Source organism: Solea senegalensis, linkage group LG5 (assembly GCF_019176455.1).
Source record: "Solea senegalensis isolate Sse05_10M linkage group LG5, IFAPA_SoseM_1, whole genome shotgun sequence".
Taxonomy (NCBI): domain Eukaryota; kingdom Metazoa; phylum Chordata; class Actinopteri; order Pleuronectiformes; family Soleidae; genus Solea; species Solea senegalensis.
Genome location: NC_058025.1, coordinates 26,185,771 through 26,329,949, shown reverse-complemented (window position 1 = coordinate 26,329,949; position 144,179 = coordinate 26,185,771). Strand labels below are relative to the sequence as shown.

Below are 144,179 nucleotides of genomic sequence, written 5' to 3'. Positions count from 1 at the left end.
AGAATCAACCTTTAAAACACAAAGTTCTAAAGCAGAGAGAGAGACAGAGACTCACAAGCCCATCTTGATTCCCCCCTCCCCCTTCCAAACACCAGTTTCTAACGCCTGCATTGTAATATCTGAAAATGTCCAAAAAAGTATAAAACTTTGCTTTTTGAAAAACCTTAATATGTCTCAACAATTTCATTTATGTGAGAAAAGACAAAAGATGACACTGTGAGTCTCCAAATTGGCTGGGTTGTGAATATTTCTTTGACCGTCTGCTATTCATGTGTTTGTGTAATTATTTACAGTTTTTTGCAGCACGCCATTCCCAATCAAAGCTAAGACAACGAGAAACTGTAGACCTTTACCCAAGGGTGCATTTTCCCAAAGTGACTGAACATGTCAGCTACCTCAAGGTTCTCAATGAAACTGCATTGTGCTGCCCTGCCATTCTCTCTCAACTGGCAGCTGCTGTGAATTGTGCTGTAAAATCTATTTTGGAGAGCTGGGCCTTTCAATTCAAAGGGAAAAGACTGACTGCTCTGGCGACATAAATCAAACCAAAGCCACGGCGGCTTTGCAACACAAGTGGAAGGTCCAAAGTTCATGGGTTAAAACAGGCAATATTAGAAAAAAGGTGTAGGGAAACAGCTGAGGGGGCAGACTGTTGTTGGTCTCTGCTATCTCCTCAGTGGAAGTGTAGGAGAGGTACCCCCCTCCTGTATTAGCTGGACTTCATTAATCTTCATGCCATCTTCTTTAACTAGTCATGTAGAACGGCTCAATAGAAAGCCGTATAATGGGGAAGGCCCAGTGCCAATTACTAGGTTAACATAGTGTTCAGCCCCCGTGCAACAAAGGAATGAGATGGAGGAGGAGAGCAGACTCACAGGCGCAGATGCACAGCATTTGAATTGACAAGAAATGGCCAAATGGAATTTCTTCCAGTGTAATCTGATCTGGAGAAAAACTCAAAGGTGCCAATAGAAATATCATGCGAGTGTGTTTTTTCTCTTTTTTTATTGTCCTAGAAATCACATCTACGTCCCAGACTCGTCTGACGTGCCGAGAAATAACACAGTAGTTTTGACGTTCTCACTGTTGCAGACCTCAAAATCACAGTTTCTCCCATTTCTGCACTTTAGATTTCTTTTAACATGACTTCATTTATGAAATAAAGAGCAGGTAAAATATAAAACAAATTTAGCTTTTTTTACCTTTATGTAAACAAGTGAGTTTTATCTATTTTAAGTCAATTTCAGTGTTTTCATTTAACTCATTAAACTAAGTTTCGAAAGAAACCTGATTAGCACACTCCAATGACCTTTTTTTTCATTAGATAAGACTTACTTTTAATTAAATATAATGTGACTTTAGTCCAGTTTATGCAAAGCTAAGATAAAATGAATGTTTTTGAAAAAAAACTTTACAGTATACTGTTTTGACAGAAGCCGACAGGTAACTCTGCAAATTACGAGTTACCGCAACGACTCATTTGAAGAAAATGGAAATAATAATAATGCAGTCGCACGAATCTACTCGGATTTTTTATTTTTGTCACTGTATAAATGTAAACACTTACTCTGTAATTGTAAGTATCGCTCCTGCCATCTTCAGCCTCCATTTATTCTGGGTTTTTTTTATTCTTTATTTGACTGGAGGGCAGGTTTTTGCAGTGCAAACCACTTGTCATGACTGCTGTCAGAACAAGTGCAGTGTTAAATTGCAGTTATTTAATTCCATGTGATTAAAATAGGACTGGGTCAGTTTGGGAAGGGCCTGTAGGCTACAGTTTTATTTAGGAGGACCAAGATTAAACTCAAGTAAAATGGAAATGTCACACCGTCATGGAAGATGCTGCGGGAGTTGTGAGAAGGATAATATTATTGTGATGTGAAGTGATAATTCCGCCCTGTCCACCCTCATTATCCAGCAGCCTAGTGTATTTCTGGCTCGCAGCTGTATGCATGTGTGCATGTCAGAGTGTGTGTGAGTGTGTGTGCGTGCAGATGCCCTTTCCTCTCTCCACACACTCTGCTCCAAATCCGCACAACAGGAAACACGGGCGGAGGAAACATTTGGCATCTTGGCGTTTCGCTGTTGTCAAGGCAGCCAAACTGGGGCACGGGGAGGACATGTGTGTGTGTGTGTGTGTGTGTGTGTGTGCAGGTGATTACGTTGCGTTTGCATAAACCTGAGTACACTCTGTATCAAAAGTAGTTCCTCCTCACCTCCGCTGACAGCAACAGTGACACAAAACAAAGCAGGACATCTCCTCCCGCATCACAACACAACAGCAAAAAAAAAAAACACCAACAACCAAACGCAGCACAAAAGAAACCGAACGCGGGGGTGATGTGGAGAGGCTCCACATCCGTGCACACCCCAGCAGTCTGAGATAAGGTATATTTTTGTCTGGCAAGATAAGGGAGTGAAAGCAAACATATTACAGGGCTCAAAATTCTATATCTATAGCGGCTTTTCGTGAGTCCAATAATTCATTCATTCATGGCCTCTGTTTCCTCTGCCTCTAGGAACATCTGCCTCATACATACATCACCGCACTGATACAGATCGCAGACAGAATTGGTAATACACTGCGAAATGGGAGACTGTGGCGCTGATTAAATAACTTCAGAGGCGCACTAAAAACTGAGGCGGCTCCGGGACGAGAGGCGACTTATCGGCGGCTTCATTTCGGGTTTAAGGTGATGCACACAATTTAAGACACAGTGTCCAGTCCGACGCAGCAGAGGGAAACAAAGGTGACCTTTTGGACCCCTGCCTGTCAGTGTCTCCTGTCCCTGCCCACACCATCATCACCATACTTATTATCCGATATGTGCCGCTTCTGAAAAGTCAAAAATAGTGATTTATTGATTTATATGTACTTAATGAATGCGGATATCACACTGACAGTGATCTCGATGAGTGAAACCGCATTGTGATCCAGTCACGTTGTGTCTCTTTCACCATAGTTCCCGTCTCCCCGACCCCGGTGTGTTTATTCCAGTGTGGTAATGATGGGTCACATTGTTTCTTTCTTTGTTCACCGTCTTCTCTCCTGTCAGAGCGACTTTGCTTGAAAAGGCCAATATCGAGGTTCAGTGGAAAAACAGCAAATCCACAGCCTCGGGTTTTCAAGACGACAAACGAAACATTATCAAAATGCATTGGTTTCATTCAAATACCCCAAACGTAAATAGTGATTGATTATTTTCTTTTGACTTGAAATTTCTAGAAAAATCCTGTTTGTTTGTTTTTTTTCCGCGCTGCGAATGTTTCACTCCATTCAGATTCTATTTACATGCCGAGAAAGCCTCAGAGGAATTGTGCCCGGTGCAGTTAATCCACTCCGATGGTCTAACAGGAATTGTCTGCACAGTATCTCCGCAGCCAAATCATACAGTACCAAACTGCATCAAATGAACAGATGGCAGTGACACGAATTAAAAGCACAGAACAATAGTAGAATATAAACCAGAAATGACACCCAAAGTGGCTGTTGATTTATAGCCATGGTGAGTTTGGTACTGGGCTTCCATGTATATTAGTGCTACAAATCTGGGTCCATTTAGCAGGGAGATGCTCATACATACATCACCGACTCCTGCTCCAAGCCAAGGTCAGTCCTTATTGCATCAATCTTTTCAACAGAGGCTACTCCACACAGCAGCAGTTTTGTAACTGTCGCAGCTGTAATGGAATCTTTTTTCTCGCGCTTCATCTTTTCTCTTATCACATGAAATATATATTCAACTTCTCTTCTTTCGCTCATTCTCCTGATTCTTTTTTTTTTTTTATCTGTAAAACATTCCCCGGGACCTCATTCCTTTTCCCGGCGGGGGGGCGGGCGGCACACACTGCACAGCAAGCGGCGTTAACCCTTCGCGGCCCCTCGATTGCGGCAGGTCACTCACTGTACTCTACGCGCGGATATAACGGAATAAAAAATTTAAAGTACGTTACGGTAAAAAATAGATTTGTCTCATTTATTGGATGATTTGAGTGTCGGTGACAAGACATTTATTTAAATCCTCCCACTTCCCTCTGCTGTATATATTATTCAGAAAGTCATTTCCCAAAGGTTTGACAGACATAAAAGCACTTAACACCTATGCTCCACTCAAAGTAGAAATGGGGTGTTTCTTTAAATAGGGCCCTTTAAAAAGTGAAATGTCATATTTCTTGAATTTCCTCCCAAACGTCCTCTCTGGCGTGTTGTGGCTGAGTGGTTGTGGTCAGAACACTCGTAAAGAAGCGGCGAGTCGGTGACGTGGCCATTAACGACGTTTCTGCTGAGTCAGTCTCTTGTTGTCCTGATTGCTCGCGTTACAGCCTCACGTAGTACTTTAATAAATGAAGAAATAATAAAATCAATCATTTTAAATAGCACTGAACCATTTAGAGTGAGCGGGGGGGGGGCGGAGGGGAGAGGAATGAAAGAGTAGACTTTTAATTGATGAACTTGACCCGCTTTTCCCTGATAACAAATTTCATTTGTTCTATAAAAATTATGCTCAAGTGACATTATTTGACGGGATCTTTATCACCTGCAGAGTAAATAAGAGTAATTTATGCTGTTTAATTTTGAGCAGGGATTATAAATCACAGCTCTATCATACATTACGGCGCTCGCATTGATGAGGAAAGTGAGAGTGGGGCCAGATGATTGGGTTGTTCAGGCAGCAGTACAAAGCAACAGTAACAGCCGCGACTCACTCTCCCAGCATGGTTCTTTACAGCTGGGCACATTGATGTCGATGATAAATGATGATAAACACCTCGCCAGAGCCACGTGGTGAAAGATAGACTTTTAAATAAAGTACGCGTCGTTAAAAAGCGGGCAGCAGCTCGGTGCGGGAGCGGATTGCAGGGCGGCCGCGTGCGTTGTCTCCCCTGCAAATAACGTAGATCAAGTTCATAATCATTATTGTTAATCTAGTTGTGCACTCATGCTGCGCCGCTTTTGCAGTTACGGCACGACCCAATGATGCAATAAAGTGCAATGCATAATCATTACAATAAAAAAACATATATGCTATACCGCATATGACAGCGTGTAATATAAATGAATGCGGACGTGATGTCACGCGCAGCGGCTGATTACAGGCGTCGCTCTCCTGGTGGTCGCAGAGTGAGACGTCGCCCGGCTGAGAAGAACCTCACACCCTCTGTCAGAGAGACGGCTTCTGACAAATATCAGTCTGCAGTGACGAGAACACGACAGCTGTCAGTCATCTCTTAATAACAGGGAAGCAGAGCAGCTCACACACCCTGGATTTGACCCGTGACGCCACACAGACACACACTGTCTATCTGTCTGTCTGTCTGTCTGTCTGTCTATCTATCTATCTATCTATCTACCTAGTGTGCTAGTTTACGAGCTATCCATCTATCAAGCGTGCTAGTTAGCTTATGATCTATCTGTCTATCTATCTATCGTGCTAGTTAGCTTACAACCTATCTATCTAGCATGCTAGTTAGCTTATGAGCTTTCTATCTATCTAGCATGCTAGTTATCTATCTATCGAGAATGCTATCTATCTATCTATCTATCTCGTGTGCTAGTTAGCTTACGAGCGATTTATCTATCAAGCATGCTAGTTAGCTTATGATCTATCAATCTAGTGTGTTAGTTCTATCTATCTAGCATGCTAGTTAGCTTATGAGCTATCTGTTTATCTATCTATCTATCTATCTATCTATCTATCTATCTATCTATCTATCTATCCATATAGTGTGCTAGTTAGCTTACGAGCTATCTATCTATCAAGCGTGCTAGTTAGCTTATGATCTATCTATCTATCTAGCATGCTAGTTAGCTTATGATCTGTTTATCTATCTATCTATCTATCTATCTATCTATCTATCTATCTATCTATCAATAGCTATAGGCTTACTAGTTATCTATCTTATCATGATTCATCTATCTATCTATCTAGAATGCTATCTATCTATCTATCTATCTATCTATCTATCTATCTATCTATCTATCAAGCATGCTAGTTAGCTTATGATCTATCAATCTAGTGTGTTAGTTCTATCTATCTAGCATGCTAGTTAGCTTATGAGGTATCTATCTATCTATCTATCTATCTATCTATCTATCTATCTATATAGTGTGCTAGTTAGCTTACGAGCTATCTATCTATCGTGCTAGTTAGCTTATGAGCTTTCGATCTATCTAGTATGCTAGTTAGCTTACAAGCTATTTATCTATCAAGCATGCTAGTTAGCTGATCTATCAATCTAGTGTGTTAGTTCTATCTATCTAGTATACTAGTTATCTATCTATCTATCTAGCTATCTATCTAGCTATCTCCTGTATCTAGCGTGCTAGTTAGCTTATGAGCTATCTATTGTGATGTTTTCTAAGGCCCTAAATGATAAAGATACTGTATTGCCTTTAAATTAAAAACACCTAGAGTGTGAACAAAACACATTTTAAATTTGAAAAACTTCAATTCAAACAAACGCACCGTGCAGTTGTGAAAAACTAGCTGTTGTAAATTCTTGATGATCCTCGAAACAAAATAGCACTTTCACGCGTTTCACCACAAACACCATCTGCAATTAGTAGAGTATGATATTGGTCTCGGGCCCCGATGCTGTAACACGCATGTATTCATATTAAAGAGATTAATAATGCTCTTCTTCCTCTCGTCGGATCCTGCGGGGCTTTATGAGTTCCTTCGATCCCTGCCTTCAGAAGCCATTAGTGCTCGTCCTCTTGAGCGATAGAAGGCGAAGCCTGGAGCCACGGGCAGAGTTCCCTTCCTGCTCTAAGTAGAAATGACACATTGTCAATAAGTATACTGATTATTCTGCCCATTTGTTTTGCGCAATGCAGTTAACGAGCTTTATTATACAAAAGACATTGTGAAAACCCAATAACCATTCGTTCTCATTTGTTTTGATGAGAGTAATAGCCGGGCTTGTGAATGGCGCGCTCTGTCGGAACGACTGTGAGGCGAGCACACAATGGATGATTTCCTCCGTGTGCATCGTCTGCAGACGCAGGTATCAGGACCCACCATATTGTGTGGTGGGATGGGGAATCCAGCCTCAGTCCACTCCATCGTCTTGAAGTGTTTGTGTTCCTACATCAGCTGTCCTCCCAATTCACCATTTATCTTCCCTGAACTGTCCTAACCTTTTCAAGCTTTCACTTATGACAGATTCCAGATACACTGGGCCAAGACTCACTGGAAGTCAGCTACAGTATCATACACACAACTGTCAGTATAAAAAGAAGCCTACACATGGCCTGGCACACTGGATTGGCCTCCCCCTATACAGCCACATAAATCTCTGCAGCGTTAGACAGGTGGGAGGAGGCTCTGGCAGATGTAGCCGTGAGGAATGGAGGAAGTGATGCCTCAGACAGGTCCTCTTCCCAACCTCTGGCCCTGCGCCTCTGCACAAAGAGAGAGGCTTGTGGGAGTCTGAAACTAAGGTGAGTTTTTCAGGATCTTCAGGTTCTCTGAAAAGTTCTTTGGTGAAGCGAGTTCTGTTAAAACTGTCAAAAGTTTGGTGACACAAAATAAAACAGAATTTTTTTTTTTTTAAATGTGATTAAGCGGCTGCAGGAGATGAAGAAGAGAGTGAAATGTAAAAAAAGTGGATGTGAAATGTAAAATACAACAAAGTGAACAACATTTCAAAATATTAACGTCATTTTTACCTGGATTTACAAGAATTAGATCAAAAATAATAATATTTTTTATTTAGTACATTGAGAGCAAATTAAACTTGTTCTAATCAGCAGTTTTTGCTGTAAATATGAACCTCGTGGTATTAATGTGCTTATCTTAAATTGTCCTGAGCGTATACGTCACACGTTGTCTGGAGCAGAATTTGAGAAGAGAAGAAAGCTCCCAGTCTACAAAACAAGCTCAATGAAAAGATAGAAACATGAGATCTTGTCTTGGATTTGTGCTTTCCTGTGGGAATTGCTGAAAACATCATTTTCAAAGCGCAGGCCTTAAATGAGCAGTTCTGCGGCGCACTTGATTGACCGAAACCTTACAGCTTGTCATCTGATCAGCGAGCTAACCGAGTCTGTGCTGTACTTACCTTGCCATTCATTCTCTTGTTGTTGTTGAAAGCTGATAGACCAATCCACTTCTCTTCCCTCACAGCTAAAAGCAACAATGCCAAAGCACACATTAAGGCTCGAGAGCTCTGGGGAAGAGGATTGACACTTTTTTTTGGGCTTTGGTGAATACATTACAATTCTAAATAAGTGAGGAATTGTTAACTAATAGATGAATGCACAATGGTTGTGGAACTCTGTGATACATATGCCCATAAATATGCACATTCTCCCCAGGTTTAAAGAGGTTATTTCACCAGTTGGGATAAATCAGTGAAGTCAGCATTCACTCTTTAGTCAAATGACTCAGGAACTGATTTTTCTTTGTCTACTCTGTTTTTGCCACTTCTGGTGCAACTCTTAGCGTAGCTGTTAGCATTAAAGGAGTACTTCACGGATTAGTATTTAGCTTTGGATTGGTGAAATAAATGATAACAAACACTTTGACCAAATTTGAAAAGGAAAGGGTTGCTACAAATATTAAAGGAATATTTCACCAATTAGCATTTAGCTTTGTATTACTAGAATAGGGCTAGTATTTTTTTTAAAATGTGCTTCCTAAACTCAGTTTCCCCTGAGTGAAGAAATATCTTTATTCTTTTCTTTTTTACGTGCCCACCAGTGACACTTGGTCCTGTTAGCATAACTGTTAGCAAAGATGGCCGACACTGTTTACATTCTGGGAATGAGGTCCCGCCCCCCTACGAGTGGGTATAAAAAAGTGCGGAATTAGCGTTGCAGTTTCAAGCCACGTAACAATAAAAATAATTAAGATATTTCTCGACTAAAAAAGACTAGCCCTATTCTAGGAATACAAAGCTAAACGCTAATTGGTGAAGTATTCCTTTAGTATTTGTAGCAACCCTTTCCTTTTCAAATTTGGTCAAAGTGTTTGTTATCATTTATTTCACCAATCCAATCATCTAAATCCATGGTTCTCAAACTGTGGTGCATGTACCAACAGCGGTACGCGAGCTTCCTCTAGTGGTGCTCTGGAAAATACGCTGTTTTTCTTGTTCATACCAGCGTATGAGTTCAGACCGGAGTGTGTAGAATATGACACAACTCACACATCTCTCTTGTCTCTCGCTCCATCTTCATCTCGTTTCACCATACCAGTGTGTGAAGTATGATGTGAGGAAGAGGAGGATGAGGATTATTGGGAATAAATCTGCCTCGGCCTCTTTACGCCGCTGTATTTTAAGCGCTGGTGGTAGCTGTGTTACTTTGAGAGCTCAGTGTTTTCTCAGGTGGTGCTCGGTATAAAAAGTTTGAGAAGCACTGCTCTAAATAAGTGATTTAAATAGAGGCCAAAGGAAAAGATGCACAACAGTAAACACTTTTCTTTTCTGGTACGTCTGCGATGTCTGTGACAATGGAAATGGTGTTTTCTTTTTTCTTTTTTAGCTGCCTCACTGGGTTTTAACAATTCCAGGTTTACCCACTCATTTAAATGTGAAAGAGGCTTTACAAGTAGATTCCACAACTTGGCAATTTATCATGTCACACAGCTGCAGTCACATGTGCGGTCCTCTCCTCTCCTGTGGACCTGCAGTGAGAACAGTGTGGGTCAGAGTCGGGGCTTGTCTCCTTCTTTCCATATGAAAGATGTGATAGGCTGATGGACAGTGATGTCCCCCAGTTGTTGTTTTTTTGGCGATCCTGATGGAAATGGATTACACCCGCGGCTATAAGCCATATTATGCACAGCGTGTTTATACAACACAGACACGGTGAATGAGACCAAAACACATTTACAACACAGCAAACCCACAATGGATCTGTCTTCCATTACATAACTCTATGAATACATTGAATTGTTTCATGCTTTCGTGGCTGCTGCCGTGACCCAGTTTTGCCAAATTAGCACTTTGTATTATTTTGGTATTGAGTGAAATAAGGAAGTGTAAATAGTTTTGACTTGGAAACTAGGCCCAACACCATGAGTTCACTTTGGTTTGGTTCAATAGACTGAGAGAGGGAGAGAGAGACTAAACCACACCAAATTATTCATGACATTGATTTAATTCAGTTCAATTGTATCACCTGTGATTAAGGGCAGCATGACTTTAAGTTTAAATAAGATAAATAAATCATGTTATCCTTCAGCACACGCCCAGTATTGTGAGCATTATGGACATTCCATTAAAGAAAGGAGAAACAAGTCATTCCAGACACTTGATGATTTCCTTCTCTGTTCTCCAGTGTAAAAATCCCGTTTCCAATATCAAATCAACTAATTAGTGAGTAATGAGATGGGCTTCCCTTTGAAAATGACTCAAAATGACTGTGATTACAAATTGGCTCTGCGATATGCAAGATGAAAGCAAGGCGTTATGCTGAATGAGCAGAAAACATCTGAATTAGCACGATAGCAGTGAGCGTGCTGCCTCTTAGGCGCAGTGGGGGTGGTCGGGGCGGGGGGGGTGGGGGGGAGTCTGTTTGCAGCCATCTCCTTGATGGGTTTGCATTTCAAAAGACCTTGGTCCAATCCATTAGGGGTGTAGGAACACAAGATGTTCCTCTCCAGTTGGGCTAATTAGGTTTTTTTAAGGGAACCTTCCATATCCTTAAATTGCTGTGGGGATCCAGATGTGTAACTAGGCTAATGACTGACTGGCTAACAAAGAAAAATGGGCTATAATCCTTGAGCGGCGTAATAAGTCACCTTCTGCGAGGTAGTAGTGAACAGTCATTGTCCATGTTCTCACCGTGCCAACGCTACAGTACACAGCCAACCTTGATCCACTCGAGGGTCAAAGCATATGCGGCTTCCCATTAGACACACGCTCTAAACAGAGTGATTACAAGTCCATTTACATGTGGCAACATCCTCGGCGCTGAGACGGAGGAGATGAAAAGTGACCATGAGAGGATCAAGAGTGGCCCAGAGGGTGAAGGGTGAGAAGGCGCAACAGTGCCGCGCCGGAGCTGCGTGTCGGCTTTGAGGAGGAGTGGAGCTGACAGAGACCACCTCAAGAGACTCTTCACTCTCCATCAAAGAGCTGAGAAGAAGAGGCAGGGTCTGTCATGGGTTCCCAATTCCAACAGAGCACCCACATGCTGCACCTCCCACCCTAAACACCTTTAGTCAGTCTCACACACGCCTCCAGGCTCATTGGCAATGCATGACCAATCCCCAGCTCAACCGCCCCAAACATCACCCGAGTTTAACACTTTACAACATGACAGACACATCCACGGGCTTCACTTCCACGCCGTCTGCAAACACCGCGATGGCATGGAACTCCGCGTCCGGCGTCTCTGATAAAATGTCATCGCGATTATGACGAGATAAATCGGCGCGGTTCACAATTATCGCGCGACACCACATCGCCGCTGATCCTAAACTGCGGAGACAACTTGTTCTCAGAGGAAGCAGTGCAACCATATCTGGACAACCTATTGGACCTCTCCCCCCCTGCACAAATAGAGATCCCTTCACCTTCCGCCCAGCTTCTTGAACAAGGGCTATCAGTTTAAATTATCCAAACTTTCTCTTTTCCATCAAAAAACGAGAGAAAGAAAGAAAGAAAGAAAGAGAGGAGAATACAGAGGCAGAGACCACCATTCAGAGTTTTATCTGCTCGACAAAACGCTGTTATCTTAGTGCGGTGTCAAGAACTCTATCTCTTTTTTTTTTCTCTTTTTTTTTTCCAGGTGACAGGCACAGACGAGAGATAAGATTGGAAAAGAATCCCACTCCACTGAGTAAATAAATAATCAATACTCATCTAAATGTAAATGAGAAAGTAGCCCCCTTTGATAGGAGGGTTTTTATCAACCAACCAATTTTCTACAGGCACTCACTGGGCCTCAACCAAATCACCATCATTCAGCTCCCATGTAATGGATAAGAAAGGGGAGGGGGTGTTTTTTTTTTTTTTTTTTGGAGTGGGTGGGGTCATCTGAGATCAGCCATGTTCAGTAGCACAGGGCCACTGTAGCACACACACTGGGACATTATTTCCAACGATATCACAATAAAACATCCGCAAACAATGAGACGGGTGAATGTAATAGCGACACAGATGCAGACGGCTGAGCTAAAGCCATTTGAGTCGTGATTACATGAGACGATCAGGTTAAAACAGTACAGTATGTGCAAGTTTTCCCCACAGATGAAGAGATAAATTGAGTATTTGATCATTTATCGCATCAGTCTTCCCTGAAAAGTCTTTTCCTACATCGGAGCCATCGCTCTGTGTTTGGCGAACTTAACCAATCACATTCATGACTGTCAGGTTAAATCCCCGCCGAAATCCCCCTTAGAAAATTGAGAGAGACAAGCCGGCGGACGCCGTGATTATTTCCCGCGCGCGCTCTCTCGCGTTAACATTTTTGATAGCTCGGCACTTTTCTAACCTTTTTTGATGTCGTGTACACGGGACGAGATTAGCATTTTATTGTCATCAGAATGCACTCCTCTGACTTTAAATTGATCCAATAAAAAACCCCTCAAAGACAATTTTCCTCATCCTCATTGCATTAGCTTTTATTTCATAACTCATGGATGTCAATAATGGAAACCATTATATCGCAGTATACTCAATAACAGAATTTTCCTGCTTGAAATGCATGCAGTATTGATTTCATGTTTTTCTGGGTCCATAAGGGCAAGTAGCGTGGCGGAGGTTGTTTTACTGTACTCAGTCAACAACAGGATAAAGGGGAAGAAGCATGAGGAGCAAACTGCAAAGCCTCACTGCTAAAACTTAAGAGTTTCACTATCTATATATATATATATATATATGTATATATACAACACCAATACCTGTTATTATATGCAATTAAGAAATAATGCATTTCAACATTTGGTTACAGGTGTGCAGGCATTTGATATATAATCCTAATAATTCTAATCTAACATCCAATCACAGACTATTTCAATTAAAAATAGGTTGAAATTGCACTTACTGTGTTTATGACTGTTGTTAATTCTGCGTGTGAGTTGGAGAATTTTTGTATTGTTTTGTAAAAGTCTAAATGAATCTGGACAGCTGTATGTATATATACCGTATATATATATATATATATGTAGTATTTTACAACAGCTGTATGGTATCTGTGGCTGGTACCAAACCCGGGAAAGGCTCCAGGTGAAGCTGGAATATGTGGCTAAGCTGCGTTTGATTTTTATTGTGCTGAATTGGAATGACAGAGGAAAGCGGAGTGTGTTTTCTATTTCTTCCCTGGGATCCCTCGGAGCTATAGCCCCGTGTCCCCGGGGAATCAGAGCCATCCAGATAATGTGCCATAAGCTGACAGTCCTCCTCTGAAATGTGTGTTAAAAAGTCGGGTTTGGAGACACAAAGGCATTCTTCAGAAGCTGATGCAATTCCTTTAGAGATACACGCAGCGAGTGCCGCTAATAGTGCTGGGCTTTGAATCCGATCCACATACAGACAACACACAGTCCATATCAAACACATGCGAGTCAAAAATAATGATGAGGACAGTGTGTTTTAGATTACCTTGTAAATTCAGCACAGGGAGAAAAACCCAGTGACGCTTTTTCATTTTTTTTTTTTACAGTATTATATGTCTCTGACTCACTGATATCCACGCAATTTAGTAAGCACACGAAATTGCCCCAAGTTTTCCAACCTCAGCTTTAATCCGCTCAAGGAGGATTTGCAGACTTTTCCACCAAACCATTTTAAATCAGACAGAACAGTGAGGGTGAAAGAAATAAAAATAAAAAAACCACACTTTAAAGAGAAAATCTTGACAGGATAACGCAGAGTTCATGTTACACCACAGCTGCTTTTGTTTAAATCCAGTGCATTCGCGCCTTTTGAAAACATCTCTGCTGCGTTGTAATCTCTCCGCACTTTTTTTACTCTTTGATGGTATTAAAGAATAAAACTTAAGAAATAGAGAATCTCTAATAGGTGTATTTATCAGGCTACACAGGCCAGGCTGAATATCCACACCTACTGAGACTTCCTGTTGTGCCGTTATTCAGTTTGCACAAGGAAAAAAAAAAAAAGAGAAAAAAAATATATATTAAAGCCAAAACTTTTAAGTAGGAGAGGCAATATTGCTGCTTCATAGAGCAATCTTTCACAAGCGCATTGTTCAACAACAGAATCACCAGCCATTTAAAGACCAATACCAGAGACCATAACGCCTTTATAGTTGGTGTTGTCAACTCAATTTTCAAATTCCACCCCACACTCTGGCTCTCCTATTGAAGTGTCATCTGATCTGCTGAATTACTGACAAGGCCACAGTCGTCACCATATCGCTCTGCCTTTCTCTCCAACAACATCCATCAGCTGCTGCGTTATGTTCACCTTAAACCAGGGGAGGGGGGGGGAAAAAAAATAAAAAATAAAGCCCTGAGAGAGAAATCCTGCTGAAGCCTCACAAACAAACAAGTCTATTTCTCCCAATTACTACAATACAGTGTACTTTTACAATTTAAACAATTTACCCCAGGGTAATGATTCTGATTGTGAGAGACAGTTAAAGTCCTCACTGTATCATGTATCACTCAGTCAGCAGGGAGGATTTTTCAGTAATGAATGTTTTTATAATAACACATCTAATGACGGCAGAATAGTTCATTAAAGAGTAAAAAATAATGAACCTACACTGAATTATCACTTTGCATAGCACAGGGAGGTTTTAAAGTGTAAACTGTCTCTGCATCACTGAGGCGCTGGATGTTTTTTCAGCATCCTGGAGATGGTGAAGAAGTGAAAAGGAGGGCGATAAACATTACCCCGAATCATGCTACATGTTGCTGCGCGTCGGTGTTAACGTAGAAAGCTTTGGACACGCCGCCCCCCCCCAGCCGTTTGGCGTGTGTGCGCGCAGCACTGCTGCCTCGTGTCCGCGTCATCAGACGCTCGGTCGATGGTCCTGTGGCTGACTCGGCGCGGTGTCCGTCAACGAGCGGGGGCGCCGCGGTTGGTTATTTCGCTGCGAGCAATCAGACGACAAGAAGAGACATGGAACGAAAAAGCAAGCGAACAAAATAATCCACAGCAAGCGAACAAAATAATCCACAGCAAGCGCGTAAACTGTAAAATAACAACCTTCTTCTCTGCTGTCCTTAAATATTAGGACACACATGTCCATATGTCCACGTGTCTAGACATATGAATTGAATTTATGTGACTGCAACAACTGTGTTTTGGTACCGTATAGCTTTTGCTTGTAGGTGTTACGGATAAATTGGTGACACAATAATCAAAGATCACATTTTCAGCATTTTATCTTCACGCTGCAAAAACATCATTGCACCTCCTAAGACACTAGGGGCAGCAGAGAGTCCTCTGGGAGCCTACAGCATACTTCCTGAAGAAGAACACACGTGGATGGGTTGTCAATATGATGAGTGGGTTAGAAGAGCAACAGACACGGTGAGCTGGCAGCGCGCGGCTCTTTGGTGAAACTGTCAAACACTTGGCCGAGATACCGTTTCTGACAGAAACTCAAAGGGACACTTTGTCTCCGCTGGTCAGCAGAAGCGACTGTTTTCTGTCTCTATATCATTGATAATCTCATATAAACAACACAGATTAGGAGATTGCACTTCCACATTATAAATCATACACTATTTTACACCCAACGTAAGCATGATTGGGACGCACTGTACTTACACGGAGGCAAACGTCACTGTTTTTAACCTGCACAGTGGAGAAATAAATGCATCGTCTCGCACGGAACATTGATTCTGCAAATGTTTCATAACGATAGGTTAATTGATATGGGCATTCTGAAATCAATGGGACTGTTTAATTACACCGCTGTTGCAATCCGCGACCTAAACACCTGGCAAACGTAGCAAAAAACAAAGCAGTACGTGACGTATAATTGTTAAAGGAGTAGATGGTGAGTGTGGGAAATAACAGTGTGTTACGCACACGGCGCAATTTGGCGATAATCAGTCTCCCTGTCATTCAGTGTTTTTTCTCATTTTTCATCATCTTTCCATCGAGTTTAATTTCTAACGGTGTCAATCTCGTGCTAATGACACAGCTGACAGTGAGGTGTGTTGATGTTTCTGTAAGGAGCCACTGTCCTGTCAAATGTTGTTGTTTTTTTAAAAGTGTTTGTGCCAATATGGCGGGAAACACGTCTATATATCGTGATAGCATTTGTGCAAATCATCACGGCAAACATCTGCGTGGCTATATCCACCAGCAGCGCGATTTCTACGCTTCCGGTGAACTGACCCTTTAAGTTGTGTGTGTACACAGCTCGTCTTACGAGCCCCCCACACACACACACACGTTTCTGCTAATGCCGTATCCTACCAGCGTTCCTGATGCTCAGGTGAGTGTTCTCCTGGTGTGAATTGCAGACCTTGTGCTGAACATTGATGCACTGCCTCCATTACCAGCCTGCCTCCTTCCGAGGAGTCGACGCTATTGTTTATGACACTGACACATGCAGTAATGGGTATTTCACTTCTGCACCTACACTGAGTGCGCGTTGAAAGTGGAAACACAGATAAATACGGTGCGTATCCACAACATCAGTAAATTTCTATTTCATCAAGTGAAGCATTAGACTGATCACCTGGATGCCACGGAGCAGTGGGAACATTGCTCACTGGACAAAACCGCCATTAGAAGCTGAAATTACAATGTTGTTTTAAGGAGAGCAGCAGTGATCCCCCGGGGCAGACAGTAGCTACTGCAAATTCACTGTTCACAATCACCCCCCGCGTTTGCTCCCCGCGTTACAGTATTTCAGGGACTTAAATGTTCAGGGAATTCGAGGCAGACGACTTCAGAAAAGACTGAACTGGAACCATCTCTCGCTCTCCAGGAAAATCATCACACATGTAAAGATGTGTCTCGGGGGATTTGAGGCGCTTCACGCGTACTGTAAGAGTCGGATGTTACTGTACGTCCCTGCAGACAGGGGAACATGGCAGCTGTCACTAACACGCCACTCTCCTCCTTTATGTTCAAATACAAACACACACTCTGGTGTATCAGTGCCACGTATTTTCAATTATCCCACATCAACCTTTATCTCCTCACATTTAGCGCGGTGCCGCTGGATTGATGCCGTCCTCTTTTCATATTTCAGCACAGCACAGGTGTACTTCACAGGAGATGATCACAACAGTTTGAGTTAACTTTTATGTGGGTGTTTCAGATTCCGGTAGCCTCGGGGTACGCGGTGCGCACTGTTAAATTCTCGCTTTAAGCCACACAATGGTTGTAAATAATAAAAAAATAAAAAAAAACTCCCAAATGGGAAGTGTTTTGCCTTAGAAGAAGAGCGTGTTCAGCGACCTGCTCTAATCAGCTTGGATAAAAGACTGATTAAGTTTTTGATACAGAAATAAATCCAGTGTATAGTCTCGGCGTCGGTGGTGCAGTGTGTTTGTATTACAGTGTAGCTGCAGCGCACAGCGTGGTTTTTACAGCGCCTCTGTACTTTTCTATTAGAGTAGAACACAAAGCTGTTTTCTGTTTACATTGCAAGCTTGCATCAAGTGGAGAATTGTGCACATAAAATTACCATAATAGGCGGCTACCGAGTTCGCTAATGTGCTTCCCTCGCTGATGGGGCACGCAGAGAGTTGCTGAGGAACAGTAAATATGGCAAATGCAGAAAAAAAAGAAATATTTAGAATATCCTCATTTTTCCAGGCCCTGTTTAGTGCGCGCTTGTGCAGCCACCCCAGGAGCACAGAGGTTACCCCACATCTGGAGAAATGAGTTTGACCCTCTCAAAGGGCACAGGAAGTTGCCCCCGAAAGCTGCAAACAAAAGCAGCAGTGGCGAGCCGGAGCCCAGAGCGCCATTCATCGCGGCTAATGACTTGTTCATTAAGAGTGATGATGGATAAAGACTTCTCACGCTGAGATGAAATCAAGATTTATATGCGTTGTTTCCTCACCCAACTTGTGGGAAGATCATCATCATTTAATTCTATCTCTGCGGCCGGTGATGGGCATCCAGAGAGCGGGCTATCAAACGGTGCAGTCAGCTGGCAAAATCCAAAACGTGCCGTTGGCACATCTGGAGCTTGCCGTCGCAGCTGAGGGTGAGCAATGGCTGCTGGCGGGTGGCCAAATTACAGGCAGAGACGCTTCAGGACTCCACAGTCTCCACCCCGGCTTCTCCTCGTTTAGATCATCATCATTATTTATTTGCTTATTTATTATTTTTTCCATTATGTGTGCTGTGTTGCATTTCAACAGCACTTTTTTCCCCTCCTCCTCCTCCTCCTCCTCGTCGGCATCAGCGCATTATCACACCGCACTAGACCCTCGACCCACCTCTCTGTAGGTTCTTATCTCGAGCTGGAAATAGGCCCCAAGACACTTCATCAGTGTCCTTCACCCTGCTATCTGCTGCTCCCAACTTTTATTAAAACTTCAGCCTTTATCAGCTCCTGGGTAATTCAGGCATGACAAATTGGGCACCAGATGCCACCTCCATTTGAGGCCGCTGTACATCTCTTGCTCCCCGATCAAGGCAATAGGAGGTGGCGGGCTGCAGCATTGTGGGATATCCACCTTTAGCCCACCACGTCAGGTTACTTCAGCAAACTTCCCTTATCCATCTGAATGCCAAATACTTTTTAGCCATTGTTTATGTTCAAGAATCTGCTTTTCCCCCCGGTTTGATATAAAGTATAAAAAAAAAAAAGCAAGAAGAAGAATTTCAAAATTTGAAGCTTAAATGTTTTTTTTATCCTATCAAATGGTTAAAATCAGACACATATTTTAAAATATATACATGCTAAAAGTCTAAAACCTTAAAGTTAACCTTAAGGTGCACTGTAAAAAAATGTCTGTAGTTTTTACAGTGAAAAAGGTCGTAAACTTAAAAATAGTTTATTACAGTTTTTGTAACAGTGAAATACCGTAAATATATATAGTTGCCGAAAATTACATGAATCTACTGTTAAATAATTGCACTGTGGTAATTACAGAAATATCCCAAAGTGTATCTTTTGCGGGTTTTTTTTGTAAAGAATACATTTTGTTACTGTTAAACTTATTAAACCATTGTGTTAATTACTTAAAAATACCATAATATTTATAAGAGCCAAAACTTGGTTGTTAAGGTTGTTAAATAAAGTAGTATTTTATGTTAATAAATGCTGTTTTATTTCATGGAGAAATCCTTTACTTATACGGTATTTTCACGTTAAATATATGGCAAAACATTGTTACTTTCAATTAAAAACAATGTTTTTTTGTTTTTTTTTACAGTGTGTCAGTCAGTCAAAAACAAAATAAAATCACCAGCAGTTTTTATACAGCACTTAATTATGTCAACAACATTATGGGGTTCCTCGGTCTCTGTGCATGAACCCGAACTAACAGCTGATCTATCTAAAAAAAAACAATAAACACATACAGGTTTCACACAGAGGCTTGGTTTCTTGGCCAGCGATGCTCAATTAGCTTCCCATGGTGCTTTTAAATGTGCTCATCTTGATGACACGGACAAGACGAGCACTGGACAGCTCATAAATATCGTCTCATTTTGGGCATATTAAAAGACGGGAGGACATTATTTATGCTTCATTTAAACGGGGATGTGGAGCAGACTTGTATGCTCTGTTAAATAGAAGCACAGCAGCTCCAGGATATAGAAAAACAATCAGTCAGTGCCATTAGTTCATTAATATCATAAAGATTAATAAGATGGAGCGTTTTAAGGTCAGACCGCACACACATCTATTTCGTAAGATAACCTTAATTCTCAAGTGTGAAATATTTTGAAGTTGACAGCCCGGCACATAAAGAGGTGGCATCGGTTACTGGGACGACTGAATAGTTGTCATAGAGATAGGGACAGTATTCATAGGATATGGTCCCTGCCTAGACCTGCACATCATCTGCTCTTCAGGGAATTCAGCGAGGGTCCCGCCTGTAAATAAGAATCCATGATAGAGGGGCAGCAGGCGTGAAGCATGAGATTGGAAACCAAAGGCATCACACTGGGCTGTTGGATCTTAGTGCTGTTTAGCAACACATAACTCTACACATAGACCCTGTATGTGGCACGAGCAAGTACACACTCGTGCTCGCAGGCGCAGCCGAGCATTTGAGCATTATAGCGTGAGCCCCCTCTTTATTACATATATTACGACATTATGTCGCTAAGATTAGCTGCAATAATCAGACGCTGCTCTTTCAAATGGGGACGAGGCGAACGACAACTCAGCTCGATCCGTGCTCATTATTCCATCTGGGTTTCTTTTTAATTTCTCACCTCCCATCCACGTTTGGTGAGTCTGCATCCGATTGCCACACTGCCGGCCAAGACGCCAGCTGTGTTTCAGCGCTAAAATGTGTTTTAAAAGCTACTGCAGGGTGGTAATGTGCAACCTGCCAGCCCGTGAGCATCCTAAGGCAAATGGGAGAAGCAGTGGTTAAAAAGCAGGCTTTTTTTGGGCCGCAGCCAGGGAGTAATCTACCACATAAAGGCTCGGCATAACCGGAGGCTATCGTGTGGGATTACGCCTCCCATAAGACTACATTTTTAGGAGACCTTCCATTCTTTGGTGCCAGCGGAATTTGGCGCCAGTAAATTAACATTGAAAATTAAAAAGCACTTAACACAGCCGTGTCAAGTGAATTAGCAAACAATATATTCATTTGTCAGTGATGGTGAAAACATACAAGTGAACAGGAAACGGGGAGTGGTCTTAGACACGGCACTGGGATTTGCTCTTTTGCTTACTGGTTTGAAAAATATACCAATTCCCTACTTCAATTTGGCCATTTGTTACGTCAAATAAGTTTGCTGGCTAAACTGGACTTGGGTACAGGAGCCGGTGATGAATAGTATCCATTAAGGTAGAATCTTACAAACCTTAAAGTGAAAACATACCTAAAACAAGAGCATCATTAGGAAAATGAGCAAAGACCTGAACCTGGAGTGTTTCTGAGCAGAGATGAATGATGGCATCACACCTCGGTCCATTATAGACTCTATTTATACACAGGGACACAGAGGAGCAACACTAGTTTGAGGCTTCTCTCCAATTAGGTTATTACTGGTCTGGGAGCCTTTCTACTCAAGGAAATTTCAGAATAGAAATTGTGTCTTTAATCAAGCGTGAGGAAATCTGTCATGGAATAGTTCTCTTTCTCTCCCGTTTTATTTAATGCGCTATCCAATTACGTGTTTCCTTAAAGTGAAGGAACCTATTTCATAATACAGAATGTCAATAGTGTGTTTCTCCTGAGCATCTGTGTGTGCCTCGAAATGAGTTCCCAAAAGCAACTATTGGAGAATCTTAGTGATAAACAAGAACAGCGAGATTCATCCAGTGTTCTCTGCTGATGTAAGAAAGCAGTGTGCCCTTCCTGTGGAGTGGAAAGTCTCACGGGACTGTTCTGACCTACAAAACAAGTCAGTCCAGGCGACAGCCAAGGTCATCACTCGTCGAGTTCCCTTCACGACAGTCGAGCTGATAACGACGATCGCTGAAGATCATCCTGTGACTCAGCTACTCTTGACCAACGACTAAAACTCCACAGCGTCAAGTCTCGGTTACCTCTTCCACAAGCAGAGCAAAACAACGTGGACGATGACAACTTCCTTCCAAACTTAAACAAGATAACAAACTTGTTTTTTCCCCTTGTTATTTAACGTCACAGAGCTACTTTAGAAAGATAAAAATAGGCACGGGCAACAGTGTCAAGCAGCCACTGTGGTTTATACGACATCACGTTGTAGTAATAGCTTGCATAGTCGGCAGTAAACATGCTAGCAGCTTAGCTTATTAGCGGTAGTGCTAGGTCAGCTGAACAGGTCTCCACAATGTTAGTGGTCCCTCAAGAGACGCCTCTATGTGGTGAGGCAGTGAGTGAGTGTGTGAGTGAGTGTGTGTGCTGCACGTCCCACTTTCACAAAAAAAAAAACACATCTACATACAAAACTACATTGTGAAGTCATTATTTATTTTTAACCCTTAGTCACATTAGTATTGTTATGTGTATTCCAGTGCTTTTTCATTATTTGCTCAAAAATAAAATAAACTCTCCGTAAACCGACATTGTTTTTTATTTATTACAGTGATCCCTCGTTTATCGTGGGGGGTCTAAAAATAACCCGCAATAGGCGAAATCCGAGACTACAATTATTATATATGTTTTAAGGCTGTAAAAACCCCTAAAACATTTTCTCACATTTCTCACTAGTTCAAACCTTCAAATATTTCACGATGCCGCGGCCTCTGCGTCTTTTTCAGGACGCAGAACACGGTGCGCATTAGTGCGCTGTAAAAAAAGCATGCAAAATTGTACTAAAAAAAAAAAAACAATTGTTGATATTATATTATATATTTCCTTCCTCAGTGGTTTGAGTTTTTAGCAAAGATAGGTTCAGTGGATGTCACTAATAGCTACACAGCTTGAATAGAAATATGGAGTTCTGTATGTTATTTTGAATGCAGAAATGTTACATATTCTATTTTTAATATCACATCTGAGTCGTCGTTTTCTAAAGTCAAGGGTCACAGAGTCACAGCGGTGCCGATAAAACTTCACTTATAATGTGAGCTACAGCGCGGCCGCTTGCCCACAGCGTGAGTGACAGGTCAGTATAGCCGTGGAATTCCCCTCGGCTCTTCCTCATCCCAGGACATGGTGGCCTCACTTGAAGTCTAGCGGGGAATAAAGGATTGCCTTGTGTATTTTTTCATTAGACTTTTCTTTTGTTACTGAATACATAAATCCATTGTGGCAAGATGCAATATGTATCATGGCGCTCCACCTGCGGACGTCTCATAATGGCTGCCATGTCCCTCCAGTCAGGGATGATAAGTGAACCCCCTGTGAATGTTAATGATAGTGATCATTCTGAACCAGGCCGCCTCTCCGTCTTCGCTCACAGCCCGGGTGTCACGCACAGGGTGGCAAGGTTCAAGGGACTAAAATGAAAACAAACACTCTGGGAGATATATAAATAAGTAAAGATGGAAATGAATGAATGAACGAGGGACTGAATGAATGCACAAAGCCACACCTGAGAAAAACACACCAGAGCGTAGCCACACACTGACTTTATTTTAAAACCTTTTTTTTTCTTCTTTTTTTTTTACTTTAAATTTGGACATTTGCGATCCCTGGCTGATGAATTATCATGTCATTTAATGCATGTAATATCTCTAATGCAGTCAGACTTATTTCATTATTTACAAGGCCGGTAAACACTGGGGGAGCAGGTGGGTTCAAACAGATGTGGCTGTTTACATGACCACAATAGTCTGGGCTTCATATCTGGTCATTGCTCGTAAATAGCTCTGACAACATGCGCACACGCGGGGGCCAGAACAACGCTCGACTCGGCTAATCCAAACTGACACTAGTGAAATCGCAATGAGCCTTTTTCTATCAAGTCAAATGGGAGATGAGCTTAAGGGTCGCGATGATCTTAAACAGCGCCCGCGCGGCACAGAGACGCAAAGACAACCCGCAGAGTCGGGGAAACACAAAAACCACACGTGACGAGAGACGAGAGACAAATTGAATCACGTTTTTTTCCTTCTCTCGGAAACTTCCTCGGCTGTATCTGTCGATTGTTTCGACCAACGCGGCCGGGGGAGGAGTGTATGCCAGCTCAGCCCCCTCTCTGCATCTCACCCCGCTTCCTCCTTTGTCTAACTTTGCCAAAGTCCTTGGAACTTGCCAAATCCGGTCATGCCTGCTTAGCTCGCTGAACTGATTGTGCCAGAAAAGAAAATAAGACACAGATGTATACAAACTCTTGGTGGTGCCAGTGGAGAGACAGCTAATGGCTTCATCTCGACCCTCCCGCTGTAGCAGGGCACAGGTGGGGATAATTAGAGATCCCTCGTTCTGCTCAAAGTTGATTTTTTTTTTTTGTCTCTCTCTCCTCTTCCAGATGTGTTAAAGGAAAGGAGGCTAGGACGCTAGGATGCACTCGCCGAAGCCTTGGCTCCAACAAGAAAACAACACCCTTCCCTTATTGTCTGTGACATCGCTGGACCGGAGCGTTCCCAGAATAAACCCAGTTTCTTCTGTCATGGCCGTCACAACAAAACCACAGGCAGAGGAAGACCAAGACGAATCAACTGATCAAAACAAGATCAAGATTAGAAAGAAAATAAAATAAAACTCTGACAAATGTAATGCTTCTCCATCCAGATTCACTTATGCTCCCGAATTCCAGATGTTTGAATAAGCCACAGAGTGTGACCTCGTGACCTCTCCGTGGGAGACACGCGTAATGAAATAATCCCCCGTGAGTAATTCCAAAGTACGATCGTAGCCCCCCCGCGCGCGCGCTTCAAAAAAAGCCACTTTTCCTGCGTCGGCCTGAGTGACAGCGGAGAGACATGTGTCCTCAGACGAGAGCGAGCGAGTCTCATTACGCCGCGTCGGGCTGACACTGAGTGATTCGAGTGTTCCAGGACAATTCAGACACACTGATATAAAACACATTAAACGTCTCTCACAGCACTTTACCTGACACTGCTCATCGACACTCATCTTTTACCCCCGACGAGCCACACACACACACACACACACACACACTCGTCGCTGCCTCAAATCTGGCGAGGAGCGAGCGCAAAACAGCGATAATCAAACACACACATACAAAAATAAAATAAAAATAACATCCATTTAGATGTATTTTCATGTTTTTCAAAGGTAATACACATAAACATGTGTATATGTGTTCGTCTGACACTAAACCACCGCGGAAAAACAAACCACTAATCACACACGACACGCCGTCACGTTATTTTGACATCCTGCCTTCAAAATAAAAGCACACAGGCGCCGAGATTGACAGGCACAGAGATCACATGACACACGCGACCTGAGCGACAGTCGCCGTGACAATGACGGGATGTCGGGACAAAAGCGGAAGCTCCGCCTCCTCCACACACATCTCTGCAGCTACTATCACAGGTGACTATGCAACACATGCATTTACAATGAATAAACACATGAATAGATGAATCACCTGCACTCAAACGGACGCTTTGTCGGAATATTGAAGTCAGCGTCCGGAACCGACACCGACACCTTTAAGTCCGCCGTCAGGAATTGTTAACCAACGTTCCCTCTTTTTGACACCGAGGCGTTGATCCTCATTCTCGCGCGCACAGACTTCGGAGGCGAGAATGAGACAGGGATAGAGATACGGTTGGAGGCGGTGATGGGGGCAGGAGAGTGGAGAGGAAGCCAGGCCCAGTGGTCAGCGGGTAACAGGGAGCGGGCGGCTGTCACATCCCGCTGACTTAGCCAAGACAGATGAGACAATCAGCAGCCCAAGGCCCGGACAGCTCCTCAACGCTGGCCGTGTTTCGAGGGCAGCTTTTCACAACATCTCAAAAGTGAACTCACCTCTCCCTTGGCTGCGGCGCGGAGGTGAAGCCAAAGCTTAAGGCAGGTTCTCCACTTCTTTAAAACGTGTACGACCCGTTGTGAGAATTCGTTCTCGATAACAGATTTGAGATTATTTGAGTAAAATAATAGCATAATAAGCTCATTTTAGAATTAATGAGGTATGTTTTTACCAAATTAAAATTATGAAGAAATCTCAAATCTCTCGAGGAAAATAATGCAACAATTTCAACAATAATATGCCTAAGTTTACCGTTGACCAGCCTTAAGTAGCTTAAAGGGATAATTGAGTAAAAGTATCTTACCAGAAAATGACATTGGTAGAAGTTGAGGTCAGTAAAAGTCTTAAAGTACGTGACATTTATTGTACTTAATTCAAAATGAAAAGTTTTCTTTCAAATGGAAGGTTGGGGGTTCAATTCCTGACTCTGCTAGTCTATATGTATCACTTGCGTGTGAATGGATGGAAACTGTAGTGTGAAGCAGTTCATCAAGACTAAAGAAAGCTCTATATAAATACAGACCATAATACTAACTCTTCTTGGTAGTCACGGGTAACAAAATGGAGTAAAAGTAAAAGTTGCTAAAAATACAAATAACAAAGTAAAGTATAGACGCTGAAAAATAATCAATTTTATGAAATAATTAAAAGGAAAATATCCTGCGGGCCGAATTGGACCTTCTGGTGGGCCAGTTCTGGCCCGCAGGCTGCATGTTTGACACCTCTGCTCTATTCAGAGACTTTTCTGCAGTTGTTTCACAGTAAACCGTGATATAGGATCCCACTTTATTCAAATCGCTCGTCCTTATCATTGTGTAACTTTATTGGACATGATTTAAATTAACTAATTTCATTTAATAAAACAAATGTTTCACTCTCTGAATGTGTGACAAATAAAAAAAGAATCCTTAAACCGTTGATCATGAGGGACAAAGGGGTTTATGACAAATAGGGTTTTGATTTTAATAAACACTGACATTTCTTTGCTATTATTATTTCTGAATTTTATTTTATTTAAATGCACCTCATCACAGTGGCTCAAGTTATTACTGGATGTTTGGCACAAATGCAACTCAACTGTGATCTTAGTATGTGTGTGTGTGTGTGTGTGCATGTGTCAAAAGTGTCCTAAAGACCGTGCTGGACCCGAGGCCAGCTTCCAGCCTCTCTCCTAATTGCATTGATTTTTTAGCACAGTAAATCTCGCTGTGTCACAATCTGCACTCCCCAGGAATGATGTACCGCTCCAACAGCAGCCCGCACGTCTGCTCCCAAATCTGCTGGCTTCCAAATTTTGGGCAGCAGTGTCGTGATGAACGGGTAAATTAATGAATGGCTGAATGTGTGCTAATTGTTTAATTGGTTATCTGATCTATATAAGATCATTTCTAAATGAAATGAGTTGATTTACAGAGTGTATTGATTGAACGTGACAGTGAGTTATGCGGCTGACTACCTGATTTGCAATTTTCCCAATTAAATTCACAAAGCTCTATAAAGTGTGGCTTTGCAGAGTGAAGTGATCTACGCCGGCGCTGACACTGCTGTACTTATTTATGAAATCAGACAGCTGATAATGACGCATTAATATTAATGCCAACTGTAAATTTTCATATTGCGCGGCGGAAACCAATCCAAGAGCATTTGTCACTGTAAATCTCGCCGTTTTTCACATTTTTAATGCAAATTAAAGCGGGAAGTCCTCGGTTTAAGGTCAAGAATCTGGGCGGAATCCCATTTTTTCTTTTCTTTTTTATTTTCTCCGGTGCGCCGCGCCACAGGTGAATTACTTTGGGCAGACATGTGAAGGACAATTTTGAGGAAACACTCATGAATAAGCTGAACTGTTTGCTGTAAAAGGTGCAATACTGAGCAAACATATTTACACTGCTCATGTTTTTTCTTTTTTTTTTAAAGATTTAAAGGTGTGGTTTGCGTTTCCTCGCGCACGCGCGGCATAATGAGCAGCGGCGACGTGCATGTTGTCATGTGTAGGTTTTCTCTACATACACGTGTTATTTATCTATTTCAGGAATGTTTTAATTGTCTCACATCCTCACAGAGCTGCTATCTGTCTGTTTCCTCACGTTTACAGTAATGCAGCCACTGCTACTGAAACACAGATTAGTTCGTTCCATCTTCTTATGGAATTAGATTTGTGTCAATTATTGATTGAAGTCAAAAATATTGTATTTCATTTGCGCTCCTTCACGCTTGTGGGCGGGCCATAGGAAGCTGCCTGCTGATTGGCTACGAAGTTTTTTTTGTAAGTATCTAAAGTTTAGAATCTTACAAAGGTTAGATATTTACAATTATTTTGTCAGCAGGCAGCTTCCTAAGGCCCCGCCCACAAACAAAAACCACGCGTATGTGTAGTGTATTTTCAAACAATACAACACAATACCTTTGAATGATTGTATCAATATTTTCTGAAAAGTGTTGTTTGAAAATATTATAGAAATTCTAACTCCTAATTAAAGTCAGTTAATGCGGGATAATCTTGGCTCCGCCTCTTGTCTGTAATAGAATGGACGGATGTTATTTTATTTAACATAAGGATCCTAACGTACAACAATGGCGCACATTTGTGTGATTAAATACAGGCGACGTCTCCTCTGAGTGTTGATTTTTTTTTTCTCTGTGGAAACACAGAAACTATCGCCCGTGCTCCACGATGATGACCCTGAACGCCACACTCCACTTCCTGTCGGTGAATTACCATCTTTGTTGCTTCTCCCCTGGGGGGGCTCGGGGACATGCGGGGATGGGGTGAAATATGGCATCGTAGCAGCCAATACAACTGGCCCTTTGGGGGTGATAGTGGGGGGTCGTGTGTGTGTGTGTGCAGCTTCCTACCTGTTCCACGATCATTAATGAACCGCTGACCTCTAACACCGAGTGTTACACGTCCCCTCATCTCAGAGCAGTGAAGTCATCTGTTCTTCGCAGCGGCGGCTGGCGAAGATACAAATGTAGAGACACCTTTACTTCCCTATTTCAGCATTTATATGCAGTTAATATATAGATATTTGCGTATATAACATATTTATATACATTTCTGTTGGTTAATGTTCATTTCCCGGGGATCATTTTCAAGTGCTAGGTCTCTACCTCCCTGACGCAGGTTCTTTCAGTAAATGATTGACAGATTTGACTTTTTTGCTAATGTGCACGATTGTAAATATGTGAAATACATACCGTGAGGTGATAAATACATCTGGCGTTCAAATCTAGCTGGCTAAGCTCAGATTGCTGGATTGATAGCGGGAGTAATTCACAGAACCGAGCGGCAGCAGAAGCATTTTTCACATAAATAAATGGACATATGGTCCCGGCTCGCCTCGGCTCGGCGCTGCACGGCATGATTTAGGTCGGTTTTCCGCGACAAAAAAGAGTGTCTACTCAACGTGGGCGGAGTCATCCCTGCACGGCTGCGTGAAACTGCGGTGAACTAAAAAAAAGTTGCTAAATAAACCAGACTCCTCTGTTAAATGTCGAGATTTTAGACAATTCCCTGGTACTTGATGGAGATTAAACCACATTTTTTAGGATTGTTAAGTCTTTTTAACTGATTTACAGTTCGGCATCGTTCGGCTTGACTCTTGTGTCAGACTCCACTTCCTGCGACGGCACTCTTGCCTTGTGTCAGACTCCACTTCCTGCGACGGCACTCCTGCCTTGTGTCAGACTCCACTTCCTGCGAGTGCTGACCAATCTGGCGACGTCACGCATGGTATCTGCTCAGCACGCTTGGAACCTAAGTACTATGCTGGTGGAAATGCGAGGCGAGTAGAGCCGGTGGAAACACGCCATTAGTGTGTGTATTGCCCGTGGAGCGCCATAACGTAAAATGACACTCTGCTCAACACGTCGGGAGCATTTTATTGCAAACTGACGCGCGTTCGTTCACATACATGAAGTAACGCGTCTCCCTTCATTCATCCTGCACACGGATGACGGCCAACGGCGTGTCAGTTTTATACGGCGCTGACACAAACGTGAAAGATGAGAAGGGAAAAACATGTGCTCACAGAGAGAGTGACAGGAGAATGAAATGACCGGTTTGGCTAATCCGTGGTGATTTGTAGCCAAACCCTCATTGCACATGGCAAACAATGGAGTCTGTGTGTCTGGACAAACACGAGAAGTCTTTTTTCTTTTCACGCAAGCAGACAAATTCCAAAAAATGAAACCCAGGTTTTCGCCAAGAATCTTTACCTCTCAGACACATTCATCTTCTTCTTTGTCTTGTCTCTCACCGGCTGTTTATTCTGGCATTCATCAGCACCATTACTGCCATGCCCGTCACATCTATTTGAGGGCAATGAAAAACAGCAGTCATTTTAAGGTTGAGGCTAAAGGTTAGCTCATGTGGAGAGAGTGTGGCACATCGTACTGCGGGGGCGTCTCTCCGACGCTCGGTTGCAATTGTGCAGACTTTGAAGTGCACTAAAGGAGATCAGAGCATTTCTATTTTGGTGCCTGTATTAAGCCCCCCCCCACACACACACACACACATAATTGTTTGTGAATGTACAGAAACAGAATTCTAACAGTTATGACACTAACAACAAACTTAAGGGGTTAAGGATTGTTTTGTTTGTTTTACTTTTTTCTTTTGTTTTGTACGGAAGCGCATTGCATTCAGTTGAAAAAAAAAAGCTTTGTTTTTCCGAGTAATCTCTTTTTTTCTGTACGGTTTGTTGAGTTTAATCAAGTTTTACTTTGATCTGGGTTTAAGACGCTGGGAGATAGTCCCGTCTTTAAGTCACATAGATGGTGTTACCATTCGTTTGTCGACTTTACGCAGGCACCTGAGGACTTTGTGGTCGTTCAGAAGGAAAGCTCATTCAGATCAGCATGTATGTGCGGGCAGGAGTCACCATCGCTCCATGGGAGTCACGTACAGGTTGGAGGTTCTTGCGAGAGTTCAAAGTATCTTGATAATTCAGAAAAATAATGACTCTGAAAAACTAAAAAAAATTACTGTGAAAAACAAAACAAAATTACTCTGAAAAACTAAAAAAAATTACTCTGAAAAACAAAACAATAATGACTCCAAAAAAACAGAAAAAAATAACTCTGAACAACAGAACAAAATTACTCTGAAAAAAAGAAAAATAATTACTTTGAAAACAGGACAAAATTACACCAAAAAACAGGGAAACTTTACCATGAAAAACAGAAAAAATTGCTAAAAAAAACAAGAAAAGAACCCACGTAAAACAGAACAAAATTACCAAGAAAAACAGGAAAAAATTACCATGAAAAACAGAAAAGAATTACTCCAAAAAACAGGAAGAAATTACTCTGAAAAACTAGAAAAAAATACCACAAAAAACAGGACAAAATTACTCCGAAAAACTGAATGAAAAATACTCAGAAACACAGGAAAAAACATTAGTCAGAAAAACAGAAAAGAATATTCAAAAAAACAAACTAAAAACTAAATTACTCAGAAAAACTAAAGTTGTTTTTTTTTTCAAATGAATGCAGTGTGCTTCCGTAGTTCTGAGCCATTACTGTATTATATATACTGTATATTTTTATTCCAGACACCATTCTCCTCTCTGATTCTCACGACCCTAAAAGAAAGAAAGTAAAAAACAACAGAAAGAAAAGCGGACATGCATCTGTTTCACACTTTCAAACGGCTTTTCCCTGGAGAAAAATATCTCCATGTGAAAAATGTATTTTTCCAGACTCAAATGCCTCATGAGATCAGACCCATCCCAGCGAGTAAATGAAGAGCAATTAGCTCAGTTAAATTCTCCAAAAGGTCAGAGTGGCAATAAAAAGGACTGATTGTGCAGGTTGCAAACGCTGGCTTGTTTTCAGGAGAGGAATTCACATTTGCTAATGGTGGCGTTGGTCCAGAGGTAACATGGGTAGTGAGTGGTGAATTTTTTATTATTATTTTTTAGCTTTTTTGTAGTTCCTCGGAGGTGATGAATGGCAGTGGGTATTGTGCCAGTAGCGATGTCTCATAGAAGTAGCTTATTCTGTGCTGCCAAGCATGATTTATGACAAGAAAGGGGAGCGGGGAATCTCTGACTTCACCATTTGCCCTCCTGCACTTTTCCATATTGTCCAAGAGGAGTTTGGGGGCATTGGATTGACACAGCAACTGCACACATCTGGTTTGGAGACACAGTCGTCAGACTCTTTCCAAGCCAGCAACCGTTTTTAAGGAAATAAGTGGAAACGGGAAAACATTTTCCATGACAAAGATTGTTTTTTCAGGGTCGCACATTGTTGGCGTTCCAGATTTTGTTGTCAACTTTTCGACAACTTTGAATAAGAATAATGTGCCCGTGGGCTTTTTTTTCCGAGTGAATGAAGATTAAGGAGCCGATAGATCTTCAAAGCATGATGATCTCACTGCTGACTGGTGAATATTATCAGCGACCAATTCCTGATTGAACTAACAGCAGTGCTGAGTTCAGGTTTTCCGCGCGCTGTGTCGACTGAAATATAACGGCGACGTGACTGACGGCAAGATTTAGGTTGTCTCTCCATTTATATAAATACAGATTTTGATGGAAAACGTGTCACAAATATGACACGTTTATGGGCTGCGGGAGCTAATCTAAATCAGTACAGTGTTTTAAAAGGAAAAGGTATATATTTCATTTTCATTTTTCATTTACTCCCACAAAAAAACTCCCTTTTTTGGCTGAGTATGTGTACATTTTTGCTTTTTTTGGGGAAATTAAATATGTTATTTGTAATTAGACTTTTCCCATTAGAATTCAGCAAATAAAATGTATGATTCACTGAGAAGAGAGAGGAAAGCTGTGATTTAGAGATTAAAAATGAAAAAAAAAACCCACCTTGGGTCAAGGGATTTATTCAAACTCATAAACATATGGTAAATACTAGAACCTGTTAAGCCAAAGAGCTCCTTATCTGCCCCATAAACTTTGCACTTTAGCAGATTTGCAGCATTAGACGATAAAACCGTGTCCCTGAAACCTCAGGCCATTAGTCGTCCATTGAAACAAATTTATTTTGGTTTGTTTTCCCCCTCCGCCGTAAACTCCAGACATCAACTGACAACGTCACAACGAATCTGCAAGTGATTTACAGCGCGCGGTGGAAGTTGTAATTCTAATGACGCAAACTCGGGTCTCAAGTAATTCCGCCGGAGCGTTTTAATGTCGCCGACATGCTTTTAAGGACCTCTGTCTCCCTAAATAATATTCATACAAAATCAATGTGCCTAAAATGTTTGAAGAGCATTTTAGCACCGTGAGAATGAATCAGGCAAAAAACTCTATTAATTTCCCGCGGTATGCAGCGTCATATTTAGATTTAATAGAAAGTTTTTAATGAAGCAGATTGGAAAAGGGATCCTTGCCTCCATTACCGGATGATGGATAACTGAGAAAGGTTAGCAGCCGCTAATTAATACTCTCTTAAATTACAAAAGTACTTGCCGCTTTTTTTCTCCCCTACACCTTTCATTTTTTTTTCTCCCCCTTAAATGAGATAAAATAATATTGAGAGGACGAGTGCTGCATCAAGTCCGACCATAATTACATATACTGATGGGGTTGAAAGTGTTCTTTAGTGCTGGAGATATTTGAAAATGTTGCGTTCTGTGATTAAAACAACCTCTTTCTTTCTTTTATTATTTAATAACAACAAGATTCGGTTCTTTTATGTGTTTCTTTCCCTATTTTTCACAACCCTGTTATGGCCCAGATATTTTATATGATCCTCCCTTGCTTGATTAGCCTGAAATATGTATGAAATAAAAGGAAACGAGAGACTTGTTTCATGGGAGTAGATGAATTTAACATTTCATGACGGATTGGTATAGACTTAATTTAAAAGTTAAAGATTCACACGCTGTCACGAGCAACCCTGACGGATTATAGGAGGTCAGATTATGAATCACGATGCATCACAACAAATAAATAGAGGATTATATTAGGACCTACCAATACCTACACTCTTGGGGTCAAAAATCATTAAATAAACTTAAGAAATGTCTATAATTTTGGTGAAAGATGATGATTTTCATTATATTTTGGTCAACGAAAGAGTGATTTATACAATCTAAGGTTCCTTGGAGATTCTATAGGAAATGATTATGGAAAAAACTGCAATTTCTTAAAATGAATTGTTTTATGAGGAATACCTGGAATATGAACATATACAAATTTTTAATTTCAAAGATTTTGAAGAGTAACAAGTCATTTTTGACCCTACTTATGCATCTGAGGGTGAACAAGAGCTTAGAGGCGATGACGCTGGGATTTAAACGGGTTAAAAGAAAAGAAAAGACGTTTAGCCGCGTTTCCTACGCGTAAAGGAATGCAAATAAATGCGTAAACAATGGCGTGGTTAACAGTGTACACATCATTATGAAGAACAGCACGTCATATATCTTTTCTGCACATTGACAAAGAAAATGCACTTTAATACTTTATTTACACACAAACGTCGTTATCAGTACTCATTTCATAATTACTCTCGTTTTACGTCCGATGTTTTATTCAATAGCGCGTGTTTTTTTGTGCCGCGCCACAGAGAGGGAAATTAGGCGGTGGGTGAATTTATTGGAAAAGAAATTTAAGAAATATACCAAAACGAACAAATACGGAAAAAATACGCTTTTAACCATGACAACTGATTATAGTCAGCAAACTTTACATTCTACAGCAATACTCTGGTTCAGCAAATGTGCTTTTCCAAATGGTTGTTAAGGCCATTAAAGAGATAAACAGAGTCAGCAAACGGAGTCATCTGCTCCCAATGAATGTCACGTGCTGCAAAAGAATGAGCCTTTAATGTGTTTTTTCTATTTGTAAACTTCCAGAGGACGCACTCTGCATACATCTGCACCTGTCACTTTCTATCCACATGTGGAGTTAAGGAAGTACGCCAGGGGCGCGCGCGGAAGACGGCGGAAAGAGAGCATCGGATAAAAATAGAGGTCATAAGGCACTCTTTCGTTTTGCTGAGTACTACAGACTCGGAAACCACTCGGGACGCCGGTATATAGGACACCCGCTGCTAAAACACCGCCACGCTGCACCATGATTACGACTTGATCTGTCCTCCACTGAAAGCTCACGCTGGCGGAAATCAAGTACCCCGAGGCTTACAGCGCGCAGCCCCAAGGCCTAAAAGGTAATAGCATGAAATATAGATTCGGAGGTGACAGATGTTTACAGTGCGTCGTGAGGCGGCATTGAGACACAACACAGCGGCTCCCTCCGAGGTTGGCGAGGAACCCGACGAGTGGTATAGTGAGGAGATGGAGTGATATAGGAGGTCGCTCTGGCAGTGTTTGCAGGCAGATCATTAGGGCCCCTCTTTAACTCAACCCCCAGTGACAATCTATTGCTCTCCTCCCCTGTCAGCGGATCATTATAGTCTGATCATTAGTGACATCGCCACATGCCTATCACTCAGGCCGGTGCCATATTGGCAGATGAACAGCCTCTGCCCCGGGCCCACTAATCTGGAGTCTTCAGACAGGAGGGATGAAGGAATGTGCGCCCAGACGCTCTCATTTCACCCAAAGCTTAATGTAAATCCAGCTCAGCCTCAGCATTAAGGAAGAGAAGCAGCAGTTTGTGCAGTAAATAGATGCTCACATATTAGTCTGATTGGTGATTGTTTTGTTTTTTGTTGAGGACAAAAGGGAGATTCAGAGCATTAAAAATATATAAATAATTGGTCTTACATTTGACTGGTGGAATTCAAATAGTATTTACTTTATTCTCAGAATTTCTGACTTTAAACTCAAAATTCAGACTTTTGAGAAGAAAGTCAGAATTCTGAGTTTAAAGTCAGAATTCTGAGTTCAAAGTCAGAATTTATTCTCAGAATTCAGAATTCTTAAGTTTAAAGTCAGAATTCTTAAGTTTAAAGTCAGAATTCTTAAGTTTAAAGTCAGAATTCTGAGTTTAAATCTGAATTTATTCTCAAAATTCTGACTTTAAACCAAAGTCAGTATTCTGTGTTTAAAGTCAAAATGTATTCTCAGAATTCAAAATTCTGACTTTAAACTAAAGTCAGAATTCTGAGTTTAAAGTCAAAATGTATTCTCAGAATTCAAAATTCTGACTTTAAACTACAGACTCGGAAACCACTCGGGACGCCGGTATATAGGACACCCGCTGCTAAAACACCGCCACATTTAGTAAATACTAAATGTCTGGAGCCTTCGCGCTACTGTAATAAACACCAATCTAACTGACCCTAACATATACCTGCAGGGGTCAGGGGTGAGGTCCATCCCCTCATAATTATTCCTTTCAAAAACAGTCACAGTGACAAAACTTAGAAAAATCAACAAAAACAAGTGTCTATCTTTGTGCTCATCCAAGCATCCTATGAGTCATGACATCGTCCACGTCAGCAGGGTTTTCCTCAGCGCGCTCTTGCTCCTGTTGTCAGGCAGTGAAGCCTACTTATGCTAACTTATCCAGATTTGCAGACTCTGGCTTTATGACTAACTACGCCGTGTTAGGATCACCGCAACGAGACGAAAAGGGAGCCGCTGTAAACACACTGTTGGGTTTTTATCATATTTTACTGAAAGTATGTGAAAATATCACCGTTTCATTTAACTCTCTGACTATTCAGCACTAATGCAAGTGTCACATGACATTATACGTAAAAGGTTAAAAAAAACAAAAAAACTTTCCGTCTTCTGTGATTGTGCTTCGTTACAATTATGAATTAATTATTAAATAAATAATTGGTCTTACATTTGACTGGTGGAATTCAAATAGTATTTACTTTATTATCAGAATTTCTGACTTTAAAGTCAGAATTCTGAGTTCAAAGTCAGAATTTATTCTCAGAATTCAGAATTCTTAAGTTTAAAGTCAGAATTCTTAAGTTTAAAGTCAGAATTCTGAGTTTAAATCTGAATTTATTCTCAAAATTCTGACTTTAAACCAAAGTCAGTATTCTGTGTTTAAAGTCAAAATTTATTCTCAGAATTCAAAATTCTGACTTTAAACTAAAGTCAGAATTCTGAGTTTAAAATCTGAATTTATTCTTAGGATTCAGAATTCTGAGTTCAAAGTCATAATTTATTCTAGAATTCATAATTCTGAGTTTAAAGTCACAATTCTCAGAAATTCTGAGTTTAAAGTCAGAAATTCTGAGTTTAAGGTCAGAATTTATTCTAAAGTCAGAACTCTGAGTCTTCCATAAAATAGAGCCTCACAGAGGCGGATGAAGTTAAAAAGACGATAAATCAATGACAGGTTTTTAAGTCAAAGACTCACCAGTGCATTAAAGTGAAGAACACAAAGTGTAACCACTGATTAAAGTGTCAATAATGTCACTTGTTGTTTCTAGTTTCATTTATTCTAGTTCATAACATTTATGACACGGACCTAAAACTAAAATAAAAATAGAATCTCTGCATCAAACAGCTTCATTCTAAAAAAAAAAAAATACCATCAATATTACACATACTACATACTACTACATAATACTACATACTTCATTCTGACTTGAAATTGTAATTGAAAAAATTATTTGAATAAAAATTCACAGCCATGACAAGCACAGCTTTATTCATCCATGGGTTTATTTTTGGTGGCTTCCTTCGCGTTTAACATTTGCAATAATTAAAGTGTTACATGAGTAAAGAGCCATAGCGTGCACTCCCTTCCATCATTGTTCTCCACAATACGCATTGCGATGATTGATTTCAGGAAATCTCAGCTCTGTGTGTTTTAAGACGCCGATGCGACCAAAACACAAACGCACGACCTCTGCTCCGTGACCTGTAAATAATTGATAAATCAATTTTCTCGACTGGAACACCAAATAATGAAGCCGTGCAATTCTTATCAATTACGCTTTTGTCTTAATTGTTGACTTCACTTAGCACAAAGCAGCGCGGCGACGCACCACGCCATTTTTCAATTAAAAGGTCCAGATGTTTTCGGAGGCTTCAGTAGACACAGGCAGTTGTGAGGAATGCTTTATCTGCATTGTAATAATCACTAGAACATCAGCTCCAGGCTGCATTTACATACTCATGTTTTATTCCAGCCCTCTTTCTAATGCACCGCTTAATTATAGTGAGCACAGACAGTGTCAGACCCCCATAGTCCCAAATTTATTATTGTTGTGTGCGAAACAACCGTCAAAGCAAGCGCTCCTCACCCACAAATACCAGGTAAAGTATTGCTGTGTGTACTGTGCATACATGTAGTGTGATTTACTGTCTTGTACTTTGAGTGTCTGTACGTTATTATTATGATTATTTGACATTATTTCAACGTCATTCCTGATGCAACGCGATGAAATAGTTACAGTGGCGCGAGGAGGAGCATGTTTTTACTCTGCTATCTATCACGATCATTGTAATCTGCAAAAATAGGAACTACATTTGTTAAATAAATACATCTGAATGTTAGAGCACAAGGTAAAAAAACTATCTAAAACATTCCTTCATGACTGGAGGACATAATACAGTATTTCAACCTGTTGTAAATAACAATAATAATCCAATCCAACTTTATTTATAAAGCACAACGAGACGTGCTGCACGTCAGAGATAAATAAATACGTAAAAATGACATAATAAAACTGGGTCGAACGCCAAAGAGTAAAAATGGGTTTTGAAAGTGGACAGTGAAGGGGGCGTGAAGGGGTAAGACAAATAAAACAAAATAAAATAAAATAAAAGTCAATTGGAAAAACCCACAAGACGCACAATACACGCGTTTCGTGTGGGTGTGTATATAATTTAGGTCGTCAAACACAAAAAGGGGGGAATCTTTTAGCCGCCACCAGCCAACATCTTCAGCTTGGTAAGATCATATGTTCCGTCAGAGTGAGCACACCGCCCCCGCACCACTCCTTCTGAGAACAGCCGAGCATGGAAGGGAATTTTCTTATTGAGATGAGGGCTCAGCGAGGGGCACGGGATGGCAAAAACAGGAGAGGGAGACAATATAGTGTGGCGCGCGCTGAGGCTGACTCCAACACGGCCTCCTTTACGCGAGGCAATCAAATCTGGCAGTCATGTGTAAAGATACTTATCTTCCTGGAGAGGGTTTTAAGAGCATATTTCGGGGAGGGATGGAAATCAATGCTGACAGTGGCTTGTCAGTCTTATATATTCAGAACATCTGATCTCAATAGAGAAACTTGAGAGGGATAATGAAGAGATATTTGGCGGAGAAAGGTCAGTCCGTTCTGAATCTTACCTCCATGCATTTTACACACTTCCCATTCCACATCGCCTCGGGCACGCTGTTGCTTTTCGTTTGATATTTGGCAGATTACAGCGGCGCACAAATGAGGGCCAACGTTTCCGCATCCAAAAACAAATATCTCCTTCTCCTGATACGTTGTCACGCAGTATTTCCCTGACTTCTCTATCAATTTAGCATCAAAAACCAATTGCGTTGCTCTGTGCGCTGATGAAATATGACAATACTCCGGGAACGTGGAGACTTAGACACTCTATCAGCGGGTATTTCTGCAAATGTGGAATTATCACCCATCTCGCCAAACAACTTCACAATCCCGGGCAACGTGGCGTTAATCAGATTTCCCCCCGCCAGAGCTGTAGTTCATTGTCATTGCTAATGGAGCCGCCTCTGCAGGTTGTTGCTCTTCAGTAAATTAGCGCCGAGTCTTATCCCAAAAACATTGACTAATACTGCACTTAATCTTGGAAACTCTCAACTCCTGTGAAAAATCTCATCCGGACTGACACTGATGCATCGGAGCGTCGCCCCGCACTGCATTCATCATGTTCCTGACAAAATTAATCTTGATAGACTGAAACCAAATTACACCTGAGCTCACACCCATTGCTCGTCACAAACAGTGGATAAATATTTATTCGGTTTCCTTTGCACCGAAAATAACAATAATAATAATAATAGAAGGGGTTTAAAAAAGAAATGTTGGAGGGTAGTTTCAGTACAAATCAAGTATTGTATTAGTGTAACAGTATAGAGGAGAAAATGTCATTAAATAACATGTTAATCAAGTAGCACTGGACCGTCTACATATGATATTTCCTGTCATTTTCGACACCCCTCGATGTTTAAATAGTGACTGAAAAACACCCGTCTTTAGCCTTGCCAACCAAAAAAAACCAGACATGCTCGCCTCGCGTTATTCGTCTTCCAAATGAACTCATCCCTCACGACTAATTAAAACACGTTTGCGGCGAGGAGGAGCGCGGCGGGAAGGGGGAGGCGTTTGTTTGAGAACCGCACCGTCATTTATTTAGACATCTATGTTTTAAAGACGGCAGAGTGATGTACGAACACGGAGCAAACTGTTGTCACTAATAGCGCGACGCACTCGTTTCCATCGCCGCGTCACATGGATTGGCAGCTCTTAAAAAATATTGGGCGGTTGCCAGCCTTTTCCTGGCGCCGCGCGTTCAAATAGATCATCCCCCTCGCTTCTTTAATGTACCTTAATCTATTAGGTACACGGGAAAAAGCAACGCGAATATTTTTAGATGACGGGTTTTATGGCTTTGTGTTTGTGATTAATTAAATAAAACGACGGCATTTCACAAATCATCCCTTTAATTAGTCCACGAGGGTCAGAGTGACGACGCTGCCTCCGTCTGAAAACGCCGAGACATGGGCGGGGGGCGGCGGGCAGCCGCAGCTCCGGCGGGGGCTGGGAGCCGTTGGGGGGCTTTGGAGATGTGGGGGGGGTACAGTGCAGCCCCAGGCAGCCTGTGCTGCACACCCAGGTGCTGCTGTCAGCTGGAGTCCTGCCCCAGCTGCTTGCTAAAGATTGATTTAATTATTCCCATTCCCTCCATCCCTGGATTTCTTTAATTCTTTGTCTTCTCTACTTTCTTCGTTCTCTCTCTGTACGCCGACGATAATGTGAAAGAGAGCAAAGGTCTATTGGTGTCAAAACAATACGCCATGTGTATATTTCAGTCTCATAGCGCCGCGCGTTTGGTTTTATTTAAATACAAAGCCGCCGCTACTGCGATAATCAAATTTTAACGCCGCGCGCTCAACGCAAAATGAATAAAGCGGCTCCGTGGATCACATTTTCTCACCTGAATTTCCCGACAGTTAATGTACTCCTTTCACTCAGCTAATTTCCAGACATAATGACACAGATTCATTCTATAATTACAGACTTATTGTATTGTTATAGCTCATACGTGCTGCGGGAGATTGCGCCTGCGCTCGCCGCCGCTGAGGTCACAGCACCCGCGTTATCAATTCTCGGTGATTTAAATGAGTAAAGTTCTTTTTTCCTCTTATCTGATCTTTTAAAGGGCAATGAAAAGTCCCATCTTTTCACTGGACCCCGTCCTCAATCACCGTTAATGTTCAACTCCATGTACACATAAGAGGCCTGATAAAGAATCATTAGTCTCGTTAATGGAATCACAGGTCCGATCCCTCCATCCTTGCCTATTGAATAGTGCTCTTCATTTCAAAGTTGTTCTGCTTTATTAAAGCTCATTACCATTTCTCTTTTAATAAGCACTCTTTAAAGTCATTACCTGCAGTGGAGTTAAAGGCTCAGCTATTAAAAGGTTACTTTAATGTGAATAATGGCCTCCTGATATACTCAAGTTAATTACAATTGGACACTGGTTCTGGTTTAATCTAATGCTTAAACCTTAATGAAAGATATGTCACAGTACAATGAAATGGCAAAAAATTGTTCCCGATCAACAGAACTGTTTGCGCTATCTCGCCTCACACAGGCAGCGCACCTCCGTCTTCCGATACATTGAGCTGCGATGTGCACCATATTCTCAGGACATCAATAGAGCCGCGGTTAGCGTGGTTAAAATGCTTAATTGCAATTGAAGGCGATCTTATTAACACTGTCTTCATCAATCTCCTCTCCTAACATTATTTTGCAGCCAGGTTTCTCAGTTAATACTGTTAAGATTTTTCATTTTTTAATGCTTCATTTTCCTTAGCTTAATTATCTACGGAGCCCTGGAGGTGACAGAGACGGAAAAAAAAAAATTCACTCGCACTTTAGTGTCGCACGCAGCCCTATAGTGGAAACAACCGTTATTTAAGCTAGCGTAACACTTAAAGGATCTACGCATTTATTTTCCTCAATATTATATCACAATATTGTGACCATACAGGCGTTGATTTTATTTACAAATTGTTTATTGATCCGGCGGTTCACCTAATGCGCTGCCGGCAGCGTTCACTTGTTGTCATAGCAACTGTAAACATCCTGTGTCAGCGGAAACAGGCAACGTGTATATCCGGCTATTAAATCTGACTTAACATCCTTTCAAAATACGATTTCCAGGTTCGAAACATGTGAACAATTACGATCATCGTTTTCATCACTATGTGACTTAGTAAAGCGTGTGTGCGACTTAGTAAAGTGTGCGTGTGACTTAGTAAAGCGTGTGACTTAGTAAAGTGCGCATGTGACTTAGTAAAGTGTGCGTGTGACTTAGTATGACTTAGTAAAGCGTGCATGTGACTTAGTAAAGAAATTGACTTAGTAAAGTGTGTGACTTGCAATGTGACTTAGTAAAGCATGTGACTTAGTAAAGCCAAAGCGTGCATGTGACTAGTAAAGTGCGCATGTGACTTAGTAAAGCGTCGTGTGACTTAGCGGACTTAGTAAAGTGCATGTGACTTAGTAAAGTGTGCATGTGACTTAGTAAAGACTTAGTAAAGCGTGCATGTGACTTAGTAAAGCATGTGACTTAGTAAAGTGTGACTTAGTAAAGTGACTTAGTAAAGTGCGCATGTGACTTAGTAAAGCGTGCATGTGACTTAGTGTGCATGTGACTTAGCGTGCATGTGACTTAGTAGTACTTAGTAAAGCACTGTGTGACTTAGTAAAGTGTGCATGTGACTTAGTAAAGCGCATGTGACTTAGTAAAGTGTGCATGTGACTTAGTAAAGTGTGCATGTGACTTAGTAAAGCGTGCATGTGACTTAGTAAAGTGTGCCTTAGTAAAAGTGCATGTGACTTAAAGCGTGTGTGACTTACTAAAGTGTGCGTGTGACTTAGTAAAGCGTGCATGTGACTTAGTAAAGTGTGCATGTGACTTAGTAAAGTGTGCATGTGACTTAGTAAAGCGAGCGTGCAACTCATTAAAGCGCACGTGAGAACATGACGTAGGAATATGATCACCCAGAAAATCATAGTTTAGTGAAGAAGTCTTGTAATCGTAATAAATAATTACTACAAATAAAAGTTAGCGGAGCGTCATTACACAGACACGTTGGCTCATTCCTCCCCAAAATTTTCCTGCTTTATTGTATCCACAAGCGTGAGGTCACCCTGACCTTGGCTTTTTTTTTTTTTTTGACCGCCCTGTTGGTTCAGATTTGAGTCCGAGTGACATTTGTGACAAATCTGTGGCTGTTCCATTAAAGTGCTGCCGAGGAATCGTATTTACAACACCAGCATCGTTTGTTGTCAGGTCACGGCGACCTCTGACCACCAAAATCTGAAATTCATCCTGGAGTCTAAGTCAGTGTGTGTGTGTGTGTGTGTGCCAAATTATGAAACAAGTGTTTTCTGACCCTTGACCTCTGACCAAAGAACTCTGATCGGTTCATCTTCCAGTCCCAGTGAACATTCATTCATTCATTCGTTCATGTTCTACCACTTTATTCTCCACAGTCTATCACAGCGTCACATCGAGACAAACTATAATTCACATATACGCAGTGTCCACTTAACCTCTGTGTGTTTTTGGACAGTGGGAAGAAACCGGAGAAAACCCACTCACACGGGGAGAACACGCAACTCTTGATTAACCCTGATTAAAACAAGATTTACGATTGTTTAAGCTCCTTAAATGTGAGTATTTCTTTCTTCATTTCTTTGCTCTGGAAAACAAAGAAATCATTCAAAGTGAATCATTTTCAAGACATTTGAGAACATCGTCATTACCAGGTTTGACGAACACCGATCAACCTGTTTTAACGTTTTCTGACATTTTACGGAGCAAACGATTCATCGAGAAAATAATCGACAGATTCATCGATTATGAAAATAATCGTCAGTTGCAGCTCTGATATTAAACAGAATGATATTGTGATATACCAGACAAGAGTAGGACATAGGAACAGATAACCCAAGTCCTCCGGTGAATATTATCATGGCAGCAATTATAGGAAATGTTAAAAAGAATGTAAGTATAATACATACATCATATCTGGGGGGCAGGGTTGCATTCAAGGCAACAAATTAATGCAGAAATAAAGGCTTTCTGAGCAGATATTTGCAATAAAAAGTCGAGTGTGCACCTTAAATTATTCACCACTCAGAATTCGCTCTCATCCTCTGTCCTCTAATAGGACACCTTTGGCCTCCGTGTTATCTCCCTCTTTGAGGGCACGGGGTCGGAGGATGTAAGTGACCTCTTTGTTTCAGACTGCTTTAATTCACACGCCAAGCGCCTAATTGTGGCGATCGGCACAGAAGGCCAGAGGTAAACGCTCCCGACGAAGCATCAACCTTGAGATCTCGCGGCGCAGAAACTTCCCTGAGAAATTCGGGCTGGAAAACAACAACGAAATTCAAAAAATTGCGAACAAAATACAGAAAAAAAAACCCCGCCTCTCCACCTTCTACTGTCCCTCTAAGGACGTGACACATAAACACAGTAATTACCAATAAAATCAGCACTTTTCTCCAATCAGCACAAGAAAAATAACCATTGCCACGATGATTTCACAAGTTAACAAATTACAGCCAAGTCTTAATTGCTGTAAAGCGCATTCCTTTAATGTTAAAGATAGCAAAAAAAAAAAAAGGAGCACATCACTCTAAAGCTCCATTTTTATATTTTCAGCCTTGAAATATGTGTCTTTTTCATGCTCGGAATTAATGTGCACCAAATGCACCACATTAGCATTTTCCTGTGATACGTTTTCCCTCTTTCTTAAGGTCATGTGGCTTTAACGGGAGGCTTAAGTAAGACTCATGTGCATGTGTATGACCCATTTCATAAATCCCCACTGCCGCCTCAGTGAGATAGTGGATACTAAATGTCACAAACCATCATGGGTCATCTAATCCCCCCTTCCTGCAACAAACCACATTAAAACAAGTCCAAGAAATGAGGAGTGGTTCGCGTCGACCGTGATGACGAGCGTTCGCCATGATGCCGACAACAAATGGCGCGTTCATGAATCGGGTTCGTTTGAGATGTGGTGGATAGATGTTGTTACAGGCACTTGGTCTCAACGCCTGACAGATTATTTGCAGAACTTCAATGTGTCTTTGAAGCCCGAGGGTCGACCCACTGCCAGCCAAACAGACACGGCACTGTCACGAGCGGCAGGACGGACAGGAGACTCACAGCAAAGAGAGGCGTGATGAAAAGACGCGGCGTTCGCTCTTGATCAAGAGCGCGCCGCTTCTGTTGTTGGCTGTAGCGGCGGCGGCTGCGGCGGCGCCGCGTACTTCATACATATTGCACCGCGTGTCTGAATGCCTTGCTAACAAGACGGAGGTGACGCGGAGAGACATGTTCACCTGAAGGTTGTTTGAAGAAAACTGACAAATCTTGTGACTTCACAGGCGTTAAAAATAAAGAATTTAGCTTCTAGTATTTATTAAAAAAGCTCATGATTACACAGAGCGGCGCTGACTGCTGAGATGAGCTTGTTTTTCTTCTCTTTTTTCCCTGTTCTTTGAGCTCTCCGTACACTTAAGAGGAAAAAAAAAGACAGTTAGTGGGGAATGTGGTCACATTCGCGCCGGTGTTTGTCGCCACTTCAACGTCACTGTTGACTTGTAAGGTACAATGGTTTTCTAACTGGCATGTTTTCATCGGGAATAAAGGACGGCACGTTTGGAAAAGGGGGGAAAACAACTGTCTTAACAACTGACATGTGTGTCACCGCACTAAAAAGGAAATGCACTTATTACAATACATTTCAGCTCCTTTATCGTAGCGTGTTTACCCAAGAATCCAAAAGAAACGACAAACAATTGCCTTCAAAATGAAGGCACGGTGTGTAAATATGTTGAATTTAAAGATCTTTACACTGTAAAAAAAAGTCCGTAGATTTTACAGTGAAAAACTGTCAAACCATGACATTAATTACAGTTTTTGTAACAGTCAAATACCGTAAATATATATAGTTGCAGAAACAGTATTTCTTTCATATTTTTCCTGTAAAAATTACATTAATCTACTGTTAAATAATTGCACTGTATTAATAATGGAAATATCCCAAAGAAAATAATACATTTTCTTACTGTTAAACTTATTAAACCATTGTGTTAATTACGTAAAACAAAACAGCTGTCAGTTTTTACCGTAAAAACAAGGTTGTTAAATTAAGTATTATTTTATGTTAATAAATGCTGTTTTATTTCGCGGAGAAATCCTTTACTTATATGGTATTTCCATGTTAAATATATGGCAAAAACATTGTTACTTTCAATTAAAAACAATGTTATGGTAGAATATGGAAAAACCTCCAAATTTTACTGTAAAATCAGCAGTACTCATATCCTTTTACCGCAATGTAAGAAAAAGTTCTACCGATAGAATTCTGGCAACCACAGCTGCCAGTTTTTTACCGTAAAAATAACAGGTTGTTTTTTTTCTTTTTTTACAGTGTAGCTGCCTGTAAGCCACGCTTTAAAACTGTATAGTGTGTGACTTTTAAATAAAAAACAAATGTCCGTTGCATTTCAACCCCCGTCAAATTAGTTCACGCGATCCTTATTGACCTCTGCCAATCAGCGCCACACGACTCTCTCTATGTTTAGATCTCATGTCTCCCGGCAGCGATCGAGGCGAGAAAGAAGCACAATGGCAACCGGCGGCTACTCCTAATAAGTATGTCCAGTCTCTCTAATGAAGAACACAGCGGGAGAGTTTTTGGGTCAGATGTGTTCAAAACAGCAGGAAGGCAAAGGAACACTGTACTCCTCGCTTTTCGTGGGGTTTTATTCTTACACTGAGCTCACATTAGGATCATTTTAGAGGTATTTGGCAAAGGAGCTGGAAGGAAAAGTTTCAAGCTTTCGGTTATTTTTTATAAACAGAACAGAATAGAATAGATTCTAAATACAAGTTAAATGAAAAATGTCTATATTATGTCGTAATAATGTATATATATATATATACAGATACATATTTTAAGCAGCACTTAACTTAAAACATAATTGTATTAAAAAAAAAAAAAATACCATTAGTGGAAATTCGCCAAAATCGCCAAAAAATGGCCGATCACACCAAGATGGTGGACTTCCTGTTAGGTTTGGATCACGGTCATGATGTAATCTTTCCTTCATCCCGGCCTTCTACACATGTGTACTGATTTTCGTGCACAAGCAGTTCCACAAATGTGCTGTACGGGGTGAATTTGGACTGGGGTGGTGCACTTATTGGCCCCTCCCACATCCAATTTTCCACATACATTCCCCAAACCTTTTTTTTTTTGACGGAAATTTCCACCGCGTCGTGATGCAGTCGCACAAATCCGCGAGTTTTGGGGCACGGGAAAAGGCCTCAAAAAACGGTTGGAATAATAAGAATAAGAATAATCCTCTGAATTCCAATATTTTCAACAGTTGTATCAATCTTCACTTTTGTGAATCATTTGCCAAAGTGTGACTGTTTTGACTTTGTTACTGGCGAAGAACACCTCCCATTTTAAATCTAAATTGCTATTGATTAATAAACCAAATACCATTCGGTTTCGGTTTAAGGCTATCTGTACGATGCGACCTGCTTTACCGCACTCTTTCCCTCAACTGAGAATAAGTCCATAAGAGCCTCATAAAAATAATGAAAAAACCGACTCCCTGCTTTCCAGCAACTGTGTGTCGGCGAAGCAACAAAGTCATCACTATCTACAGCGAGCGCTTGCATTATGCTGATGAATGGAGAGCCCTGCCAGATTACTTGATTTGATAAGCAGTACAACCCATCGGTAACATAATACATCACAAATTGTTTTGTCAACAATTTATGACACCATTTATCAAATGACCATCGCAGTGGGCTGAGTTATGGTGTCATAGCTGGCATAATGTCAATACTCCAGCGGAGTTGAGGGCAGTCTGGCCACATTGATTTAGACGCGCCACACTCTGACCTCTTTGGAGATTTTCTCTTCATTACCACACAAATTGATGTCGAGGGGAGAGAGAGAGAAAAAAAAAAAGTTGTAAAATTTAATGTTTAAATCTTTACAATTAAATATACGAAGGAGATGAAGTGAGCGTGTTTGGAACCACGGACGCTCAAATACTTTTCATGACACCCCACTTTGTTTTAAATCTGCGGCATTTTTTTTTTACAGTACAGTACGACTTTGCTGTACGAGATTTCACAATGAGAGCAATTAAGGTCCGATTTCACTCCTCTGCCGAGAATCAATTTGGGCTCCGGCCTGGATGACAATTAAAATGTAAGCCCTTAAAATGCCTCCCCAAGTCAATCCACGTCTCTGGTATTGACCAGAATATATGGCCCGTGTCCAAGCCGCCGCCGCCGCCACTCGCTGGCCAATCTTAAAGGTTACTGCAACCACTACATGTACCCACATTAACAGGACACTCACCTCCCTGGGTTTATGGCCTGTGTAATAATTTTAAGCAAAGAGAGAAGTGCAGTCAGTGGAGACAGTAACAGTGAGAGAGTCGAGGGAGGACAAGTATAGTATGATTGATCGCGGCGAGCGGTATAGCTGTGTACCTCTCACCTTCCCCCCCGATTACTGCCTGCTCCTGATCTCTCACATCTGTCTTGACTTCCTAAAGAAACAGATTCCCGACTCTTGGGATCAAAACTTTATGAAAAAGGTTGACTTTTTTTTTTTTTTTTTTAAGGAACATCCTGCTTTGTGTCTGCGCTCTCATACATATGAATGAGGTCTGACCGTGGCCAGACTGGGACACGGGGGTAACCGCTGAGGTTACAGTATCGGCGCTGAGCATTGATCAAGGACATCGACTGTATGTGGTAATATCATGGTATTCTTTTGTTTCTCCACACATATAATGTGTCAGTGTAACATCTCTAAGTAGTTTATAAATACTGTAAAACACTTGAAATTAAAGTTTTCTGCAGCGATATCCAGTTTTCAAACCTGGCGAGTTCAATATGTTTGTGTAATCCTGTGATTCTTGTAATTATTTTAATTATTTTAAGAAGGTCTTGTGGTTTAAACGACAGCGTTTTATGCATAATCAGTATTTGTTTGTGCATATTTCAACATTAATACAGAACTTTAAAAAGATTGATACAGGATCGCGCCATGAAATATCACAATATTTTTACCTGAGTATGTGGTGTAACGTCCATTTCAAATGTCCAGTAAAATATTCATTATAATACAAATGATTAACGTCTGTTTAAAATCTGAGTTTGACCCGAGCAGACCTTTGGATATCAGCTCTGATCCATGCGTCAAAACGTGATGTAGGAATACCAGGAAATAAATAAGAATAAAGAATCCAAACCCAATGAAAGACTGTTCATGATCGGGTTAGCACCGTCTGCTTGGTCATTTCCTCCACTCTCCCTGAGCAACAGGGGATCGTCGCGGCGACGCGCAGACCAGGTGTGACAGCCCGTCTCCACCGGGCTCGCACCGCTCTCTCACCATCCTCAGAACCCAGTTCTGATTCCAGGAGGCTGAAAGAAAAGGCCGAGCATCGTCTTCAGACGTCACTTCACCCGTCTTTTAATGATTTGTGACCCGTTTTGTGGACGGCGAAATCGCGAAAACCACGCACCCATAACTTCTCACTTAATCTGTATTACTCTCATCACAACAGAGCAAGCCACTCTATCAGTAAATGCTAATCTCCTAATTAACAAGCTAATTAGGCAATTACAGCTCTGCAGAAGGATGCCTAAATGAAATATGACAACACAGTCACTCTGTACGGCACCTGTGGGTCTTTTCAGATGTCACGACGAGGAGCATGATGACAAAGTGTCGCCTCCGCACTCATAGGTGCTTATTCCTCCGCCTCGCTTAGCTTGTTTGCAAAAATAGCGTCATTTAATTTACCCCGCGCGGAAACCGCACTAAATTATTTTCACCTTTATGGTTTTTTTTTTGTTTTTTTTCGAGTGCGGCTGTAGCGCGCGCGGGCCTTTTGGCTGTGTAAACACGGATCTGTGAACAAGTCGCACGCATCGCAAGTGTCTCTCAGTGAGGAGCTGTCACACGCGGAAATGAATTATGTTGACATATGGCTGAAAACAACGGTGAATGGGCCCGCTATGCTATGCAATGAAGAATCATGCACTGCAACAGAGGAGAGGAGCCCGAGCTGTACCTTTGAGCCCTTTCTGACAGGTATGTAGTGTGACTTGACAGCTCAGTATTTCAATGATAAATGCAGTAGTCCTGGGACTCCCATTCACTAAACTCAAGAGTGTGTTGCTCCAGTGCTTCAAGGTCAAACCAATGAGCAGAAAACCACACACACACACACACACAGTGCTAAAGACAATTTGGCCTTTTTTTTTCAACGTCTTAAGTTCTTTTGATATTAACATTTCTGACTTCACTTCATTTTAATACACAATCAAATACTTCAATTCTGATTTCAAATGCATTTGTTGTGTGTGTTAACAAAAAGTGATAATAAAACATTAGCGACTCAATGACGTCATTAATAAAATGAACGCTAATGAATGCTAATGGTGACAACAGAAATGCCACACTTAAAATCATAAACCCAGTGACAGACAGGGGGCAGCAGACTCGAGTCAAATGATCAGATAGAACCCTTTTTTTTATTTATTTATTTTTTTTTTAGTAATGACTCACTATATTTTGACTTCCGTTGAACTTCTTCAAGAGAAAAGTTTCCTTCCGTTTCCTGTCACTGACTCACGACAGTGATTCACTTCCTCACGCCCGTGATCTAGCACTCGAACGCCGGTCGCTAAGAAACGTGTTATTTTAAGCTCAATTTTTTCTTTTTTACAGTTCACTTTGGAATACTAGGTTCGTTATCAACTGTGGAGTCCGGCGTGTAACCGGTGCTTACCAGACATCATGTTTATTCATAATCAGGAGCATTTTTAACAGTGCAAAAAAAAACAACCTTCAACAGCAGCAGCAGCAGCAGCAGCAGATCTGAAATGTTCCCTCAAGTTTGGCATCAAGGCCTCACAAACTCCCCTCCTCTGTCTTTTACCCCTGCACTGTAACATTACCACACACACACACACACACACACGTTACAAATCCACTGTCTAAATGCTTATTGTAGAGGAGCACAGTATATTTGCTGCCTTGCATCCACCTCAACAACTTGTCTGCTGCCATAGCAACTGCGGAGGGAGCACGGAGCAGCGCCGCCTCGCTTTGTGCAATGGATGTCACTCGTAGCAACGGCCAATCAGAAGTTGCCATCCCTTTTGTAGCAGCAGTGTGAAGATGGAGGGATGGAGGCGGGGAGAGAGGGGCGGGGGGTAGTGGGTGGGCCTTCGACATCATGCATCTGCCAGCAATAGGACACGCGCGTCGTCAGTCTCCGTCACTGTGGCCTGTGATTGGTCGAGCCGCTTTACTTTCCAATAATATAAACATGTCTGCTGTGCGGGCTGTGCTCGAGCCAGGGCTTAGCGGGGACCGTGCACACACTCTCCACATCAAACTGTATAAAAACTCTCATTATGCATCGGCCTGTGTTGTAGCAGGGTTAAATCTTTATCACTGCTTCACAGAGAGAATATGCACATAGCTGCACGTGCGCGCGCGAGGACACGAGGACACGCCGCCGCCGCCGCCGCCGCAAGAAAGAGAGAGGAGACACTCTGCTGCGCTTTCATCAATATAATCACCATTCTAACTACTAGCTTTTAACATTTTGTTTTTTCCCGTGTTCAGGCGAGAAGTGACAGGGATTTAGACCCCTCCTCTGCAGGGCGGAGCGTGCATTTTCATCCCGTATTTTGTCTCTTTTTTTTTAAATTCTTTCTTTCTTTTTTTCCTCCTCCTCCTCCTCCTCCTCCTCTCCGAGCCCTGTTCCCCGCTCTGACACGTCTGCACTGAGTGAGTGGCATTGGCACACTGTCAATCGCTCACCAACCGCTGCCATCAAACAACATAAAACACACACAGGCAAGAGGCTGGAGCTCATAAATTTCAGCAGGGCAAGATCTCTCTCTTTTTTTTTTTGCGCACCGCCTTCACACGGCGCTGTCTCCTAATTAATTTTATTCTTCGCTGTTGCTTGTTTTTGTTGTGTGTGTGTTTGTTTTTTTGTAAAACAAACAAACAGAAAAAAAAAAGCAACTTTTTTTTGTACATTTCATATTTTTATATTCTCATATGCAGCAGAGTGCGTGTGTTTTTCCTCTGGAGTCATTTCTGCACATTTATAGTTGGCAACACCTGCAAGTCTAATATTTTTTTTTTGTATTTTTTTTATTTTTTTTTCTTGGTCTTCTTTTTCCCTTCTTTTGATTTGTTTCCACACTGGATATTTTTGTCGCCGCAGCTCCACCGGGAGGATTTGGACATTTTATTGGAGAGGAAATGCGACGGGGATCCCGCGAAGAGCGCAAATAAATGAGAGATCACCGTGGAGCGTTTGTGTCCACGCACACCGCCCGTCACATCCCAGGGAGAAGACAGATTGGCATGAGGATTCGCGCGGGATACGATGGACCGTCAATTTTGACAAAGAAGTTTTAATAAGAAGATTAAAAAACAACAACAACAACAACAACAGATTTATGCATTTTTCTACAAACACTGCCGCGCGTTTTGGCACTTTGGACCGCGCGTAAACGAGCGAGAGGACGGCGAGAACTTGGACACAAGGTTGACGCTTTGAGACGTCGCTGCTCGTCTTTCTTTGACATATAATAATAATAATAATAATAGTAGAAAAAAAGAGAATAAATCGCCGCGTGTTCCCTGCATCGCGCGAGAAGCCCACAGCAGTGCATCCCTCCAGTCTGCGGCACATGTTGTAGCCGATTTCGTATATGAGTTTTTCAATTTGCGTGGCTCAGTGCACAGACTCTTTAGCGGCGACTATGGACGATCAAGCCCGGATCATGCAGTCGATCGGCGGGGTCAGTCTGGCCGGCCACTCGGTACAAGGAGGCATGGCACTGCCGCCTCCTCATGGACACGACGGGACGGACGGAGACGGAAGAAAACAAGACATTGGTGACATTCTCCATCAAATAATGACCATAACTGATCAGAGTCTGGACGAGGCGCAAGCAAAGTTGGTTGATTTATATGTTTTATTAACTTCGCCCCGTGCGCAAAAAAAAAAAAAAAAACCGCTGAACGCATCACTGTTGAGTTGTGGCCCCATGTTTTGCTTAACTGCCCCATGTGTAACAATAGACCGGGGTGGCTTTAATGATCATCTCACACCGAGGTGCAGTTTACTGCCTCGCAGAGAAGTTGTCACTGAGGAAGCGGCAGCAGTTTCATGTGCAAGAAAGTTTGTGTGCACACATGTCCTGCAGTCACTCTTCATACATGTGCAATAACACAGGGGAAATGCTTCATTATTTAAATATTATTCATGCATTCAGGTAGTTGAAATGATCATTCACTGTACAGTAGCAAATCACTTTGTGAAATATCCTCCCGTCGATAGTGACAATGAATGTGTGACGTGCGACTGATCAATGAACTTATTTCAGTATTTTATCTTGTCTCATACTGAAACAGGAAACATGGACTGAACTGTCACAGAATGAAACCAGCACTCTTCAGCGTCCTGTGTGAAATCAAAGAAAAGACAGGTAAGGACTTTGTTTACAACACTGTGATGATTTTTTAATTAGGACTATTGTGAAGCTGGAGGAGGGAGACTCAGGCGTCTCACCCTCACCCACAGGTTACAGGTGGGGGGGGACCCCTGCCCAAATGAATCAATCACTATTTTTTAAACATGTCACTGTGCCACACAGACACAGCACTGTTGTGACAGCACAGGGAGATTTTCTTCTTCCCCTGCCTCCATCTGAAGATGCTCTTATTTTATCACTGCCAGTCGCGTGTGCTTGGATTTAAACACACACACACACACACACAGCGTTCACCCTCACTACTACTATCCTGGCACCGAGCAGGACGGGGAAATCCCGCAGCATATGTTCTACATAACTGAGATCCCACACACACACACATACACACACACAGAGTTCATGCTTTCATAAACTCACAACAATTTCCACATTTGAAGGCAGCTGTGCTCTCGGCTGAAGAACTGAAACTGGATTATAGGGAATATTTTTAAAACATTATTCCTTTGTCGTCGACAGGTTTTTACGAGCAGCGTTGAAAAAGTTCACACACACATCCTAGTGTTTTTATGCCTTTTATGGCTCAAAGTTACAGAATATTTAGTGATAAACTGCCTCTTTTTTTTTTTAAATGAATGAATGAATGAATGAATAAACGACTGTTTTCTTTTAGTGCGAACATCTTTATTACGATGGTGCTCCTCTCAAAACCAGATGCTCCTTAAGTAAACAAGTGGTCGTTACTATTTATTTTTCAAGTGTGTGTGTGTGTGTGTGTGTTTTTATTTTAGTATAATTTACCAAACCTGAAGCTTTGTCACATGTGTGACCTTTGTGCAGTTTATTATGAAGATATTGGTCCAGGGCGGGGGGGTGGTGGAGGTGGGGTTAGATCATAAACCGTTTTATGAACTTCCCCAACACAGTTTAGGATCACACACACACACACACAGAGCTTCACAGTGTTTGTGAGAGTTAGGAAAAGAATGAAGATGCATTTTCAAACGTCGCAGATTTTTGATTTTCCATGCACTCGACATGACACCAATTTTATTCTCTAACTTGTTTTTAATTTATTTTTTTAAAGCAGTTCATTCTTCACCATTTTGCCGTCTTTTGTCGAGATTGTGTAAAAAGCTCTGGTTTAAATTTGATTTTGACGAAAGGCATAAAATGAAAAAAAAAAGTCCATTTAAAAACCTCCCCCAAAAAAATGAATGTGAGCAGGAGGTGTGTGTGTGTGTGTGTGTGTGCATGGTTAACCTGTGCTTTAGAGTCACAGCCTCTCCCTCTTAGCCACTGACAGAGCTCAGCTGGTCTGGTGGCCTTGTTGACCGCTCTGTTGTTTCAGCACACACACACACACACACACACACACACACACACTTCTCTCCAGCGCTCAGAGTCGTGCACGCTCTCCCCACAGTGACATCCACCTTTTGCCTTTTTAATACATTTGACTCACCAGTGTAATTACGGCTCACATGTATCTTATTGTCCAGTGTGTGTGTGTGTGTGAGCTTTAGATAATATTCGGCGCTGAAACTAAATTGCCTTGATTTGCACGGCTGTGTGAAGTGAAAAAGAGATTTTTGAAGACTTCTCAGAGAGTTTATTGCACTTTTTTTTTTAAACATCGCTAATGCCCTGGAAGTATTAATTCACTTTGATATGCTAATTAGAGAGCATTATGCAAGACAGGAGCTTAAGTGGCAGCATGAAGTCATTTGCCTGTCACTAAAGTGAGTGTTTTTTAGCAGGAGGGCTTTTTCCTGCTCCTGAATGTTGATCAGGTAAATGTGAGAAGTGATATGTGACGCTAAAAAAAATAATGTCCTTTTAGGACAAAGGATGCGTTCATGGCCTTTTTTTCACCTGCAGAAAAAGACAATGAATGCATTGAGGGGAAAGTGGCCTGTAGTCCTTGTGTCTCTGTGCTGGCTTGGTTTTATCCTGCTCACTACTCCCTTGTCGTGCTTGGAAGAGAGACTCAGCAGCAGCAGCAGCAGCAGCAGCGGGAGCGGCAAGAATAACAAAGGTGAAAGATTACCTCCATATGGTATTTCTGACCAGGAAAAGAGAGGTTCTGTAGCAGGACTCGTCTTTGATGTGAGGTTTAATCAATAGAAAGAGATTACAGAAAACTATTACAGGCTAAATCACAGAGTGCCACAGAGAGGCTTAGCCCCTCGCCACAGCTCTCTTAGCTGCATGGCGCGTCTTTTGGCTGCGTATTGACTTGTTGTTGTCCTGACCTTTGACTCGTCAGGTTCAGAAAAGGCGCGGGGGGGTGCTCTGGAGAGGCAGGGGAGGGAGGGAGGGAGGGGCGAGTATCTGTGGCAGATTCATGCTGATAAATGCCCTGATCCAGTGTTTCCAGAGCACTGGATTAAGGACGGACGCGCGTTTATCGGCTCTCCGGGAAAGAGTGCGTTCACTAAATACATTTCGGGACGAGGCTGTAATTAACCACATGCAAGGCTGACTAAAAGCATTACCTGGAGTAAATAGAGTTAAGACTGAGGAGGTAAACATTTTCTGCAATCTACAGGGAATTTCAACGCTCCCTGACAAAGTTAATGAGCCATCTTATTCCAAAAGGAACATTATTACTATAATAACAACAATAATAATAACAATAATAACAATTACACAGACTCTATTTGCACTGGACTTGATTTTTCCACCTTCCTCCGTGTGCTGAAAGAGCTCCAGTAAACACATGAGAGAATAGAGAGGCTATTCAGCACGAGAGACAATTGACTTTGGCTGCTTTTTGTTTCACAGAGCCACAGTGCAGCGGCTGCACTGACTAGATAGTGTCGAGGCGAATGGCTCGCGCACAGCTGGGTTCCTGACTGGCTCAATGGCAGGGCCACTGGTGCTTCCTCCTCTAAAGTGTGTGTGTGTGTGTGTGTGGGTTGGGGGGCACCAGGCAAGACGCGGTTATTATCTAAGTGTCTCCCCAAAAATCCCCCCCCCCATCAGCAAAGACGAGAGCCAGACAAAGAGGAGAGAGGAAGAAAACAAAGGCTGTACATATCGGTTTCATTTTAAAAAACTGATGGAAGCTCTGCGTCCTCTATCTGAACGTGCAGCTTTTTGGGTTCGTAATAATTCAGTGCCGTCCCTCCATCTGTACACATGGGCACCCATCTTGCCCCGTCCCTCGAAGCGTTTTCCGCGGGCCCCGTGCGCGATCAACAGCTCATAATTGTTTTTTTTGTTTTTTTGCACATACGTTATGCAAATGGCTTTTTATGGCAACTGGCATAACAATTAGCAACCTCCAACAATATTTTAGCAGGTTAATTGCGAAAATTTCTGAATTGTACATGCGAGTTGTTAATTAGGCATGACAGAGGTGGTGAAATAGTTATCTTCAGGCGGTGGCAGCCAGCAGTGGCTGCTTTGGATGCAAAGAGGAAAGGATTGATTGAAATGAGTTTGTTTCTCTTTCTGGGGCTTCTGCTTGTTGCAGCAGGTCGGGGAATGAGAAGAAAGCGTCTCACGTGATCACCTGACGCTGCCTGCGTCACTGTGAAAGACCTTTGACCTTTGACACCGACACACAGTCAATGTAGCACTGGGGGAAAAAAGGCCACTCCAAAAATAAGCAAAAAAAAATAAACAAATACAAGCTATTAAGAAAATTCTCTTGGTGAGATTTCTTGAAATAATAAATAATCTTTAAATTAGCTGGGAAAACGAGTATTGTGATGTTTTGTGTCTCGTAATAAGCTTGTGATGCTCAAAAGTAGCATGATTTTTTTTTGTCATCCTGTTTGTTTCAAGTGTATTTAACTCATTTTTAGTTCTATAATTGTGACACGGGTCTAGATTTAAGTCCAACACCTACTCGAAGTTAGATAGTTAGCATTCCTGACGTGTTGACCGTGCAGTTTTGAATAAAGCAGATTTGTGAAGTCTATGTCTTAAAAACGAGACGATTCGTCTTTTCCAAACGACCTTCAGACATTGTTTCGTCTGAGCTGGGACTCAAAACATATTGTCTCATATGAAGTGTGATGATTTGTTTTTTTAAAAATAATTGCTTTAAATGCTTTAAATGACACTTTTATATTTTACACTTTTGGTCAAAATGACAAATAAGACCAACAGAATAAGTCGTCATGTATTTTACACAATAATATAACAATTGGTTGATTATAGAGTGAACTAGGGTCAACATGCACCTATATTCATTTCCAGTGAATAAATAGATAAATAAATGGATCCTTCTTCTTCCTTTAATGTGATATTTTCCCCTGTGTCGTGATGTCAGCCGTGTCACTCAGTGGCTGAGTCTTCCTGTCTCTAACTCCACAGAGCCAGTTATTAGTGTAAAAAGGGTTACAGTGAAAGAGTGGTGCAAAAAAGCAAGTCCTCTCTCAGTAATGACTCGGCTATTTATAGGTCTCTATTTCATTAGCTCTAGTGTTTCAGGGAAGAGTTTCTCTCCTGGGACAATAGACACCGCGATGTTCATTTACTCTGCGTGGACGACTAAGTGACCTATCATCTGTGAGGGCACGAGCCCTGAAAAACAGCCCTGCGACTGTCACCGTGTCGTCTGACTTTTGCTTATGCGAAGGTATTTAATCTCTGGGGTTACAGTATTTTGGGATGTAAACATTTGAAATCTCACTTGTAACGCCTCGGCGCCCGAGACAGAAACGCAGTGACACACTGTCGTCCACTTTTCTTTTCTTTACACACGATTGTTTCCCTAAAAACAGGTAGAAAAAAAAAAAACCTCATTTGCGTGGCAGAAAATGAAGCCCCTCTTCCCCCCATTGTTCCATACGCCATTGTTCCACATGTTTTATACATTACAATGATGTATCGGAGGCAGAAATGGGGAAAAGACTGCAATGCAATGAAATTTTAATCAGCGTCTTCTGCTGCTTTAATAAGGCAAATAATTCTCATTGGCTGCCGCGTTAAGATTTCTAATATTTAATTCATAGCAAACCTTGCATTATTCCGCTTTAGCCCTGAGACAAGCTCCACACTGCTGCTGCTGCTGCTGCTGCTGCTGCTGCTGATGCCCCGAGACAACACAAAACAAAAGTCAGATGTAGCATAACACGATCACAATGCTGGTACTGTGTGTGAAATTAAACATGTATTTAAAATCATTTCGGAATGGCTCCGTGTGTGTGTGTGTGTGTGTGTGTGTCCGACTGCTCTCTAAACACGCACTCTATTTTCTTAAGTCCTTGAAGTTGATTTTTGTGTCTGAAGTAATGGAAAGATGGCGAGGGGCCAGCAGCGAGACGCTGGCTCATGTTACGGCCCTGTTTTCCTCTTTTCGGTGAAATGGCTTAATTGGTGTCAGAGCCCCAGGGATGAAGGCCTCTCGCTCTGAAACACAGTGTTCCCTCAAAACCAGGAGGAACCCGGGCCGGCGTCTGCTGGTGAATGAGCACTAAGCCGGGGCACAACAATACCATATGATGTTTGCGATGACAGGAATTAATATGCACTTGCTCCCCGAAAGCGGTGATTAATGGTCGCGGGCGGGGGGAACGCTGCTCCTCCTTTGGCTCGTCTTTTGATCGGGATTGAACAGAGAGGCTGGTTTCTCCTCTCTGTCGAAAGTGGAGGTCACCCAGAGTACATTACTGCTGTTCTCCTCCTGCTCTGTCCTCAAGCAGGAGGAGCCCGAGCGCTCGTGATGGATTCCTTTGGAACCGACCCACTCCCGTGCTCGCATGCCTCCACACTTTTACTCGCGGATGCATTTTTAAGAGAACGATTGTTTCCAAGAACGAGCGCCACTTTTAATAATGCGGCCGAGAACTGAAGTTTGTGTTCATTCGGCGTTTTCATCCACAGATTATTGATTCAGAGGCCAAACGTGTGAACAAAATGGTGGCGTGTGCTGCCATGATAATGATCTGTATCTGTTGTGTCCAACGAGGAGACACATGAATATTTAATTGTGTCCAGACCCTTGTGTTCATATCTTACTTTCTCTAATGCGTTTCCACCCTCCCAGGTACGTCCCTCTTATAGTAATGGAGAATTAAAGTGCACATTAAAATCATATAAATCGCCACGTAGGGGATTTCCGAGGACATTTGTCTCGGTCGGAAATTCAAACGGCAAGTTTTGACAACGGGACGCTGTGCTGACGCGGCGCGTTCGGCTCCTCAAATAAGCATCTCCTCCGTCGGCGTGATTGATACGTATTAAGCGTGCACTTTTTTTTTTTTTTACATCACAGCGCTCGGGGGGGAAAGATGGTGCAGCTGCAAAGGATATGAGTTTTAAACAGTGAATGACTCGCCCCTCCACTCCTCATATTGATCTATTTGTGTTGGCGGAGTGGCAGGTGCTACGCGGAGACTGTGTCAGCTTTGATTGTTTGTGTCAGTGATCCGCGCCGACACTGAGCTCTCTCGCTGTTCGTCGCCGCTCGCGCTGCCTCTTGATGAATGGCGGGGAAAATATTGAGAATTTACCTTAAGAATTTTCCCCCCCCTCAGAATTGTTGTTTTTTTTAAGTACAATTATGCAAAGCGTTCCTTCATCAGCTGCTGAGGGACTGGCGACTGTAATTCCTCTCCTCCAAATATGCAAGATTAGCTCTTAACCTGTGTGTATGTGTGCACTCGCAGGCCCCGGTTGGGCTTTGCAGTGAAGGTGAGGCGCACAGTGCTCGGAGCCTCTGTAAGTATGCAGAGCACGGCGGGACTCTCGCGGGTGCTGAAGGAGAGCATGGAGTGGCAGAGTTAATTTATTTAATGACTGAGCGTCTTATATCTCCCCAGCCCTGATTAGAATCCATGCTTGATGAGGGAAGCGATACAGGGGCGTGCACAGCCCTGGGCCCTAGCATGGTCTTCTTTCATCCGCTGTCTAGTTCTCCGTCTCTCAATAAAGAAAAAAAAAAGGGAATGAAAGACGGAAAGAAATGTCCACTTTTATATCTTGGAATATTTTGTGATTGTTGCACACTGAATATGTGTGTGTGTGTGCACGGCGTGATAAAGCTCTGTGAACGTGGGAAAGCCAAACAGAGTGTGTCACTCTGGCAGCGTCGGGGAGACCGTGACCTTCCTCTCTGCCAGCGTGTCTCTCGCCGAGCCAAAGCGCTGCCCTGTAGATGTGGGCTTGGCTGAGGGAGGGAATACAAACACACAGAATGGACCGACACTGGGAAAGGGAGGTGGGGGAACAACCCGGTAAGAGCCATAATTGTGAAGGAGGTGGGTGTGGGGGGGGGGTTTGAAGTAATGAAATACTTCTTGCAGCTATCATGACTGAGAAGGTGAGGGAGGGAAGGCGAGCGTGCCGGCGATCCTCCCCCGGCTTCTAACATTTCCACGAGCCGTCATCAGTAATGCCGCGGCAGCCTCACAAACCAGAAATGATTTCTTCAGGCGTCGCTGTCAAGTGTTATTCAAATAACACCGGCCTCACATTTGAATAACAGCCGACATTTTGAATTAATTAATCAGACAAGATAGTCTGGGCCTTTTCTCATTAGTCTACAGGTCAGGCTGGGGAAGATGTATGCGCCGGTGATGATATACTTGTCTTTAATCGTGATTTATGGAGATTTCGGATTGTACTCGATTTGTCAAAGAGCCTGGTGGCAGAAAAATAGCTCCGTGCATATTTCATTACCTAATCTGCGATGTGTCCCCGCGATGCTAAAAGATACAGTCCTGTTGTTTAGATGCACAGGAAGCGCCTTTTAAATTCACTCTTCTTGAGTGAAGAGGTTTCACGCACACGCACGCACGCACACGCTCATTTAATCTCGTTTCTTAGACCTCTCTCATTTTACTTTTCCTATGCAATTAAGCGAGGGCTGTAAATTATAACTGTGCCGTACTTTAATTATCGCGGTGTAAAAATAGAGTTCCTGTCTTTGAGAGGATTTCATTAACTTACTCAATATTCCTTGTCAGCTCAGGATTGCTTCACTTTAATATGCTAGTGCGTTATTTACTAAGATGTCATTTACATTTAGAAAAAAATTGAATATTAAGCGTTAAGTTTACACATACACAGACAAAAACCTCAGAGGTATAATATGCTAAGAACGCAGCGTCTGTCATTTACATTTAGAAAAAAATGGAATATTAAGCGTTAAGTTTACACATACACAGACAAAAACCTCAGAGGTATAATGTGCTAAGAACACAGCGTCACCAGCTTCATACAGTATTAAATATTAATGAACATATGCAGTATTTTTTTTTTTTTTAGGTTTTAATTAGACATGCAGCACATGCAGTGTGCATGTGTGTGTGTGCACAAAGTGTCAGCAGAGCTCTACGCGCCGTTGCCATTCCACACAAACCGCACCAACACCAGTGTGACAAAACATTCAAATAAATTGCTGTCAATGCTGCCGGGAAAAAAAACACCAAGTGCAGCGATTTCTATCTGACGTGTGGAAGACCCAGACATGCAGTCCTGACAAGTAACGCCGGAGCACCTGTGAGAGGCGGGCCGATGAAAACCAGCATCCGCGCCATAACAATACCCATCATTATTACTTGATATTATTACTCTTCTTTTAAGAGAGAGAGAGAGCGCACACGTGTGGGTGTGTTTTGACGCTTATTTGCGTCCATGCACTTCCTGTTTCCAGTTGAAGTTGCGTTATGAAGTCTGATGGCAACAACAACAAGCACTAAAACTAAAATGTGTGTGTGCGGGTCAGGACACGTACTTATTTTCTTTCTTTCTTCTCGTCCACACAGTCTGCCGCACGTGTCACGGTGATTAAAGCTGAATAATTGTTCGTGCGGCGTACAGGAGTAAAAAGTTCCACCTGATGACAGTGATGGACTTTATTCCCACTCTTCCGTGTGGCACACAGGCAGGCGTAAATACTGCGAGCGCTTCGCTTATTATCTACCGAGTCTACAAAATTGACTCCGTAATTCTTAAATCCAATTGAGGAGCATTAAAAAGGCTTTTTTTTTTTACAAACTCACAGACAAAGGACTCACTGTGGAACGCGCCATCCATTCTCTACTGTATTGTTATTTTCCTCCCTTATAGGTTACTAATGAGGAATCGGCCCTCATTATGATTTTTAGGATGAGAGAGGAAAGCTTTTAATTAATGATATGTAAATGGTTCTGAATTGATTATGTTAGAATATCAAGAGAGATGGGTAGAAGCTGTGGTGTAATATATTTTAATTAAGAATTAATTAAAAATGATGGCAATTTTATAGAGGCTCCCAGAAAAGAGAAGAATTTATTCTCTGTCACAAGTAAATCAGTCCTTGATTAAATAAACAGACACGTGCTGTATTAATGGAAGACTTGCATTTATACTTTGCCGGGAAGAATTATCTTGATTATTTAAAGAAGAGATAAATAAATAAATAAATAAATAAATAAATCAGTGTGGCGCGTCAGTGGTCGACCACAAGCCGGGTTCTCCGGGGTTAACGGTGATTTATCTCATTCCTAATTCATGAGATCAAACCCCCCCTCTGTGTTCGGAGGATCAATAAAGCCGTGTTTCCTTTTTGAATTCGGCGTCCACTATTAGATTTGCGGCGTGGAACGCAATTAGAAGGAAGACGTGAATGTGCGTTTTTATCACGAGTGGCAAGTGTACGTGCCCCCGCCCCCCCCCAAAAGATATCAATCTGTTTATGAGCTAAAAGGATTTGTGTTGTGAGTGGAGACGTGGGCCCTAGTTAACCTTTTTAATTGTTTTTTTTATCATTCATTCATTCATTCATTCATTCATTGTTCAGGGCAGAGGAAAACAGGAAGAACGGGGTGCGTCGCTGTTCAAGGGAAAGAGGTCTTTGTTTTTTTTTCCCCCTGCTAACGGTGGCGTGCATGCTCCGTGCTAAACTCCGCGATCAATGCCACAGAGGCTGCTATCACAGCCCTCGTAGCAGGCGCAGCTCGGGAGGGGAGGGGAGGGGAGGGGAGGCCGGGGGTCCCTGGTGGTTCATTTTGATTGGAGCGCTGGAGTTTTGTGTTGAAAGGCGAGGGAGAGACAGGCTGTTGGAAGCAAATCCCCCCGGATCAGTTAGAGCTCTGCAACAAAAACACCTTGATATTCCTGGGAACATTTGCTTTGCAGAAAAAGAGTGCATTTAAATAAACGGTCAGCAAGAGGAAGACGTGAATCCAGAATGATTCAAAGAAAGCTTAAAGTAAATGTATTCTAGATTTCTTTGATTACATTTATGGTAAGAAAACGTGCTAAGCAATCTGTAAGGGCAGCAGGGAGGATGTGCTGCTTATAGGTTATTAGTACGAGTCCCGCCCCCCCCCATAGCAGGTCACATGTAAAGGCTTAGAGGTATCATGAAGCATCAAATACGCACGGGCGCGTCAGACGTCTGCAAGCGCACACACACACACACACAAATATACACGTGTGACGTGCAGAGGGACATGCGTTCGCGGACGTGTGCGTGCATGCATGCATACACTGCGTGCGTGCGTGCGCGCCGGCGGGTTGGCAGAGCATCTTCTTTTTGACACCTGCAACTAGTTGCAATACATCACTGTCAGGATCGCTTTCCTCCACCTCTCCACGTTTGTGCGTTAGTTATCCGCGGAGGCCTTCGTCGGGAAAGTTTGAGCGGTCTTGACACCCCGCTCCCCGGCGTGAACACAGAAAGGTGAGGCGGCGCCCGGGGGGGGGTGCCGCGGTGGGGTGTGTGTGTGTGTGTGTGTGTCATCCTCGGCTGCACCCAACAGCATCCTAATGACAAGTGCGGAGAGAAGTGACGGCTTAACGTATAAATATTACGCCGCGGTTAATTCCAGCAAGTGACACGTGAAGCGAAAGCCTCGACGCCACATAAGTAAATATCCCTGCGTTTTATCTTCACTTATTTATGAAATGAATTCCAGGGAATGACATAATAAAAAGCCCCGGCTGAGGTTTATTTAGTTTGGGGCCTCTTGTGGTGATTGTATGTGCTTGTGTAATTGACACTGAAGAGGAAGTGAGGCCACTGTGCATCCTGTGTGAGTCTCAGTGCGGAGACAGGGAGAGTGACTCTGCTAGTGGCGAGCACCAGCAGCTCTGGCCACGACAGAGAAGGTGGGGAGTCGAGCAGTGTGTGTGTGTGTGTGTGTGTGTGGGGGGGTCAGCGTCTGAACTGGCTGATGGGAGCCAGAACATGAAACAATGCCGGGGGAACGTCTGGTGGGTTCGCTGCACAGAATTACAAGCGAGGGAGCAGGCCTGCTGAGGCAATTACAGCTTAATGGGGTCATTTGGAAGGCAATTGCCAGGGGTTAATGTAGTATGGAGAGATGAGGTGAGATTGAAGTGAAATTTTTGGCTCGAAAATGTGTTCAAATGAAAAGGGAGCAGGCAGACACGTCGCACAGTGACGGGGTGGGAGGTTGATTGGGGGAACTGGAATAGAGGCTTTCAACTGCCACACAGAGAGACGCGAGGCCTGGCTGCGGACGCACAGGTGCTCTCCTCTCCCGGCGTCTTCAACAGCTCCAGTCTTGGCCTCTGTGAACCGCGTCGCGTCGACTGTACAATAACAAACGCGCCGTGCCGAAAGTTGCGTCAGAGAAACTACAACAGATACCTTAGAGAGAGAGGGAGAGGGGGGAAAAAAGAAAATCATTACGCACTGTTGCCAGTTCATTACCGTAATTGCCCGACATAATCCAGTGCTGGAAGGGTGCAGTGGAGCTTTGGGAAGGAGAGGCTTTGCCAGGACCTCCGAGCCTGGGTCTCGTCTCTGTGATCCCCCCGATCTGTGGCACGCAGACCGCTCATGCTCACGTTAAACTTCGACCAAAGCCAAACTTATTTAAGGTCAGTCATGTAAACTCCCCTGGGAGCGACTGATACAGGAAGTAGTACGCATTTTAGTACGCAATTATGCTCAACAGTGGAACTTAAACATCGTCTGTGGGTGGAGATTCATTCAGAGTTGTTTTCTCTCTCTCTCTCTCTCTCTCTGCATGACCCTACTTTGTCTTTCTCCCTCTTTCTCCCTCTCGCTCTCTTGTTTTCTGTCATCGCTGTGAAGTCGACGCCTCCCCGCTCCTCCCCTTCCCCTCTACGCGGGGTTTTTGGCCAGGAGCCGGCCACTTCACCGAGGCAGATTTTTCCCAGGCTCCCCAAAGGCTATTTTACAGTTTTCCCATTAGGTCTTTAGCCATTACCAATGTTCCAAATCATTTACAGAAGAATCTATTTACTTTATGTGGTAATGGATTCATTTGACATGGCCTGCTCTGCAGAAACTCAACATTTAACATGCACTTACCCCAAGTTGACTCTCAGACTGCGTTTGCCCTGTTTATTTTCACGTGCTAAAGCAGCAGCTGTCTCACATTTTTCGACTTGAAATCCCTGCGTTGCACAACGGAGGCGGCGGCGTTGTGTCAGCGCTGCAGGAAAAACAAGTGTGACGCAGCCCTGTTGTCATTTCAGAGTGACAAATAGACAGTGGCAGACCATCAGAGAGGGTGAGAGAGTGGAACGGTGTCGCTGACAAACTGCTATGACCTTTGGGGGACTTTGGCCTCAGATACTGTGTTCTCCTCAGGTCAGCATCATCCCTGTCCTGTCGCACGCGGATGCATTTGCATTTCCTTGGCGTCGGCCGTCATTGTACATTTGAAAATACTATTAGTCAGCCGTGCTAAATCATACTTAATTCTGAAACGGTCCGTAAAGCAAAAGCCTTGACAAAAGAGAAAGCATAGCTCTGGAAACTACTGAGCCCTTCCCCTATTCCATGTCACCAAAGCATCCCATCAAAGCCTGCCTCCTTCCTGTTGTAAGGTAGGAAAAAAAAGAGAAAAAAAATCAATGCCGCAATCTTTTCTTTTTGCCTCCTCCAATCCGTAATTGAAATGGAAAATCAAATGAACGGCGAGCAGATAATTGTTTTATCAATATTCCCTGCCTGCCCTACAAGGGTCAGTGCAGAATGATCATGAGTCGGGGATATGACGAGGACAAAATGTGAAATTGAACAGCTAGGAGGCAATAAATCAGCCTTGACAACTAAGAGTGACCAGCATGTAGCTGCAGCAGGCAGCTCTCCCTTCAGAATTTGTCCTAAAGCTGTCTGCACTAAATGGGGGAATATTCATCTCATTATTGTTGCACTTAATATCGCTATCAAATATTATTCTTAGAGTCCAGACGTCGGAGTCAAGGTCACTCGGGCTATTATTGTTGTCAGTGTTAAGCGTGTGATATTGAAAGTGTAATAGAGGGCAGATGTGGGCTATGAGAAGAATGCGTTCAGTCATGTGTGTGTGTGTGTGTGTGTCTGCTGCTGCTGCTTTTACACCACTGTTTACACGACGTTCAAGCGGGTGACAAACAAATGTAGGGCAAAAACACCGCCGGCCTTCATCCTCATCGTCATCGTCATCTGAAACCCTGCTGTGTCCAATAACAGAGAGTTTGTGCACTTGTTTCACTGTCAAACATGTCGTGTTAGCTTTTGGGGGGGAAATACAACGCCGCGATGTATACTTTTGGTTTAGCCGCCAAATGAAACAGACCATAATTAACTTTGCAGATGTAAATATGGAGAAAAAATGGTCACACACTTACAGTGATGGTTTATAATGACATTCTCGTGCAGTGTGTTGTTAGTGAACAATAAATAGAGGTCATTCAGTCTGAGCATCCAAAGATGTAAGGTAAAAAAAAAAAACAAACTCGTAAAAATAGTTGCCTTTAAAATGACTTATTAATTAATCCGCGTTTGTAATCCGCCGTTCCGCGTCTTCAAATAAACCCATCACGTCAGTTTTTCCCGAGTCCAGATAAAACAGTTGCCAGGAAATCGACATCCTAAATCAAACGCCGTCCCTTCCCATCCGGCGCGTCCAGTAGCGAGGCATCGACAAAAAATATGAAATTGATTTGGTTGACGGGTGTTAAAGAGCCAACAGGAGAATGTCACAAACAATGAATGGTCACAGCTTGGAGGAAAATCAATGACAGAGGTTGAAGCCAGTGTGGAGTGCGACTTGGCAGCGTTACACTGTTCCTGGGAAAGAGCCGTCTTCTGGCTGTGCTTGTCTGATCAAAAGGGAAACTTGAAGACGGAGACAAATAAAGACATTGTTTGACTTTAACGTAGGCGGCGGGTGTCTTGTATCCGTGTGCCGTTTTAAATCCTACATGCAGGATTGTAATGTATATAATCGCATCGACTCCTGTTGTCACTGTCGCTGCATTTGTGCCGTTTAGATCCTTTAATCAACAGGTGAGAATAATGTGTTTTAAAGATGTGTAGTGAGGGGGGAAAAAATGAATTGGCAGAGTGTCTTTCAAGTGGACAAAGTGATGAAAATCCCCCCTACTTTGTTGGGATTGCAGTTGTAAGCTTTGCACCATATGCTACTTTCCTCTTTAGCTGGGATTATGCCATCATTATTGCTGATAAAAGCTGTTTACTGCCTTGGCTCCAAATCGATGCTCGGGGCGCTCTGAAACTGGCATTCCCTCTCCAGAAGAATTCATTCCATGCCAGCTGCTCAGGATTCAACCCCCTTTGTTTAAGATTTCACAGTTTTTGTGATGTTTATTTTCTGTTTAGTTCAACCCCCCCCACCCCACCCTCACACATGAGGTTTTCCTTCCCCTGCATTAGCATATGTTTGCAGCAACTCGACATTTACATTTGATTAACTTACAGCAGATTGAGGACGTCTGCGATGCACTCGCACGATTCCCTCTCTCGGTGCCGCACGGCAAACACCAATAATAATAATAAGGCGTGATTTGAGGTGATGTTTTCAGATCCCACATCCTAAAGGGGGCCCACTTCTCAGAATGTTCCCAATCAATGGGATAATCAGTCAATGCAGATTCAGGCCGACAGCTGTGTTAAGATAACAACTGGTTCTCATGACTGTAGCAGCCCCAATGACCTTGTGTGCCTCAAATTAATAATGTAAAATCAACACACGACAACCACCCCCTGGTTCCCATGCAGACAATGATGAACTACCTTTTCGCCTTACCATCACAGCCGCTCACACTAAGTCATGTATCAGTGCATGGACCATAACACCCCTTTTCAACTTAGGCTCCATGTCCCTTAAATAATGTCTCTCACTCTTCCTCTACAGCTCCCTGCTACCCAGGGAAATCACACTGATCAATACTTCCCATTTTAGAGGAACTGCAGCAAACATTCACACAGGATTTACTGTAGCCCTCTGTTAGACTTTAATCAAGCTATAATTTACATCCAACAAACAAAAGCTTGCTGATAATATGTGGACACGTGTTTGCGTTTGCTGATTAATGATCGATCCATCTATCTATCCATCCATCCATCCATCTATCTACCCTCATTTTTCAGTATCCTTGTGTGTCGCTACATGTGCATTTGCCTGCATGCATTCATAATGCCTTCACAGGGCATAAATCAGAACATGCTATCTCAGTACTTCTTTCTATTGGTCAAGGGCCATTGAGCAAAACAGCTTAATGTGCCCTGAACCACCTCAGTCATGGAAGGAGGTGGAAAGACTGCTGACTGGCTGACGCTGGGGTTGGTCGGCTACCCTTGTACTCTCTGCATTATACATATATATGTATATATATATATATCTATATTTATATATATAAATATGCTAATTCTGTATTTTTGAGGAAAAACATGCTCCATTTGTTGTGCCAGTGTCTGCAAGCTAGCTGTTTGTTGCTACGTTCACTTCACAGTCAGTGACACTTGGTCCGCGCGCTAATTCCGCACTTTTTATACCCACTCGAAAGGGGGGCGGGACCTCATTCCCAGAATGTAAATGCTAACAGCTACGCTAACAGGATCAAGTGTTGGGCATGTAACAAAGAAAAAAGAATATTTCTCAACTGAGGTTGGGAAGCACAATTTTTCCAAAACACCACCCCCTAGTCTGGTAATACAAAGCTAAATGCTAACCGAAACATCCCGTAACAATTTGAAACTGAAGACGGGTGCTTTCAGGTGCTGATTGCCACGCACGCACTTCTAACTCATGAAAGAAGGATTTCGTGAGTGGATTGGAGGTGAAGGCATTTGGGTTTTGCTCCTTGATCTCCGTCTGAACTCGCCTTTGACTGCGCGACCACAGCTTGGCGTGTGGTCCCCGTCGCAGGTGTGCGCAATTAGCTTGACAGCTAGCCCCAGCGTAATAAGACCCTCCACTGTTTGTGTCTTTCTATAGCGACCGGCACATATGATATGCAGCGGTGTTCTACGGTCAGCTCCACAGACTGTCTTGTTGCAAGGCTCGTGAGTGTCTGTGTGACATTTATTTAGCCTCCCGTAATGGGGAACGGACTTGGAAGAGAAGAGAGGGTAATGTGTTGGAAAATATCCCTTTCAGCACCTCAGCATTACTTGTCATAGGTCAGGCTTAAAACGTAGCCTGATACAGCTATTAACTCTAATCCAGGCATAAACACAAATCCTCACGCGCCAGCCCAATTAATAATTTGCATAATTAACATGCATTTTAAATAGAGGCTGGTCTTGTCGTTTGCCAGAGCAGGGACGGGGGTAATTAGGGCTAACGGAGCAGTGCCGTGGGCCCTTACCCGTGGACGTGCTATAGTGGGGAAGGGATTGACAACAGCGCTACAAGCTCCCTTGGCTTAGACTGAAACCCCCTTTGACAGAATTAATAGTTGACAAACTGCTCCTAAAGCCCTGGCATTGTTTCTGTCAGTTGTTTGGTTTGATGTCACTGTTAGACATTATAAATCAATAGTGTCAGGATTTAGTAATGTTTATAGCCAGCCATGGTTTATTATTTCATGTGACTGTCATGGACAAATAGTATTTATCATAGCTGTCTATAAATTACTGCAGACAGACTGTTGGTTTACCCAAACCCACTCTGCTCTTACAGGGCCCATTTCGACGTCCACTTACATATTTAGAGTAATTTATTTTCTCAGCCGTAGGCCGACATTAACCCCTTCTCTTTCCCACACTCCTCTGAGACGTATTGTGGCTTGATTGCTCCGCCTCTGCTGACACATTAACACATCAGAAAAAGCTGATCAAAGCTCGTTCAGAGCCGCGCGTCGCCTCTATTTCCAGACTCGACACATTTTATCCGCACACTTGTTTTCAGCGTGGCGTTTACATTCGATGTGACGCCACTGGCTCGTCCTAGCTTGGAAGAAAGAAAAAAAAGAAGAAGAAGAGGGGGGGGGTTATGCAAAGTGTAGCTGTAGCTGTAGCTGTAGCTCTTTCATAGCAAAAATGACGTTTGGGTTTAAGAATGAAAAAAGTCCACTCGCACTTCATCGGCGTCAGACTTTTAACATGAGGTGTTGATAAAGTAATCATTCAGCCGGTCGACACAACTGGGCTTAGAATGAACCTCGGAAACAATTAGAATCATCACTTGCAACAAGTTGTCAACACAACAGTCGCCTTTCGTGATTAATGCAAAAGTGACATTACTTTGTTACCACTCTGTTATTATCAAATGTATATTCTGGTGTAAAACAGTAAGAATAGTCTGGTTTAGTGTTGTAGTAAACTCTCTTTAATGTCTTTGCCAAGGCTGTGGAAGGGACTTTAAGTGAAGACTAAAAAGAGAGGAGACAGCGTAACCTGAGCTGAAGCGGCGATATCGATCAGCTGTGCCATCGACTATGAGGTCCACTTTCAGCGGGGAGGTCATTAGTTACTCCCGTGTGCTAATTCATCCCTGGGTTTGAGGCGTATCCGCTCGAATGCTAATTCGCGCCCGTGATTTGACAGCTGGGGGGGTAAAGACGGGGGGCAAGCAGGCTGGTGTGGTCCCGGGTTTGGCTAAAGAGGAGGACGTCAAAAAAAAAAAGGGGGTGCAGGACTGACCCCCCTGCTGTCTTTACCCCCCTACACCCCCGAGCAGTAATGACGTAAAGGAAAGATGACATTTGGTGTCCACATTTAACTTGCGATCGCAGTCCACTTGAGAGGTCCAGTATGCATGACCTACCTTGATTAAGCCCGAGGCAGCCTAGGACTGTACCCTTCAGACGGAAACAAAAAAAGTGGGAGCTCACAGGAGAAAGCTGAGCCTGTATAATTGGGCCAAGTGGAGCTGCAGGAGGCAGCCACGCTCCGCTTTTGCCTTTTGTATATTCATGACCGCTCCGGCTTGATTGATGGAAGGATAGCATTTGGTGACACTGTCATTTGCAAGTTGAAAAGGTAGTGCAGTGGCTGGAGCGGTGCGGCGGCGGCGGCGGCGGCGGTGCCTAAGAAGGGGCATCGGGAAGAGGCTCATTTCTATGCTGATGATATCCAGCCCCCTCTCATTTTCTTTGTCCCTGTTAGAAGGACATCTGCTGACAACACGGAGTTTAAAAAGAACCGAGCGGAAAATGAGAGAAACATCCATCTGGGTTTCACGTGTGAGGAGCACACGGACGGCACGGCTGCGATTTTAATCGGTGCAAAAGTTTGTGAAATTAAACAATGACATTTTAGGGAATAATTTGTGTTTAAATGCTGCCTTTTTTAAGACGTATGTTCCTAATTGTGACCATTAGTTTACTTTCTGCCATATTATCATTTTTGTTCCTACTAACTCCAGAACTAACTTATATTTCCCGAACATTAAAGGAAGATTTACGGCCACTTCTGAAGTCAGAATTTACAGCCATTTAGCTCGCTGCTGTTTTGTCCTTATTGTGTCATCATCTTAAGACGGTTACAACACAAAAGCATTCCCCAGTTGTTGGTTATTTTATTTTCAGGCTTTGCTCTCAGAGCAGCGCTACTATCAATTTGCATTTCATTGCATTCAAATGGGAACTGTGGTGGCTGGGGTGTAATCTCGCCGTATATCACACATCTGAGGCAAACCGTCATACTTCCATCCTGAGGACAGTAAAGAATAAGTGAGAGTGAAAGTTGAGATTAGGTCAGATAAATGCATGTGGTGCACAAATAAACAAATAGGGACATTTGACATCCAGTAACTGAAGCGATCCAAACTCATGTGTAAAAGTAAAAAGAAGAAAGACAATTAGTGGCAGAAATATCAGTTTCCTAGAGACACGTCTGCAATCCCCTCAGCACTTACAACCCACACTTATCAGAGCCACAATTTATAGCCGCGGTGTGAAGTGTTCGCCTGCAACTCCCATCTTTGTATTTACACCAATTAGCACATAAACTCTAATTACCGAGATCAAGGCAGCCAGGAGTCCATAAATGCGACGCGACGCCGAGCGAGCGCAAGTCAGCTGACAGCGAGGGAAGTGACAATAAATAGGGAAGTATCAATTAGGCGCCAATGACACGAACGTGTGCACGCTGGGAGGTGTCGCACGGGGGGGGAGGCGGGGTTGTGAATTGTGTGTGTGTGTGTGGGGGGGGTGGGCAGCGGGGGCCCACGCGGAAAGTTTGCATGGGCTGCGGGGGTCTCGCGAGTCGCGGCGGTGACACGTTTACTGCGGGGCGCGTTTGCGTCGGCGAAAAGTGGCGCCAAATGTGTCACAGTCAAGATCAGGTTCAGGAAGCAAGAGGCGTCTAGGACAGGGGTGTCAAATGTACGGCCCGTGGGCCAGAACCGGTCCAATCCGGCCCGCAGGATGAATACTCCATTACAATACTACATCGTTCAGCTCCAGATACAAGTTTGACACCTCTGGTCTAGGAACTCAATCTAGAATAGCGGCTTCTTATAATGATCTGAAACGGATCACAGACCACGCTTGAACCTCAGGTTAATCCCAATAAATTGAACTTGATCAAAGACCAAAAAAAAGTATGACTGTGCACATTAATCTGACAAATGCATAAAACAGGACGGGCTCAGCTCTATAAATTAAACTCATGGCTGCAGAAATGCTGATCAGGAGAACGTTTGCCAGCTCTGGCTCAGGCTTCCTCTGTGTGTCTGAAAGTCTTGTTATCCTCTCGTCCTGATCTGGGGTGCTGTGATATGAGCTCTTCCTCTCCTGGTTGTGCAGCTTGGATTTTCTGCAGGATGGCCCCGGTGATGGATTTGCAAAGAGGCTGTTTACAAGAGTGTAGAGCATTAAAGGGGCTGCCAGAAGGTCCATTAACATAAATGTTTAAATCAGACACACAAACTCACGCCTCTAAAATGAAGATGTTTCCTTGCAATCATCTGCCACAACTGCCTTTGGTGCAACAATTAGTCCCCTCTAATCCTGTCCCATGTCTCACTGATGGTGACCAATGGAAATGGAGGGAAAAAGGGAGATTATTTTCCTGTGTGACTTTACCTTTTCTTTTTTTTTTTTTCCCCCTCACTCTATCAACACATGCTGATTTAAAGCCCTGTAAAGAATTTAAATAGTGTTTGCATGTGGGCCCCTGGAAGACATTTCATGCTCGCCAGATTTACATTATGGCCATTATTATCATTTTATGACGCCGGAGCCTTAGACACCATTTCCTCAATAATGCTTGGGAATGTAAACATTTCCCCGAGTTTGTCTATCGCGGCTCCGAGATAAAAGCTTCTCGCACCGGAGGTTCGCGATGTTTTATCACGTTTTTAAAGCACAATCCATCTTAGGTTTAGGTTTAAGGTAGATTAGAGCGGAATTAGTCTCTGCTTACACAAAAGTTACCGTTTCACACACACATGGAAGTGGATGCGCTATGGGAGGCGGTGACATGCGGCTAAGATGGAGAATAAAGCATGTGAATTGATTCCTCCATCACCTGGATAGGCTTTTGATTTTGGCGAGAGTTATGGCTGTTTTCCTAAGCATGGCGTGGAGATTTGCTGGAGGGCTGAGTGATCGATTCAGCAGCCTGGAGCATCCTAGTGTGTTTATACATGGCTTGTATGGCAGCTTTCATAAGACATTTACCCCATGATTTGCGATGAGCTTATGTGTGAATAATTAATGGCAATTAATCCTTAATTACAGTAATTAGGCAAGTCACAGGAAATTAGGCTGCAGCTGGAGAAGCCCGTGCCGAGGAAAAAGGGAAGGACTGGGGGGCTGAGAGAACGTGCCATTTAGCGACGGTGGAGCCACGGTACGGTGATCGCGTGGCAGCGTAGATAAGAGCGCAGGAAGACACACACCCGATCGCGCCCCACCTTTGACCTCAAAGGCACTTATTTATTAGTTTTTCACAAAATGACCACAACAGGTTGGTGACCGATGAGCTAACAGCGACTGGTTAATGCGACCCTTTTTTCTCACTTAGAAAATTAGCGGCGTCCCGGAGGCGGCGCACTTTCGCGCCGAGTTTATGAATCCGCCGCGGCTGCGAGGAAAAGGCCGTCCCAGAAATATTTATGTGCACTTTCTAATAAAACAATTAGCCCGCTCGGGATTATTAAAGGGAAGTACAGCGGGCCGAGTTGTTTGGCCGCTGATTTCATTGTTTTGGTAATGGCGGGGGGGGAGATTAGGTGGATGTGTTCTGGGGCAGAGATGGAGCAGAAGAATAGGGACGGAGCGCTCGCTCTGTGTCTCTCTCGGAACTCATTTGTGCCTTTCCATGCTTGCCTTGATGAATTTCCGTTTCTTTCTGCTCCTGTTGCTTTCAATTACATTCTTATTCACAATCCTAATTGATATGCCAGTCTCAGTAGATGAACCACGGGCTTTTTACTGTCCATTTTTCTATTCTTAGACCAACAATTTTTCCATGACAAAGTAAGGACTATGGATATCACCGCTTTTTTCTCTTTTATTCCCATGATATATATATATATATATATATATATATAAACGATGTGTCGCTTGATTGATTACATTAAAACAAAAATATTGGTTAAATGCCAGACTAATTCTTTTATGGGGCCAGTGAATGATGAGGTTTTTGGGAGTAATTCAAATGGACTTTTTTTTTTTCCCCCTGCTATTATTGGACCCACAGTCATCTTTCACGCATCCCATACTTTTTTCCACAGGAGGACTTTTAAGCTAACAGGGAATGTAAGTGAGCTGAGAAGGCATCCAACTGTGATATTACATTAACCCATAGAGCTTGGCCATGTCTGTCAGTGACTGCCGAATGAAGAGAACATGCTCTGCTCCACTCTTTAGGCTTCAGAGGTGCTATTAGAAATAATGAGGATTTATAGTAAGATAAAAGATGCTCTTCTTGCCCCTGAATTCACTTATATTCCACCTTAGCCAAAAATACGCCATTGCTGGAAACGAGCAATGGCGTATTAAAAAAATTACTTACTAACATATATAAGTAGCATAATAGCCCTTAGAATAACCTTATTCTACAACATGAATTACGATTTTTCCTAAATAAGATGTTAAAACTTGCTTAATATTCACCAATAAATGCTAGCATGCTACTTATAAGCACGTTAGTAAGCACCTAGCTAATGGTGAATATGTGTTCCCTAATATAAAGTGTTACCAAATCTTTTTTTAATCAGTAGCATAGCATCATAACCCTTAGAATAACCTTATTCTACCTCTAATACGACATGAATTATGATTTTTCGTATTTTACGCATTGTTTACGTATGTTAAAACTTGCTTAATATTCACCAGTAAAGGGCTAGTGTGCAACTTATATGCTTGTTAGTAAACACCTAGCTAATGGTGAATATGTGTTCCCTGATATAAAGTATCTTTTTTTAATCAGTAGCATAGCATCATAACCCTTAGAATAACCTTATTCTACCTCTATTACGACATGAACTACGATTTTTCCTAAATAAGATGTTAATACGAGCTTAATATTCACCAATAAAGGCTAGCGTGCTACTTATATGCGTGTTAGTAAGCACCTAGCTAATGGTGAATATGTGATATAAAGTGTTACCAAATTTTTTTAATCAGTAGCATAGCATCATAACCCTTAGAATAACCTTATTCTACCTCTAATACGACATGAATTATGATTTTTTGTATTTTACGCATTGTTTACGTATGTTAAAACTTGCTTAATATTCACAGTAAAGGGCTAGTGTGCTACTTATATGCTTGTTAGTAAGCACCTAGCTAATGGTGAATATGTGTTCCCTGATATAAAGTATCTTTTTTTAATCAGTAGCATAGCATCATAACCCTTAGAATAACCTTATTCTACCTCTATTACGACATGAACTACGATTTTTCCTAAATAAGATGTTAATACGAGCTTAATATTCACCAATAAAGGCTAGCGTGCTACTTATATGCGTGTTAGTAAGCACCTAGCTAATGGTGAATATGTGATATAAAGTGTTACCAAATTTTTTTAATCAGTAGCATAGCATCATAACCCTTAGAATAACCTTATTCTACCTCTCATACGACATGAATTACGATTTTTCGTATTTTACGTATTGTTTACGTATGTTAAAACTTGCTTAATATTCACCAGTAAAGGGCTAGCGTGCTACTTATATGCATGTTAGTAAGCACCTAGTTAATGGTTACCAAATCTTTCTTTAATCAGAACACAACGGACGGACTTAGCGATTCAACACACGACCGTTCTGCCGTCACCATCAGCCTCTTTGTTTCCGCCTTTATGTTTTAACATAAGCAGGAAGCCAGCACATGTGGAGACGCTGCTAACAGTGACAAGGTCAGCACGTTCTCCAGGCCCGTGCGCACATACACATTCTTCACTTTAAGCAATATAAATGAGGCGGCGTTAGTCGCAAACTCACAGCGTGTCGCCCCGCGAGCTAAAGGGTAACTGCGCGGGAGCGACGCCTCCAAACGAAATGAAAGATGGAGGCACCTGCTCCAAAAACGTTATTCCAAAGTCAACTGGTTTTCTTTTTGCCGAACATGATTCAATCTAAATATTATTTATCCACACAAGAACGGGAGTTCTCTCGCGTGACGGCGCAACATTGGCGCGCAAACTCAACTCAATCAGTGGAACATTAAAGTGGGGGCAGCTGAGTTTGTGTTGTCGGGGCCACTTTTGTATCTACGGCACAGTGTTTACTCACATTGGCAATTAATTATTAATGCAGAAGCACTGAGAGGTTACAGTGATACGGCGCTCAGGCTTTCCAAACACTGTCTCTATACGAACAGTCAACACAGTGAGAGCTTCAAAGAAGCCCTCTGAAATGTTGCAGGCTCTCGCCGAGAGAGCTTATTACAGCTGAAGTGTTTTTTTTTCCAGGGATGCCGCGGATCTTCTTTGCGAGCGCCACTGCCCGGGAACTGTTTTTTTTTTTTGTTTATCTCTATCGAGAAGCGTGTAAACAAAGAGACAGTCAGCGATCGCAGCGATCGCAGCTCGCTTGGCGCGAGGACTGCACTTCACACGCGAGAAGTTGTCTGTGGGAGAAAAAAAAGTTGTTTTTGCCAAAAAACTGTGAAGATTTGACAAAAAAAAAAGCAAATATATATTATTATGTTTTTGGTTATCACACATAGAATGTGCACACAAGGCTAATTAGTCTCCCCCATTAACTTTTTACAGATCACATGTCCAAGTAGGTGCATAGCTGTAAGGGTTTTTAATAATGAGCATATAAGAGATAAACCCTCAATTGGCAATCTGCTCTTTGAGGCATCGTTGTTGCCTGCGGAGTCCTCCTGATGACACTTGGGTGGATCTGCTAATGGTGGGGAACGTGTAAGGCTATCCCCCGGCCTTTGTCTGACCCCTCTGTGCAGCCGAATTCTTCAGATGTCTGCAGGATCAAGTCACTTAATCTGTAGCGTAGCGTGGACTCGGACCAGAAGAGGGGGAGAGTGGGAGTGTCGGAGGGGGAAGGAGGGGCCGGGTGGCAGCAGACAAGCACCTCACTCTGTCTGAAAGCAGAGCTGCAAATGTCTGCCTGTTCTGTTATGCACCATTGTTTCATACAGCGCCCGGAAATAGACAGAAACCATGTAGCGGCGGAGCGTTTTATCACCGCGCCGCGATAGTCTTCGACATTAGCGAACACGGCTCATTAAATGGCATGGAATGTTACCATTTTACATAATTCCTCCTCCCCGCGTCGTCGTCGCCGTCGTCGTTGTAAATGAAATGACGTCCCTGCCCCGCCGACTGCACTCCAGTCACTCAGCGGCCATTACGGCGTTCGCCATCAGGCCCTGGCGCTCCTATAATTTCAGGTCTGTGTCACACACACACACACACACACACAACAAAAAAAGCTGGTTGATGTGGAAAGGATATGGCGTGTATAGGAGGAAATCTGGAGAAATGCTCGCGAATGAGGCGATGATGTATTCTGATGGCTGGAGAGACGAGGGTGGGCACCGGATATAAATTATTTATGATGCCGGGGTTCCTAAACATAAGCTGGAATTTGCTGGCGTACTTTTTTTTTTGTTCTCAATCACCTTGATGAAACAATCCCGAAGCGATGGCTGTGTGAATACGACCACTGACAAGCTGATTTTCCACCCCTGGCACGAGGCTGCTTTCTCCACTTAATGTTCTCGGGATAAAGTGTAGCGCCCAAGTAAACTAGAAGAGCCTCCGCCGCTGACACGTGTGACAGTATTTGCATCAATTATGCAGTCTACGGCTGCAGCAGGCGGGGAGGAGGGGGAGGAGGGGGAGGAGACGGGGGGGGAAGGAAAGGGCTCGTGACACGACGCAGACGCAGAAATGAGGATTTTCTCTTTAAGACGCATTCTTTAGAAAATAACACTCCAGATCGTTCACGTGAGAGGAACTCGACAAAGCAGCAAAGTGTGCGGAGACACTAAAGACTTCAGCACGGCGGAGGCTTCTTTGTCTCCTCCATATTCTCTACCCTGAAGTGGAGTGGAGGAGACAGAGGCTCAGAGCTGAACTCCACAGACTCCAAATAAAGGAAGAGGAAGTATGAGGCCAAAGAAGTCATTAATTATTATATATATTATATATTAACAAACCACTGATTCTCTTAAAAGCACACACACACACACGCGGAGAATTATCCAGCACAGCATTCTATCTCAACGTGTCCAAACCTATTTCACATCCTAGTTAGGAACCTTTATGAATCCGCTGTGCCATCCAACCTTTCCCACACACACACACACACACACACAGGCAGAGGAGTCACATCACAAGGCCTGTCACTGCCTTTTATCCGTCTTCAACCTTCCGCCGCACGCTTTATCCGTAGTGACACTACAGCAAAGTGCTTGACTGCTCTTCGCCCAACAGACTGCAACACTTTAACTGTACTTAGTCATGCATCATTATGGCAGATCCAAAGCTGCGTGTGTGTGTGTGTGTGTGTGCGTCTCCGCCTGCAGATGGCGGAGGCTGAGCCGGGAAAAGCTCTGTGACAATGACGCAGGTGTACGGACAGTGAGATATGATATATGAAATCTACATGCAGGTCTTTGTTAGGGCGAGTCTTTTATGTGCGTATTGATCAGTCATTGTTTACTCCAAATCGATGGCGACTTTATGAAACGCAGCCCCGCGTCTGCTCGAGATTTAACCCTCGCTCGCGTCACATTTTCACCGCTTTGTTCCTCCGTCTTCCCTCCCGCGTCGACAACGTGAACGCGGTTACTGTCACTTGTCACTTTCTCTTTATTTCAACAGATGACAAAGCCTCTTGGAGGAGTCTGCTCCACACATGACGGGCTTTTTCTTCTTCTTCGTCTTCTTCGTCTTCTTCCCTTTCTCTCCAACACATCTCTCCGGCTATTGAAAGATAACTGTTCACTTCATTCAACAGAGAGCTCATTCATGGCTCGTACAAAGCTGACTTCTTTATTCTTTAGGAAAATGAAGAAACCATTAGCCAAATATTCACTCACGGAGAAAGAGAATCTTATCTTTATTCCACATGACCATGCACAGCCGTATTCCTTTTGACATCATTATGTAAAAACCAATTTCTCTTTCATATCATTTCCAGTGCGCCGCGTTACCACATCTATACAATCACTACTCTTTATTACAAAGTAGGTGGCCTAAAGGAAAATATATGCATTAATTCCCTATGGCATAAAATATGCATACAGGTTCCTTTATTTCATCTCCAATCTGTGTTATTCCTTTAAAACCCCACCGCCGCCTGCAGCCCCTGTTAAATACTTAATGTGACAAGTTTTTAATCCGTCTTTATGAAATGATGAAGTCATAGTGAGTTGTCACAAACATGATTGAAGTGACGCGCGGGTCGCGGGCGCCGTTATTGGCGATCTTCCGTCTTTGCTCCGCTGTTGCAGAATCCCATTCATATCATATTCTGCTTTGTTTACGATTGTAAAGTAGATGAAACACGTGCACGCGTCGGCCTGGGGGACGAGGACGTTTTCCTTCGCTCGCTCTTTAACGATCGCAGATTATCCATCACGCCGGCTAAATAATTAGTGGGTGTGTCTAATGGACAAGCTGCCGACAGATGCTCCGAGGTGCACGCCGGTGCACTCTCCCCTCGCCGAGGTTTGGAAAAACAAAACAAACGGCAGATAATGTGGGGGGTGGTGGTGGAGGGGGGGCTGCCTTAAATGGATGTTGCAGCAAATGAACTGCTTTTTTTTTTTTTTCTCCTGGCAATCTGGCCATGTTGGGGCCCCCACTGTGGAGCAGCATGGCACTGGGAGTTGTGGTGGCCGGTCCCCACCGCAGCCCCGGGCTGCCTCTACCTTTGCTGCGCTACTCAAGGTTAAAGGGATCCCAGTTGGGTGTTTAACAGTGCTGTGCTTGGATCCAAATGGCTTTTTCTACACTGTGGAGAAGCGACCGGGACGATTCATCGCATATCTTAGTCCGAGTCCATCTATAATATTCCTCCTGCCAAAGTAGACGCGGGTAAGTGAAGCGTTTTGCCGTTTTTGTGCTGACCTCCGCAGCTCTGAGTAACAATGCCGAGCTCTACAGTGAACGTACCTCTGACCCGGCGCTGAGGAGAAGGAGATTTATGAAATCCACATGTTTAATACATTTCATTTGTGTTGCTTACCACAGTATTTGGAACATTCTGTGCAGTCGCTGCTTGTATTGTCTGAGGAGAATAAACCCTGTCCGGTTCTGGCTGCTGGAGGCCCGCTTTCCTCCCCACACACGTCGGAGCTATTGCTTTTTTGTTGTTGTTGTTGTGCTGAGGTGTTAGATATACACGCTTTTAATCTTTCATGCATAATCCCCTGAAAAGATAACCCCCGCCCCACCACCACCACCACCACATATCAGCGCAGTGACAGAGAATGAGATAGCGGGGTAATTTAATAAAGGATTGACACCGGCCCTGATGTGATACGGTGTGTGACCTTTTGTGCGTTCATTGTGTCGCACAGAGCAAAGTCGGACTACTTTCCCGCCCCGGTGGAACATCTGTGACTGCGCCACATGGATTAAAGTGCAGTGAGGGCAGAATATTTGCTTTTCCCAGAGTGTTGACACAAGTATGACAAAAAAAAAAAAGCAGAAGCAGAGTGTTTGCCTACTTAATGGTGTTTCCATTTTGTGCCGGCCGATGTCATCGGTTTCCCATTTCGAGCTCCCGTAGAAACCGAACCGAGGCAGAGGAAGAGGAGGAGTTAGCTGGCTCTCTCCGCTGCTGACCGCACCGGGTCATAAATCCTCCTCCCAGGAAACACTTGTTTTACATCTAAAATGCACTCGAGTGTAATGTTGACAGATATAGCCCGTGACGAGCGATAGTCAGGACGTATGAGCGCCCATAACGCCGGTGCCGGGCAGAAAATAAGCAGTTCACCCTCTGTTTTCATTCAGGAGAGTGGCGCAGACAGCAGCGGCTTCCCTCTGCTGTATTTATTGACTTGTTTTACTAGCCTGAAACAGGGCGCTTTTACACAGGCCTGCTCGCTCTTAAGACTCTCCAGACATTTACATTATTCCTGACTGAGTTACACGCGCGTATAAAGGAGCACGTCCGCGGGCCACGTTAGATATATGCTCTCCTTCTCTTGTGCAATCATGCGCCACACTTTTACCCCACACTTTCAGATATTGTTACACTGCATTTCAGACAAGCGCGGAATAAAAGACATCTGCATGCTATTTATTATATTCTATACACGTGAGTTCTGTTGATTTAGTCGTGTGAAGCGAGGAGATTTCACAGGGCTCTAACAAACAATCTTTGGTTGACTAATCTGCCCCGACTGCAGTGGGAGATAATGAATGCCAACACCAGAGTCACAGTCGACACCGTGATCCCCCCACCCGGCCTAAAACCTCCCGCAGTATTTACATGATATTTCATTTTAGAATAAACCTCTTTTCTCTCCCACTGTGAAGATATTGAACTCTTTCACACAGACGTCGTCTTAACCAAAGCTTATTAAAAAGACGGACATCAAAGTTGCGGGCGCCCATTTATCTTTTTGCACTCTAATTGGCCACCACAGGCGAGGAGAACAACCGACTCCGAAACAGGCAGAGACGCCGAGCGGTCGGGCCGAAGACGGGGACGTCTAAAGACCTCTCAGTGGATTCATCGCCGATAAATCCTCTCGGGGTGAAAGCGCGGCTTTTCTGCGCGGCGTGGAGTTTCGCAAATACATTATAAACACGTGACATGGTGAATTAACCGAGCAAATACGGCCCCACGGGTCGGTTTCTTTGTTCTAAAGTGAGTACGTCGCGATAATATTATCCCACACATGACCTGCAACTAAGTTATGGCGCATTTCTACCAGCTATACTCGCGGTCTTAACCCTCACTAGTATGCTAGTAGCGTTGCCACTAGCATAGTACCTGGTAGCAAGTACTATTTTTAGTACCCGCTCAGGCATGGTTCCAAAAGTGTGCTAGGTACCATGCCGTGCCGAGCCGGTGGAAGTGACCAGAGCACTCCCAAAACCACAAATAGCCATGAGCGAACATTTTGCTAACTCCATAGCATCAAGCGTTCACTAAACAGGTTATTGAGCCAGACTCCATCCAACACCACGAGCGGGCCTGAGGTGAATAATGCATAGTGTTTTCCACTCAAGTGGGCAATAAAAAAAAACCCACAAAAACAAAGCCATTAATTGCCCACATACAGTAACCAAATGCCATCAAGAGTGTGCGCTCTCATTAACCTGGCACCTAATTATCTGCCTCCAGTCTTGAGTCCTGACAAGCCCCGCCGCCTGAACCCTCTGCCTGGTTGTGGTGCGTTGTGTTATGTCAGCGTTTGCCAACCGCTGCCAAGGCACCGAAGACAAAGGTTCCCTCTGCACGCGTCGCCACAATGTTCCTCCCGTTAATGCCTTCCCTTCCAATTAAATCTGCAACTGTTAATTATTGTAATTATGAGCGCGAGCCCCCAGCTCCTCCACTGCACCCCTCCATCTCTTCCCTCACTGGTGTGCGGAGACACTACGGGAGCGGCGTTGTGTTGCTTCGGCGGCGCCTTGTCTATGCTCCAGTGAAGCCCGGGCAGGGAATTGGATGCGGAGGGGGACTCGGCGCACATGACAGGGGTGACGTGAGGTAGATTGCTCGGTTTATCTTGGATAACTGGGCGAGCGAGTCGCAGCCGATGGCCACGCCTCCACTCTGACTCATTAAATGGTGTGTAAAGTACATGCTGGGAATAATTAGCGCCGAATAACCTTTTTTGTGCTACCTTGTTCGCAGGGTGGACTATGACCTGTGGGTATATAATAAAACTATTCAGCAGGTAATCATTCACGTTATTTTGCTGCTTTCTTTTCTTTTATGTAACGTGAATTTCTGCCGTGCTCTTTAAAAGAAGCCCGTGATGGATCGGAATTGATGTGCAGAGGATAAAAGAGAGCTGAAGAAGAGTGGACGGCTGGCCGGCCGGTCCGGCTGCCTGTTAAGTCTCTGCATGTCTCAACATCCTCTTTGGCCTGTTTCTGTCACAAGCTGTTGTTTGGCATGGACCTGATCTGCCCGGCGACTCGTTGCACTGCACTCTGCAGACCCCAGCAGTATAACCTGCAACATCAGGCTCCGATTGCTTTCTCTCGACACCCGGGGTGGATGCGTTTTCCCTGAGCTTTATCAATCCTCGCCACGCAAAAAAAAAAGGGGTTGGAATCGGAGTGTCACGCGCGGCCTCATTTTGTTTGTCGTCGCAGAGGATCCCTGGCTTTACAATTTGGAGCTGGATTCTCTTCTCTAAAAGACACTGAAGGAAAGAGCAGCTCCTTCTGCTTCAGGCGATGCAGGCTTTTCTTGGATACACTGCGAAATCTAAATGATGGACTGTCAACTCTGTTGTAGAAATGCCACTGCAAAGAATAATCTCTCTGGCAGTGGATCATGGCTGGCTGTATGCTACCAATGCCGTTTCTTTGTTTATGCGCGCATGTAGCCTTCACATGCAGACACACACGCGCGCACATTTACAAGCACTCACACAGACAAATACACACACACACACACACACAACGCTTCGAGCCTGAGCCCTTTCTTTAAGACGCACACATTGTGAAATATACGGGATTAATAATGTGAATAGCATTATTCTTTTTCCACCTCTAGCCTTTAAAATAATGCACGCTTGGCTTGGTGTCTGGATGGAGGGTCGCCTTGTGTGTATGCCCGGTTATCGGTGTGTACGAGACCTGCTGTGTGACCTGGTTTTCATGCAATCTCCATCTTCTAATTAGGAGGCTGCAGAAAGGCTGGAACGAGAGGAGGAGTGATTAGTTGCCTTTGGGTATTTCATAAGTGGCTTTCAGTGCCACATTTGCATTATTTGCTTGAGGTCTGAATAACAAATCAGGCCTACCTTTGCAGCAAATTGAGGCTAGCAGCTAAAGACCATTAATACGTGAAATATAAAATGAAACTAAGGGGAAGAAAGAAGCAAAAACATGCTAACACAATATAGGGAGGGTTGAAATGAAATATTGAAACACAAGATGCAATAACTGTCTCACTGTAACACGGAGTCCACCGACAGCACAATGTAATGTGATCTTGGACGGTTCTAACGTCACATGGCGACACACTCTGTGACCATGTGACCCCTATGTTGGAGCCCTATGTGTCCTGCAGGGTTCAGTCTGCACTGGAAGTCTCGTCCACTCGTTTTTGGCCGCTCTCCCCCGACCTCTGCGTGCGGCCGCCGCCGCCACCACCGGGCCCCCGGTCGGCCATCACTACGCCACTTGGCTGTTTGCCCACGCGGAGTCTTAGCGGGGCAGGAAACAACGCGGGCGCACACTCACACACACACAAACAGACACACACAGCAAGTGACAGTGGCTCTTGTTTACCCGGGCCCTCCCACCCTCCCTCGCACTCCTTTCATCCGCTCCCTCTAGTCTGTCATGTTGCGTGTCACTTCCCACAAATGTCAGTGCCACTGTGGGACAGTGATTAATTTTGGTGTGCTTGGCAAAATGTCTTCAAGATGTTTGTTTGACTTGTCTTTTCCCACCCTCTTCCCCCACCCCCGCGCCCCGAATGTCTCGGGAGTCGTGGGTCGAGAGTGGCAAGTAGCCCCCCCCACCACCACCACCACCGCCGCCGCCGCCCCCTGCACCGCTCACCCCCCGCTGTCACAGCCTCCTCTTTTTTTTGTGGGGGGGGATGGTGGGGTGGCAGTGCATCATCATCACCATCATCATCAAGGGACAAAGGCTACCTGAAGTGACAGAAATCTTCTTTTCGGACCGGAGCCACTTTTTGTCACTACCCCGCGCCGCCGCCTCCACGCGCTGTCTGTTTAGCGTGCGCTGCTGGTGTATGATGGGAGAAGTCTTGACCCAGCACTGGGGGGCTGTAACACTTCACTGTCAGTGTGGCTGATTAGCTTATCACTCACCACACTGGGAGGAAATACATCATCATTCACAGACAGGGATTCCCCCGGTTTAGGGCCCTTCCCGGCCTCCTTTTACTCTGCATTTAATCACCACACTCTCTCAGTCCCCTCCAGTATTTTCAACTTCGCCTTTAAATCCAAGCCTTGGTGCCGCGCTGTGCTATGCTACTATTTGTTCTACGTCACCGACCCATCTTCCCCCCAAAATGATTCTTTCCTCAACAAAGAAAGTGAAAAGTGTCAAATGAGCTCCGGCTTCCCCACAGTGCGGTATCAGGTATGATAATTACTCCGCCATTAACATTGGGAATAGTTAATGTGTATTAATGTGTTAATGGCATGTTAATTACTGTACATGCTAGCAAGAGCGCCGCAGGCACTCGCTCAGATTCTTTGTGCCATGTGGATGTAGGCCAAAGCCTTTAAGAACGTCGATGAAAGAGGATCTCCTTATGTTTCAGTTGTCAGAACAAAAGATTTTTCAGCGGTAACTTGATCCAGCGCCGCGCTTCTGGAGCCCAAAAGTCGCCGATCCAGGCGCCACGACAAAGACGATATGAAGTCAAAGGGAGAAGTGGAACACGGGCGGCAGTGACACTGGCCTCTTTGTGAAACGGATACTTTAAGCCCTCTGTGGTCTCCAGTGTGTCGCTTTGGCAGCGGGTTTTAATAACACGGTGGATTAGAGGCCTTGGATCATGAGTGCCAAGCCCGAGTTAAAGCTCACCTTGGATGAGCCTCAGTAACAGGCTAGATGCCACGGTCCTTCCCTCCTCCCCGCTCCCACCGTCCACTTCCAGAGAGATGACCTTTGCAAATATTGACAGAAAATAAATTCTGTTTTCGATTGGTTAGCTTTGGGAGACCTTTGCGGATCAATGCAATTAGATGAACAGAGTGTCGATACGTGGCCGGAGCTGGGTTGCTCGCCGCGGACGGGGATGTTCTGGAGTCTCCGCGTTTATGTCGCTGCATCACATCAGAGACATAAACAGAATATTTCACTGTGGAAAAGAAAGAGAATCCCTTTGGATTCGCTGCTTTCCTCGCGCGTTTCTTGGCATCTGACGATGCAGCCGGTGCAGCAGAATGAGGCGAGGAAGCCCCCGAGCAACCACTTCCCTCTTCTGCGGGCTGCATTAACCCAGCGGGACTCTGCCTTTATGGCTCTCCTGCTCACACTTCAGTGATGAGAGTAAACAAGCAAGAGGGCCAAAGGTCAGCTAAGCCCACGGAATAAAAGAGGGCACATGGAGGGGAGGGGGGGACACACACACACACACACAAGGTGGGAGGAAAGGAGTGTGAGCAGAGGCAGCGAGCTCAGATCACTGTCAAGGCGTCAAGCAGGGAATGATGTACGAGACAACGGCTCTGATCCGGAAATGATTATAAACAGAGAACAGGGGAGAGTAGACGAGAGGAAAGGGGCTGCATTGTCTTTATCTGTCAAATTTGTTACTTCCTCAGATCTGATAGAGGCGGTGAAACCAGTAAAAAATGAGAAGGAGAACCACCCCAGACTGATAGGGACGGATTAATCACAATGTCTCCTTTGTCTCAGCCACAGAGGAGAAATGAGGAACAATCATATAGGCAAGTGCTTTTTCCCCGGCTACTCCACCTGTATTGTTAAATGACAAATGAGGCTGATTAAGGACATGTTACATTATTACCTCAATTTCAGATTTTTCTTTTTTCTTTTTTTCCCTTTTTACATCATTAAATGTACTCTGGTAATTAAGTGAGCCGGCGTCATCCGAGTTCTATGAAATAACTCGAGCGTGCATATAGATTTTTTTCTTCACTCTCCGCGTTCCCGCTGCGCGCAAGGCTTTATCAAGGTGACACAACGAGATTAATCCCACCTTGACTGCGGAGGAGGTGGATTAGCGCTAGACCCGGGTACCCGGAACCTGTTCTGATACCCGTGTCATCAGACAAAAGCGGGATCCGAGCGGGGCCGAGCAGTGCGGGTTACTACACCGATTTGTCAAGCGCGCGGCAAATTAAAGATGTTATCTCGCCGCGGAAGTTGTGCGACGACAAAGAGAGACACCTGTGTTTTTTTTTTTTCTGTAAATTTCTGTGTGTGTGTGTGTGTGTGTGTGTGTTATAAATGACCCGCCGGAACAGCTGTGGCACAAATACACCCCGGTGGACCCCCCGCGGGGCTGTCTGCTTCTCGGGGGGCAGCGCAGTAATCATTTTTATCCCGCTGATTTCCCAAACAGAAATGGACACGTATGATAAAAATGTCACGGCCACTCGCCGCGTCGGCGCACTAACAGGATTACATGTCACTTCCTAACGTCTCGGCCTGTTTTTCCTTTGCCGCGAGTGGCCGCGTTATTGCGCACGGGAACTTTGAGGGTAATATATGGTAAGAGACAAGTAGCTCTTTATGGCCTGTGATTATTTAGTTTGAACCAAACCGGTGATTTATGCCCATTTAGCTGAAAAGCCCTGTAAATTCCCTCAGCAGCGTTTCCCCCCGGACGGAGAGTGAGTGGAGTGAAAGTGACAACTGGGTTTGGTGTGGAAATGTACGCCGCGTTCCCAGAGTTATATTTAATACACCTGACATGAAAAACGTGCCTACCTACTTACCACCACCCACAGCACAAAGGAAAAGGGCAGCCTGCTGAGCTGGTGTTGAATCAGAGAGTGGGAGTAAATACGGAATTAGGGGAAATATGAACCGGCGGCTATGAGATATGTGGCCCGGCGTCCGGTCAGCCATTTTTTTTATTCCTCGCCGCACAGAGCTGGAATTGAAAGAGTCGCGCTTGTCCAGAACGAGCGCTTTGGGTGGAGTTGTGCAGATGCAGTGTGATGTGGGTGAGGGTTAGTGGAGCAGCAGCATATTGTCCACATGGATGGCTTGGCCGCGCGGGCCTGATGGAGCCTCGTCCGGCATCTCAATGTCTCCAGCACAAATAGCCACATTCATCCACTCCTCTCACACCATTACACCTAAAAGACTCAGAGCCAGGCCCGATCCATAAATAGAGCCAAATTTGTTTTTCAGCGGCAGCGCGGTCGAAGGAACAAAACGCCGACAGAGATGAAAGCGTCAGAGGAGTGGCTGCAAGATGACGGGCCTGCTAATTTCTCTCTTTCTTTTTTTTTTTCATTCAGGACTGTAGTGTTTGTGGGAATGTTTTCACGATTTACTCGCGCGGATGGTGTGCAGGGTCAGTCGGTCACAACATGGTGGAAAGGCTTTTTTTTTTTTTCTGATTGCATGCCCACTGGCTGGCACAATAGAGCCACTAATCTTCTTATTTAGAATCCAGAGGCGAGCCATATCTTAATGAAGCTGTAATGAGCTGTTGAAAAAGCCCGAATTGCAGGAGGGATTATTGAATTGAAACAACTCTGGTAATCATAACGTTGGAGTGGCCACTCAGTATTTACTGCCTATTGAGCTACATTTTTATCCACTTATTGCTGTTGACTGGAATGGCTTCAGCTTGTTTTTGTGTGTGTGTGTAATTCGACCTGCAGTGGGTCCCCACTCCTTTGTTTATTCTCTGTGAATCTAGACTCTGTGGTTGCATTGCCAATAGCATCCAGGTGTGCACATGGGCTATCTGCTGGGTGATTACGACTTGTTGACAGACTGGCAAGACCAAAAAAAAATAATACACAAACCGCAGGATCTGAGGCAAAAAGGAAAAATCAGGATTCACAAATGAGCACTTTACATAAAATTGACTCCGCGCTCAGTTTGCTGTATGTAGATTTTTTATTCCACCAGCGCAGGTTTATTACTTCTTAGAATACTGCAAAATAACACAACACACACAGTTACTCTCTGGGTTTCACACAGTGTCAGAGGCGGAGACACTAGAGGTATAGTTTTCTGTTTAGCATCCTTTCACAGAGTACAAGTGCCACTTCACCATTGAGCATTTGTCAGTTTATGGATGTTGCTGTCATGTCAGCCTTCCTGTACACACACACACACACACACTGTGCGGCGCAGTGTGTAAATAAATAAAAGAGAACAGGCGTAGACACGGGGAGCACACACACACACACACACACACACACACACACACACAGAGAGCACCCGGTTCATACCCGCACAGGAAACAGAAAATGAGACCTCGTGTCCCCCGTTTGTCTCCCCCTGCAGGTCTCAGCATCCGCGGCGCCCAGGAGGAGGACCCGCCAGATCCCCAGCTCATGCGCTTAGATAACATGCTGTTGGCGGAGGGCGTGGCGGGACCGGAGAAAGGGGGCGGATCGGCCGCAGCCGCCGCTGCCGCCGCCGCCTCGGGCGGGGCAGCCGACAACTCCATCGAACATTCCGACTACAGAGCCAAACTCACCCAGATCAGGCAGATCTACCACACGGAGCTGGAGAAATATGAACAGGTACTGAACACCGTAGAAGTAAAAGTACAGTTACTTTAAGATGAGAATTACTCAAGTAGAAGTAAAAGTACAGTTACTTTAAGATGAGAATTACTCAAGTAGAAGTAAAAGTACAGTTACTTTAAGATGAGAATTACTCAAGTAGAAGTAAAAGTACAGTTACTTTAAGATAAAAATTAGTCAAGTAGAAGTAAAAGTACGGTTACTTTAAGATGAGAATTACTCCAGTAGAAGTAAAAGTACAGTTACTTTAAGATAATAATTACTCAAGTAGAAGTAAAAGTATGGTTACTTTAAGATAATAATTACTCAAGTAGAAGTAAAAGTACAGTTACTTTAAGATAATAATTACTCAAGTAGAAGTAAAAGTACAGTTACAACACTTGTCATGTGACTCAACTGGCTGCATTTGATTGGTAAGATTTTTGTCGGCCACAGCCAACAGGGAATGCATGTAATAAAAAAAAGATATATATATTAAAAAAATAGGAACGACCGTCACTTAGTAGTACCATTCTTTCTTCAAAAAGTATGTTGCAATAAAACTACAATTTATCCAAAAAGTTACTCAAGTATTTGACGACCCACCTCTGGCATGCACCTTTCTACTATGAAGACAGGGAACAACAACACATGACCTCTGACCTTTAGAAAAGTGCTGCATGCTTTCACATAATATCATGAATCTAATGAGTTACACATGATAGTTCATGTTGCATCACATCGCCTTCATCATCCGCGTTAAACCAAAGTATGATCGTCCCCTTCACCTCGCACTTTAAGCCTGCCATTAAACACTGAGGCATTATGGGTGAAAATAGAAGGTGTAACTGTGATGCCTCAGCAAGCCAGCGAGGTAAATTAGACTAATTTACTCGGCGCTCTCTCAGAGAGGAGGTGGGAACGCGGGGGAACGTGGGGGCACGAGCACTCCGCCTGGAGTAAATGCATCTTTCTTAAGGGTGTTTCCAGGTTTTAATTATCTAAATGTAAATACTTAACGAATTTTACTCAGAGTAATGAGCTAAAGTGTGCACTACGTAAATGAGTTATTCTAATTAATCATGTATGAACCACTGGTTTAACAAAAAAAAGCCGTTTGAATTCACTCTGCATTAGGGCCGGGCCAAATTGCAAATCTGCATTTACAGCATATGCAACGATTGACTTCTTCGCCTATTATGGCATCAAAGCAATATGTAAACAGTGCACTCCGTCCAAGCTTTTAACACAAAGAGCTTCTGCGTAATGAACTCATCTCCCTTTATGAAAATTGTGGCGGACCATCGAAGAGGGAAAAGAAATCGCACCGCTCTGACTTTGGATATTCACAGAAACCCCACGTTTTGTTGTGTCTCCCTTTTTTGTCAGGCGTGCAACGAATTCACCACACATGTGATGAACCTGCTGAGGGAACAGTCTCGCACGCGGCCCATCTCGCCTAAAGAGATTGAGCGCATGGTGGGAATCATCCACCGCAAGTTCAGCTCCATCCAGATGCAGCTGAAACAGAGCACCTGTGAGGCTGTCATGATCCTGCGCTCCAGATTCCTTGATGCCAGGTGAGTGGATTGTGTGTGCACAGTATACAGTATATATACTCTGCATGTGTGTCTATTGCTTCCGTGTGACCCATAAATAAGGTGATTTTTGAAGTTTGTGCCCACTTCTCTGGCCCGGCGCACAGCGTGAGCGGTGCACAGACGCAGGATTTTAATTACGTCCGTGTTCCCGCACATTTATCCACTTTCAAGACAATCACGGCCCTCGCACCTGAGAGCAGTTACGACCAAATGAAACGGGCACCGAGTCGTGCGTAACGGATGGCGGGGAGGTCACCAGCAGGTGTTGTGGATTACTCTAATCGCTAACAGTGCGGCACAAGTCGAGGGCCAGAGAAGCCGAGCGGAAGCACATTTGCTGCCCACTGCACTGCGCGAGAACGCGGTAAACAAGGCAAAAATAAGCAAATGCTCAACAACATGATAAGTAGTGCCCTTGGGAGGCCGGGGTGGACCCAGATCTAGTTAGAGTTTGCTAGTTTCCACTGGAGATCCCCGGGGCTGTGGCACTTCAGGAACAATGCTCAACTGTGCGTGCCGTGATTTCTATAATGTACCGAGATGCACTCCGACTGGGCTTTTGCGCTCCATCGCGGCGCCCACCCAGCCGCCGCGCTAAACTCCACACATTACACGCTTGGACTGGAGCTTGGAGACCAACAGACCAAATTAAACATTGTGTGTGTTGCGTGACTGTGTGTTTGTTTGTGTGTGTGTGTGTGTGTGTGTCAGTTTATTGGTCGGGGTGCGCTCTTGTGTTGTGTGGGTTGGCAGGACTCTTGGAGCAGGACACTATACTCTGCTCTTGAGGGCCCTTGGAGCCCATTCCTCATTATTTTCACCATTTATGTGTGAGATTGATTGTGCAATTTGTGCGATCCAAACGGACGAGTAAACGCCGGTCCCACTAATAGGTCTGCTCTGCCTCTCTCTCTCTCTCGTTTTTCTCCCCTCGTTCAGGCGGAAAAGGCGAAACTTCAGCAAGCAGGCGACGGAAATCTTGAACGAATACTTCTACTCGCACCTCAGCAACCCGTATCCCAGCGAGGAGGCGAAGGAGGAGCTGGCGAAGAAGTGCAGCATCACCGTTTCCCAGGTGGGTAGCGCTCATCTCACAGTACCTGGTGGGTAATCACTAGGGGAGGGGCTAGTTACCGCGGGTCACACCGCCAAGACACAATGTCCTCAGCTAACCTTGACATTGTGACTGCCTAATGATGCTTCAGTCACGGCCGGTCCCAGTCAGTCACAGCAGGGCCACAGGGAGGAGGGGCCTGTATCATCTCCCCCCATCATCCCCATCCATGTGTTCTCTCTCTGTTGCTCAGGTCATAAGCTCGGAAGGGAAAAAAAAAGACTTTACTTTATTAAGAAAAGCAGTTAAACACCGCTCACACTTGGTATTTATGTGTGTGACTAGCAGGACTGCTGCTAAATCACAGTTACATTTTAGACTCGACTATCCCACTTGTATGCAACGTAGCCTCCTCGTTGGGTGAACCTGACGGCGACAGCTCTCACACCTAAATCCCCCACATCACCAAAGTATTATTAGCCTGTGCTCTTTTTTCCTGCTGTGAATGTGACGACTATCTAGATTTCTCATGCTCTATTGTTTCTGTGCTTGTCCCCGTGAGACACAATATCAGAGAAACGTGAATCTTAACAATAATCTGCAGTGTTTTGTTCTGTGTGGGGAGGGGGTATTATTGAGTGTAGTCATGAAGAGTCAGATACTGTAAAAGCCCATTCTTTTTTGCCTTCAGGGGGTGGGAAGCACCATCACAGTATCACAGGTATGTCATAACTTCTCCTGATCCACTGTTTTTTCATTTTTTTGTATCTCTTCTGTTTTAATGTGTGTAATAGCCTCACAGTTTTGCCACCGCACAGAAACTCCCTCCCTCACACGACTGGGTGAATGCTGATGTCATCCGAGACTCCAGTCACTCAAATTTTGACTTTTAATGTCTTAAAAAAAAAAAGTGGATAATAATTGATTGATCCATCTTTTACATGAGAACCCATGTCCTCACCGTATGTGTGTACAAATGTGTCACTTTTTTTTTTTTCTTACATGATTATTATGATTTGTTTTTGTTTGTTATGGAGCTTTGACGGATTGTGTGGTCTCTGAGCTGAGTTGATTTACACCACGCCCACCTCGCGTGCACACTGTGCTTTGTAGCGGTTGATTAAAAACAAAAGAAGAAGAAGAGGCCACTGACCCTCTCAAACGGAGCGCCACTCTGTTTTCTCAGTGCCGTGCAAAACAGGCCACTGTATCATTTCCCATGAGAACAAATCAGTCCGTGCAGAAATTAGAGGGCTTTTAAAAATTCACTCAAACTCATCCCAGGCCCCATTTGTGGTGCCCTCCTCCACAAGCAGGGGCCACGGCAGACAGATCTTATTGACTTATTCCTTAGTGCTCAGGCTCATTTTAAGTGAATAACACAGCCGGACGCTCGTCATGATGCAGAGTACACCGTGAGCTATTCCTCCTCTCCGTGCCCAAGCCCTCTCAGAGTCACAAACCACTCGCTGTGGCCAAATCATTCCACTCCCTCCTCCCCAAACACCCCCCAAACTCTTTGCACAAGCAGTTCATTAAACAAAAACCATCCATTGTGTACGCTATGCCAATATTTGGCGCTGACGAACGTCCCCGCGTCTCCTGCACTTTCAAATCCTGTGTTTGATTGAAATGGAAATGCTACAGGATACAGGAGAACCTTGACTGGACAACAAAAACACGGTTAATCTCGTTAATACCCGCGCGTCGCTGAAGCACACTGAGCTATTAGCATTAATATTGGCATTTGAAGTGGGGCTCTCCAAAAACAGGACGCTGTCATGTCCCTTCCCTCTCTCCCCCGTCACGTTGCATGTGCCATGGGTGGATCTGGGTCTGCCGAGTGTGAGCGGTGCAGCATTTAAGACAAACGTCACTACAGACGTTCATTTACATCACTTAGATTCTCAGGCATTTTTCTTCTGATGCGACACGCCTCAATATTTCAGCTGAATTGAGAGAAGTCCCGACTTCCTATTCATTATTTATGCGGCCTGTATAATTGATGGTATCACAGCCACCTTTGTATTTGTTATTTAAGGCTTCTGACCTCACATATGTGGCGATCACAGACAGATCATGCATTGCTGTACGCGGAGGAGGAGTATTGACCTGAAATATGGGGTGAAATAGTTTGAATTATTAACCGCGGCTCTGCAGCCTCTCTGCGTGTGCACGGTCGTTACACAATCTCTGCCTTCGAGGCTGCTGATGTCAGGTAATTCAGTCCCACCACCTGGTTCTCGCCACACATACGAGGCAATTGAATGCATGGCCTGCCACGAGATAAAAGGGGGAATTAGTTCTGTAGATTGGTGTCGCGCTCCGCGCCTCACAGTGCCGTGCATTTGTTCAATATTTAGGTAAACCCGGAGAGCCGCTAAAGCCAGAGTTCAGTGGGCAGGAGAGAAATGTGTGTGTGTACAGAGTGGAGAGCGGTGCGGCGTCTGTCCATGCTTCTAACACCATGCAGTGGCAGAACACAGTCATAACAACACTTCATTAGAAAAGGACAAGAGAGGGATGAAGTCATAGCGTGTTTGTGTCTCACTGAAATAATCCATCTCACTGTTTTCTTTACTGTCTTTTTCTTACAATCAGATACTGAATGTGTTTCGGGTACAAGCAGCTGCAGCTGTGTTCATACGTGGACGTGTTTTGCATGAAGCTAAAGTCAAATGAAACCGTTGGACGGGCTGATTTTCACAGGGTCTGTGGGCACTCTGTGAGCTTGTCTTAAAGAGTGAGCGTATTGCATCGCGTTTGCCTCCACAATCCACTATAAGCAGGTTAAGTAAAAAGGATGATGGCCAGGGCTTTCATTGCTTCCAATTAAACCTTGCTTGTTAGTTTAACCTCTAGGTAAACCCATCAAACAATTGATGTCAAGGAAAACCCCGCCAACAGTGGGCCTCGCCTGAATGGTCATTAATTTTAATTGCCTAGATATTAAAGATTTAGAGCACAGAGACGTGCAGGATAGAAATGATCTGATGTCCTGCAAATCCAGTCAGTTTTCACGCCGCAACATTGGCGGGCTGCTGGGGATATTAAAATTTAAGCACATGGGTGGAAATTAAATAAAGCATCATTAGGGGCAGCTGCTCTTTGGCTGGTCCAGCCGTGGGGCTGCAGGGGCCTGAGAGGGGGGGGCAGTAGCCGCACGGCGACAAGACACTCTAATTTATAGGACCATTAAAAACAAGCATCATCTCATTATTATGCGACTGTTATTGCAGCGCCAGCATTCACTTCACACACAGAGGCTCACACAAGTTTCCCGCATCTGACTAATGATGGATGTTATTATTTCAGTTAAAAAGAAGATATATATATATATATATATATACATATATATATTTATATATATATATATAAATATATATATATACATATATATATATATGTATATATATAAATAAGAGAGGGATATACTGCATCCTAAGTCCTGAGTTTCTTCGCACACGCGCGTAATAACGACATCGCTGTCGTTGTTGCTACGCTAAGCGCAAACGCACCAGCGTCCGTACGTGTTTTGATTTAGCATCGCCGCTATTTGCACAGCTTAGTGCTAAATGAGAGTGGTGCTGCGGCCTGACATAGAGCACATATTGTCATTGTTAAACCATTGTATGAGTTTGCCTTTAATATGTATATGTACATTTTACATAAAGTGTCAATCACCCGACACCGTTTACTAACTGTGAGCTGAATTTATATTCTATACCCTGATGTGACAAATGCACTGTATGTAATAATAGTAGAGTAAGGATCAAATATAATACACTAAATGTAGTGTATAAGCAAGAGGAGCCCCTTGTGTTTTAGCTTTGTCAGGAGATCTGAGAGCATGTCGCGCTCCCATCCATGAGAAGACACAAGTGGCTCCTGATTATGGCTTAATTAGCTTGTGTACCCGGTGGACATTACTGCAAGGGGGCTGGGAATTGGGTACTTGATGGACCCAAACATGACACCTTGGAACAATCACAAAGCTCAGTGCACTGTGCGGCGGCTGTTTGACGTCTGACTCCTCTGCTCCTCCCTCCTCCCCCATCCCCTCCTCCCCTCTGCTCTCGCACACAGGTATCCAACTGGTTTGGCAACAAGAGGATCCGGTACAAGAAAAATATCGGCAAGTTTCAGGAAGAAGCCAACTTGTATGCTGCCAAGACTGCTGTAAATGCAGCACAGGCTGCGGCCGCTGCAGTGCAGAACAGCCAGGCCAACTCACCTACCACACCTAACTCCGGTAGGCACTCCTGCACATAGAAAATAAAACAAAAACACCCCCAAACATAATCTGCCCTCTACCTCAGCCTCCTTAACCTGCTTCACTCTCTCATGCACCGCTCACACTACGCGAGAGTGACAGGCTCTGCTCCCAGCTTGGGGATCACAGTGTCTCCTGTCTATAAGACAGCTGATGCCAAGCAGAGTCATGCATAAAGAGAGCATCCCTGACTTGTGAACCGAGAACATGTGTATTTCTGACAAAAGAAACACACACCCTAAACAAAACAAGAATCGACACTGGTACCTGAGAATGCCTGACTTTCTGTCAACTCCCTGTCATTTGTAATAGAATGTAGTCCCACTGAATGATGCTGCTAAATAAAGAGACAGAGCTGGGAAGCATTTTAGAAACTGTAAGATTCAAATGACGTTACATGCAGTTTATTGAATGTAAATAAAACAAGGAAAAAGGAAGCCTAATAGGGCATGTTTAGTTTGGTTTAATGAGTGATGTAATGCTGAGTTTGGTCTAGCTTGACCTACTTCTGGGATGTGGTAAGCTTATGAAGTGGTCCCTTTCTCTTGCACCCAGGATTCCAGATGAAAGATGAAGATTTTCAGCTGGATTCCGCAGAGAGCAAAAACACTCTTTTAAGCAACATGTTTACTGGTACTGGTCTTTTCATAAGCTTCTTATTGTCCTCGTCGTTTTTACCATGTGATACCCGACTCCCCCTGAACCCCCCCCCTCCCTCCCTATCACCCCATACCAAAGTCAGTCTGGTAGTAGGCGATGTGGAACAATTGGAAGCTTAAGCTACCAACCACGTAGACGTGGTCCTTTTTTTGTGTCGTGTGATTGTCATTTCATCCGTGTCCGCTGCATTTGTGAAAAAATATGATTATCCTCCTCCTCCTCCGTTTTGGTTGACTCCCCTCACCCTCACCCTCACCCTCGCCGCTTTGTGTGGGAGTCTTTCTTGCATCTCAGTACATCTGTCTGACTGGGTCGGGTCTGTGTATGCAGACACTTGTGTGCGTGTGCGTGCGTGTGTGTGTGTGTGTTCCTCTCATGTATTCAGCTACTTACATCTTCCCTTTCCAGGTTCTTCAGGTTCTTTTAACCTCCCAAACTCTGGGGACATGTTCTTGAGCATGCAGAGTCTGAATGGGGATTCTTACCAAGGGGCACAAGTCGGAGCCAATGTACAGTCACAGGTAGGATCAACGAATCAGGGGCAGTTCCTGAGCGCTGTCCTTGTCTTGCCTGTGTACTGAGCCATCCACAGTGCAGTCTGAAGCACGTTAAACCCCCAAACAAACAAACAAACAAACAAACAAACAAACGCGCTGCCCTGTAGGATGGAAGCCAGCGCTAACCTCTAATTGACTACAGTGTTTGCTGACTCTTTCGCTTTGGATGGAATATTTTGGCAGCCAAAATATAATCCCACCCCACTGCTATCATGCCGCAAAGCAACTTCCTGGTCACTATTCCAACATGTTGTGAATGCATTTGGCTTTGACTTGAGCTCTTGGGTTGGTATTGGGTTTTTGGTACTGTGTTTCCCACGCCCTCCCCCTCACCCTCACCCCGCTTCCCTTTCTCTTCTGTAAATCTTATTGCTGTCTCATCTTGTTATTGTTTGTTGTTGACGTCCTCCATTTTGTTTGGCGCAGCTAACACGGCCGACAGAAAAAAAAAATTAAAATTAAAATCAATGCTTATGGTAAAAAAATAAAAAATAAAAAAATAAAATGGGATAGAAAACAAGCATTAGTGTATAGTTTCTTACTCCATAAGCACAGTAGAGAATGGAATAGACTGGAGCATGCTGGTTATTTGTCATTAGAAAAATGAGCTGTGTTGCAAACCCAGGTCCGTGTGTGTGCGTGTGTGTCTCAAAAGTCTCTGTGTGGTTCCCCACGTTACGTCCGTACCCTGTCGCGTCACTCAGCATGTTTGAAGTCATGTGTCCCGGCTGCCGCAGGACGCCGCGCTGACCCGCCTGTCCACCTTGTCTGTCCCCCGTCAGGTGGATACCCTGCGCCATGTTATCAGTCAGACGGCAGGATACAATGATGCTCTCCGGGGAAACACAATGTACAGTCCACATGGCTTAAATGTGAGTAGATGGTTTGTGAATGTGCTTCCAATCATGATTAAACATGCTGCACCTTAAAATCACAGCTTATAGATTATTGTCAGAGAATGGATCACGATTATTGATTTCACTTTTTTTTTTTTCATGATTAAGCTTCTGAAATGTGAGTATTTTCAAAGAAATGATTATTTTGGTTTGTGGACAAAACAAGACATTTGAGAACATCTTCATTTCCTGGTTGGACGAACGTTTTTTTAAGGTTTTCTGACATTTAATGGACCAAACGATTCATTGACAAATCGGGAAAATAATCCACAGCTTAATCGATTATGAAAATAATTGTTAGTTGCAGCTCTAGTGAAATCACATGAACTCTGCTTATAGGTCTCATTTATTCATATCTTTGGATGCCAACACAACAAAACAATGTGGCAACAAAGCAAAGTAACCAAAAAGTTAAATAAAATAAATTAAATATCAGAAAACCGTAAAAAAAAAAACGTTAAACCTGGAAATGACGACGTTCTCAAACGTCTCGTTTGGTCCCCAACCCAAATTGATTCACTTTTAATCATTTCTTTGTTATCCAGAGCAAAGAAATGAAGAAAATACTCACATTTAAGAAGCTTAAACGATCAGAAATGTTGTTTGAATCATGAAAAAAATCGATTTAATTTAGTAATCAATTAATAATCGATTAATTGTTTCAGCTCTATACAGGACCTCTACCTGGACTTGGGAGGTTTTGTGGTTTGTTTATTTCATGTATGAATTACAATGACACAAATAAATGTGTAATAAAAGAAACGGACATCTTTAATACGCTACGATTAATATACCGCAGCGTTTAATACCGCGGTTAATTGTGAAATCAACAACTGTACATGTGTGTTGTGTGTACTGTGAAATATCACACACTGAATGTCTTTGTCAACCCATATGAATAAAAGCTGAATACACAGCATTACACTATTACTTTAATAAACACCCTTTAATATTGAGTTTGACTGAAATCAAAAAAAAAAAAAAAAATTGTTTTGCGATGTTTCACAGAATCTTCCCGTCGCCTTATCTCAACAAAGATAAAATGTGATTATTTTGTGCCCGGAGCCCTTTTACCATCTTCTTTGATGATATTTGATATGGTGCCTTTCTGTGAAGCGGAGCATAATCTGAAGCTATCAGAGTAGAGATTAATTTGTTGATGAGGGAAGATTAAGAGCGAGTGTGAGAGAGAATATTACATTTTGCTCACTTTATATTGTTACGCCTGTTGGGGTGAAATACATGCAGTCTTAGTCTTAAGCATAAAAACAAGGCATTAAATCACTACTGAATATTAAATATAATATGAGAGAAAGCTAAAGCAGCACATTGGACGTAAACAAACGTCGCGAGCTGTTGACAGCGCGTTATAGCTATAAGCTCTTCAGACGTGTCAACTCCTCACAGGATCAAGCGTTTTTCACCCTCTCACAAGGTTTCTCACTTCCACACGCGCGTGCAGTGAAAGAACGGCAGCTTTCGGCACACGTGAAAGCAGAGAGATCAGCAGACGGTTCTGTTTTGCAGCCACAACGTGCCTTATAGACATATTAGCATAGACTAACCTTTAGCTTTGTTAGTGGTGACGTACGGGGATCCAGTAAAGGCTAGGTCACGCCTGGAGCGGCGCAGAGTCAGGCCGGCTAAGACTGGCCCTGCTCTGTCACTTCCACTCAGCTCTCCCCACCTCACCCCGGCGAGGGCCCTCCCCCTTCCTGACTGACGGGAGAATATGTAGCGACAAGCTTAGACGCTGGATTTTAGGGAGCGCTCCCATTGGTCGGGACAAGAGTCTCGGCGTGCATGTAGTGCAAAGATTGCTCCACTGTTTTGCGACATTTTAATATTTGGTGTGAAGTTGTGCGCGGCTCGTGTCGCAGGGATTTGTGATCGTAACCTCGACCTATGCCCTCTGTGTCACAGGCTAACGGGGGATGGCAAGATGCGACAACGCCGTCTTCTGTGATATCCCCGACAGAAGGACCTGGAAGTGTGCACTCCGATACCTCGAACTGATCCATTACCGACGCATCGTCTCCTCAAAGCTGGGCATGGACTCTTTTCAACCCGGGCTCGAACCGACTACAACAGGATGAAAAAAAAAAGAAAGGAAGAAGAAAAACAAACAAAAAAAACAAACAGATTTCTTTTCTCGCTGTTCATCACCGACGCCGAGCGTTTCCTCATTGTTCACCGTTTCCTTTCCGTCTTGATGAATCGACCGTAATCACGGCGCGCGGATAACAAATAGCCCCCTCCGACGTTTGCTCGGTAAACTTTCAGGATAATTATCTGCTCTCGACTCAAAACACCGGATGACACCCCGTGTATTTAACGTGACACTTTAAATGCCCATTTGTTTGATTCTTGATTTAATTACCGCTCTCCATTTTGATAATTGGCTGCCCCCCCCACCCCACCCCCGCCGGTTCTGTCCGTAGCAGACATAGATTTAAAGCAGCTGTTTCTTTGACTGTAATGTGTTTGCAATCGTGTCCGGCGACGCAACAATGCTACCGTTGACAGCTCAATGGCAGCTTTGTAGTTTCTTTCTGAGATTTATTCTCGCCTTACAGCCGTGTACATTAGCACGAGAGAATGACTATTCAAACATCCGGAACATAAAGAAGTGTAATTGATTGCTTGACTATACCATGACAACCGTTCCATATTTTATAATTCGATGTTTAGTATGTACATATGTAAACATTTTTTTGTACTACTTATGGAAATCAACAAATCCGCCCCCCCCCACACACACACACACAGTAGATCATTATTTCATGGCCCCTCCCCTTCCATTACACAGGAAAAGTTGTATATAATATAGCTAAAGAGTAATTATACATCCGACCCATCAATCCACGGCTTTGTTACCTCATTCAAATTCATTCAAGAACCAATAATTTCCAACTTTTCTGTAGCTTAGAGTGCTCACTTACTACCTCTATACCACATACCGCCACCATTGCTTTTCTTTTGCCTGTATTTAATGTTTCCACGTCCTTTTTTCTTTCTTTTTTTTGACGACATCTTGTAACACTGTAAACTCTCCATCCTCTATGTAATCTAATGTATATTTTAATCTTTTAATAAAACGGGGTTGCTGCGCTGCGACTGAAGAAAATGACAAAAAATACTTAATAAGAATGAAAAGTGATGACGATATCGATGCCGCGGGGGGAGGGTCCGGGTTGGGGTGTGGCTTTGACGAGGGGCAGTGTGATGAACGTCGTTGATTAATTAACACCAAACAGTGAAACTGTTGTAAATACTGACGAAAAAAAAAAACTAAAAACATTTTGAATGTTGCTCATCTTGTTACTAAATCATGCGGGGAAAAAGACAAAAAAAAAAAAAATGACTATAAAAACTGTAATGCATAGAGGTTTCAGTATTCAGAACTGTAAATTCCAAGCTCTGTTCAACAGGGTCCAAGACTTCTTTTCTCTCTTTTTCTATTGTATGTGATTCTGAAACTGAAAAGTCATGACAAAACGATGTGTGGCAGTGATTCTAATGTATTAAAGATGTTTAGTGTTACTTTCTAACCAGACTACGCCCTGGACTGAAAAGTCTTCCTTGTGGTAGTTGTGTAATTTCAAACATGAATAAACCTTTTTGCTTTCATGACAACGCGGCGTGTCGTCCTCCATGTTTTATCCCGACTCTGGATCACAGACTTTGCTCACGGTGTGGATACAGGTAAAGCCTTAACCTGGTTTGCAGCTGACATGGTTAGTGCAATTAACTGAAATGTCAGGCACTCCTAATCCTGGGCGTCTCTGTCTGTCTGCCGTGGAAAAGGCTGCCTTAATGGATCATTGGTTACCAATTCCACATGGAAATTGGAATCCACATGGATTCCCATTTTCTCCGCGGAGCTCGTCGGTCCTTTCTTCTCCCTGCGCTTGTGTCCAAGCGTTTGAGTCTGGAGTTTGCAGTGCTGCGATTAGAGGAGCTAATTAAACGTGTGTGTGTGTGTGTGTGTGTTGAGTGTTGATAGACAGGGAAAAGAAAAGAGATGTAACGGCGTAGCGCGCGTTTCCCAGGAGAGAACATTTGTCCACTCAACCAGTTGCAGAACTTTATCGCAGGGAATCATATCTTTATCCTGATATTACACGTATTTCCTTTCAATTGAATTCAGTTTTGAGAATTTTGCGTGCCACGTTATTTCTGTCCGGGTTAAGGAACCTTTTGCAACATAGCACCACTTTAATGTAACATCACATGCGCCCACATGCTGTATCTCCTCTTGCGGTCCACTCCACACCGCCATATGGAGAACAATCTATTTGCTCATTCTACCTTTACAAATAGACACATTTACTTCGAGTGCAGCACTTCTAATAATAATAAAAAAAAAAATAAATTGGCCGAAGAGCCCTTTAAATAAAGATGTTACATTTTCTGAAATTATGGCTATTAGAGATTTTTTTTTCAGGGTTCATTAAAGACGACATTTTCTAAGTAAAATTCACCACGGAAAGCACGCGTCATTAAATATGGAAATCCAGATTTATATTAGCAATATGCGCCAAGCTATAGTGCCAATTAAATTAGAGAAAGATATCATTTATATTATTAAGGTAGGGTTCATATTAGATTAAATATCAAATGTAATTCTCGCACACTTTGATTAATTGCCTTTAGTGCATTGTTCACGGACCCGTGTTACACGGTATTTCAATAGAAGGATTGTTTATATTAGAATGTAAAAAAGGCTGTAATTGCATCACACTATTGTTAAATTAAATTGGTGGGAGATTAAAACAGGAGCAGGGATTCAGTCGTGGCATTTTTCACACGTACAGTTTATACGGCGAGTACAAACAATGGAGCAGTTTGTGTTTTATTGTTAGCTTTGATGGGGAGGGAAAAATACTGATTTCTGTAGAGAGACAACAGTGGATACATGTTACGTGTTTGGTATGGTTGTTAATTGTTAATTGTTAATATTCTCTCATAAAACTCACAGACACCTGAGGAAAACCTATGTGACGTCAGCAGCGTGATGACCTTTTATTAAGTTGCTGTACAGCAGGGGTGTCAAACGCAAATGACCTGGGGACCAATGAGCATCTAGTCTGGTCAAGAGGGGGCCGGTCTAGAGAAAAAAAAGTGTTCCGTAGCGGGGTGGGCAATATTAGATATACCTGATGTTATGAGACATTTCAAAGTAAAAGTTGTTTGCTTGTTTTGATAGCGTATACTTCACAATAAAAACCTATTTATGATAAATAGATTTTATTATTTAGCAAATAATGACGAGGATAACTTTTATTAAAACAGCTTAAATAAATGTGATTCAATGTCTTATTACTATTATAAGAACTTAATTTGTGGTGGGCAGGCCACATGTAATCAATTGGAGGGCCGCATGTGGCCCACGGACCGCCAGTTTGACACCCATGCTGTACAGCATATTATGGAGTAAACTAAACACTGTATGTTGTATTTACTAAACAGGACACGGTTATGGAACAATTGCACCGTTATAGTTATCGGCACAGGGGCAACAACTTTAAATTAAACGACGGAATTGGTCGCGGCAAACAGTTTAAAGTGCCAGAAGCAAAGCAGCACGTCGTGATTTGTATCAACTACCAGTGATGCAACATTTATTTTCCTTTCATTTCTAATCTGAAATAGAAAATACTCTCTTTAGTTTGTGTATGTTTGAAAACGCTATTTTCTATTTTACCTGTTACATACTTTATACTTTCAGTATCATTTGACTACTTTCATTTAAGGTTTAGACCGATGTCATTTAGGTTCCTAGAGACTTTGTCACTGAGCAACATGTGACACAACTTACAAAGCAGATGCAAGAGGCAGATGATATGTCATCTCAGCGACAGTATCTGCTTTAAATCAAATAAGTGGACTTGTTTGTATTTATTTGAAAGAAAAATACATGATAAATGCATGATTTACTACTTAAAGGGCTGGGTATCAATCAAATTGGTATTTTTAATGGGTATTTTATTTTTACATTTTTACACTCAATGCAGTTTATTTAGATTAAAAAAAAATAAAACAATTATTTTCAGTGCAAAAAGAACAATTGCAAACATGTGATAAGTCATTTTAATGAAAGGATCTCTTCAGTGGCGATAACTATTTTACAAATATTGGACACTATGTTAGTGGATTAACTCCGTAGGTACCGAAACTTGAGGTCGAAAAACAAGGCATGTTTCGATACCGGGTAGTATCGAAACACCGCATTTCGGTCGGTACCATAAAAGAAGAAGAGAAGTTCGGTACCCAGCCCTATACTTACTAATGTAACAGGTGTAAGTTTGTCATCCCTTAATAATTACTCAAAATATTTCATTTTAACCGTCATACCTGATTTTCATGTGTGTGTATTGCGTGTTGCCCCTCCCTTTTATTTCTTAAAAGGGTTAACGTCGTGTTCATTCTATTTTATCGTAATAGAGGTAGAATAAGGTGTTAATACATGCTTAATAATGACTAATAAAGGGCTAGTATGCTACTTCTATATGTGAAAAAGGGAACGCACACATCTGAATGTCGTGTGATGGGACAGGAAGTGAAGCCTGTGAGTATGTGTGAACTGAACCCGTGGATAATAACAAAAAAGCCAAAGTTTTTATGTCGTATACAGAACATGCTGCTTTTATTTGTCTAAGAGTGGGAAATATTGCAAAAAAAAAAAAACTATTTCAAGTGGTCACATCTTCTCACATCTTCTTACCCCACACACACACACACACTGTGCTGCATTTTGTCTCTGTCTCTTTGTTTTCGCTTGGACGTATATCCTGACATCCAAAAACAAACGATCCCGCTGTCAACATCTGGAAGAGAGATAAAGCGCCTCCGCCAATTTGTTATTCCAGATTAGGAGAGCGGGTCATTGACTAAGTATCGCCGACAACAGACGAGATCCATTCACGCGCTGAAGGAAAGGTACGACGCCGCCTAAAGTGACAGCGTGTTTGCTGATGTTTTTATGATTTCTTTTATTTCCCTTTTTTTTAACACTGTTAAATAATCCTCTGATGCATTTTCAAGCGCTGGAGATGAGAGGATTATCAAAGGCCTCTGCGAGCGTGATTAGTGGTGAACTCCTGAAGGATGTTCGGATGTGGAGTTTCGAACCTGACGGAACTCATCGCTCTCCCTCGCCGCTGCGAACACAAACAAGCGAGCGCTGTTTTCGGGCGCGTCGGCACGAGTCCACAGAGACGCCGGGGCAGTCGTTTGTTCTTAGTGCCGCTCGGCTAAGGAGTGAGAACACAGACACAGAACATCTCCTCCCGCGTCGCTCTGAATCATCAACACGCGCGATCGCTTCAGTTTAGTGTCCTTTCCGGGCCCCTCGCCCCCCCCCTCAGAACCACCGTAAAACCACACCAAACGAGGTGTGTCTCGCTCCGCGACGCCGCGGGAATTTCATCCGGACTGAAAAAGTGAATTCACGACACGACAAATTTGTGCCCATCTCGGGGTTTTTATGAATCTCCTTCATAAGTATGCAAATATGAGAGGAAGACTGAGAACGACTGCGGGGAAATAAAACAAAGCCGCCCCTCATAAACAATGCACGTCTATTGTTAGCGAGCTGGCGACGGCTTCCTGTGTGAAAAGACTGTTTTTCGCTCTCAATGTGATCACACGTTTGTTTAGTATCATTTATTCAGAAATGTCCTTTGTTATCCTATACAGAAATGGGATGCTAAGCTAAGCGGCTGCTCGCTGTAGCTTCACGGACAGATGTGAGACGGTATGAAATGTGGGATTATTTAACCTGACGTCCACGCGGCCGCTTTGAAATGACTTTTTTAACATTTTTCCGTCCTCTGTGCAGAATCCCGCGCAGCGTGGCTATAGGCTACGCTGCTGTAATGGGAAGTCATTAGCTTTTTGGCCTGATGCAGTTTGTTCTCAGTCCCTCGCTGCGGCATTTATATTTCATATCTCGTGTTTCACACCGCATTAACAGCTGCGGCTTGTTTTTCGCCATCTGCAGACGATTACTTGAGTTTACTTGGCTTTGTAATAATAACACGTTTTTGTTTTTTTTTGTTTTTTTTTCTTCCTTCTCCCCGCGACGCTCTCGACAGACAACACGCTGCAGATTCCTGACAGGTGCTGAGGCACTTGCTCGGGAGACACAGCGAGGAGGATTATTACTGCATTATTTAGTTCCTCCTGAAATAAACAAACACGTTCCCCGTTCCTGGCATCATGTGCAACTTATCAAGTCAGCGCTGTGTTTTGCATCGCTCCGGCTAAGAGCAGCCAATTATGATTTCTTTGACTACCGGGGAACCTCGGTGCCCATTTTCACCTCCAACAAGACCCACTTAGTGTCAAATCTTTCCCCCTTCCATACCCTCTCATTTGCTCTGTATCTCCTCCCTTTATGACCTTTTTACATTCACCTTGCCTTGTATCACCTACTTGCTATCACCCCCAGTGGCTCAGGTTCCGCTCCGCCGTCTAGTTTCGGTATAATAACTTGACACTTCACATTGCATTAGTCTTAGTCCCGACAACAAGGTTATGTGACCTATAGTGTCAGAGAGCATACACCATGCTTGCCTGGAGTAGCTATTTATCAAGACAGCTTTGGGCCACCTATGATTCAGAGCAGAACAAATACAGATCGGAGGCGGTTTTAACCGAGGACATGATATTTGTCCAGTAAACAGAACTTTACTTAAGCCGCAAACGCCTTCTCTCTCTCTCTCTGTGTTGACGTTCAGAAAAGCATCATTAACGTCCACTTAAAACACACGCGATGGATGGAGACGAGGAGAAGGAACCCCCCCCCGTGCTGCAGAGACATGAAAAGACCAGTGACCTCACTGGTGCACGGCTAAAAAAAAAAACCCGCTGCCCACCGGCGCCATGTCATATTTTACATGCCACCACTCATCCGACATCCTCTGGCTATCAAAGCTGACAAGCACACATGTTAGAAATATCATTTCTGATTGGGATTTCTTCTTAAAAGGAGCACTAAGTGGTCCAGACACCGTACAGAGACTGTTATCCAATTTAAGAGGCACATTAAAATTGAGTTACCGCACCAGGACCAGTGTGAAAGCAAAGGTTATGTTTGTTTTTCTTTCTTTCTGCAGGTTCTGGAGGAACTCTGACGACGTTAAATAAAACCCTGTGTTACGAACGCGGCGGTTTCTATTAAACTCGAGTTGCACAGTTAACCGTTAAATCAACAGTTTGCAGAAATGACTGAGATGTGCGGAATAATAATGCACATAATATTCACTTCATTTTCCAGTGCATCAGTCGAGGGTCGCCAGAACATTTACGGCACACAAACAGCACAAATGCGCGCTGTGCGCAGCCTGTATTATAAGTCATCTGACCCAAAAACACGGGAATAATATGTGCAGGCTTAGCGGCGAGCCAGGCAGTGGCACTAAAACAACATTGTGTGGAAATAGCCCCTGAGCCTTCTCCCCATTCCTCTGCATTAAGCTTCAGTATATCCTCAGAAAGCTGAGGAACCAGTGTGGCTACTATGTTGATCTGTGCTACAATCTGCACCACTGTGCTGCATAATTTATTTTATTGCACAAGAAGTAAACCCCTATCACTCTTCCACACAATCGCAGCCTTAGTAAATGTGTTTATCTTGTTTATTGCTCTCTCTTTCTCTCTCTCTCTCTCTCTCCCCCCCCCTCCCGCTCTCTCCCTGGGTCTCTGGGGTCTGAGCGGCCCCTGTCTGCTTCCTGGTGGTGTCTGGGAGCCCAGGTCTACGAGGCACCAGGATCATTTTCCCTCTGTAGTCGTTGTCACTAGCGTGAACCCGGCTAATTCATCTTGTTAATGGCAGGTGGGTCAGTTGAGCACTATAATTGCGATTTCCGTTTTTTTTTTTTTGTGTGTGTGGCTGTATTCCTTGATCTAATAAAAAAAGAAGAAGAAGAAGAAGCAGAAGAAGCAGAAGGAGGCTTAAAAGAAGACAACCCTCTATGTTTACTGTCTTGTTTTATGATATCATTAAGTAGAAAATCCAACAGCATTTTCAGTCCAAACTAAAGAATTTCCACATTTGGTTGTTTAATTAACTATTATGGCTTTTTTATTCTAAACTGAAACGCACTCATTTTATGTACACTTGTACGAAATAGAGTTATGGTTTTTGGGTAATTGAAGACCTTAAGTGCCACTCAGATTATATATATATTATATAGAACTGCTCATGAACTAAAATGAGAAAAGGCTTTTTTTCCTGAATGTACATAATGAACTCTGTGCTTTTTAAAGAGTTAACAGATTCATTTCAGAGTTGCCCAGAATGAAGTCAGCACTCGGTTGAAGCCGCTGGGGCGTGAATCTCCAGAGAGCAGTGGACATGAAATGAGCCCGGGCTGATTTCAGTCAGGAGGAAGGTCGTCACCGCACAAATGAAAAACATGAGAAGTGGTTCAAGGTCTAATCAAGTCCTCAGACTGCACTCACGGGGAGCAATTAAGTTCCTCCCTCTCCCTCAACATAGGTAACCAGATCCTCCTATTGACATTCTCAATAAAAGGTCATTTAGTGTATGGATAAAATGATCAACCTCCAGAGCCGGAGAACCTTCACGGTTTAAATGAACGTGGACAGTGAGGTCGGGGCAAAAAAATGTGAGGGGTTTCAAATAAAAAAATAAAGGAAGAGTCAAACAATCGACATGCAGAATCTTCACTCGCATGGATTGAAGACCTTGGCACCGAGTCCACCCCGAACCACAGGAATTCATTATTCGTCTGACACAAAATGAAGTCCTGGTTACTTCCTGTCTTGCCTCTCATGACCACAATACCTCATCATAAGTCATCATAGTTTGACATACTTACGTATTCATTTTGAGTAAAATACACATTATTATGCTGTTTTTATCAATGAAAATGTACATGTCGGTTGGTTATTAGAATTACATGCACGGTCTATTTCTCTGCCTGTCGGCTGCCAATCAAAGGCAGCCAGTTGAGTCACATGACAAATGTTGTCATGTGACTCTGTGATGCGGCACCAGAAACTCTCTGGTTTCTGGTCGCACCTCCTAATTTATTGTACTTTTATTAAAAGGGTGATGTATTTAATTTCCCAAAGAATTAACGTATTATTGTTTTAGTTCAAGGGTTATTTATTTTATTATAAAGACTGTATTCATTATTTCTTTAAAGTACTATTATTAATTTGAACATTGCTGTTTTGTATTATGTTGTGTCTATTTTTGTACCATTTGTGTAAAATAACTCAGTACTTAAACATATTATGGTCTTGTTGTGGGCAGCGTGTGAGGGTTAACAGCGACATGCCCCTATAAGCAGATGTAATGGAAATGGGACAAAATAATGGTTTGGAAAAGAGTAATGTTAAATAAAGAATATTGTGCGCTCCAGGAAAACATTAAGAGGAAAGACAAACGTCAGACAAATTAAAAAAGTCTGATCGTGTGGCGACAGCCATCATTTCATTTGAGATTCTTCTGCTGCCATCCCTCCATCGCTGTTAATTATTCCACAGCAACACACAGATTCCCCTGGGCTTTCTACCAAAAAAGCAATAAAGACTATACCACACTGACAAAACAACTGTAAAAAAAAAAGAAAAAAGAAAAGAATGAAAAAGTAACCAATTTACCAGAAAACCAATTTGGCTTGATTGGTAACACTTAAACTTTTGTGAATTTAGATTTATTGCAAAAACAGTGGAGTCTGATCGGTGTGTGTACAAACACCTCGTAAGAATATTCTGTTGGTAACACATATTCACCATTAATTACTTGCTTATTAGCATGCAGATAAGTAGCATATTGCCTCTTAATTAGTCAATAAACCATTAACTAAGAGTTTTCGCTCAATAACCTCAGAACTATTGCTTATTAGTAATAAGTAAGGGAGTTGTTGCTTAGTATGGACTTTATAAGGTGCTAGTATCACAAGAATAGTTATTCTCCCTTAATAACACCTCATGAATATTGGTCTGTTCTTACAACAACAACCACAAGTGTTAATAGTGTCCAAATAACTCTAAATGAAGTCTTAGAACATGTTCCCCATAAGGTAATAAGGCATTAATAAGTACTTAATAATGACTAATTAAGAGCCAATATGCTACTAATTTGCATGCTAATAAGCAACTAATTAAGAGTGAATATGTTCTCTAACCTAAAGTGTTACCCAAATGTTTAAACATTGTTATTATTAGTATTATTATTACAGTACACATTTTATGCATCATGTTCAAGCAGCCAGGCAGTTTTTATGCTAAGCTATTGTATAATAATGTACTAAAACAATAATATAGTACTATATTAAGTGTGTGCATGACTGATCTGTTACAGGACGTATCAGGCAGGCGCATAGTAAGCAAATTTAAATTCTGTAAGTGACAACGATCGTCTAGTTTTACATGTCTGAGATTTTTGTGTTTTTTACAAAAAAGCGACAGTGAAACAGGAGATTCATTTTTCACAGAGCACCACATAATCCAGCACTTGTACATGAGAGCAACAATCTCACAAATCATTTATTACATTAGGGAAAATAGTTTCTGGAGCAATAAAACAAATTTGGTGCTTGCTGCGCGTTGTGTATATATATATTTGCCGTCAGCTGAAATAATGTTTTACCATATTTAAAGATATTTCTTCATCCCCTAATTTCTACAGCAAGTTCATCTTTGTGCAAACTCTATTTTACCTCATAGATCAAGTAAGAAATAAAGCCAAAGGAAACAAAGGCAGCAAGGCAGTGGCAGGTATTCTTTTAGCTGTGTTTTTCAATTGAATTAGCATCACAGCAGGCAGTGTTGCTGCTAATACACGGGATATTGTGTGTGTTTTTTAAGGGTATTTGCTGGCTTGGATTTCTTTTTTTTTAACAGGGAATGTAATGCCAAGTTTACTAGTTAGCACTCTGGTGTTCTTCACATTTGCAGTTATTCCAGTTTAATCACTGGGAAAACATGGTGAGCGTGAGTGGGTTGCGAAGAACGACGTAGCGATCGGTCTAATTTATGATTGTTTGAAATATTCTTCCCTTTAGTAAAATTTAGATGAGATAAAAGCGGCAAGGCCACTTCTTAGTTTAGTTAGTTAAGAGGTTTTCAGCTACCAGTGAAACTGCAAGGCTAATTCCGCACTTTTTAGAGCCACTCGCAGAATGTAAACAGCGTACGCCATCTTTGCTAACAGTTACGCTAACAGGACCAAGTATCACTGGTGGGCAAGTAACAAAGAAAAGAATGAAGATATTAATCGACTCAGGGGAAACTGAGGGTGGGAAGCACATTTTTTCAAAAATACTAGCCCTATTCTAGTAATACAAAGCTAAATGCTAATCGGTGAAGTATTCCTTTACGTTCTATAGGCCAGTTTATTTCCAAACTGCAGGCTTTTTTCTGTTTCTGTTTCTTCTTGAGTTTGGACTGAAAACAGTGCCTTTACTTGTCAGCGAGTTACGTATAGCATGACGTTGTACGGGCGTGCCGACAACGACGTTGAACGCAACACAACAGACAACAACAACAACACACCAGAGGACGTCCAGCGGCTCTGAAATCAGAGGCTACGAAACTGCACAGCAAGCGCGAGATAGCCGTTAGCACCACGCTCATCCTGAGGCGAGCTGCTAAAACATTATTTCATAAACCAGCGCCACCTGTCGACTTTCAACAGCCTCCGTTTGTTAATTATACCCCAAAAACCAGCCATGCCAAGAGCTTTCTTTGTTTTAAATGTGTCCTGAAGCTCCGCACACGGAGCTCAGTACGTCTACGGGGCCGGTCCCAGGGCTCCGGCTTTACCTGCGGGACGAGTCACTCACCCTGTGTGGGTTTGGCTAATCCAAAATAGCGAAAACAAGGGGGGTGTTCTCTGAAGACACCCCCATTAGCACTTGGTACTTTCCTCATGGTGAAATTAACCATAGACTGCATGAAATTAACATGGCAAAAAATCCAATATTCTTATGTTGAAGATTAAAATTAAATGGGTCAGTTTTTCTCATACCTACTGTTGCCGACTATTGTTCTTTGTTTAAGTAATATCACTTGATTAAGCCTATTCCACAAAATAAGTAGTTAACGTATGTATGATTCGTGCTGATATTGTATCGTATCGATATCGGCCAGTACTCAAGGTATCGTATCGGAAGTGAAAAAGCTGGGACGTCCCTAATCAGCGACTTAAGAGGGTTTTATCAACACTGATTTGATGGAAGTGGAACCCGCCACCGAGACGTAACAGGAACAAGATCCAGCGAGTAATACTAACAAAGTCACCATCCTGCAGTAATTTATGGAGTAGAGCCTTTAAAGTAATTATGAGGTGTGCCTATAAAACAAGTCCCACTGTGAGGTCTTTATGTGTTTATTGTCCATGTCAGTGGAAAAGCACATTTCAGCAAAAGGTGTCACACCATACATCTCGCTATGTCTACATAGTGCTTACTTGCACAAAGTGTCATCCCTGCTCATGTCTGAATGGACATATGCCACGCGAAGGACGGCTGGCTTCACGGCAAGGGATGGACACGTCGCGCCAAGTCGAAGCAAAGTAGTTGTGCTGATGACATGAAAGCAAAAACCTCGGCGTCAACACAGAGCCGGCTATCTTTGGAAAGTGATGATGATCTCTGCCGTGCTTGTCGTCAGCGCTGACGGAGATTGCGACGTACAGCCGCGCGCGCGTGCGTGCGTGCGTGCGCCGCATACCGTTTGACATGTTGACACAGCGGCTCCTTAAAAGTACACGTGTCAAAAAACTTGGAACAAATAGTTGCGACGTCGAACTTCGGTAGATTAGCCAAAGCGATGACACGAGCGCCGGTGTTTAGAGGCCGGTTTTGAAATATGTGTGCGGCGTTCGTACGTGAGGAGAGAGAAATGGAGGTGACGGGGAAAAGCTCTGCAAGAGTGGAAAATAAGTGAAATGTAAGTCATAGGTAGCAATATTTTGATAAAGTAATCATGCTTCAGGAGCAAACCCAGGACTCTGAAATGAGCCTTTGGTGATTCTGCGACGCTGCTCCCAACATGGCAGCATCAGATTTACAAATTGAAAATCATTAATAATTCTAACCAGGATGTGATAAATCTGGAATCACTCCCGATGAACCTGGACACACTTTCATAAATCAAAAAGATTACTTGGAAATTTTTTAAAATCCGACGCCAAAGTGTCAGCCTTACTAATGGTTTTTGTAGATCCCTTACCGTGATATATCATTAATCTGAGATACATTTGAAGTGTGTCACCGGGGCAATATGTGATCCTTCTAACATTAGGAATTCGCTGGTCTGTGTCAATACGGGGAGCTAAAAGGGATAAAAACAAGGTGGGGGTGCCGGGGGAGGGGGGGAAGTTGCCCGTGAGTTACATTTTGATAAGGCAGTCGAATGAATATTTCAAACGACCCGACGCAGCACAAACTGGTACATTGTACACTGTACAGCCGGTGCATCTTAATCACGGTGATATTGACGAGGACCAACACACGGCAGAGATGATGATGATGATGTGTTTTAATGCGGAATATCCGCAGAGAAAAAAACGCCACATCCACCCCTAAAAAAATCCCCCCCGTCTGCCGAAAAACCGTGTCTTTGTTCTGAACGCGGCGTTCCAGAGACTTAGGAGTGCTATTGTAGAAGAGGGTGGTATTGACCGTGATGGTGAACACGGGGCACCTCTGTAATCTAAATGTCATTCAGTGAAAAGCATCTCCCACGCGGCCCATGGCTTTCATCTGAATGTGCCTCCGAAAGATTCAATTACTTTCCCTCTCCTTCTATTTCTTTCACCCTCTGATCTCCACCCTCCTTCTCATGCACTAGTTGCTTATCTGCCGTGATTATAGTCATTATGAGGCAGCCGCGGCGGCAGTGAGATTTTCGGGCAGGAGCAGACGCGCTCAGCCAGCTGCCTCTGCAACGAGGTCCGTTTAGTAAGAGACCTGAATACAAAGAGCTGGAGATGTTATGCTGGCTGTTGCATGAATTACTGCAGATTCAGGGTTAGTCATATATTGTTTAAATATATGATTATATATATACATATATATACATATATAAATGCTTTTTGCAGGCAACACAAGATCTGTTCTGATAATCGATCGGTTTGAAGCTTTTTACATGATTAAAACAAGATTTCCGATTGTTTAAGCTTAAATGTGAATATTTTCTTCATTTCTTTGCTTTGTGCAGGCGACACGATCTCAAGATTGCTACACTGATCAGAGCAATTCATCGATTATTAATCAATGACTAAATGAATCAACGACTGCTTTGACAATCGGCAAATCGGTTTGAAGCTTTTTTTCATGATTGAATGAACCAGATTTTCCGATCGTTTAAGCTTCTTAAATCGAATAAAGAAATCATTTTCGGTTTGTGGGACAAAACAAGACCATTTGAGAACATCACCAACAACATTTCCAGGTTTCGACGAACACCGATCAACCGAGCGATCACTTCTAATTGATAGTCGATCATGAGAATAATCGCCCTTTGCAGCTCTAGTACTGAGAAACACTGTACTGAGAGTCGTGTGGCGCTGATAGGCTTAATCAGCATTGTGTGAACTCGTTTGACGCGGACATTTGTTTGTATCTGCACCGCCACATATGCATGTATGCATTGTTTGCTGCAGGAATACACATCTCTGACTGTGCTGTGCTGCTGAGGTAAAGGGGAGAGGTGGCAGCCCGGGGATAGAGGGCTGTATCAGCTAACACAGCTGCTCTTTTCATGTTCAAAAATCTGTTTCTTGCACGTCTCAGTCTAGGTTTCGGGAAGGGGGGGGTGGAGTTTAAATGTGATGGAACAAAACTCATCTTTTGACAATGACATCAAAGGAGATGGCTTCTTTTGTGTTTGAAGTGCAGCATGTTTGAAGTGTTCTGAAGACAGTGGAGTGGTAGGGCGAGTTCATTGTTGCTTCGCTCTGGGGATGATTATCAGCTGCTATCGGTGCGCATCTCTGAAACAACTGTCAGCATGACATGTGAATAATGATCTCCCTTTTTCACCTGCTGACACCTAACCAGCTCTGACACCTAAATACCGACAGTGCTACTCAAGTTCACACTTTCATTCCTTCTCCATTTCTTTTTGCTGCAACTTCACGGAAAATTCTTTCCAAGATAATGGCAAAACTTTATTTTAACCAACCGCCGTATTTATCACTTACAAGGACGATAAAAGCGGCAAAGGAGTGGTTTTTAACGTGGCGTGATGCAAATGTGTGTTTATTAGCGCATTAACAAGTGAGACTTGATAAGAGTAGAACATGGCTGTAATAATACTATATAATGAGCCTGCTGCAGGAACGCTCAGTGACAGCGCTAATAACATTAGAATACGAGTGGGAACGAGTGCCTTATTAACACAGAAAATGCAAATAAAAACACACACTATATACTACTTTACCAAATCTTAACCAAATCAAGAAAAAGCTGCAATGGAATCTGTCGTTTTTGTTCTGTACATAAAATAAAATAAAATAAAATAAAATAAAATAAAATAAAATAAAATAAAATAAAATAAAATAAAATTAAATTAAATTAAATAAAACAGCTATGGTATGGGATATTGTCCTCATCATTAACAAAGATGATAATACACCTGTAAATGCCGCATTACTACAGATATACTTCCTCAGGTGTTTATTACCACTCCATACCTGCATACAAGAGTGAATTGTAAACCGTTCACCACGTGCGTATAAATATTTTAAACACAGCTTTATCCGAGCCATTATTATTATTCAGAAAGATCCATTATGTATGATCGGTATCAACTATCGCGTCACGTGCACATTTAGCACTCGCTGCAGGAAATAGCGCGTTTTCTTCTTCTTCTTCGCGTCTCCCATATTAGCCGCTATCATATAACTGTGTGTCCTTAATGGTTACATTAACCTGGTAAAACAGACAAGTTAACAGTCCTCCCAGTGTGTGCAGTGAGCTCTAGATTTAGTCGGACCTCTAAAATCCTCCTCCGCTAACTATTATTGTACATGGGTTGGCAGTCTATAGTCCAGCCTGTAAAATCTTTCAGGAAGGGTCATTAAGGATATTTCATTATCTCCATATTGCCAAGGTCAGGTTGTCCATATATCCACTTTACGGCTGCTGGGGGAATATGCTGCGACTGTAGTATAATAGACCAGAAAATGTCCACACCAGGAATGATGGGAAATCAATACTGGGGCCCAGCTCATCAATACAAACCCCATTTTCACAAGCAGGAAGAAGGTACTCAGGAAAAAAGCACGCCGAAGAAAACGGATCAGATCAGTGCACGAAAATGAAATAAAACAATGTTTTATTGTTAATAAAATGTTTGTGTTTTTCGGCGACGGCGCTGGCACACTCGTCACAGAAGAGGTTTAAACTGGTTTGGCTTGATTTTGTTTTAATCTGCCAGCACTGGATCAGGCAGTCCATAAACGTCCCGGCACAGTTGTGTAACCACGTTAAAAGCGAAAGAAACATGGGTTGTGACAATGATTTGCCCCATTTATTACAGCCGAGGCAGCCGGCGGCTTCAATCTGCCTTTGGTTGGTTAGGAGAATGTTGATGTTTTCACTTTATTGCAGGGTAATGGCGAGAAGAAGAGCAGGACGCCAACGAACAAAGGAACGTTTATATCATTACCGACTTAGGGAGGGTGTGCCGCGTACAAACATTTACAATCCCTCTATTACGCTCGCGTGACGCTTGACACACTTCCACATCTGCTGCGCGCAATCCGTCAATTAAAAGCCTCGTCATAAAACGTAACGCGCAAAGGTGCAAACGTTATTAGATGCGAAATCGGTCGGTACATGCGGGCTATTTGTTAAATAAACAGAGCAGAGCATGTTGTGGTCCAACAAGGAATTTACAATGTGCTACGATGGAGAAAAGAGGGGAGAAAAAAGCCTGTGGTTGTTTAACCAGCCAGTTGTAGCCTTGGGCGTTGTTTGTTTATGCAGCACAGCTTCCAACAAATGAATATCACACTGGCAAACTGATGTCGGAGGGGGAGAAAAGAAAGAAGAAAAAAAAAGAAAAAACGCTAAGACTCTGCATACAAAAGCTTCCCCATTCATTTCCAATGAGGCGTCGTTGTTGTTGCATTACAGCCGTCCAAATGCATCCAAACACCGACTGTTACTGTTACAGTAGACGCCGTGTCTCTGTGTGAACACTGTCTGCTGCATGTTAATGGCTTATTGACCATGTATGGTGTAATGAGACCTTGGGTGCAGGGCCCAGCCGTGATATATGAGGGTGAAAATTGGCCTCTGCTGCACTGATGACCTAATTTCAATATTCAGGGACTTGGGGATGGAAATGACACTTTTCACATTTAAGTGCTTTGTATCCGCCGCTGGCTTACTGCACCTCAGTGGTGTGCACAGTGCTCTTTGGACGTGGACCCTCTTCGATCCACAACCGTTCCGTTTCCAACGCAGCGCGGCCCTGCACCCTTCGCGCGCCGAGCATCTCCAAGAGTCACCTTTAGTCTTTTTTTGTTGATGTCGTTGTTGTTGTTGTTGTTGTTTCGCGCCTGTGATGCATGCATTCAAGGAAAATAAAGCAGAGGCTCACATTCCAAAAGGGGCTTCTGTCTTCAGAGATAACCTTGAGGACGCATGGCATTTAGCATTCCGCTCAACCCCGAGCCGTGGCTTCCCTAAAGCACACATTTTTGATCCCTCGCGCGGAGGAAACATTAATACCTTTTCATGCTAAATGGGAAAGGTTGCTCTGAAGGAAGCGGCTTCCGACTGGAATTTAAAGACTGTCGTTGTATGTTAGGGCAGAAGGGGGGGGGGGATGAAGCTCAATGACCTATTTGTATTTCCGTCTAGGACAGGAGAGGAACACAGGGGGCGGGCTTGTGTATAGTACTTATTTATCCTTTATTTCTCACGTGTTAGTGAGCGGAGGTGGCGTGTTTGGCACGTCGGAAAACTCCCGGTGTTCTGCCAAGGAGACGCGACGCCAAGAGAAATAGGTGTTGCTTTAACCTTGAGCCTAATTTAAGCAAACGGGAATATATTACATCCAGTGTCCCTCACCGCCCCATGCACAGCTGATGTGCTCCCACTGTATTCTTGCAATACTACTGTATAGGAGCTGTCAAGCTGTGCACGAAGTACAGGTGAACTCCAAGTTAAAACAAGAAATTACACGCGGATTAGACGGACGGATATTTGTCCGATTTCATACCAGAGAGACAGCAAACGGGTATTTGTTGTGTGTGTGTGTGTCATGGGAATAGCGCAGTAGCTCACGGCGCTCCGACAGGTCCACTGTGTGTAGTGTTCTGCAGCATCAGCAGCCGGACAGGGGCCAGACGGTGGATTTATGACGCCGGGGAGCGGAAATGACCTGCTTCTGTCATTGGGTGCGCGCCCCATCACGAGAGGCCCTAAACTATATTGGCACAGTGCTGACAGACGTGTTTGTCATCCAGTCAGTTTTGAAGATTCCGAGCACAGGGTATTACTCCTTTGACAAGCCCCTGCACTCAGTCTGTGTGTTCACGTCCGTCGTTCCTGATTTGTCTTACTTCTTGTTTTGGTTTTTTTTCCTCCGAGCTGTGGCTTCACATCATCTGCCGGAATTACACCAAGAGCAATTTGGTCATAATACAGCAAAGCACACATTATATTGTTGCTATATTATTATTCTTATTATTCTTATTATTATAATAATATATTATGATAATTCTAAATGTATTTCTGTTAAGACACCACAGGTTTAAGCAGGTATTGTTCTAAACTACCACGTGTCAGATGTTACATACATGCACAGTGGAGTGGTGAGAGTGTCTGTGTGGAAGTGTTGCATGAACAGTGACACCTTCTGGTTCCCTGAAAACCTGGACTATGCCTGGACTCATTTCAGCTCCTATACCCACTCCACATTGATTGCAGGCAAAACGATAACGATGATGAAGTTATTAAAGGGTGAAGCATCTTTATGTGGAGACAGCGGCCGTGCATTACAGTTAGTATTATAGGTTTTTGACGTCCTCAGAAAGCCCGGTCTCATGGAGCTGTGGAGATCATTACAAGCTAGTGCAGGTAAATAAAGTCAGAGTTTAGCGCTCTTAAAATGTTTTTTGTTGGATTTTCTTTGAGGTACCATTGTCTAAAAATAGTCATTTTAAAGGACTTTAAATGCAAGAGAGTTTTTAGACAGAGCAAGGGATAGTTGGTGAGGGGTTACATTAAGTGTTTGTTCTTTTTTTATTGTTTTAAAATGCGCACTTCATTTATTAAACTGCATATCTGACTAGGCTTAAAATCAAGAAATTGTGAAAAAAAAAAAAAAGTTTTTTGTCCTACAATATCATTTGATATTATGAAAGCTGTATATAAAAAAATAAAGGTCTATTATATCAGGTTTATTTAGAGTGCAACGTCAATCCACGACCACAGAATCTGACCAGTGTATAGATTTCCTCACTTTTACATGTAACCAGCGTTGGAAATGTAACTTTAAAGTTCCAAATTCTAAAAGTAACTAGTTACTAGGGAATTTATTAAGAAAAAATTGATTATTTGTGATAAATCTAGAATATTATGATATAAGAGATGCAACAGAGACAGTGTACACAAATCAAAACTATTGTAATGTTTATTTTAATACCTTTGTTAAGCTTGGTCCATCTTTGTTGTTTCATGAGGTTTTCTTTCCTTTCATTTCATTTAATTTACGGAAAAGTAATGGCTTTAGGATTAACCGGGCTCGCCATTCAACATGCTGTCGATAATTTACTCACTTGTCGTGTCGTTACTGATTGGCTTAGAATGAAATTTGACTCGACCTCAGCCAATCATCACCATTTGTGTGGTTTTCTTGTGAGGAAGAAGAGTAAAAAAAAACTAATTCAGAATTTTGACTTTAATCTCAGAATTTCTGATTTTAATTTCTGACTTAACTTAGAATTCTGAGCTTAAACTCAGAATTCTGAGAATAAAGTCAGTTTTAAATGAGTTTAAAGTCATGATTTGAAAGAGTAATGAAAAAAGTAACACCAAAAGCACTCCCATCACTGCATATAATGGACGTTCATGATATGGAAACATAGACAGGGATGGAGAAGAAGAACGGCGGCGTCATTGTAGGCGTACGAGATAACCGATGTCACCGGGACTCACAGCATTAATGACACTGCATGGACATAAAAGTGGGAAAAATATTAAGAGGTATCCGACGAACAAAGACTGCCAAGTGCATAATAAAGGATCCAGCTGTAATTTAATCACGATCATATCTTAAATCAATCTTTTGTCAGGGAGAAAATGGATGAAAGATGCCGGAACAAAAGCCATCACACAACAGTAAATCACTTGATCAGCTCATTTAGGAGACGCACACCATTTATTAAAAAGAGGAGCACTTCATTCAATATTTTTGGACCACGTCTCGAGCAGGCGATCAAAATCCCCCCCATGTGACCTTTTTGACCTTTAAACCTGTGACCTACTTCTGTGGTTCACACAGCAGACGCCCCAGAATGTCTCCAACCACTTGAACTTCCAAGAAAAAAAGAAAAAAATGTCTTCCATCACCAGGCAACCATCTCCGGAGCCTCGCCTCACCCATCCACTCCACTGAATATTTTATAAAGATGCAAAGATTTGCCTCCTTCTTAGTGTGTAATCAAATGCACACAGTGCTGCGGGGATTTAAAGAAGAGATATAAAGTCACATCTTAAGGAAGAAATCCATTTTTCCTCTAGCCTTGCTTTCATTTTCAAATCAATGCCTCCCAAGAGACTGGCTACTCCAATCACACACACACACAGTACACACATGCATGTGTGTATACACACACACACACACACACACACACACACACACAATATGAAGAATCAGTTGGAAAACCTTTATGAAATTATTCGGATCTTCTGATTCTTTAAATACTAAAATAATGGGCTGTGTATGTTCTCAGTCGTGAATCTACGGAAGAGGATTAGGACCACACAGGAAATTCTGAGTTTATTCTCAGAATTCTGACTTTAAACTCAGAATTCAGAACTTACACTTAAAGTCAGAATTCTGAGAATAAACTCAGAATTCTGAATTTAAAGTCAGAATTCAGAACTTAAACTTTAAGTCAGTTCAAAGTCAGAATTATGAGAATAAAGTCAGAAATTCTGAGAATAAACTCAGAATTATGAGAATGAAAGTCAGAATTATAAGAATAAAGTCAGAATTTTGAGAATAAAGTCAGAATTCTGAGAATAAAGTCAGAATTCTGAGTCTGAATGAGAACTCTGAGAGTAAAGTCAGAATTCTGAGAATAAAGTCAGAAACTCTGAGAATAAAGTCAGAATTCTGAGAATAAAGTCAGAAACTCTGAGAATAAAGTCAGAATTCTGAGAATGAAAGTCAGAATTCTGAGTTTAAACTCAAATATGTTTTTCCTGTGTGGTCCTAATCCTCTTCTGTATAAATCCTATCATTGGTGCTTATTTATGTGACATATTTATTTGTGAAGTTGTGATTCTGAAAGCGACAAAATGACCGTCCTGGTCGAGTTGGTGACACCTGTGGTCACATGGCCGTCGCAGTTTGAATAAACTACTGTCATTTTGAGTGGGGAAGCCGCTCCAAACCAGTATTTATGGACAAATGTGATGAGATTTCTCCAAAAACCTGCTTTATTGCCATTTTTACCAGTGTAATACTTTTACTTTGAAGCCGTAGCAGATCAGACCAGTTCACGACACTGCAAACATATTAGCTCAACATCGCTGTAATGTCATTAATCGTCTGAGGTGACTTCACACCTAATTATTTTTAATGAAATATTATACACATTACACAAGTTTTAACACCAAATACAGGCCGACAGCATTTGGAAAATTGACCATGACTTCAGTTAAAAGTGAGAGCCTGGGCCATAACATTAATATCATACATTTTCTCATTATTACTCAGTCAGTCATTTCACTCCTCTAATTTTGCATCGAGAAAACAATTGAAGGAAAAAAATGATTCATTTATTCCTCATATATTTTTCTATAATTATACTTTTTCTAAGTGTGACTTTAATGCCCTTTGAATATCTGACACTGTTGTTGTTTTTTTCCCCTCTTGCTTGGAACTGTTGGCACAGTGTGCAATCCATTTGGGCCCTCTTGTTATTTTTATTGTCATGTTTGAAACGCTGTAATGCTGAACTGTTTTAATTAGTACTCTGCACTTTATGGCGATCATTGTTCACGCTTGCCTAATTATGTTTAGATGGCCCAAAATCTCCATCAAAGGAAGCCATTATCCTACATCGATGGCGGAGCGACGGGATTCCATCTTCGCCCCCCCCCCTCCCCCCCCTCGACAGGGCTATTACTGCTCTGCTTTGGCTTGGACACGGTAAATAAACACATCAATTCAGAGGTCTGGGAAGTTAGAGATTGAGGGGGATCTTGGTAGTGATCAGCTATGGATACTGTACCATGCATCACACGTGTTGGTGTAACTACAAACCTATAGACCAATGCACAGAAATGGAATACAAACCTCTATGTAATGACTTCTAAATGGTGGCATTTAAATTTAAGAGCAGTATGACTGGTGATGTAGGCTTTTCTTTTTTATATATATATATATATATATATATATATATATATATATATATATATATATATATATATATATATATATTTATTTTTGTCGCATGCACCCTTGCCTCAAAGCTCAGGGAAATGTGATGGTTTCAGATTTGATTAGGCAGCCCAGGGGGCCTCCGCGGTCCAGCCCTGCGATGGGCCGGCAGGGGCCGTGTATCGGCGTCTCATTGCTCGCCGCGCCTCACTGGCGATGGTACACATCGAGTGTGACTGCGGCCGCGCGGCCTCGACGTGGGCGTGCGCTGCTCGCTCGGTGCAACGCAGCGGGCCGCTGGTCTCGGACGAACGCATCGCGCTTGTTTGGACTGAGTGAATCGCTGAAGCGCGAGCGCCGCGCCGTCGCGTTCCCTTAACGCAGCATTCGACACCAATATTGACAAGTATGTAGCGTGACCCATGTGAATCCTACTCCTGGTCCTGCTTAGATGTTGTCTGATCTTTGTGAATAGAAAACAATGTAACGTCATTTATATAAATCTGTGACCAAGGGAGCTTTTGTGTGTATACAGAGCTCACGGGCAGACGGGGACAAGAAGATAACTGCGGAGCAACCAGATTTGAAGCAGCAGAATTTGCTCGTGAAACCTATTTTCATTTTAAATGAACACAGAGTGACACGAGATCTGAATATATCGACTATACTGACAAATGAGCAACATAGGCAGAAAAAAAACAAGGAAAGGGCTTTAAAATGCTTGAAAAATGCGCGGCTCCATAAAAATAATATCATTCATGCATCAAAAGAGCCCCTTAATCGGAATTGTATGAACTCACTGGGTTATTGTCGCAGATATTTCCACGGCAGCGTGAAACTAGTGAGTAGTGACTTGTAACGCGGTCGTTTTCAGTGTAACTGAATCATTAGAATCAGTTCATTCAGTGCTGTCGCTAAATACGCCGGACTCCTCTGTTCTATATTGAGATTTTGGACATTTCCCTGGTGATTGTGGGCGATTAACCTACATTTTTTAGGATTGTTAAGTCTTTTTAACTCATCTACAGTTCGGCATTGTTCAGCTTGATCTTCCTGTGACGCCACGCATAGTATCTCGCCAGAGCAGGTACTAAAAAAAGTACCTGGTGCTAAACACATATTTCCAGTGACATTTGTGATTGTGACTAATATTTACATTTAATCTGAAACGGCCGAGTGCTGTGAGAGCGCGTCTCCCATCTCCACTCTGAGTTTTCTGTTACATACAGCCGAGTAAAGTGTAATATTTCAGACTCCGCGATGAACCGAAGCTGCGTCTGACCCATTTCGCCGCATCCTCAGAGGATTCTTTAGGACACAAAAAACCCTCTTTGATAAGAATGAAATATTGCTTTTCAAAAAAAAAAAATAATGTAAACTCTTCATTTTCCCCTCTTTTATGAAGTGTAACCTTGCACTGAATGATGCAATCCATACCACCCAGACAAAATTAGACTGAGGAATCTGTTTATTCTCAACAGTAAATGTGAGATCTCTGGATCTGATGAGGAAACGGACAATGCCGATTTCTGTGCGCTCTTATTTATAGCATCATGTCAGAAGTCTAACTTAGAAATAATAATTTCACAGTGAGACTCTGAACCTACTTTGCACCAAACATGTTATTCCCATTTCCTAATGGTCACAAAGAAAGAAAAGAAAGTCGAGCTGAAACAATTACTCCATTATTAACCGATACCTAAATGTTTGAAGCTTTTTTTCATGATTAAAACAAGATTGTTTTGGCTCCTTAAATGTGAAGATTTTCTTCAGTCCTTTGCTCCACGAAACAAAGAAAGTGAATCATTCGGGTTTGACATTTGAGAACGTCATCATTCCCAGGTTTGACATTTTATGGACCGAGCGATTACTCGATGAATGGGGGGGGGGGAAATAATCGGTAGTTGAAGCTCGGAAAGAAAGAAAGGAAGAAAGAAAGAAGTCCATCATTAAAGAGAAGCCTCGAGGAGAGTTTGCAGTTCATTAGTCTACATGCTTGGTCCTCCTGGTCCTACATGGAGAGGGAATATGGTGATAAATTGTGCATCCATTCACTTCCACAGTGCAAGTTGTCATTAAAGACCCAATCTGGAATTGGAATATAGTGCCACCTTTGAGATCCACCTGCTGCTGTGGCTGCATTTATATTTATTTTGTTGGGCTGGAGATTTTTTTTTTTATTATAACTCCCACAGAGAACACTCCGAGTTCCTGGAATAAAGACCAGCGGACGTGGACCAGCCTTTTTGAAATGAAACAGCGTTGAAAAATTGACACGGCTGCAGTTTAATATGCCTCACGTTCTGTTATTAAATGTGGAGATCGCTTGCGGACACAGCGGCGCGCGCGATGCTCCACTCACTCGAGGTAACAGCTGCCAGGTGCATGATGTCGTTTTCACAGTTTTTGGAGTCTTCGCCGTGTCACGAGTGATGAAGGGTGACATGTGAAGTATGACATCATGCTGGTGGGGCACCCGTGAGGTCACTGGTCCTCTAATGACCTCCTCGGGGGGTTCGTCGCTGGCCTCCTTTGCCGCAGCCCATAGGGTCTGGGCGCAAGGCTCGCTCTGCTCGTTGTTGTTAATCAAGAGAGGGGAGGCATAAAGATGCAGAAAGTCAGTACATGCATGCCCAGTGGGGCCCTTTTTGTCAACAGTCGGATGAAGCCGAGTGGAAAAAGCCTCTTATTCTGTCTGCACACACAGCAACAGAGTGACTGTGCAGGGCACTAATGGCCACCACTGGCTGCTTCACACGAGATGATCGCACACGCCGCTTCGACAAGCTCTCGTCCTCGATGTATTATTAGGTGCACATTGTGATATTCACGTCTTTATATTTACTCTGCGTCCAAGTCATGGACTACGCACTACATCTAAAGACAGGATGAGAGGCATGTAAATCAGGCCGCCCATGTACTTCTTTAATATTTAACATAGGTTATTAGACAGGGCAGAGATTTGACCCCCCGAGCGCTTCTGCACATCACATGAATAACTAATGCCGGCTGATTATGTTAATCAGTAGTCCTAGGCAGTGATGACCAGGAAGGAACGCGGAGGAGAGAGCTATAATCTCAGACGCATCACAGAAACCCAGGCCGAGCCCATCATTAGCTCGGAAACACAGTCTCTGCACAGTGTGATTTACACTTCACATGCTCAGCTTGACTTCCCCCCCCTTCAGTACGTACACTGGAGATAAACACGGCGCATTTGTGAAGCTTCTGGCTGTGATCTCGCTTAATAGATAATCAAATATTTGCATAATGATTAGAACGCTGACGCCACGCCCGGCAAACACCGCATGTCAGCAGCTAAAAATGGCAGAAAGAGGGGGAATGTTCAACTTCAATATCTGCAAAAAAAAACGAGCGAAATACTCATATTATTTCACAATATTCCTTCCAGTTTGTAAAATCCAGAACAAACTTTGGATTTCTGCAGATGTGTAACGTCCCGATCCTTCAGGTTGGGATTTCCAAGCCTCCGTCGGTGCGACTGATATCAGCGTCCTGCGAGACAGTTCTTCATCGCGTGTCTGCGTGCATTCAATAGGAATGCCAGCGCTGACGTTTTTATCATTTGACAGAGTGAACTTGGGGTGCACTCTACATTTTCCTCCAAAGAAGCTTATTGCTGCATCATAAAGCAACCCGCGCGCCCTTCTTCTTCTTCTTCTTCTTCTTCTTCTTCTTCTCCCCTGTTTGTTTTTGAGCCAAAGATAAAAACATACTTTTGGAAAGCCATTTAGAGCGAGCGGCGACTCGATCGCGGCTATATTCCATCCCCATCGCCCGGGTTCTTTGGCCTCCACCATAAAGAATTCCAACGAGACAATTTTGCGCAGTGTGGGGCGAGCTGACAGGGAGTGTTATTAAAGCGCGGGGTGCTGACCGCTCTCAAAGTTATTAAAGTGCTGTGAGATTGTGTCTGTGATAGCCCTGCCGGTCGGGATGTCCTTCACACACACACACACACACACATACAGGTGCATTACAGTGGGGATGCGGTCAACGTGTGGGGTGGGCGGTAGAGAGGGGGGGGCTCAGATAGAAATGCCAGGACCCACTATGGAGCACTGTCATCGTCTTCATCCCTCCATTAAAGATAACCGATAGTTAACCTCTGGCTAAAGATTCAGTGTAAATAATTCAGAATTATCGCCTGGAAGCTTTTCCAAAGTCACAAAACTCTTTAAAGCATAGAATTCATACTCACTTTACATATGTGTACATCCATCATCGATCAGATAATAATGCATTTGGAAAATAAACTACACGTGACTCTCTAAATTGACCGTACGTGCGAGTGTGAGAGTGTGTTTGTGTTCCTGTCCCATTGCCCTGTGTCAGCTGAGATTGGAGTTTTCGGTGTGGCAAATCATCCCAGATTATAGGCTGAGATTAGAGCTGAAACGATTAATCGATTTACTAAATGAATCGACAACTATTTTGATCGTTTTGGTTTGTGGACAAAACAAGACATTTGAGAACACCATCATTTCCAGGTTTGACGAACACCGATCAACATTATATAAGGTTTTCTGATATTTTATGGACCAAGCGATTAAACCAGAGAATAACTGACAGATTAATCGATTATGAAAATAATCATTAGTTGCAGATCTAGCTGAAATACACACCGCCAGTGTGCACAAGCAGTAAGAGGACCTTGCCAGCTTATACAACCCATATTTCACAGTATGTACATGTACTGTGTGTGCATGTTAGGTGGAGCAACAGGTTACAGTCAATCAAATATGATATGTTAAATATAATCTGCCTATATTTTAAATAGTAAAATCAGGACTATCGTGGTTGTTATTCGGCATTGCAAATCACATTTTCCAGGGTCAATAAAAATGTATGTATATATACATATATTTATACATGTATATATATACATACATATACATGTGTATATATGTATGTATGTATATACATATATATACATATATACATACATATATTTATACATACATAGATATATACACATATGTACACATGTATATGTATATATATATATACACATACATATACATGTGTATATGTATGTATATACATACATATATACATACACATATTTATACATACATACATACATACACATATAAACATACATAGATATATACACATATATGTACACATGTATATATATATACATACATACATACATAGATATATACACATATATGTACACATGTATATATCTATATATATATACATACATATACATAGATATATACACATATATGTACACATGTATATATATATACATATATACATAAATATATATATATATATATATATATATATATATATATATATATATATATATATATATATATATATAACATTTACATTTTATATTGTCTTGTCATTTTTGGTAACTGCAGTTGTCATCAACTACAAGGCCTATGTTTGTTAAAATATCAAGTCAAAATAAAGTATTCCTCCCGTTGTTAACAGGTTTATTAATGGAGAACACGACAGTGTAAAGGTTACTGTGCTCTCCGATGTGCACTTGTGTAAAACGATAGGCAAATGGGAAGCGGGACCTCGATTCTGTGGGTTTTTCCGAGGCGACGGGAGAAGCTCGGGACATCAATCTGCCGTCCGCTTCCCTCTCAATCTGTTTCAGCTCCACTCTGACATGACAGCATGGGGGGGGGACTACAGCCCCCGATTCATCACCGGCTCTGGAAATAACAGGACACCTCCAGTTTGTCATACTAGATTAGTCTGTGGCCCGTAACCACTGTCCTTAATAGAGTCTCCAGTGTTTCATCTGAGGTGTCCGCCAGACCACCACTGTAGACCTCGGGGGGGGGAACATGGAGGGCGTATCGACGTCGCTTGTACTGACTGCTCTTCTGTGTTGAGTGTATTTCACTTCAGCAGTGGGATCGATACAGAACCATTCACTCCTTCTGCCATTCAGGAAATTAAAATTAAAAAAATCTGGAACAAATGTGAGGATTTGCATGGATCATGAAAGTGCTCGGAGAAACTCGGGCACGATTCTCCCGGGGGCCATAATTCTATCGTGCACATAAAATCAATTGATTGTAATCCATAATATTTCTTAATTGGTGATTAGCTGTTACTTTGTGGATCACAGGTCCTGGCAGTGAAATTAGCCTCCCTCTTTAATAACTGCAGGAGTAGGGTAGAGTGTAATGGACAATTGCAGGTTTAGACCAGGACTTTGGTGCAGTTTGCTCCTCACGGCTTCCCCTCCTGACCTTGGACTGGCAGTGCGGCTCTTTGAAAATCTAAGTGCCCATCTTACAGTATGCCTGGGGCAATTTAGGAGTCCATACACATTCATATAAGTCGCACTTATTGATTCTCTCGCTGCTGTTCACACAGTCCGGCAATGTAGAGTTTCAATTACCACCGTGTGACCTGCCATTGTCTGGGGGAAAATGTGATACATAGCCGGGGAATCTGAAAGTTTGCCCGGGGGGGGGTACACTTGCATGTAGAGATATTTCTGACCTTGTGGACTTATTTCTGGAATAGCTCGTCACTTTTTTTTAGAAAGACAAGTGTCGCCGAGACTTCCATGCAGACGAAACCTCATCCCAAAATAATCCAAAAAAATGAAATCAATGACTACTCCATGTAAGTATTGTCAGTTGTGTCTGCAGACAGAGATTCCGAGCCCACTGACGGATACATGACTGCGGGTGCTCTCATTTAGACTGGGTTGATGTGTGTTGTCTGCCCCTCTTCCTGTTTACCTGCAGTCCTTTGGGGGTGGAGGCGCCGAGGTTGAGCTGCAAAGCCCAGTCGAAAGCCAGTCAAAGGGAGCGTGGCGCAGTCTTGACCCTGGCGCTCCACTCATTGTGTAGTGCAGCGGTGTAATGAGGCCCTGTGTGGATATTGATATGACAGAACAAAAGGCCAAGGTGCAGTAAGGACAGCAATCCACACGTTTCACACCATTTGTTTTTCACACCGTATCCATCACATTAATGGGTCACCTTTCTGTGACAGCTCATGATTACCTGCTTACCCATGGAGAGAGAAGGGGGTGAGAGAGAGGGAGAGAAAGCCTGGTAAGTGCACACACACACAGAGAGAGAGAGAGATAGACAGAATGATAGGGAGTGAGGGTGCTTCAGCACGGAGGGTAAAGGGTGGGTTGGGGTTGGGAACTGGCTCAGAAACTGAGGGGGGGAGGGGAACCCACTGCCATTTTTTTTTTTATTCTTTCATGAAGATTGGCTGTGGCCCTGTCATCATCCCCACAGAGTGAATTTATGACAGGTCAGCTCTCCATGTAGTCACCTGATGGATGGAGAACATCCAAGTTTATTTGGGGCATTGTGGAAATGGCTGAACAATTCCCTAAAGCGCACACGGATATTTCTTCCTCCTTCTTACCAATAACGAAACCGACACACAATTGTAACACAAACAAACAAACAAACAAACAAACAAACAACAATCAGTAATTCTATTTTTTAATCATCTCGTTTATGAGATTTTCTAAGACAGCAGTGCATCTATTATTTCTGCTAAGTGAATAATTATTGGCAGTAAAATACTAGAGAGCAGAGGTTTTTTTCTCCCATTGATCACATCTGGATATGAAGTTGTATATTTCCCCCCCCCCGTCTCTCCGTTGATTATTGCCCATGCATGGCTCATTTGCTCTAATGTCCGGCAGTTTCTGCTGCAGAAAATCTCGACATGGATGTATGTTACTGCCACGGCAACGAGTCTGCTGCCGATACTTGGAAAGCAAGATTTACGCAGAATATCAGTTTCATCTAATGAAGGCTGTTTTGACACCGGCTCTGACTCATTTAAATGTTACAACTTAATGCAGAGGTGAACTCAGGATTGGTTTTCAAAAGATTTTTAAAAGAAGTTCGAGAAAGAAATACATTAAAGTCACTTTTTTGTTCTCAAAAAGCATTTTTATAATGTTTTCAATTGTCATTTTGCTCAAATCTTGCAAATGTGTTTTGCTTAGCTCAACGTTCCCTTAGCACCACAGCAAATGTCAAATACGAGATTTCAGGTCATTTAAGACAAGTTTTTTAACACCTAGTCATTGTGAAGGAATGGCAAGATTCCATTTTTTTATGATGAAATAAGACTTCAGCGATGTATCTTTGCAAAGGCCTTAGCTCAGCACATCAGGTGAGAGGCAGGGGAGGATGAAGGAGGAGGAAGAGATCACTTTGTCCCAAATTAAAAGTCAGAGTGTCATCTTTCGCTCTAATTGCCTGGAACCATTATTGGACTCTGCAAAAAAAAATAGTGTCTACATATGCATTTATTTCCTAATCCATTCATGTTCCCTACTCTAGTCCTCGTCTGTTGGGGCCAAACCCCAGACATGCAAACATGCTGTTTTTGTGTATGAATGGAGGAAGGATTGCAGCGTGCACTGCAGAGAGACAGTCAGTAGGCGTGAGGCGATGGTGTCAATACATCTTGCGTCTGCCCAGCGGAAGCTTACTCTGCATTATACCGATACCTGAGTTATACGCGTGGAACAAAGCCGCGTCGGCGCCGGCGCGTAAATCAGAAAGGAGAGAAATTGCTTGACAAGTTTTGCTATTAAAAGATAATTGTAATCAAGGTGCAAGACGAGCAATGGAGTGGCGATAGCGGGGAGATAGACAGCTGCAAAAGATGGATTGTTTTAATTTGCACCAATTAAATTGAAGTTCACTGGATCATCTTCTCAATCTTCATGAATACTTGATTTTCTGGCCGCTACAAGCTATTAAAAAGAGCGATTGGACACTAACACTTAGTATACCATATTTTATACTATACCTTCATTAACCCTTTGTAATAATGCTTGTTTAATGAGAGAAACTAATGGATAAACTTATACGACACAACATATACATGACGTGCATGTTATTGACAACAATACCACAAAGATCACCACTGGAAGTCTTCATCCTGTGGGCCTGATTGTACCCTCTGGTGAGCCAGTTCTGGCCTGCGTGCCATATGTTTCTGTTCAAAATCATCAGGACATTTTCAGACAACCTCGTGGTCACTTTTTTTCCCCAGAAAAATTTGGATATCATTTCAAAATTCGACCATAAAAAGCAATTTTACGTCAAAATGTCCAGCCTAGAAGTGCATTCATAAAGAGCTTTGACCACACAAAGCTGTTTTACACTTGAGTTTTGCCACTCACCCATTCACAGCCATCCACTCACACTTTCATACAGCGCATCTATGGGGCTGGCAGAGCTAGCGGAGGCAGGAACTGAACCCACAACGCTCCGGTGTCTCGATTGTCTGCTCAGGGGAGAAACGTTTCACTTGCATGTGTCTTGTTTTTCGGATGGATTTAAAGTGCACACAAGGCCAAGCTGCCCTCACAGCACCCTCTGCTGGATCACACAGTAATTATATGGTTTCTGCCAAGGAGGGTTTTTAGTGTAGGATTTTATATTTTGAACATCAACCATCATAGTCCTTTAGTGTGTGTGTGTACATATGTTTATACAATAATGTGATTAATAAAATAAATTCCCTATAGCGTATCACAAGCCTTATTAATCAGTAATGAGCAGGTTTAGGTGTGTGTTTCCTTTCTTACTTACTTAACAGCATATTGAAGAAATTACAAACCTCATCAGCCGTTAGCAACATTGCTGGAGGGTGAACATAAGTGGTCATTATAATCCACTCCTTATGGTTATCCCACGGATGAGGGGAACTTAATGTTACCGACACACACACACACACATACACATACATACATGAGAGTAGAGAGCAGGACAATACACTTAAGGTAATAATTAATGCAGTCTGTACTTTCCTGGAACCGTTCTAAGAATGACATCTGTTTGTGCTGTTGTTGTGGTGTTTTTAATCTTGATGAGGGTCAATTTAAAAGGGATATAAAGTAACCGAGCTGTGCATGAAACAAAGTTCAGCAGACTTTGATGTTCATACGATTCAAATATTTAATCGCGATTAATCACATTAATGTCATAGTTGACTCGCAATTACTCGCACATTTTTATCTATTCTAAATGTCCCTTGATTTCTTTTTGTCCCGTTATTTTTTTCTCATTTTAATGCTCTTATCAACCTAGAACAGTGGATCGGCTTTCTTTGTACAAATGTTTTTTCTTATTGAGACAATATCTGTGTCATTTTGAGTTATTCCTCTTATTGTGAGAGCCAAACAATAATAAGAGAGGATTTGTATCAGCCTGCAGTGTTGTGAATAAAGCCAGACGGAGTCCTGTGGGTTTAATGGGTTGTTGCCGTAACGAGCTAATCCGAGCTAAAGGAGCTAGCGGTCTTCGGAGGTCTCCTTACTATGGTTCGGGGGTCTGCTAGCTTGGTTGGTAACACTGCATACCTCATTACTTGGATGTGGGGAGCGCGTCGAGAAATTCCCACTTGGAGACGGAGAAGCGCACAGCGCTCGCCATCCACTCAAAATGTAACGTTAGCTTACTACTCTTACTACAAATGAGTGTGTGCAACGTGCCTGTCGTGTTGTTTCCGGTCTAGCTAGATCCGGTGTGGTGTTGCATGTGGAAAAAAACCTACTTACTAAGTTTGCTCGGCCAAAAAGAACGTTAATCTTGCAATAAAAAAATGTATACGCTGTTAATAACGCAATTAACTGACAACACTAGTTTATATATATACATATGTGTACATATGTATATATGCATACATATATATGTATATACATATATATATACATACATACATACACATACATACATGTACATATATATATACATATACATATATATATATATATATATATACATATATATATACATATATATAATAAATATAAACCTAAAAAAAATCCAAAGGGAGAACACCCCATTTGCTGCACATGTTTTGTGTATTTAAAGAACACTTGTTTGCTACTGACATAAGTAAAGTGATGGTGTAAATCCCATGTTTCCAACACAGAAAAGGTTGCGAGGGCAGTGATGCGTTGGAGTGGGGGCTGGGAGTCGTGTTGCACACGCACTGTTTGTGCAGACTTGCTCAAAGGCAGGGTTGATTAGTGCTCGTTGCTAATTTGGCAACCTTGACCGTGTACAGTAACCTTGCTGGAGCTGGATTCACATGTTAGCCTGGAAAAACCAGCGATGCCTTCAACATGTTTCCCCTGCTGCTTATGATGAGACAACAGCTCACTGAGGCTGTTCAAATAAGTGCCTATAGTATGCTGCATGAGCACTCAAGGAGAAACCCTTATGAGACTTAAGCATGCTAAGTGTCAAGAAAATGTTGACGTGTCCATCAGATCACAGAGTTATCATGTTTGATATTGAGAGCATGTGATTCTCAGCGTTACCCACAACCTCAAACAGGACAGGATAAATATTTAATTATTAGCATCTTATTTTTTGGTTGTTCATGGAAAACACTGAGGATATGGGGGATGCAATGCATTTATGTATTATTAATATTATTATATTATAATAATTATATATTAAAAAAAAAATACTTGTAGGATAGAGGATATGGGGAAAAAAACCTTATCATATTTATAAAAAATAAAATCTATAAAAATACTAGCCCTTTTCTAGTAAAACAAAGCTACATGCAAATTGGTGAAGTATCCAAACTTAAAAAGACCTGGGAGGCGAGTGAACTTCTAGGCTGGTCAGGAGGGGGGCCGGTGGAGTTGTATTTCAAACCAAAAACAACATATTTATGACGTAAAATGAATCTGTAAACAATAAAAACAGACATTAAATCAATAATTAAAAGACTAGACAGGCATTTAAATGATTAAATATGCTTAAAATATAACCTCATGTATAATTGCGTGGACCATTAACACCACAATGGTCACCTAACAGAGTGACACTTCCTGTTTACCCGGGTCATTCAGAGGAGTATCACGTAATATTCCATGTCACTATTATTAGTTATTGAATTTATACTGTGTCTGTCGTCTGTTTGCCTGTTTGTCTTTTGTTCCGTTGTACTTTGCAATGACAATTAAAGATATTCTATTCACTGTAACTCTGCTCTAGAATAAACGGTGGATTATTCAGACGGCAACAGTTGCTGTGTTCTTTGGAAACATGGCATTTGCTCACGACAGTCCCTCTCCCACTCTAAAACAAACACAGACCACCCCCATTATTAGTTTCACCTCAGCCTACTGCATTGTTAATTCAAACAACCTTGTATTTTTATTACAGTACATGTTGTTTGCTAATTTCCACGTGCCCCTGTGCTTCCTGACACTGTTGTATCTGTGGTAGGTTGTACATCGCCCCGCTACAAAAGGCTCAGGCTTATTATTGAGCCCCTTTATCTTTACTGTAGCTAAGTTGTTAATTAGCTAGACCTTGAATTAGATTATTTGCATGTCTGAACAAGGGCTAAGGTATTAATGGTCCCTCAGGACACACTGTAATAACCTCTTCGGTGACTCCGGGATCCCTGTGGAGGGGGCGGCGTGGACGCCGGCCCCCGGAAGGAGGGCAAAACCACAGCCATTTCATCCAATTAGCTGTGGATTATACTGCTCCTCTCCCTTTGAATCCTATTTGCCGTGATAAGGTGTTCTCCTACAGGGACAGAGCTGAGCTCTGCTATCAGGAAAAAAAAAAATGATTAATTCACAACCCACTATTAAAATGCAGTGCCTTCCATTTCACACAGTCTGACATAGGAGGAAGAAACAGCTCGGAAATCAATAGGCACTAAACAACCACACAGGAAAAGGGAGAGAGGTTGGCCAAGTAAGAAAATACCCCTAAGAATATAAGAAAGCAAGCTGCATTTCATTCTACGCATCACATTTATACTGCTCTCCATAGTACGGTATGTCCCTGAATTATTCAAAAGCTGCTAAACTGTGGGAATGGTTTTAAGACTAATGTGGCACAATATCATGGTCACTGTTGTTATTGCATTGTGCGCTGCAATTTTCACAAATATTTATCTCTTTCTTCTGATCTTCCCAAGGGCATGTATTTTAATTTCACAACTCTGTGCTCCTTGCAGCTCTTTGTGTGCAGGGACATTTTTTTTTTCTCTGCAGGTTCTGCTCTTGTCATGGTCTTCAGCGAGGATAGGTATGGACAATCCAGAGTCCACGTTTATATTTTCCGAGCCCTCCGACGCCGCACAAATGATGTTTAAACACCCGGCACCTAGGGTTTAATTAAGTCCCTCTAATCGTGTTCCAATCAGAAGCTTGGACTGATGGGCTGGAATTCCTGATGTGCATTTCTGTCAGTCTTAATTGGATAATTGATTGCCAATTTGAACCTGGCCACACACTGCATACACAATAAAGCGGCTGGCCATGTTCCTTGAGGATTCATTTTCCATCTGAATAAAGATGCTGCTTCGATAGGCAGAACTCCAACTATTGGTCGTGCTGAGAAATAAGCACCCGGCTGCTGATGTAGGTTGGAAGTCTACTGATGATATGCCTTTTGAATTTTTAGTGCACAAACGCAGTTCTTGTTCGCGTCAAAGGATTCGTATCATCTTCCGGGACTTCAGTGCGTGTGAATGCGCAGCTAAATAAAGCACTTGTGTGTTTGTTTTTTTTTCCTTTATCTTTAGCAACAGTGACCTCAGTGAAGTATGCTTAACTTGGTTTGTTTACATGCTAATTTCAGACGTGATGTAAAATGTTAATTAACCCTGCTTTGAAGCCCTTTTAAGCCACACATTTTGCACCCTCTATAATGAGATATATTATACACCACAGTCTTAATTACAAGAATCTCTTTGCAGATATGCTGATATCCAAATGTCTTGATATTGATATGGAAGTTAAACCTTTAGACCTTCATTCATCTCAGATATACAAAAGACTATTTTTTCACATACAACATGATGTGTGAATGCGTTGTATTTGCTTTTATTGTTCATAATAACATAGTGCTGTCAAGAGATTAAAAAAAATGGAGAGATTAATTAATTTATTGATCTAATTAATCTATTTTTTTGAATCTCACCTAAACATTACTGAGAAAAGCCCTCAACTTGAGGTATTTTCATTTAAATTCATAATTACATTATTGTGGCAGATCAAAAGATTGACCTATAACATAAAAAAGTGGCTTTATAAAGTCATTTATTGTTTTAACAAACAGATGCAGCCATTTACATTCCGCTGTGTTCTTTTGTCAAACTCCAAATAATTAGAAAAAACAAATTAAAAATAAAACATCTTTTTATATAAAGTAGCCTATCGGTATGATTTGCTCATACGCGCGGTGTTCGGCGAAGAGCTTTGCTATGGCTCGCCAAATTGCGAACGTCTTCGCTGCTAACGTTAGCCGCGGCTGCACTCGCGACTGGGTGCTTTGCATTGACGTGGTGGGCTAAACTTAAGCTGCTTCGGTGGTAAGCTAACTCCCAATGTTCACTTCAGAGTGCGACTGTTAGTATCTGACATATATATACGTATGTATGTATATCTATATATATATATATATATATATATATATATATATATATATATATATATACACATATAATGTGTGTGTATATATGTACATATATGTATATATTCATACATATATACGTATATATATAAAAATATATACATATACAAACACATACACATATATACATATACATATATATATACATGTACATAAATCGCGATCATTTGACACCCCGATAATAAAACGGACAACACCACCACAGAATACAGCATTAGACCGGAGAGTGGGGTCAGCGACAGAAGCGTTAATTCAAGGAGTGCATTGCACCGCGTTGCATCATGCGGCTGTATCTATTTTTTCTTCCCCTGCCACAGTGTGATTTGTTATTGTATTTGTTTGTTCAGAATAAGCCTGCAAACAATCAAAAGGTGACGCCGAGAGAAAAGGTGGGAAAGGTTACGCGCGAACGACGGCTGACGCGGTTTTCACCGATACAGACGAAACAGTATTTGTCGTAAACAATAACACATTTACCCGTCACGGCCGAACCTTCAACACTCACATAATTAACGAAAGCAAAAAAAGGTATTTTGTAAATATGTCGGTGTGGTTTCCATCTTCAAATAATCTGTACATTAACATCTAATGGAGACACATATCTGCGAGTATCAACATTGCGTAATAGCAACGTTTATGAGTCCACATGTCACCGTGCTGTGATAATGGTGACCAGCTCCACAAATATCTTTATGCAGTTATGCACAATTTCCTTGTCAGAGAAAAATCCCTCTGAAGCTTCTGATGGGAAACAGATCTGAGGAGTCGCCACGCACGTCCCTCTGATCTCAGCCATCACTGGGCCACACTGCAATGTGCATTTGGTTCCATTTAACCTTTCCCCGCTGAAATGCATGCTTGATGTGTCCTTAGCCATCAAAATGTCACCAAAACACGCCGCAATTTCATAATTTGTAAGAATAACATTTTCTCAGCTTTTCACGGCAGAGTGAAATTCCTTAAGTCGAAAGGTGCCAAAACGTTTTGACGTGCCAAGGTGAACGAGTCTGGACTTCTTATTTTGTGTGGACAGCAGCAGCAGCTGTCAGGGAGCTCCTCTTCTGGGTGGGCTTGCACTGAATTATTCTAGTATTTCTCATCTACTCTGCACTCCCCGCACTGTTTTCCCACTAGAAATTGCTTCCCCCCCCTCTTTTCTCCCTCTAAATAAAAAAGTCTTCCAAAAAGCCAAATGGCAAAGAAGAGAATTCTCCCGTTATAAATGGCCTTTCTCAGCCATGTAACCCCGCTACAAGTTTTAGCACTAAAGTGCGACCCTTAGTGGGATTAGATATTTTGGCCACCATTTGTACAGAATGAAGTTTCTTTAGAGTCTCCTTGAGACAAGTGACCAGTGCAGGGCAAAGTGAAGGCCTTATCAGTCACCCCACAATGGTGCCACCCCATGAATTATATTAGGGATGGATGTGGCTCACCAAGCCACTGCATTGTGGACCATCTGGGTGACAATAAACATGTCGCCACATGGTTCCCTCCATCACTCAAGTCCAGATAGCAGATCTGGACCTTAACTATAGCTCACTATCTCCTGGATCTCAGTGTGACCTGTTAGAGAGATGGAGGTGAGGCTCAAGGATATCTCTCAGAGAGTCTGCCCCAACACCAGGAGGTTATTATAGCCATGCTGGGGGGAGGCAGTTCGTCTGTCTACTGTGTTGCCCTTTATTTCTCTGCATTTGTGGAGAAGAGGAGGAGTCAGGGAGGGGAAATAATACAGAAACACATAGTGGATAAATGTCCTACAAGCCGTTTACTGATACTAAACTGTCGGCGTTCAATAAATATCCGTCGTTATGTTCATCCTGCTTTTGCATATAATCAACTATATGTGTCATTGTGAATTGGTTGATTGCAGTTATTGCTTTTTTTTTTCAACAATAATCAAAAAATAAGCTGAGGGAAAAAGAAGAAGATAGAAGAAGCTTAAGTGTTTCGATGCACAGAGGAAAAGCTGCAGAGCCCAGTAAACCTCCATATAAGCATGAAGAGTGACCTCTCAAACAGAAAAGCAACGTTAAAATACTGATTGCAGCAAGTTTAAAGCTGGATTAACAGCTGTTGTTGTTGGACAAGGTGTTGTTTATGGTATAGATAATTATTTGGAGTCTTATTTTTGTGAGATATCGCTAAATGATAGATTTTTTTTTCTGCAAAGTTAAACAGGGACTGATCAGATCTGTGATGAAGTAAGGCTATAAAAGACTTTGATTTGAGTCCTAAATATGTTTGACTTTGGCTACTTTGACTAAGACATTAAAAAACTGCTCGCTGTAGGTCATTATTCTCCCCCACGCTGTAAAGCTTATCGCCAACAAGCCAACAATTGGCTTCGCAGAATTAAAAGAACAAAAGCCGGAGTAGGTTTTTGCGGTTGTAAATCCACCTGCTTCAGCAAAGAGAGTACGGCGGCTCGTAATTGTCTTCTGTTCTCGCGAAGAAAATACTAATTAATCATTGACATGTAAAGAAAAAAAAAAAGCACTAAAAATAGGGTGAAGTTTCTGGCACAAGGAAAAATTGTTTAATTTGACTTAACATGCTAACGCCTTGATGATGAAACCTAAAGTGAGGCTCAAATGAAGCGTGCTAAGGGCAGGCAACAAAAACACGGCGGAAGACCAATGAGGAAGTGAAAAGTGAGGCATACACAATGGCATTTAATACAATTTCAGAGGGCCACTTATAGCACATGACAGGGGCTCACATGTAATCACTGTAAGTGAAGAGGAGGATGGGGGCTGCGGTGTCATCGTCGCGACGCCAGAACACTTCTCCGTGACACGTCCCCTGCTCCTTCTCATTAATCCCCTAAGCTACATTCATTAACGGTCACTCCCTTCGTTCGGCAAGCCCGCACACCCCCGCTAAGTCACACTAGCCATCACAAAAATAACCTGCTGCTGAAAAGCAGTGGAATCATTTGTTACAGCCTCCCCCATTCATAGTACTTGCATTTCAATCAAGTAGTAAACACGGTTGCTTTATTTATTATAGTAATATTTCAAATGGGAAGGGTCATGCATGGGTGGGATTCAGGGCGCTTCAGAAAAAGATATTAGACAGTGAAGGTCGGAAATTGGCCACTATCGATATTTTGGGCTAAATTTGCATCCAAAGCGTTTTTTTTCTCATGTAAAACTTAAAAAAATAAACATCCATTATGTTTAAGATGACCCAAATTCAAGACCTGGTCCGAACAAGGGTCTTTCTGCATCAAGTGTGCGTTGGTTTCCTCCAGCAATACGGGGATTAGGTTAAATTGGACACTCTGTCAGCTGAGATTGGCACAACACCTCCCCACGCCCCTCATGTGGAGGATAAAGCAATAGCAGAAAATGGATGGATGTTTAAGTTTAATTATACTACACTTTGCTTTCTTGTGTATCATACATTCAGGCAGTAAGTGTGTTCACAGGCATGTTAAAAGTCCCATTTTAGTCGGACTAAAGCAATACTTTGGTTTTCTTAATGTCGTGTAAACACAGTCTTAGTCAGACTAAGGTACCTGAATAATTTGATTCTTAGTCCGATTACTCCTGCATGTATACGCTTAGTCTGACTAGAGCCAGACTTGGCATTCTGAGCATGCACCAAAATTTCTTTCCCAGTCTTTGACCCGAAAGTAGGAGGCGGCGAAGTATAAAGGCCAATAGTCTTAGTCGGACTGTAGCCGTAGCTCGATTAGCAAAAATTCCATCCAATGAGCTTATTTCTCAAATATTGAGTGCCCCGCCCCCAACACACACACAAATACAAACACATATCCTGCCCCTACAATTCCAGACTTCAAGAAAACAAACAACTTACCTCTCTAATGTTTAACATATCATGTAATAATAAATAATTATCTTGCAGTTGTATGGCGATTGTGTGAGTTAAATCTCCTGACTGTTTTTACTGTAGTGCCTCGCTTTGAAGTCCAACTTACAGCTGACACTGAAGGACAGTTGTGCAGAATGGCAGTCGGGGAGGTACAAGAGGAGATGATAAATACAAGAGATTTACAGTTCCTGTGTGTCAGATGTGCTGTGGAAATAGTGCTGGCTGTGCTGTTATCTAGATGGGCCAGTTAGTGGCTTTTGGTGGATCCCCTCTCTTCTGAATAGGGTTGTAGTTTTCGGAGGGCAGCCTTTATGGCTCACCAGTGCACTGACCACAGCCCATTAACTCAAAGAGCCTCCACAGGAGCAGTGGAGCAAGGAAAGGGGCCGTGACCTGCCCGAGACCATCTTATTACTTTAACACATTATGTCTCCCACTGCGATCTTTTTATTTAAGTGACTTCAGCAGAACGCATCATCTCGGGCCAAGTCGGGGACAGACAGGGGTTTCTAGACGAGAGGCGAGAGGAGGGGGGGTCAAATGATTTATTGGAAACGTCTGCTATTGGGTCTTACGGAGAGGGAGCACAAGGATGGACAGTGAGCAAAAGTGTGTGTGTGTGTGGGGAAACAGTTAGTGATGAACATGACTGCGATGGGAGCTGTTTATGGCATGGTGAGGCCGAGCTGACCCCAGAACAGCTCCTGGGAGGATTCACAAGTTCTCGCTGATGAGCTCCTGTAGACCTCTGATAGCCACATGGCCCAGCCAGCAAGGAGCGAGGGGGGGGTGGGGGGTGTTTGAGGGGTGGTGGTGAGTGGGGGTGTGAAGTGAAGGAGTGATTTATTTTACCACCATGTCACTCTTTATGGGCCACACCACTAGAGATGGCCTCAAATGTTACTGTCCTCAAGAGGAAGATTGGCTCGTTTTGCTTAAGTGTTGCATCAGCTCAGCTCAGACGGACTTTACTCCCCTTTACCCCCCCCTTGTTTGCATCAGCCACAGTAACTGACACAGTTTCAAAGACGCATGAGCGGAGTCAAAGGTTACAGCACGGCAGTGCATTTAAATCCGGAGATGTTTTCATTACAACGAGGGGGCGGTGCCGATCGTCTTCTCTCCACGTTTTAATGAAGTCACCACTTTTTAAATGTTACTCGGCGATGTTTCTCTTCATCTTAGAAGAAAGCATGAATTTAACAGTCGTTTTGCAGAATCACAGACATGTCTACAAGTTAGAGTCAATACCAGGTCACTAGCATGTGTTTTTTAATTCATTAATTGTTTTGTTTTTAATTCAAAAAAAGAGAAAAATTTAAATGTTCCCTTTAAGACAAACAAATATAATGTATATATATATATATATATATATATATATATATACATTTCTAAGCATTCAAATTCATGGCAACCTACAGTCGTGTGAGTACACACTCACGCAGGGATTATTTTCCTCTTTCCTGCTCAGAATCTTACAAGGCCCCCTCGGGTTCACGACTCGGGTCATGGACATTCTACTATGGCTGATTTATTTCAACCCATTAGGATTACAGAGACAAATCTACAATCCTCCCATTTTCTGAGGCCGTCCCCTCTTTTTTCACCCCGGCCTTCCCTGACAACCCACACATCAAAACTTCCATTACGTTCTTGTTAGTTCACACTGTCGATTAGAGAAGGGCAACAAAGATTCATGCCAGGGGCTAAATGTGTTTATTCTAATTCCTCCCCCGTCCCTGTTTTGTCAGAGACAGACACCCACCAACACAGAACATCTGAACAGCTCCAGCAGCTCACATCAGAAGGACTCGATCCTTCAGGAAGTGGAAGTAACCGATTAGATTATGTCATTGCCACAATCTGTTAGGAAAAATAAACACTGGGCCTTTTCATTAACCTAATGAAGACAAAGCGTGTTGATGAGCTCTTAAGTCAATTAACGATATTTAAAAACAGGCGGCGCAGCCCCAAGGTAAATTAGCATGCAGAGAGCGAGGAGGACCCAGGTTCAAACAAATTGTGCGTGGAACCCTCTGGTTCAAGCCGCTCCACTCTCCCTCCCCTAACGTGCACCCTCCTCTTCTGCTCAAACAAGCTTTCATTAGCCATAATTAACTGCGCGCGTTCGGTCCTCCGCGACGC

General features: G+C 42.8%; 1 protein-coding gene across 9 annotated transcripts; it reads left to right on the top strand.

Moving 5' to 3' along the window:
* The first annotated feature begins 50,947 nt into the window (after positions 1–50,947).
* pbx3b (pre-B-cell leukemia homeobox 3b) lies at positions 50,948–102,750 on the top strand. Of its 9 annotated transcripts, none has more exons than XM_044025798.1 (11): positions 50,950–52,578; positions 53,037–53,110; positions 89,850–90,091; positions 91,463–91,653; positions 92,614–92,749; positions 93,420–93,449; positions 96,815–96,980; positions 97,557–97,634; positions 98,070–98,182; positions 99,001–99,090; positions 101,038–102,750. In XM_044025798.1, the coding sequence occupies exons 1-11, from the start codon at positions 52,331–52,333 to the stop codon at positions 101,128–101,130; spliced, it is 1,461 nt and encodes a 486-aa protein (XP_043881733.1). In that variant the 5' UTR covers positions 50,950–52,330; the 3' UTR covers positions 101,131–102,750. The 9 variants fall into 9 exon arrangements, with proteins under 9 accessions (XP_043881740.1, XP_043881741.1, XP_043881733.1 ...); XM_044025797.1 differs by having other exon boundaries at positions 53,031–53,110; XM_044025799.1 differs by lacking the exon at positions 93,420–93,449 and having other exon boundaries at positions 53,031–53,110.
* The last annotated feature ends 41,429 nt before the right edge of the window (positions 102,751–144,179 follow it).

Coding starts and splice junctions, on each gene's coding strand:
- pbx3b (XM_044025797.1), top strand. CDS start 52,331: ATGAGTTTTTCAATTTGCGTGGCTCAGTGCACAGACTCTTTAGCGGCG. Junction 53,111..89,849: donor TGAAATCAAAGAAAAGACAG/GTAAGGACTTTG, acceptor CTCCCCCTGCAG/GTCTCAGCATCCGCGGCGCC. Junction 90,092..91,462: donor AGCTGGAGAAATATGAACAG/GTACTGAACACC, acceptor CTTTTTTGTCAG/GCGTGCAACGAATTCACCAC.